Source organism: Lygodium microphyllum, chromosome 25 (assembly GCF_053477565.2).
Source record: "Lygodium microphyllum isolate KBCC chromosome 25, Lygodium_microphyllum_v1.1.10, whole genome shotgun sequence".
NCBI lineage: Eukaryota > Viridiplantae > Streptophyta > Polypodiopsida > Schizaeales > Lygodiaceae > Lygodium > Lygodium microphyllum.
Window position 1 is genome coordinate 55,767,492 of NC_141159.1, and position 144,179 is coordinate 55,911,670.

At 39.8% G+C, this 144,179-nt stretch overlaps 1 protein-coding gene and 1 pseudogene across 5 annotated transcripts; one reads left to right on the top strand and one right to left on the bottom strand.

The window, feature by feature from the left end:
• Positions 1–10,616: 10,616 nt before the first annotated feature.
• On the bottom strand, positions 10,617–95,436 carry LOC148014241 (uncharacterized). 5 transcript variants are annotated; one of them, XM_087667316.1, is made up of 5 exons: positions 95,288–95,436; positions 94,977–95,048; positions 93,770–94,675; positions 91,715–91,848; positions 10,617–11,800 (listed from the first exon to the last, which is right to left on the bottom strand). In XM_087667316.1, exons 3-5 carry the CDS (start codon positions 94,666–94,668, stop codon positions 10,908–10,910), a joined length of 1,926 nt encoding a protein of 641 aa, XP_087523442.1. In that variant the 5' UTR covers positions 94,669–94,675; positions 94,977–95,048; positions 95,288–95,436; the 3' UTR covers positions 10,617–10,907. The 5 variants fall into 5 exon arrangements, with proteins under 5 accessions (XP_087523442.1, XP_087523439.1, XP_087523441.1 ...); XM_087667313.1 differs by having other exon boundaries at positions 93,770–94,861; XM_087667317.1 differs by lacking the exon at positions 10,617–11,800 and adding an exon at positions 11,807–13,261 and having other exon boundaries at positions 93,770–94,861.
• On the top strand, positions 36,196–41,673 carry LOC148014242 (uncharacterized; annotated as a pseudogene).
• Positions 95,437–144,179: the final 48,743 nt, after the last annotated feature.

The following is a 144,179-nucleotide window of genomic DNA, read 5'->3' on the forward strand; positions in this document are numbered from 1 at the left end:
GAAAATCCTTCCTAGTATTGGAGGATGAAGGGTTAAGGGCATTAAGCGCATACTTGCTATGCTTTACTTCGTCATGAGCCAATTGTAGAAGTTTGCGTTATACTCCAAGTGGGTGTGATGGTCTATGTCATGAGGTCTAATGCCTATATGTGTAATGTAGATCAGGATATCAATCAGGAAGTCACAAAAGTTTATCATGCTAGTTATGTGTAGTTCTTCCTTGGTCAAGATTCGATCGAAATAGGGGTGGGCCATAACGTGTTTCTCTAATGGTTGATTGCGTGACAGATGGCCAATACTTTGAATGAGATAGGAGGAGCCACATAGGTTGGATCGTACTCAGAGGTTTTGATTGCCCTGGAATTGGACATAATTTGGCAGCCCTCTTGTTCCCATTGGAGACAAAGAGTGTATCATTTATGTAGAAAAGAAGAGTCTGATTTGGCTAGCTTTTTTAGCTCTTTCAGCTCTTGGCTTATTGCAGAGACTTTGCGTCTACTATAGGATGTGATCAGCCGTTGTTTGCAAGCTTGCTCTCGAGAGATCTCATTGGTGATCAATTCCTCGACTACCATGGGAATCTTAACAAACACGAATTCATATTCTTCCCAGGTGCATGGCAAGGAGCATACATCTATTGCTAACAACTTGTCTAGGAGGCCTAAGTCAAGCCATTCATAGCTCCTAGCTAGCATGGTGAAGGTGACGTCCAATCATCTAATGTAGGTAACTAGGTCATCCCCCATATTCATTGCTAGGTCCAAGGCCAGGGTAAGGATAGATCTATGCTCATAGAAGAGTTTGAGGCTTGCGGGAGGTTAGTGGACTGGATAACTTAGGAACTGATGCATGCTTCATGGATTGGTCACAGTAGGGTGTTTAGCGACCACTTGTGTGATGGGTTGGTCTTGAGGCTCATGTGATGCATTGCTTTTTTCTTGTGGAGTAGTTGAGACACTGGGAGTGTCAGGTTGAGTTGGTGGTCTAGGGGCAAATGGTTGTGATTTTGGTTGATAGACCTGTTGAGGTTCTATGGGTTTGGTGCTTTTTGAGTCAATTAGTATCTCATTTGTGGCTGGCTTATCATTTTGTGGAGATGGGATGGAGGGGCGTGGATTGAGGTGCATGCGTGCCACTCATAGTCTTGGGCGACCAAATCTAGTTGTTGCCTTTGTAGTAGCCTTGAGTAGCGTGCAATAGGTCTTTGGACACCTATCGTGGCTTGACTGTTTGTCTACTTTTGTAGCGCTGGCTTTTTCTCCTAGGCCTAGGGCATGAGGCTATGTGATTATGGGTTTGTGCGATTTAGCTTCTAGGCAGTTGCGGTTGTCATTTGGGCATCCATTTGAGCTATTGCTCAGTGCTCTTGAGTGTGTCTCCTTTAGGTTGTGGTCGATTTGGCTTAGCAAGGTGGGACAAGTCACGAACCCCCTCCTTAGATCTTGCACTAGGTTTCTCTATCGGTGGCACTGCAGGCTCTTCGATGGAGCCACGCTACCCTTGGTGAAAGCCATCACTATCCAAACATTGACAATGGTGAGGTGAACGTGTTGCGAGTCATAGTCGACATTGCAATGTGCTTGTTTCTTGAATATGCGTCCTAGCGCAATGATTCCTTATCAGCGGCCTTAGTGTTGGGCAAGACATAGAAAATCATAGGTGGGCTTTTAGTCTCAATAGAGATTGCTATTTTACACTTTTCTAGCAGTGAGTAGGACTCTTTCCCAAATGGGTTGAGTTTAGTGTTAGTAGGCTGCAATTGTTAGGGCTGACCAATGAGGGTCCAATGATTGTGTGTAAGGATATTAAAGTCAGATCCCTCATCAATAAGTGTGTCAAAGGCGTGTGTCTTCTAGGCAGTCACTAATATGCATAGGTAGACAGGTATTATTGCTTCCTCATTCTTGTCCTCTATCTCAATGATGGTGGCTACTCTTACGTTCATAAGTGATTCTAGCATTGGAGGCTCATGAAGTGGATGCGTTGGAGGGTAGTACTTATTGAGATGACTGCCATTGAAGAAGCCTACGTCCTCTTCCTCGAGGGTCTCGAGCTCTACATTGCCAGTTTGACTAATGAAAGGCCCAAATCCTCTGAACTTCATCTTCTACTTATGGCCCTTTATAGAGTACAATAGCACTAGTTCGCCTTGCTCAAAGTCAACATTGTTTGACATGTTTGTCAAACGAGCTTTTGCGTCTTGCCTTTTTGCAGATTAATGCATGGTAGCTAGAAGTCAAGTCTCAAAAAGGCATTCTAGCTCTACTAGGCATTTCGTCCATGCCTCCTTTCCATCTTCTCTCTCTTGCATTGCCACTCTCAAGCTTGGAATGAAAAACTCCATTGGCAAGATTGCTTCGGTCCCATAGGTCACTTGAATGGTGTTTGCCCTATGGCCATCTTATAGGTTGTTCTATAGGCCCATAGTGCTGCCATGAGTTAATTATTCCAGTCACTACATGAGGCAAAGACTACCTTAGTCAGGACATGCACTAGGATCTTATTCGTGGATTTTTCTTGACTGTTAGCTTGAGGGTATTATGGTGATGATTTTCTATTGATGATAAAAAATGTGAATCGTAAATGGGCAGTCACTTCATTAATAAAGTGTATGCCTTGATTACTAACTAACTCAATGGGCAGCAGAATTGCAAGATCACTCGCTCCCAAAGGAACTTAGCCGTGGTCCTAGCATCATTCTTCCTGGTGGTGCGAGATTCGACCCATTTCGTGAGATAATTCATTGCTACAATGATGTACTTTGCTTGTGAATATTGTGCTGCAGGGCTGATTTGCCCAATGAAGTCGATCCCCCACTTTTCAAAGAGCTATTGTGCTATTATCAAAGTCAACTCCATCTTGTCCTTATGGATGGCTACTTTGGTCCTTTGACATTCATCGCAATGATTCATGAACTTAGCAGCATCCCATAATAGGATGGGCCACCACAACTGAGATTGTAGCACCTTGCGTGTTGTAGTGTTTCTGCTAAAGTGACCTCTAACAATTTCGCCATGTGATTCATCAGCACATCATGCATTTTGTGCTCACACATGCATCTTTGTGTTAGAAGATAGGCATAGGAACCCATTGTAAGCAAGGATGCATGAGGGCAGATGGGTGTGAATGGCCTTAGGGGCAGGGGAAACCCTAACTCTAGCTTGGCAGAGGCTATATAAATAGCCTATAGGTCACTATCATGTGTGGGAGAGTGTACCCAAGTTGTACTTTTAAGCAACTTAGTAAACAAGATATTGTTCTTGTGCTTTGAGCTCTCTCCTTCCTCTTGTGGAAACATTTCAATGCTGCAACTCTGCTTTCTCACATGGTATCAGAGCCTCCTCTGATCCCCTCAGCTTCCTCAAATCTCAGCTCCACTAAGTGCACAAGACAATCTCCATCTCTCTCATTTTAGACCTTCAAACTCTATAGCAAGCTAGACCCCCCTGACCTTGGAGGAGCTGGTGTGGGCAATAGAAGGGGTTTCAGCCTCTGGTTTCTTCTAGAGATCTTCTCCTAAGCACTGGGCAAATCAGCATGGCATGTCAATCTTTGACATTGGATGTCGTGGTGAGCAACATTATCAAAATCGCAGAAAGAGGCATAGATTTACAGGCGAGACATTGCGTGCTGTTGAGCGTGCTGGCGAGGGTGCATTGAAGGCGGCCACCATAGGGCTTTTGTAGCTCCCCTAAGTGGGCCATCTACTCCTAAGAGGGATCTGGAAAATTTGACCTAAATTGGCTACTACAAGCCAAACCCTAACTGTCAGTCATTGGCAGTCATAGCCAGGAGCTTCAAGCTTCATCCATCTTCAATTTTTTTCAATATTTGGTCATCAACAGCGATTTTAATCACTGAGTTAACTCTTCCAAAGTGAGTTATGAACCTGGGAACTTCATTTTAGCGGTTCCTCTACTCAAAGGGTCATCATCAAGTTCATTTACCATCTCTAGCAACATGAGCTACAGATGAGTGCTTGTAAGCACTAAGGCACATTGCTTAATCATCATTGCTGCTAATACTTGCATAATCTGAATGTTTTTCATCAGGAAAATAAAACAACCAAGTACCTTTCTTCAAGTTGTAAGGCTATGTGTACAACTATAAACACATAGACCATCATACACTAGAAGTGTATTGCATATCTTGAGTGATTTCTTCTTAAGTATATTGGTCAATGAAATTAGAGGGATGAGTGTCATTGTACTCTCCTTAGAATCATCAGCAACAAGCATTGAAATCATAGACCGTCCTTATCTATCACAAGGGTCATCCATTAAGCCATACCACAAGGAGGAGCCCGAAGTCCAGTCTAGGTTCAAATCATTGAAGCCTAAAAAGACCATTAAACCTCGGAAGAAGATTGCTCCTAAGAAAGGACCACCAAAGTCATATTTTGAAATATTACATATGTATGATTTTCAACCTTTCTCCTCATTACAACTTTGAATTGCTTCCGCATTTAGTGGCGAACTTGTAAGGGACTAGACACTGCCCTTGTTCTAGAAAGTGGTAAGACCTTCCCAATGGCCACAACATATGCTGATGTCCGTCCTCAAATTCGAAACTTTGATGGCAAAGATTTCCACCCATGGCAGGTACTTATCAAGTATAAGATGATGGAGAGAGGGTATTGGCCTCTCATTCAAGGCACTAGAACTGTTAACTCTGCAAATCTAGTTGATATAGAGGATGACCAATGTGCCCAGGAAATCATTATGTTACATTTAGATGAGTCATTGATTCATCATGTTTATCAAATAAATACCGCTAAAGAAAAATGGGATGAGCTTGAAAAGCTCTATGGAGCCACTGGTAAAAATACTAAAATCTGTCTTGGAATATCGATCAGGAGAAGACTTGGGGAAATTCATCTCTCACATGAGGGGACTTATGGCACATCTTGCCTCAGTACAAGCTCCAATACATGAAGAAGATGCTATTGCTATTCTCCTAAAAGCTGTAAAACAGCTGTTTCCTGCTCTTGTAACTACTCTTACCAACATTCCAAATCCTACATTGGCAAGTACCATCCAATCCTGTTTGGATGAAGCAAAGAGGAACCACAAAGAAGGCAACAACAGTCAAGCATCTTCAACTTTCCATGATCAAGTATTGGTACATACAGCTCTCACTAGATGTTCTTTCTGTAAGAAAAAAGGACATCTTGTAAACAACTGTTGGAAGAAGTATCTCGAGAAAATGAAATGTAACAAATGCAAGAAGACAGGGCATATCACTAATAAATGCCCCAACACTCTTGATGTACCCAAAGAACTGGTGGCCAATTATGTCTCCAATTCATCTGAAGATCGACTTTTTTGAGTGTTTAAACCATCTACCTAAAAACACTCTCGTAGCCTAATTTATAAAGGCATCCCAGTTGTTTAAAGGGGGGAACATCTTACATGCCTTGTAATCCAATGCCACCGTGGCATTGAAGGGGGGTGTTAGAAGATAGGCATAGGAACCCATTGTAAGCAAGGGTGCATGAGGGCAGATGGGTGTGAATAGCCTTAGGGGCAGGGGAAACCCCAACCCTAGCTTGGCTGAGGCTATATAAACAGCCTATGGGTCACTATCATGTGTGGGAGAGTATACCCAAGTTGTACTTGTAAGCAACTTAGCAAACAAGATATTGTTCTTGTACTTTGAGCTCTCTCCTTCCTCTTGTGCACACATTCCAATGCTGCAACTCTGCTTTCTCACACTTTGCAATAACCCATCTTGTCCCCCATCTTGTCCTAGTCTATAGATCTAGCTGGCATTTAATTGATAGGGCTAAATCTTAAGGATAAGGTTCTTTAACCTAGCCTTCTCTATAGGTCTCTATGCTCCAGGACTTGGACGATGTCATCTACTTAATAGGGCATTAGATCGGCCTTGAATAGGTCTCTCTCACTGGACATGCTAAATAGGTGCACATCAAGCAAGTCATCTCGATGCCCTGTCCAGAAGCTTCTCCTGTGGATATACATAACATATGGTCTGTCGTGCAATGCTAATTAACCTTGTGTACAACCACAAAGAAGTCAAATTCTAGAAGCAGAAGTAACTTTATCTCATCTATCCTTGGACTTTCTGTTGCACCTTGAGTAGCCTCACATGGAAGTGACTGATTTGGCTCTAGCTTTTCCTCCTTGCTCAATGACTTTTTAGCCACTACCGGTTCCTCATCTGGATTAGTAGCAACTTCAAGTGGTTGCCCTTTTGGATTTCTAGGCTCAAGTGTCACAGCTACTAGCTTGTTAGTCACTAACTTATCTAGTGTTGTCTCCTCAAGTATCTTGGTCCATGGCCTAGATCTGTGTGTGGATTTCTTTTGCTTTCTCTTGGATTTGGATGGGACTTGGTCTGTGGTCACTGGAGATGGCTTTGTGGGTGGTTTTTGTAACCAAATCCAACAATTTTCTGCATAAAACGCTTGAGCATAGAGCAATGCTTTGGGCATCCATTGCAGCCTTGTACTACCTCTCATTCGATGCTTTCGATTACTTGCCCTAAATCTCTTCCCCCTTCTAGATGCAATTCTATTCCCAACAGCTTGAGAAGCTATGGTAGTGTTTCTAGTAGTTGTGGTCTTTCCTTTGGTTCCATGAGGGTTCTTATTGAGCGATTCTTTGTCTTTTATTATTTAGAACATTGGGACTCAAAAAAAGATACCTTCAAGTCATCCAAAGCTACCATCTAATATATAATTGAAAATCTCATGAAAAATGGAATCTATTGAGCTATTGAACACCAAATTTTGAGCCATGATGTGAGAGTTATAGCAATGTGTACTCTTTAGCATCCACATGATGAAGTCACACCAATCCCACTCAACATTGTTGGAGGAGTTTTAGTCGAAAGGTCGTATACATTGGGGATCAAAGAGAAAATTAAGTAGAGAATAGGAGATAGAAAAGAAGAAAAGGAATAGGCATGAGATTTAAATGAATCCCAAGAATGTTGAAAATCAAGTTCTCTTCAAGACATGTCCATACATCATGAATATTGGTGGCTTTCTTTGGATAACTTGTGTAACCATATATTCATTTTTTTCATTATATGCATGATCACGTGATATTGTTAGTAGATATACACATCAATTTCAATATCCCTTGTGGTTATAGCCTCTTGACACTAGAGTCAATGATGCTACTCTTAATTGCCTTGCAACCCAAAGGTGTTTTGCATAATCTAATGTGTAGACATTGTGTTGCTAGATGTGTTCTTGTGGACTAATATCGTAGGGTGTATAATATTTCTCCTCGAGTGATTAACATCCTCTTTCATTGCTTGAATTGAAGTTAGCAACATTTTATCCCTTATGTTACACTATTTCAAAACCATTATGATTAGGGAAAACAAAATCTCTATCATAATTGGAAATTCCATTGGTCTTAAGACTTGTGAATTGTTATGTTAGATTTAAATTGTAGGATTGGGATGCTAAAAAAGAGGCAGAATATGCGCTAAGAAAAGAGTCCTTATGCTCTTGATTTTTTGCAAGGCCATGCCATAATAATGTGCAATCTTGTGTTTGAGGTACTTATAATAGTGCATAGGATGGAACACATTATTGCAATATCTCCAAGCAAGAAGAATGCACCCTCAAGCAACTCTAATACCTCGGAATATATAGCATAGTTCAACAAAGAAGAAGCTTGACATTGCTTTCGTGTACTTTTAGGCATTAATATTATCCATAATGGCCTACTTAATGTCATTTCCTTACCACAAATTGTGTGATTTACCCTTTATCAAGAAAAGAAGGGGCATCATCCACTCAAATACATTCTTCTAGATTTAAAAAATTCTCTCTGCATATCATGTAGTCAAATATTCCAAGGCAATCCATGAGATCAAGGTATACAATGATTGATAGACTTGCTTGTATACTGCGTAGAAAAGGACACACACATATATGCAAAAGTAGCATTAGATAGATAGGTGCTTGGTTGTGGTCCTAGTTGATGCTCCGTTAAGTATATTATCTAGTCTCAAAGATTATTTCAGATAGCACTAGAGATCACATCTATTTGTGTTTGCATACACAAGGTTTTGATCCTAGATATAATATCTTGCAACACTCTTTTAATGTTAGGTGTTTCCTTGTTGTGATGGTGAAAGAGGTCCCTCCACACTTATAGTTTGATGCTATGACATCTTATTTTGGTGAATGTCAATATAAAAACATAGGATGTCATATTCACTGCGTGGTAGACTTACGTGAGCTTAGTGGGTATCTCTACGAGGCTTCTTTGATCATGTTTTAATACTCAATGGTGCTTGATCATATGCATGTTGAGTTACCAATTATGTTCTTTGGGGCGGCCTAATGGACATTGGGATCATCCTTCATTGACGAGGTCTTGCTATTGTCTTGGGTGTGACCTTGGGTGGTATTATGGATACATGGAGTTGGGGATTCCTCATGCAAAGGCATAAATAAAGCCTTTTCTCGATCATAGCAATGATGAAGGGTTAGTAGGCCAAATTTCTTGAAAGAGGCAACAGCAATCACAATAAAGTGGTTGTTATCTGTGTGAAGAGCTTGTGATAGCAATATTATTAAATAAAAGAAGTTTATTTTCCTTTAAACGGTTGTTTTCATGTCACATGGCAGAGTGTTCACGAAACTATTTAAAGCATTCATCAAGGAAGAAACCTAACCTGTATGTTTCAAAAACATGATAGTATCAACTACTTGAACAACTAGAACTATACGACCGCATCAAATGCAAAGTCGAAGATCATGACCCAACAATCACTCTCTAAAGGTTGGTGGATTTGATAAGTTGGGTAACTTTCCAACGATTGGAATGATAAGGAAATCCAATTGCCCAAGCTATAGACCCATATACCTCCAACAAATTCTAATTTATGGGATCAAAGACGACAATGGCCTTGCTTGCTTGTTACTATAAAATACCCACCGATCATAAGAAGTGTAATAGACTTGGAAACAACCTAATCAGCCACATCCGTGCGTCCTACCATCAGCGCATGCAAGTAGGAAAGCTCTAAGGACACCTCCGTCACGAGATCCCATAAGTTATTAGGGCTCTCCCGCACGTTAAAAGGATCCGGATGATCTTCCACAAATTCGGATTCATCAGACAACTGCCTTATGACAGGATTGAGTTACTATTTGAAGAATTAGGTATTAAATTTAGAATGTTGCATTGGATGGTGTTATGCATTAAATCTTAGGTCTCAATGAAACATTAATTGCCTTTATACATAATTAGGCAAGAGAGATGGATACCCTAAGCCAAATGGTGGTAACATCGATCTTAATGGGTAACATCCAAAAATGGTTCTCCACCACAAAATGTTTCCATGGACGAGACCTCAACCAAAAGTTAGTTTTCTGAGACTTCAGCCAACAAAAATTAGTAGTGGAAAACTCTGGCTATTGAATTTGCATTTCTATTTGATTGTGTACCCAATTTAAGAGATTGAGAGACAGTGCATAGCTCGAGTATCACATAGAAGGATGTGAGACAGCTGACATTCAAATATGCAGTTTCTCTTTCATACATGAAAGAAAAGCAAGTAAACATGCAGTGTAATTATGAGACTTGATAAGTGAAAGAAAAGTGAATACCTTCCATTGTGTCCAAAAAAGGTAGCTTGCAGGACATGGCAATCACACAGACAAGGCATCAATTCAACATTTGAAGCCCAAAGATTCAACATTATCCAAGTCATGCAGAACCATGTATTCTGAAGCCCAAAGTAAGTGCATTGGTTTTATTGAATGCATTAACTTCCATAAGGCCTTGGTTATTGTCAACACCTCTCTACCAAGTGAGAAAATGATTAAGCTGAAGTACTAGTGAGTCAAGAACATAATGCTTCACACACATCATGTTCCTACTAACTCAATTAATGTGCATTGAACCATATCATCAGTTTCAACAAACTAAAGATGCAATAAGTATACATCTAGTGGAACCTGTACAAGATCCAGGACAACTAGACGATTAAGCTGAAGTACTAGCAAGTCAACTACATAATGCTTCACATCATGTTCCTGCTTGAGTGTGTAGATGCATTGAACCTTATCATCAGTTTCAAGAAACTAGGGTGCGATACATATACATCTAGTGGAACCTGTATAAGATCCAACACAACTTGGCCATATCTCAATGCCAAGTTTCACCTTAAAAGTACTGTATGAACATAAGGGATGTGTACTACATTCTGTTTTGTGATGCAGAACTCCTTTACACTCTCAGCACTGGTACAATTTATAATTGACAAGAACTTCAGGCAGTTTTTCGAATACACATTTTATGCACTTATGCTGAAAATTTTGGATAGATTCACTTGTATCTAACTAGGTGTTGCTACAGAGTAAAGGTTTGTATCTATCCCTCACACTTTCATGGAGTGTCAAGCTAACCTTTGAGTTCTGAAATTGCTTCATGCTCACAAACATACAGCCTGCACATGATTTCTTTTTAAGCATATAAAAACGAGGACAAATCTAAGACAGCTTGCGTCACTTCAAGAGGATTGCACATCCCGATGAAAACACAATTTACCTATGCACAGCAAATGATCACAATTTCTCTATACAAGTGCACCTTCCTTTCATGCAAAGGAAGCAGCTCCTGAAAACAATAACAGAATACAGAATAACATGCATGCCTTATTAATTTGGTGCTGTCCTGCAATATATTGCTTGAGAATGTTTGGGAAAAGCTAGAATTTTAAAGTGAAATATCCCCTTCTGAGCAGATCCGGCATAGTTAAGCAAATCAAAATTAGCAAAAACTAAGCTACAGATGATCGTGTCACATGACTACACAAAAATTGCCTAAACCCAAAAAGTTAAAGTAGTCATAATTTTAGTTAGCAGTAGTATTTCAAGATTTTCTAGAAGAAACCCCCACAGCCTTGATCCTAACTCAGAAATAGGAAGATCCATAGTTGTACTGGAAGTCAACAGAGCTGCTGCTTCCAAGCTGAAAGGGCACCAGCTGGGGTTGCACAGGGGTCACATCCTGTGACTGGAGAGAAGAGCTCTGCATCAGATCAATTGTTTGCTTCACATCTTCAGAACGCCTAGTCTCCTGAACCTGCAGTGTTGCAAGACACAAGTGATTATCAAAGGCCCCCATACCATTCGAAACATGCATGAAGGAGCCTTCGCATTGCTCCATTCCACATCCAGGAGCTGCACTGCTTGAACATAAATGGTTCTGTGAATCTGAGCCTACAGGAAGCAGCCTGTCGGCTGCATATTCCATATGCTGCAGTTGCCTTGCATGCAGCAACTGTTGTGGAACCATATCCTCAACCATAAGCTGATCAAGTGTTGTCCGACCATACAAGTCTCGTGATACAGCACTTGAAGCATGAGATTCCTGTGTCGGTAGTGACAGAAGAGAGAGAGCACACCCAGAGTCTGCGACTCTTTTTACGGCTTGCGTAATTGGGGCCATTTCGAGGCCCGAAAACCCTCCTCCTCCCGATGATGATGCGAGAGTAAGGTTGCTTCCCACAGGAACTGAATATCCTGACAGATATTGATGGTGGGCATTTTGACAGGAAGCATCATTTGGAATCAATCCTTTTGGACTCTGAAGGAGAAGAAGGGGAAGTTTGTCATTTGAATGAGGTGAGAAGCCCTTCAAGTAGAACTGTTTATCTATTCCAGTGGTTTGCATGGCACAGTCATAAGCAGCTGGTTGGTCAGTTCTGAGCATGCGTTGCCAAGTCCTGAAGGAGCTTATATCTGCTGAATCTTGCCACAAGGAAGACAGACCATGATACCTTGCTTGGTGCAGTAGAGGCCATTCTGTTAAGAACCCAAAAAAGCCTTATATGTTTCATTGGGTGGGCATCGCAGTTATGTCTTGCTATAAGCATGTTAAAGATCAGATGTAATGCTTCAGGTAGCAAGGAATTTCATTGCTTACAAACAAATGCTCTTTTAGAAGCTTCCGACCTTGAATTTCTCAGGATAACACAGCTGGAGTCTAGTAAAGCATTCACCAAAACAAATTGCAGGCAAAACATTACTTAAGCACTTAACATGAGACAATAGTCCACTCTTTAAAGACAAACTCTATGAACTCCAAGCTTTCCTATCGGCAACATACAACAAACTAGCTGACTAAACAGCACATTCATATTGCTAGATGTAAACATCACAAGCAACAACTAAATTCATTTACTGCTGGAACCATGTGTGCGCAATCGCGCTCTGCTTGAAACCTCAATGTTTCCTTACAGGGTCGACTATCCTCACTGTCCCTAGGCAACCGTTTGAAGTACACTGCTATAAATGTGTGGGCCCACATCATTAAACAATGCACCATGAAGATGCTATTAAAAGTGCGGCCGATGTACTATCTCAATCGAGACTGCCTTTCAAAGTGTGCAAAGCTGCACTAAACCAATCACAGCCAAATATTACATCAATAATAGGAACCTATGGAAAATCTAACCTGCAGATATAACACATGGAAGACGTGTAATCAAATCTATCTAACATGCAGGATGTACTTTTGCCTCATCCCATTTTCGCCTTTAGTACACGTTAGTAGTGCTCTCTCTTTTTTTTTCGTAAAAGGTAATTGTATTAATTACGAAAAAAAGGTACAAGTTTACATGATTACAAGATACACGATGGCGCTAAGCCACCATGTGTAAACTGTCAGTACAAAACGCGGACAGAGATACACAAGTCATGGCAAAGACACAGAGGAAATTGCCATATGCCAAGGAAGTAAGTCTTCCCGAGGGAGCAAGTCAGAGTGCCGAATGAGATCTATCTGCCAAAGCAAGAGGCCTTGAAGCCTTGCAATGTGTCCCGGAACATTAGAGGCCGAATCAAAAAGAAAGGCATTCCGAGTGGTCCAATTGTGCCAACATCCCCAGTATCTAAGAAAATGGAACAAGATCTTCATTTGCAACTGTGCCGGTGTGGGGTATTTTGGGCGTACAAAAACCCAATCGAAAGGGCTCATCGAGAAACCAACCACAGCTCGCCAAGCCTCTGACAAAAGCGACCAGATTTTCTTAGCGAGAGGGCAAGAGATAAATCGATGACGGGCCGATTCCACAGTAGTGGTGCAGAAGAAACAATTGCCGTTAGAGATTCGACCCTTGGAAAGGGCGGAGGCAAGAGGAAGTCCACCAATCATTACCCTCCAAAGAAAGACCTTGCATTTGAAAGGTGTCTTGTTCACCCAGCCCTCCATCACAGTTGCCTTCCACCATGACTGAGATTTCCGCAACCCCCATACAGTATTAGCTGTAGTAACCAGCCATTGATGATCTCTCTCTCTCTCTCTCTCTCTCTCTCTCTCTCTCTCTCTCTCTCTCTCTCACACACACAACTAAAGACGACCTCATGTAAGAAGACAGATTGACACCGCAATTGAAGATGGTAGTAGTTCTCTCAAGCACATCATCTAGGACGGGATAAGGAATGGATGCATGTATCCTACGGAGTGGTTTGATGCATATTATTCGATAATGATTGGATGCACTTATGGAAGCCTGGAACAGAAAGAATGCATGCATAATTGAATACAAAAGGGTCATGCATAGCCTCAATACATAGAATTGATAAGAGTGGGTGCATGCAAATAATCTTCATGAAAATGGATACATGCATGATAAGAAAGAGTATAATCACAATTTCCAATGAATGCGCAACCTGTAACGAGAAAGGCTTCCATGCTACATTAGGGAATGAAGACATGAGTGAAAGTTCATTGAAGTATATATGTTAAAGAGATACAAAAAAAAATTATGCAAGGTTCTAATTGTGTTGACTTGGTAGGATTAGAATTTAGCACCATGGAGGAGAGAAAATATAATTTTTGAAAGGCTTGTTTAAGATGATTGTCTGGATGGATAATGACTGGAATTAATTAAATGTAATGCTTGAAAGACTTGTTTGAGATGACTGTCTTGGTGGGTGATGACTACAGAGATAATTAAAGAAGGAACTTTTACTATGTTTGAAGGGATTCCATGAGGAATGGATAAACTTTAACTACACCTACATGATCAGTAAAAGAATACTATGCCTGAATGGTCAGTGTGAGGAATAGATGATCTTTCACTGCACTTGAATAACCCCACATCAAGAAATCACATAAAATCTGCTTGCTATAATCGCCGGCAATCAAGCTTTGAAAAGGCTAGCATCATGTCGCATTCAACTCCTTAGCACATATTCATACGCTTGAAGGAGCCAAGGCCCATAGGGATCACCTGCTGAAAGACCCAATTCTAGATACAAGTACATTAGACTCTGACACAAGTTAAACTCCCACAATGAACCAAGGATGTGGTTTCCTAGCTCAATCAAAGCATTAGAATAAAGGAATGGAAATCAAGTAAGGAGATTCCGTTTTAAAGGGCTATTTGACTTGTTTTTGTGCCATGTGAAGAATGTGCCAAGGAACCTTGCGTAAAAGGCTTATTTAAAGAAGCATTTTTATCTATTAAACAGTTCGGTAGCAAGCTATGTTTAGAAAACTAGAAATTACCTTGTGTGAATTGAGTTGAAAGCAATGCGTTTTTTTACTGATCAGTAGAACCACCTAGTCCACCAAGTTTCCAAGTTTTAATTACCCTAGTTGCTAGGTTAGATTTTTAGAACCCTAGTTCAACTTGTTTTAGCAAAATCAAGTGGTAGGGTATTGGTCCTAACAATGGAAGTAGTTCCCACTCTCCAACTGCTAGTTGATTTCGTTCCACTCCCAATCTCTCCCATTCCAAAGGTACAATTAACCCAAACTAAAGATCAAATTCAATCTAGACCACTTCTGCAAGGTCGTTTTGGTATTCCCTCGATGATCACTGCTTAACAATCACTTGACCTTGCTTCCTGAGCCTTCCTTAGGGGTGGATCGATCACACTCTTGATATCCGAGATATCATTTCTCATGATACAACTGATGGGATGCTGAAGCCCACTGATGCATTTGAGTTTTGTGGTTGTTTAATGAGGTTAATGAAAGGGTTAAAGTTGACGCAGCTTTTTAAGCTTAACACCCGCTCTAAAGCCCAAACCAAGAACCAACAGTAACTCCCAAGCAAAACTCACCCCTTTTACCTCGAGAAGTCCACACCAAAGCAACCACAACATTCTTCAATGGGTGGTCGTTGTCAACTGCCCAAGAACCTATTGAGATTGCCAAGGAAATGGTTGATGGGTACTCATCAACTGCCCAAGAAACTACCAAGACGACGAAGGCAATGTTTATCTTTCCTTTGGAGCCCAAACGATTTCCTTGGATTTTGTCTTTTTGGATTTGTAAGCCCATTGGGTAAAGGCATGCTTAGCTCATAGATCCCAAAACACAGAGCAAGTACACAACCACCCGCAAGGGTGTCAATGATGAAGTTAGGGTAAAGAGATGTGAAGAGATATGTAGGTGATTTCAACATGGATGGACATTGCTAAGGATCTGAAGTGGACAAGATGCTCATGGGTGCTTTGCTCAATGACATGCATAGAGTGATAGTATATTATGAGAACGTTCATGAAGTACGATACCACTTGTATGTTGTTTTGCACAGGGGAATTTGTTCACTTGCCCAAGAGCCCTTTTACAAGATCATGCAATGACAATGGTAGATATTGTGAGAGTGCGCAACGGAAGAGGAAATACGAACACGGAGGGAGAGAGAGAGAGAAAGCAGAAAATAAGGAAGAGAAATCTGCACTGACTGAAATGAATGCTGAATACACTGAAATGGACTGATCAGTCCTTGCACGCAGCCCACAGCGTCAGTGAGGGCACCAGATCAGGCTGATGACGATGGCAGCACCACCACGGGGGAGAAGGAGTGACGGAATCTGCAAGAAGACAACTGACCAAGTGGGGAGGGGGGCTGCCAATATATAGGCAACGGACAAACCCTAACCCTAACCCTAAAATGGGCGCAAACCCTAAAATGGGCGCAAACCCTAAAAGTGCCCTAAAATGGGCGCCCCACAACAGTGACCAAAAAGGTGGCCGGGCAGCCAGTGGCTGCCCACTAAAAGAGGCCAAAAAGAAATACACAACCTAAGACAGCCAGTCAAGAGTGACTAGCCTCCCCCATCATAACACATGACAGACATGTCAGAGCTCCTAATGTCCTCGTCTGACTCAGACTGAGGCTCACAGGCAGGAGATGACAAGGCATGACAAACATGACTGCTAACACCCCCTCTCAAATCCTGGATGTGGCTGAAGGCCGAAGAGGAAATAGATCCTGGGGTGGCAAGAGGAATGCCAATGTCGATGAAGTCTGTCGATGTAGACTGCCGCTGAAGGAGCTCCTCACGATCCTGGAAAGCCCCCTCTAAAACACTAGGGGCCAGGGAATCCACAGCCGCATCACCGAGATCGTCCCCCTCTGAAAGGGATGGGAGGTACGAGGGAACCACCGGAGGAGAAGGTGGGGGATGGGAAGGAACCTGTGGAATAGAAGGTGCACAAGCGGGAACGGGTGTAGCAATAGACTGCCTCGGAGGACCCTGCATCAAAGAAGGGGAATGGAGCCTGTAAAGCCCGCTCTCCTGCCAACCTGTAGATAAGACAGCTCCTGTAAAAGAATCCTCAATAACAACGGCATGCTCGGTGAAGATCACTCGTGTGCCAAGCCTCGTAAGGCCATAAACTGAGAGGAGGGGAAGGCCCAAGTCCGGAACATGTAGGGCCTGTGAAAAGGAGCTCGAAGGTCGGTTGGTAAACAAAGGCAATGTGCCAACACCACTAATAGGCACCGATAAAATGTCACCAACAGTTACTGAACCCTCTGATGGACGTAGATCGTGTAACAAATCACCTCGGGGAGTCATATGACTCGAAGCACCACTGTCCACTAACCAAGGCTGCGCAGAAGACACTACAGCCACAGAAGAAGGATCCTCCTCCAAAGCATGGATATGAAGGAACACTGACTCATGGGTAACAGCTGGTGTAGAGGTAGAAGAAGGCTCCAATATAGATCCATCCTTCGCTCCCGGACGAAGGTGAGGGTACTTCTTCCAGCATTTCTCCTCGGGATGTGTCCCTTTCCCACAGTGTGGACACTTCGGTCTCTCTGAATCTGAATCAGAGCTTGAAGAACTGTCCTTCTTCTTAGCCTTTGACTTCTTCTTCTTCTTCTGTGCTCCCAAACCTGCAACAAAGGCTCTAGTGGAGTCGGATCCACTAGCACTGACCTCTCTGAGTCGCTCGTCATGCTCCAAGACAAGCGGGGATAGCTCCTCCCATAGAAGCTTCTCACGGATCTTCGATGTAAGTAGGCTGGTGTAGAAGACATCAAACCGAGGCGATGGCAGCTGAGGCAAAAGAATCATAGCCATGTCTTCAGAAGATATCGTTCGACCGAGGGATGCAAGCTCATCCCTCATATCCTGTAATCTGTTGATGTGGTCCTTCATGGAAGGACTATCATCAATAGCGAGCATCCGCAACTTCTTTTCAAGAGATATCCGGTGGGCAAACGTCTTCTGCTGATAGAGAGACGCTAGCTTCTGCCACACGTCCGCTGCAGTCTTCAACCTGTGAACATGAACAAGGACAGAATCCTGCAAACTCAGAAAGAGGAAAGATCGGGCACTAGAATTGAGCCGATCCCATAAGGCTGCATGATCCATAGATGTCCCATCTGAGGGATCCACCATAGGCCGGGGAGTAGGAACAGAAACAAGCTCCCAAAGATCGAAGGAGTCCAAGATACACTCCACCTTGCAGGACCATAGAGAAAAGTTGGAGCCATCCAACCAGTCCTCTTTGGGCAGCTGAGGAAGTACGGGTACCTGTACAGGGGGTACCAAAGGCTGCATCTTCGGCCCACTGGAAGGGGATTGCCGAGATACATGAATAGAAGGGGGACGGGAACGAGGAAGAGACTCCATATGACGATCCTCGCGATAGAAATCACGCCTCCGTTCAGATGAATGTCGAGACAAAAGCTCATCATCTGAGTCATCAAAACCTGTAAACTGATGAGAAGACATCTTCCAATCTGCAAACACCAAAACACAACAAGGGAAGGTTGCCGGTGCCGAAACACAAACAACAGAAGCTCCTGAGCTGGCCGCCTTGCAGAGAACGCAAGGATGATGTCAAACGCAAATGCTGATGATGCAATCACCACAGAAAAACAGCCGCCTGCCTGAAAACGCAGCCTGGGAAGAAGTCGCCAGCAGGAAAAGAGCCGCCGGACGATGGAACAACAGCCAAAACAGCAAGGCGCAGGCTGGAAAGGTGTCGCCCAGCTGGAGGAGGGCCGCCCAAGCTGAAAACGCAGGCAGGAAGAGGGTGGTGATGATGTGGCAGCCACTGGAGAAGGCGCCAGCAGCAAACGCAAATTTGTTGACACCAAAACAGGCCGCCCTGATCAAGGAAATGATGCAAAGGATGATGCCTCAGCTTTTGGAGACGTCTTGACCAGCAAACGCAGAGTTGTGGGTGTTCTCCCGCGTAAAACTCAGCTCCGTGTACTCTCAGTTTGGCGATGATACCATGTGAGAGTGCGCAACGGAAGAGGAAATACGAACACGGAGGGAGAGAGAGAGAGAAAGCAGAAAATAAGGAAGAGAAATCTGCACTGACTGAAATGAATGCTGAATACACTGAAATGGACTGATCAGTCCCTGCACGCAGCCCACAGCGTCAGTGAGGGCACCAGATCAGGCTGATGACGATGGCAGCACCACCACGGGGGAGAAGGAGTGTCGGAATCTGCAAGAAGACAACTGACCAAGTGGGGAGGGGGGCTGCCAATATATAGGCAACGGACAAACCCTAACCCTAACCCTAAAATGGGCGCAAACCCTAAAATGGGCGCAAACCCTAAAAGTGCCCTAAAATGGGCGCCCCACAACAGTGACCAAAAAGGTGGCCGGGCAGCCAGTGGCTGCCCACTAAAAGAGGCCAAAAAGAAATACACAACCTAAGACAGCCAGTCAAGAGTGACTAGCCTCCCCCATCATAACACATGACAGACATGTCAGAGCTCCTAATGTCCTCGTCTGACTCAGACTGAGGCTCACAGGCAGGAGATGACAAGGCATGACAAACATGACTGCTAACAGATATATCAAAGAAGGAATGATAATGTTTAGGATGAGCAGACAATCCCAAAACTTAAAACAGGAAATGAAGAGTAGGCAGTCCTCTCAACCATGAATATTCATGCCGAAGGAGGGGCCGAACCTTAGTTTCATGCTGCCAAAAACATGATGAAATGGTGAAGCCAAATGTAGCCTAATGATCACAATAGACCTGACACCTCCCTAGATGGAAGAGCTGATGGAGAATTACACGTCTGTGCTCTTTCTTGAGAGACAGCTACAGAGCTAACCAAGTGGCATAAGAAAGCCCAAATCTCAAGCTCAAGAGATGGCCCCAATCCGACACAACACTTAGCAAGATATACCTCGAGGTGCTGGTAATGATGGATAAACTCAAGACACTAGGGATGCAAAAGGATACAAGGGATCTAGTGCACTCTCTATTTATAGAGATGGAACCGACTAAAATTTAGAGTTTTGCCTATGGGACATTGAATCACACTAATAAATTTGATTTTTCAGGTTATTTGATAAGCTTGTGAGAAGTTTAATATTAATGCACATTTTTAAGCTTTAACAACCCAAGCCAATGAGTAGTGCCCTCATTACATAGATTGACATTAATGCCATTGGCAAACTGCAATCAAGGAAAGCATGAGACTATGATCAATTAGTAGCAAAGCACTTTTTATACACTTAAGGTGCATTGGCTGTTGGTACACATGTTCAATAGGATCATTTGCAATGGGTTTCCAAGGTGACTCTTAAAAAGTCGCGATGCCATGCTCACTCGACCATCATGATCGACCAATACTTGGGCAAGATATTTGGCTTCATTATCAAGCATGAGTCGAGTCATTGAGCAAAGAAACAACAACACGGAGCCATGGGGCAAGCTAGTTGCCTCTAGTAGTGCACTACTTTCAAACATGTGCTTACATTTACAATTCTCATAGAAGGGACGTTCAACAAGCACATAAGAGAATATATCATTGTTTTGTGTATTTTCCTATAAAGCCTTTATCATTGTACCATGACCTAAGCTCATGAGGAGGTTGCAAGGCATCAAAATACCGAAAGAGCCACAAAAGGGGGATATGTGTTTCATCCAACTTTGTGAGACTAGCAAACAACCCATACCACGAGACCACATTGTTTGCTCTACACTGCTAAGGTCAAAACCTACCTGGACAAAGTAGGAGGCCTTTGTAGGAGCTTTCTATGGATTCTATCACACACATCATTACCAAAATAGAGCAACTAATCTCCTCTCGAGTGATACAATAAACAAGAGCTAGCACTTGTGTATATGGAGGTGCATTGCTCAATAGACTAAATCCACAAAGCAAAATAAGCCCAAAGCTTTGCAAAAAGCTTTGATATTCTCACCAAGCAAAGCCTTTGTGAAAAGATCTACAAGGTTGTACTCCATTGGTACATATGCCAAGTTGATCCCTCCTACAGAGAGTCTCTCCTTGACATAAAGGTGGTGCATCTCGATGTGCTTAGTACGTGCATGGAACACTAGATTCCATGCAAATGCCAATGTGCTCTAATTGTCAATAAAGATAGTGATGGCAAATGATTGTACAGCACTCAAATCAACCAAGAGGCATTTGAGTCAAACACACTTAACTCTAGCTATGAAAGTATCCCTCTACTTAACATTACAACTAAAAGGCCACACTCAACTCTAGCTATGAAAGTTGCCCTCTCCTTCACAATTTCATATCATGGTTGCTTATTCCTCAACCATGATATGCATGAGCTACCCAACATGTATAAGAGAGAGAGACTTCAGAGGAGAGAAAATAGAAGAGAGAAAGAGAGTGCAAGAAGGGAGAAATACTAGAGAAAATGAGAGAAAGACACGTGCATGAGAGACAAAGGCAAAGAAGACATTAAAGCTATAGATAAGAAGGTAGAAGATAAAGAGAATTATTATTAAAGAATTGTTATTACATCTTATATACTCATGCTAGTATCGCTAGAGTATTTTCCACTGATTCTCTCCAAAATATATTGTCTTTTTCACTTCATAACAATTCATGCCCACCCAAAGGTTTTTGCCCTCAAAAACAAAAAATTGACTTATTACAAATGATTCCACAATGGAGATGGCAAAGTACTACTCTGTTACAATGATAACAAGAATAGAGAAGTCTAAAAAGTCTTTATGAAATGAATTGGATTTGAAGTACAGAACCAAACAAACCATATATGCCTGCAAACATTAGACAATATGCTATCTACTACAATGCTTGCTGCAATAAAACTAAAATAACTTTTGTTGGGCTGGTCCAAATAGAATGTGCCATTTGTTAAAAGTAAGCTTGTGTCATGTAGCTTCAGCCCATATATGTCACACATCTCTACAGAAATTTTAGAATAAAAACTATTCTAAAATAGTAAGCTATCTGAAAACTGTTGGCAATGAAACAAGAGCTAAAACTACCTAGTCTTCAACCATAAGAGCTTCTTTAGGATAGGGAAATTCCTCCAAGATGTACACTCATCTCCTAGAACCTTCTTCCAATGGTAAACCATAATCCACTTGATCAAATATTTCAATATGGATTTAATCCTAAGCTTATTTTCCCGCTGGCCAATGATATCCTTAGGGACGTACTAGATAATACCCTCTTCATCCATCAATGGTAACTCCTCAAGATAGCCCACTTGTGAGCCAACAAAGGATTTAAGCTTCACTCACATGGAACACAATGTGGATCTTAGTAGAAGAGGGAGTTGCAACCTATATGCCAAGTCACCAACCCATTTGAGAATCTTACATGGCCCATAATAATAACAATGTGCCAACTTACTACTTGAGCCATCTTTAAGAGTAGCATACGTAGACTTCAGTACTCTCAAATGCACTAACTCTCCCTCCTGAAACTCCATGGACCTCCATTTTTATTAACATAGAGTTTCATCTGTTCTTGCGTTATCAAAGTGTATAGGGTCAAAGGCCTAACCACGAGGGTTTAAAACAAAAGGGATGCAAAGAGTAAGGAGAGAAAGAATAAAAAGACAAACAATTTATGAATTACCAAAGCCCAAACACACCAATTGAAGCCAAATCAAAACCTTTTGATTATTTCTCGTACAACACATCAAATGCACTAACTCTCCCTCTTGAAACTCCATGGACCTCCATCTTTTATTAACATAGAGTTTCATCTGTTCTTGTGTTATCAAAGTGTATAGGGTCCAAGGCCTAATGACGAGGGTTCAAAACAAAAGGGATGCAAAGAGGAGGGGGAGAACGACTAAAAAGAAAGACAATTTATGAATTACCAGAGCCCAAGCATACCAATTGAAGCCAGATCAGAGCCTTTTGATTATTTCTTGTACAACACGTCAAGACCGATGCATGCACTGCAAAGTAAGAGTACAAAACCTTGTGATGGGACAATTGCCCAAACCCTCTAAGTCAATAGCTCAAAACATATCCTAACATAGATCAGATCCTTGTTGTACATAAGCTCTAAGCATTCACATATGCTTCAACATTCATGTTTTATCCATGCATCTATGTGGCGTGAGCTAGCTCCTACCATCCGGGCACTATACCAAGCAATAGTAAAAATTGAACCCTATCAAATCCCTATATGGGCACCAAAATACCACTTCAGCCCTAAATTTACTGTTTATTACAGCAGCAAATAATGACTCATGCTGCTTCAAATCCTCCTAACACTTAGTCTTAGACAAAGGCAAAGCATTTCCCAATGATAGGGAGTGATATGCACCCAAAAGATGACCCTAAAAACCACTGTTAGAGCTGAAAAACTCAATGAACAGCAAGCTGCCCTTCCCTTTTCACTGTTGTGCCCTGTTGTTTAGCCTGAAGAACCTTCAAAATACCTCCTTTGATAGCCAAAACTCATCTCTAAAGGACAGGAACATTCATCCCTGTTCTTCAGTGATAAAGCACTCATACCCTATTCTTGGCTACCTCAAAACCCTTCATAACAGTCCTAAAACTTCTCTCTTCAACCCGCATACCATGGATGAAGGTGTGAAGGAGATTCAACCTCGAGACGTCATCAAGAAGCTCGAGTACTCAAGAGCCATAAGCCCCTCCCCCCTTCTTCTCCTAATCATGCGCCCCCTATCCATGCGCTTTCTTGCACCAAATTTTTCACGTCAACAACATCCCTCCAACCTACGATTCCCTTCAACCCCTCCAAAGGCTCCAAAATAGTCATTAAGGTTCCTCTTTTACATCTAACTCCACATGAATCACTCCAATTACCCAAGTTCCAAATCGACTAATCACTTCATCCTCTTCCAATCATGTTCAACACTTGTTATTGCACCCATTGTTAAGTCATTCCAATGAATAAAACATCCTGGAATTCCCATCTCAACATGCCATGTATGCATTCTATTGAATTCATTACACTTTCCTTCCTCTTTCATACCATGGACATAGATTCTCATGACAACACCTTCTTAAGATTCACTTTACATTGATAAAGTAGGACATGCATACTTTCCAACTCTTCCTTTCCTTAAAGATTAATCTTTTCATTGAACATGACCATTGAAAGGTGCACCTTGTAACCATAAAGAGCCTCAAAAGGGAAAAATCCCATACTTGCATACGTGGTATTGTTATAAGTAAACTCAACGAAATGAAGCTGAGTGTCTCATGCATGCTACACATCATGCTCTACTTGGCCATAAATTTGGGGATGGTATGCTATGGATGGAGCTAGTTTAGTTCCCATAAAACTAAAAACTAAGCCAAAAGCTACTCATGAACTTGGAGTCGTAATCATGAGCAATTAGTAAAGGTAAACCATAAAATTTGAACACCAACTACATGAATTGGCTTGCTACTTAACATGCTGAAAATTAAGTCTTTGTAGAAATGAAGCTAGCTGCTTTTGTCAATCTATCCACTACCACATAGATACTATTCCACCCTATCTTTGTTCTAGATAAGCCAGTGATGAAGTCCATAGTGATATGTGTTTATTTACCCTTAGAGATAGGCAATGGCTACAATAGACCTCCTAGCCTAGGAGTGTTTTTTTGTCATGGAATAAATTGTGACAAAATCTTTTACATCCTCCATAATCCCTTCCAATGAAAGCTCTTAGAAACTTTATCATAGGATTTGAAGACTCCTAAGTAATGAGTTAGGGTCGAAGAACGTGTTTCTTCCATGATCTTTTGCTTAAATAAGGAAGTATAAGGAATAGCAATCTTGTCAAGAAACCATACGAGACCATTGTTAAGCTGAAAATGAGAGTTTTTTTCTCCATTAATTCTTGCTATAATGCCTTAAACAATATGATTGAACTCTTCACCTAAGAGACAAGCCTCCTTTAACTCTTTAACCCAATCATTATGAAGTTTGAGCATGGAAGACACTTTACATACCCATGCTTAAGAAAATCAGCCACAATGTTATCTTTGCCTCTGGTGTAAGTAATATCAAAATCATAATTTTGTAGAGTAGCCACCCATCTTCTTTGTTTAGAAGTAAGGTTGGATTGTCAAAGGAAATACTTGAGAACTCTATAGTCATTCTTCACTCTAAACAGGCCACCATAAAGATAGTAGTGCCATTTCTTTATTACACAAAGGATAGCCAATATTTTTTGGTCATATACATCCATTTCCATCTCTTTGTCACCCAATTTGTGATTTTCAAAAGCAATGACTCTATGCTCTTGAAGTAGAACCGCACCTATGCCCAATCCACTAGCACCACACTAAATGGTAAATTCCTTTGAGAAATTAGGGCTGAAGTAAGCAATTCCTTCAACTGAGTAAAGTTGTGATCAATTGTGATATAGGTGCTCCAATAGTCACATAGTGCCTAATAAATCTTTAATAGAAAGAAATAAACCACGAAATCCACAAAGAGACATGCTATTCACAAGTCTTGGCTAGTCTCTAACACACTACACTTTCTTTCAATCAACCTTTATACTCTTTTCACTTAGAATGTATCCCAAGTACTCCACATAAGTTTGGATAAATGTGCATGTGATCTCCTTAGTAAACAATCTATGCTCTCTCAGAAAAAGAAAAACCTTCCTTATGTGAAAGAGATGGTCATCCAATGATTTGCTATAGATGAGAATATCATTTAAGACTACTAATAGAAATTTGAAAATAAAGGGCTGCAATATCTTCATCATAAGACTTTGAAAGGTCACTAGAGCATTTGTCAACCCCAATGGCATAACAAGAAAATAATAAAGCTCCCTATCAGTCTGAGAAGCAACCTTCATCTCATCACCCTCTCTCATCCTAATATGATAATAGACTAAGCTCAAGTCTGTCTTTGCGAAGAACTTAGTCCCCTTAAACTATCCAACACATCATCGACTTGTAAGATAAGGTACATGTTCTTGATAGCAATCTTATTCAAATCCATGTAATCTACATACATGCAAAATGTACCATTCTTCTTCTTGACCAATAACACGAGAAAGGCGTATGGATCCCATCTCCAACAAGTCTTTGATTGACTTGGCCACTTCTTTCCTTTCACACTTTGAAAGCCTATAAGGAGATTTGTTGAGAACCTTTGTGTTGGGCTCTAGATCAATAGCATGATCTAATCCTCTTTTTGGACAAAGAGTTGTGGACAGCTTAACCAAGTCTTTATACTCCTCCAATAGAGCTTGAAAGGCTACATCCCTTGCTGAATTGTTGTACTTATCTATGGTTTCTTTGTTGAGATGCAATACAAAATTTTGAGACCACTTCTTAAAATATTTATAAAGTTGCTAGTGGTGATAATTTGAAATCTGATTTATGTCGAACCACCTATAAGTGCACTAGCTGTCCATCACCCGAAACATGTATTTACAACTGAGAGAAGTTCAATGTTACCTTGTCTAATTGCTTCAGCCAATCACATCCTAAAAGAACATCAATAGGGCCCATCTCTAGAGCTAAGTCCACTGGCAGTTCATAATTTTCATCAAGACATAGATAAATCTTTGAGAACATTTGGGTGCTAATCTCCTCATCCCCATTCACCACTTGAACTTTAATTGGATGCATTGATCTATGGCTGATTTATGTATGAAATTGTGTTGCTATTATTCACTAGAATGAAAACACTATTGCCATGGATGCTCCCTTGGATTCGAAGTGTACTTGGACTCCTAGAACCAATCCATACATCTATTGAGATTAACTAAATTGGTAACATGTGAAGAGACATTCCCACTTGGATCAAAAGGTAAATGCCCACCCAAGTCAAAAGGGAAGCCATCTAAGGGATCATAGAACTCTTCTTTACCATCTTCTTCATCATAATGTTCAATTTCAAGATGATTCATAACACTTGGATCACATCCTCATCTTCGAAATCCTCAATGTTGGAGATGCTATTAACCTACGTCTTTTTGTAAACACATTTAGAGGCATTCTCTACTATATATTTTTACCCACACTTAAACATGAGCCTGTTTTGTTTCTTTCCTTGAATAGGTCCATGGAAGTAAATTTTTTATTCCCATGAGAAGTTCATCATTTTGACTTGCTGTCCACTTGTCTATTCTCTCTTTCATGGCTGATTGCTACTCTAATATATGATATTGCTTTGAGGCTTAGAAACATTAAAAAATGAATAGACCGGTACTCTTGAACTCCCACGAGGCATATTGTTGCTACCATAAGTGCTGCCAACTTGCCCATGTTTTAAAACGGTCATTGGTTGTCTACAAGTACGCTAGAATGTAAGCTCTCTTTCATGCTTTCCATACCTCTCCGCAAGCTCTATATCCTTAAAGAGAATAGTAGGGGTTTGGGCCATTACATCCACCAATAATGTAGCTTCTAAGCCCTACATTTACTTATGGAGTTTCATGGTTAAGGAATTGATTAGTGTACTATCACATAGTGAGACCCCTTTGCTCCAATTCATACCATTGCTGACCAAGCATCTCTTTCTCTATCGGAGAGATGATGACTTGAGTCATAAGCACGGTAAATGATTCCTATGAATCCACTAGCTGATTTTCCCTTTTAATGTAATGCCACCATGTGTGGGAAAAACCTTCAAAGTGTAATGTGGTACAATGAATTTTCTGCTCATGATTCCTAGGAGAGATATCAAAATAACCTTCCAACTTTTAAACCCATTCCTCAAGATTGAAAGAAGATAATGACTTCCCATTGTATTTTGACAAAACAATTTCGTATCTTAGCTCTCTTTCATGAAAGGGTAGCTGTCCATTTATGAATTGATCATGACAATGGGCCATTTGACCCAATATTTGAACAAACCCTTCCATAAGGTGACTGAGAACTTTGCTGAAATCTGGTCGTTGGTAGAGGACCCCTTAGTGCTTGAGAATTCAATACCCTTGAGAGTTTAGGCCATTTATATTACCTATATGATCTTCATTCCTTTGGGAGGTTTTACCAACTTCAAATTGGCTAGTTAGGATGCCTTGTCATTCAATAATACCTCGAGAACGAAACTCTTGCATCAATGCTTGGCTGACCCTTCTCTTTATTCTCTCTTTCACCCATTTAGAATGACATCCATTGGGAAAACTGAGACATAATTTGGATATTTGACTCAACAAGGTTGTCAACGAATGCTTTGATTTGGACATAAACGACACCAACTCCAATTTTTATAACAATTTACTATGCCCATTAGCATGTCTTATCTCATGTTCGGCACATGGTATTGTTGAGAGTCCAAATCTAACATATCAAAAGATGAATTCAAGTCAGCTTTTAAATCAGTAATATCTATCTCATCAGGGCCAACGAGCAACATGCCATCAACATAAACCACAATGATCAAAGGCACATCACCCTCAAAACCACACTTCAATACAATAGCTACAAATTGACGCTCGGAGATTACAAGAGTGCAATTGAGGATATTGCACGAGAGGATCACATATGCCAACTATGTGGGGTGGAGACAAAGTCAAAGAAGCATTACATGTATTGTTGCATTATATACTATGAGATCAAAGGGCAACAAAATTCTCTTTTTCGACATGGCTTTGGGCCATTACATCAAGTCATGTAGTCTGAGGACCAAAAATGTATAGGGTTATTCTTGCTTGAGCTTACACACAAAGAGACCCCCTTGAGAGAGATTCTCACAACAATCAATACCAAAGCTCCATATCCTCCCCCAATGGTGGACTCTCTCCTCAAAGAGCCCCCACCAAGCAAGCCAAAGCCATATAATCCCCCATTATCAACAAATCCGACCATTGTTGCCCTAAAGTCCCCCATTATCAACGAATTCCAATCATTATTGACCGCCACAAGAAACAATCATCGAGACACTTTACCTTCACTATATTGCAACAAATATTGCAATATCCTATAATGTAGATCTTGAGATGACAATTCTCCGCACTTAGAATACAAAGGAAGCAATAATCGTTGGAAATATTACATCTTGATAGTGCAAAAGCCAGAACAAGACCACTCACCAGCATTCTCCGAATAGATACTTTATAGTTGGCGGGAGCATTAGGTCAATCCAACATCACCGAAGATTTCCACCAATCTTTGCCTTTGTAGAGACCCTAAATATTGTTGCCCATGTGTGCCAACCAATCCTGATCCTTAATAAGTAATAGATTTGATTAACAAATGCATGATCCGGTAACAACCATTCTTTAATTCTCTGATAATGCCAAGGGCTTTCCAAACTTACACAAGAAAGGGCTGCAAAAAACACAAGAAAGTTGAAACGATTTCCGATGAGTTATGGTAGCTTCTAGGTCCATGAAAAAAGCTTCAAATTGACCGGAATGACATTACAATGTGTCATGCAAGCAAAAGTGCATCAGCAATAGAAATTAGCATAAGCTTGGCCACTCTGTTCAACATAGCCCTAGCTTGCTATTTTTCTTCCTTTGAAACAAGCTTCGAAACAACCAGCAATTCATTCTATAGAAAATTGTCTTTTAAGCTATAAGCATTTGGGTGCCAACAAGACTTCATGAAGCCAACCTTCCTTCTTAGCAAGGGTGGTAATGACCTGATTATACACTAATTACAATAGCACTAAGATTCAAATAAGTATAAATGCAAATGTTCACCACTTAATGTTGGACAATGGACATCTTGTTGTCCCAAAGCTAACACCGCTTGCAAAATATCTTTATCTTTCATTGCTAAAGAGTACATTGAGATCCAACCTAATCTCCTTCAATCTTCAATACAACTCGCTATCCATAGCAACCGACAAGGCTTCAAAGCAATCCGCCCCTTGGTTTGCTTGGAGGTTGGCCTTCAGTTTGCTCCTTGAAAGACAAATTGTGCCCCTAAATATTGGCTAGCTTGCCTCTTGAAATTCTTTAAAATCAACAAATTTCAACCATTGAATTTCAAGTTCTAGTCCCCCAATTTCTTCACACTCTGGCTAGGGTGGCTGTAAACCCTAATTTCTGTTGTAAATTAGGGTTTACCAACAAAAATTCTTCAATTCCACCCTCTCAAACTGAATTTAGCTAAGATCTCGAGGGAAGTTGTGAATTTGCTTGAAAAATAGAAAGGAAGCTGGAGAGAGAAATTTCAAAGTTTCGTAGCCAAAATTGGTTGAGATTTAGTGCTGCCCACTAGTTGTGAATGTTCGATTCGCTACAGCCCAACATCAACAAGAGCCTCACATGCTGTCACCTGCTTGTGGACAACCTGCAGGAGCTGTCACTTGCCTCCAATGGCCTCCTAATGACGAAGGGGTAGCTCTTTGACAACCTTCAATGGCTGGCCGATCACCAATGGCTGGAAATTGGCAATTGCAGCTCTCTTTCCTCTCCTAACATCCACCATGCTAGAATGAGGTTCCATCAGCCTCTAACAGCCCTTTCCCATCTTGCATGGCAAGGTTTTGCCAAGTGGCAGCCTTCTATTTGCATTTTTTAGAAAATTTCAGCCCAATCAAATTAGTTTTCAGAATATTAATTCTGAAAATTAATTTGATTATTACTTCTTGTTCAAAAAAATTAACTATACCAACCAACCACTAAATTGGCTAGCATATCATCAACAATACATGCAATCTTGAGCATTTATTAACCCTTGGACTGGTATTAATTGCCCAATCAAATTAGTTTTCAGAATATTACTTCTGAATATTAATTTGATTATTACTTCTTGTTCAAAAAAATTAACTATACCAACCAACCACTAAATTGGCTAGCATATCATCAACAATACATGCAATCTTGAGCATTTATTAACCCTTGGACTGGTATTAATTGCCCAATCAAATTAGTTTTCAGAATATTAATTCTGAAAATTAATTTGATTATTACTTCTTGTTCAAAAAATTTAACTATACCAACCAACCACTAAATTGGCTAGCATATCATCAACAATACATGCAATCTTGAGCATTTATTAACCCTTGGACTGGTATTAATTGGTTAGTTAATGCCTAGTTTCTAATGCGACCACTGACATTAATAGGTAATAAAATGATCTAGACCAAAATTTGTTACTAGATACCACCTAGTACCTATCGAGTACAACTTATAACAACTTTTATCTTTTGAGGAAAAGTTCATTGTTTCCTTTTTTCATATTTCTCTCAACCAATAAGCTATCCATATTTAAACCCAAACCAGAATTGTCATCCTGCACGTAGAATACATCATTTAAGTCAGTGTTATCTTCTTGCTTGTCAGCACGTTCTACCATGAAATGACCCAATTTTCCACAAGATAAACAATGGCCTGCAAATAGTTGCCATTTCAATCAAAACCTTAAAAGGATACAAGCTCATGGAATTAATGTGTAGCCAATTAGGATGCTTCCTTCCAATGTCCCAAAGAGTGTATATTTGGTTCCTATTTGTTGCACAAACACTTAGGGAAACTAAAACCTTTCCAACTACAACCATGGCATCGGTCAAGCAACCAATGTACACTTGGGCAGCCTTCAACCTCCATCCAAATATGACATTCTTGCTTAAGTAATTGCTAAAAGTCAAGTCATTGGCCTCCAAGGGACAATATGGACCAACGTTCTATCAAAGAACAAGGGAAGCTTGCTCAAGAACATAGTGCATTGACAAGTTGATGTAAGAATGACCTTGTAAAATCCTCTACAACCCGCAAAAATCTCCGAAAATCGCATGCAGCCACAACCTAATTGAGTATAACACGGGAATTCTAGCAATGAAAAACAAGATAACACCTCTTTCATGAAAAGAAGAAAAAGATATCAGCAGCTTCTTCATGTCCACATACATATCAAGAACATAGTTACCATTGAAGTTTAAGATTAATTTTTATTGTGTTCCACATATTCCCCAAGTAAAGTTCTGTAAAGTCCAACAAATGTTCCCAATCTTACTCTTGAGAACCATCCAAATGATGGGCAACTTGGGCATAAGATAACATCTCAATCATTTAGAAAGCGAGGCATCAACATCACGCACAAGGTCTTCAATATGCTTGCTTCCTTTGACTACCCACTCAGAATCAGAGTGTTGTGTACTATCTCTTTCTCATTTATATCCAAACCCAAATTTGCCACCATTGAATCAAGAAAGGATGTATCCAAGGCTACCATAGACACACATCTACAAATCACTCCATCAATCCCTATGACAAGTGCAGCCCTATTTGCAGATCATATTTGGGACGCCTTGCAAACTTGTTGCACCTCCACGCCTTGCTCTACTTATCTCACCTATGTGTAGTACTACCACGCCTCAAATTTCTCTCTCTAAGTACGAATCAAAAGTCAATTCTAGCTCAAGTACGGAATGAATCTTTAGTCTTCTCAACAAGAAGATTTGTTTTTTTTAGCATACCCACTTCAAATACATCAAAATAACCTATAGAACTCCAAGATCCATAACTTGAATCCCAAGGAGAAGTGGGTTTCTTCCATTTTTAAAAGAATGAGACAAAGCAATGTACTGTAAAGGCCAAGTCGTGAAACACTTGTTTCACTCCAATCAAGATTCTCACCATCTAAGAAAATTCTATTAGTAGAGTCCGAGGAAACTCAAAGGCCTTATCTACTTAGGGATATAGCATCCAATTCCCACTTCCTAAAAAATTGTTTGTCCAATCGATCCTACTTTAAGAAGAATGTACATGGGTTTTTTATCTCAAAAGACAATATATGTCAAGTCAATTCTATTTTTGAAATGGCAAAGGAGATGTCTCCATGTACAATACATATAGAATCAAGATATTCATGAATAAAGTATTCATGATTCCTATCACGAATTATTGCCAATCCCAAATTTTTACTTTGCCTACTATTGAGAAATATTCATTATGAGAATAAGGATTCTCGTATTTGTAACAATCTTGCCATGGCTTGTACTCACATACCTACAAAGATAGATCCAACTTTGAGACTCCCAAATCAATCCAACCAATTCATAAACCCAGTAGTTTTCAGCGTCTCAAAGAATTGTTGATTCTATGATGTGGCAAAGGGTTTAACATACAAGCTAATCCATCTTTTCTTAAAGGAACTAGGTTAATAACTATGGGTTACAGCAAACAAGATTTATTCTTTCTTGCTCAAGAAGCATCACTAATTATCAGTACTTATAGAAGGGAAAAGATTGTTTATAGTAATGCAGTTCTATTTGCTTTACCTAGACAACATGTGGTGGCAACTTATCTAGATAATGCAATTGAACATAGTTCAGAGTACAAAATATTTTTTCATAAGATAGGAAAAGCTATTTGAAAAAGATTATGGTAGATACTCCTACCACATATTCTTTGTGACTGACTTGCTACTAATACACTAAAGAAGCAATTTTATCACTTACCCAACTAGTATTTAGAGTCCTTAAGAACCGAATCAATGAGTATGGGACTTGTGATCCCTATGCGCCTATCTACAGGTTGTTGCCTCAAACCTTGCATGCTTATCTCCACATCAGCCCTAATCCTATACTACAAGTCCTCTTTACAACTTCCCACAATTTGTTCATGACACTTGCAATCCCAATCACGATCATATCCTATCGTTGCCTAGAGTCATTACAAACCTATCATCCACAAACTAGTCACCACACTATAGGTCCTTCCTCTCTCTCTCTTTTTTTCGTAAACCTTCCTCTCTCTCTCTCTCTCTCTCTCTCTCTCTCTCTCTCGTAGCATACTTGCACTGGGGTTGGTTAACATGCTAGTTACTTCACTTCTATATGAAGCAAAGATATGGGGCTACAGCTTGTACCACAAGCACCTATACCCACTTGCTGACTATACCAAAGAAGAGCGATTATTATGAGGTCGAGATAGCATGGAGAAACTATTGATCATAATGATATCATGTATGATTTAGGAGTAAGCCCTCAATCCCACATTCTATTGCTAGAGTAGAGTTGGGACAGTGTTGATAGCGATCAAGACACCCTTTTCAACACAGATTTTCTTCCACAAATCATGAGAACTTCCATACTAAATTAAACTGACCTTCCTCTTCACGAAAAAGTAGCGGGACATTGTTTTACACATAATAATGATAGCACATATGATTAGGAGTAAGCCCTCCACCCCACATTCTATTGCTGAAATGGAGTTGGGGGCAATGCCTATAGTCATGGAAGCACTCTTTCCAAGAATGACTATCTTCCCTAAATTACGTGAGCTCCCATACTAAACGAAACTAACCTTCCTTTTCAAGGAAAAGTAGTGGGACCATGTTTTACACTGAGTACAACCAATAAATGCATAAATAAATAATAACTTGAAAGTTCTACACAATACCTCTTTGGGCTATATTTCCCTCCATAAAGAGATAAACAAACATTGACTGGCCTTAAATTTCCTTTCGATACTTCCTTTCCCATTAATTTCAAAATTGGATTAGACATAGCTCCAAGAGGTTAGAGAAATTTCCAAAAACAAATTGCAACAAAGGCAAAGCTTCAAGAGGTTAGAAGACCAAGCTGAGAACTTGGAACTTGTCCAACTTCCTTCAACTAAAATTCCACCAATTCCCAACAAATTTAAGCACAATCAGCACAATTCTAGAACATGGTGGTGTGTGCAAGTAGCAATCCTAAAACTCAGTTTGCCCCTTGATTTGAGTACCAAGAGAGTCCAAATTGAGTGTTTTCCATGTACATGCAAATCAGCCCTGTTGTAGACTACCAAATCTCACCCACTTTGCTATCCATTAACAGGTCACCAAGATTTTGAGAGTAACACTTCAGATTCAAAATTTGAGGTCTAAAACATCAATTTCCATCACTAGATTGCACATGCATCAGGTATATAGAGCAAAGAAGAGAAACTTCTCCAATTTGCTACTCCAAAACAATGACTAGCAGTAACTTCCAAAACAAAAGCAATCCCAAAAACAGGTTGCCTGATATAAAAATGAACCCCAAATCAGGTTGTATACCCTTGATGGTGCATTAAACGCTACCTTCTGCTGCTGAAAAGCACTCCACAGCTGTCAGCTCATCAGAATTGCTCCCCCAACTCCTGATGAAGGTCCCAATCAGGATGCCTATGGCTTGTTAGGATTTTCCTACTACCAAACAACCTAGATTCAGGTTCAGCTTCTGTCAATTGCTACAAAATTACCTTTAGCTGCAGTCTCAGTCCCCAGAACTGACCAGTACGGCCCTCTCCAGCCCTGCATGACTCTAAACATGGCTATATGCGAAGTGGCAAACCCGCTGGTGCAAAACTCGGCCACTAGACAGAATTTCAAGCCCATAATAATTCAGCAAGTTAAAAAATGCATGGTCCTCCCCAAACTCTGGCCAGTACACAGCCCTGATTTAAAATCTCTAGACACGGCTGTATGCGAAGTGGCAAACCCATAGTGACCGGAAACGGCCGGAACAGCCCCCCAGCACAAGGAATCACCGTCCCCGGCACGTATCCATCGTGGACCGCATTTTCAATTGATAGAACGTTCCATGTCCCATTTCAGACAGGAACTCTGCGTTCCCTGTCTGAAACGGGACAGGGAACGCCATGTGGCACAACTTACCTGCGGCCGGCTGCCCGCTGATCCCGCCTAGACGATCTGCAACCGTGTCCTGCTCCCGCTCCAAATCGCCTGCGCCCGCTCCAGTTCGGCTGCATCTTGCTCCCAACTGCCTTCTTTCTCTTCCTTCTTCTTTCTTCTCTTCCTTCTCTTCTTTCTCCTCCCACCTCCAACCTCTTCCTTCTTCCTCCTCCTCTTCTTTCTCTTCTACCTTCTCCCTTCTCTTCACTTCTCCCTTCTCTTCTTCCTTCTTCCTTGAACCTTCTCCCTTCTCTTCCTTCTTCTCCTCTTCTCTTGAGTCTTCCTTCTAAGTTCTTCTCCAAGTTCCAAGTTCTCCTCTTTTCTTCTTCTTCTCCCTTCTCTCCTTTTCCCTTCTCTCTCAACTCTTGAGTGAGTCTTCATTCTTGAGCCTTCTCCCTTCTCTCGAGCCTTCAATTTTTCCTTCTCTCGACTCTTGAGCCTTCAATTTTCAGCCTGAAATCATAAATGGCTTCATCTTCCCGCCCCGCTCATCGGGTTTGTGGTTGAGGAAGAAGGTCCGATGATTGGTCATGGTGGGAAGAAGTAAATGCTGACCGCCCTTCGAGTGGTGGAGGATCTCACCCATGGACTTGCAAGCTTTGCCCATACAAGCGAACTAGTGGAGCAAACAAGGTAAACCATTGAGCCGAGCATTTGTATTTCAAATTTTTATTGATTTTAATTTTTCAAAGTTACTTAAATATTAGAATATGGAATACCAATTGCCACTTGTTCCATTTTAATATTTATGCATAATCAAGTCGGAGCTCATCTCCTACATGAGCCAAATTCAGAGGTACAGTTTTGTCTGAATGTGACCTTGGAGAAGCAAAGGGAGCTTCGTGACCGTGCAGCAGGTCAACAAGCTTATCTTGCATCTAGACCACGACGTGTTGCAGTTGACCCTGCAACTTTTATGACACCATCACCATCATATGTATCTAGAGCAGGGTCACTATCAAAAAGTGCTACCTCCACACCTACTGCAAGCATTGCATCCGCCATGGCATCAACAATGCCACACGTTGCACGAAGACAAGGCACACTTGATGCTAGTTGGGATCCCAAGAAGAAGGAAGAGGTGGATACATCAGTGGCACGCTTTTTTTATCATGACCACATTCAATTTCGTGCAGCCAGATTAGAGTATTTTAAATTGATGTGCAAGAAGATTGGTGAGTATGGCCCTTCGTATGTACCTCCATCATCAAAGACCTTACACACCACTTTGCTCGACAAGGAAAAGCACCTTATTGAGCAAGCAGCAGTGACTAGGAAGAGCATGTGGGCGAAAAATGGAGTTTCCTTGATTGCTGATGGTTGGAGTGATACATGCAAGCGATCCATTCATGGTATGGTTGCTTATTCGCGTGGGGAAATGTATTTCATATCTTCACATGATGCATCGGGGACAAGAAAGTCAGCAGATGTACTTGCAACAGAGTGGGTTGGCCCAGAGCATGTTGTGGGATTTGTTGTAGATGGAGAGCCCGCAAATAGAGCAACAGGAGCTATTATTCAGGGATATTATCTACATATCACAATTTCATATTGTATGGCTTATTGCTTGAACAACCTACTAAAGGATATTGGTAACCTGTCATGGATTGCACTTGTCATAGAGCAAGGAGCTCAAATGGTTAACTTTGTTTTGAATCACCCGTTTCTTCGCCATCACTTCTCTTTGCGGTCGAAGAAGACACTTTTAAAATACTCCGATACCAGATTTGCCTTTAACTTCTTGATGCTAGGCAAGTTAAGAGAATGCAGTGGTGCCTTGCGACAATTATTTCTTAGTGATGAGTTTACCTCATCAACATTGGCAGATACTCCTACGGGTATCTTATACTTAGAGAAAGCAAATTACTGCACTTTTTGGGATGATGTACAGCGGATAGATGCTACGGTATCACCTATTGTACATTTATTGAGGGTTATGGATGCTATGCAGCCTTGCATTGGCAAGGTATATGAGGCTATGGATAGGCTGAATGAAAAGTTACAGGAGTTGGCACCAAATGATGAGGCGTATGAGGAGATACACCATTTAGTTGTAACGAGGTGGAACTTCTATAGCTCACCCATACATACAGCTACATTTGTTATGGAACATGAGTTCCAGGGCAAGGGTCAAGAGAATGACACTGAGGATATGGATGCATGGAGACTTATATTGTCTCATCTAGTGCTTGATCATGGCACTAGACGAAAGATCAAAGATCAACTTTCATGTTATAGGACCTTTCGGGGTTCTTTTGGTTGTGGGGATGCACAAGAGGATCGCTGTAAGATTGGGGTAGCTTTGTGGTGGGAGGACTATGGTTCGGATGGTCCTGAGTTGCAGCAACTAGCCATCCGTATTTTGAGTCAGTCAGTTAGCTCCTCTTGTTTGGAGCAATTGTGGAGTACATACGCTCACATTGCTTCAAAGAAGAGGAACCGTCTTGGTGTGGAGAGAGCAAACAATCTAGTATTAATTAGTGCTAATTTGAGGATGTTATGTAACAGTATGACAACAAAGCCCGATCCATTCACAGAGTGGGAGATGCAGCAAGAAGAGGAGACACATGCTGATGTTGAGGGAGATGCAACAATTCATGGTACACATGATGATGAGGCTGGCCCTTCAGGAGTGGCTAGAGCAACCTCAGATCATGATCATGATATTTGATTTAGTTTACTTATCATGAGTCTCATGATACATGACACATTTACATTATATATGATATTATGATCATTGATGACAGTGTTACACTTGGGCTATTGACAGTTGTGCCATGCCGATATTATAAAGTTAAAACTAAAAATGATTTGTCCTTGTGGATTATATACCTTGGTTTTAAGTTTTAACACTCCAAAGTCCACATGGATTATGAGTGAAATACTAATTTTTTTTCATGAATTTTAATTTTTTAAATGCTGTTCTCGTTCCCACGTCCCCGTTTCCTAGGTTTGGCGTTCCCGTCCCCGTCCCCGTCCCCGTTCCCGTTCCCCATTTCATGTTTCTATGGGCAAACCTGACCGTCCAAAACTCAGCCTCTAGACAGAATTTCAATCCTATCATAATTCAGTAAGTTAAAAAATACATGGTCCTGCCCAAACTCTTGCCAGTACACAGCCTCGATTTAAAATCTCTAACCTCTTTGAAACTCAAAAGTGTTGAAACTTTCCACAAACCTTGGCCCAATAGACCAAGATCTATCACAAGCACCAATTGGCACCTATAGGCTATCTGCAACAACTTCTTGTGAGAGTGCACAACAAAACAAGGAAAGTGATTTAATTCCCTAATCCCCATGACACTAAAAGTCATTCCCAAGGGACCATTAAATGTCTCTAACCAAGATCTATCCTGAGCATCCAATGGCACCTATCTACAACAAGTTGTGAGACTGCACAACGGAAAGAGGAAAGTGAACACGGAGAGAAGTAGACAAAGAGAGGACGCAAGAGAGAGGACTGATGTGACTGCAATGGCTGAAGGTACCAGGCTGCAACAATCAACCCCAACACGTAACTCTAGACATCAATGTGGGCACCAAACAATAGCAAGGAGATGAGAGAATAGGGCTACCTGATCACAAAGGATCGACGATGGATAATGAGTGGAAGGGCAGGCCGCCTATATATAGGCATAAAGTGACAAAACCCTAAATAGGACCAAAGGTGCCTAAAAATAAATGCACTAATGTGCCCTCCATCTAAAGTGCCTAAAGCACATGAAATGACAAGCAAACACAATGTTGGAGCTCCTATTGTCCTTGTCTGACTCTAACTGAGGCTCATTAGCAAGAGATGACTACACAAGGCACACGACTGCTAACACTTCTACCATTGTGCCCAATTGCCCAAGCTACAGTTGTCTGTCAACATGACTCACATTCAACTTAATCTAACAAGTACCACACACACCCACAACCTAATTGTTCTAAGAAAAATTCACAACCCCCTAATACCAAAGATACTCCTAACTCGCACTGACCTCTCCACAACCAGCAACAAAGAGCAAGAAGGATCATTGGTTTCTCACCGATGACTATTTGGATGAGCATACATGGCTTAGATATGGACTGCCTCCCTCCTTTTGGCTACAATCTTAAGTACGCTACAGTTTCTCTCTAGGATTGAGACAAAGAGGACATGGATCCACCCACCACTCCCTCTAGGATGGAGGATGGAGTTTTATCATAGTCACTTCTTGCACCTCTTTGATGATGGATTCACTATTCAGCCACAATCCGTGCACATCCAATTTCTCCCATGCCATATGGTTTGCTATCGGGCACATTTGCACCTCCTCCCACAAGCTACGAAGGGAGACAAACAAATCAACAGCAAATCCCCAAGCAAAGGATAGGATTAGCCAGCTCTATAACCAAGAGCATGAGAAAAAGAGCACAACATATGCAAATGTATAGTATACTATGATATGCCAAGATAGTACCACCACCAATTTTGCAACGGCTTTGGACATCTTAGCCATGTCATGGAGTACAAGGACCAAAGATACGTAGATCTCTTTCAGTTGGAGCTCCAAAGGCACCACACAACACTACCACATGGTTGTCACGTACAACAAATGCAATATGGTATGGTACTATAAAATACATTACGAAATGGTACCTTAAGGTTTTTCAAGGTACGATACGATAGAAATATGTTATTCTCTCCTAAAAGCTACTTAAAACAAAATCTATTTTAGAAAAATATTAAAAAGTTACTTAAATCCCAGACAACATAGTCCTATGAGAAAATCAAACTAGTTTAAGAAGCATTTAACTCATCCCAAAGAGTGGAGCAACTAAAAAAGAAGTATGAATTAAGTCGGTACCTTATGGTACTTGTATATAAGGTACGATACCTATAGTACAGTAGAGTACGAACCCTTTCGTATGTGGTGCTAGTGCAACTATACACTACCACAAGATAGTAGACCAACTCACCCAAAGTGACCTACACAGAGTATAGATAGCCTTTCTCCACAAATTAAACCCTATAGATACTATTAGCCCAGCAAAGATAGTGCCACCCTACCAAACATCCTCCACCCCACACTACTTAGTCACACTAGACAAATCCATTACACACCACCAAGCATGACACCTTGTCTACCAAGACCACGACCAAGGGCACCATACCGCAATCACATTAGAGCCATCATTGCGAGACACCACTCACTCAACACCAAGCACATCAATCAAGAGGTTCAAGTCCACATCATAGTTGACATCATGTCCGAAGCTTGAGATGAGCTACAGCCTCCAAGCATTTACACATACAACTCCAAATGTACCTTGCAACTTTCTATAGTCTCCACTAAAGTTCCTTAACCACTAGTATTAGACTAGGACTTTCCTTTGGCTGCACCGATTTGAGATAACAATAGACATGCATGTACCTACAGTCCACCCTACACCATCACTCGCCTTCTGCGCCCTGTCCATGTCCCGCCCCGCCTTTCACCTTGTGACACGACCTGCCTCCCACCTTGTGACACAACCCTATCACTTGCCTTCTATGCCCTTAGCCTATCCGCCGTGCATCCACCCTGTACATAGGGCCTACCCTGCACTCTACCCACCTATACCTAACCTACATTACCGAAGTGCACCTCGCCCTCATCCTCCCAACCTGTCCAACACCCACCTCGCCCAATACCAACTTGCCCTCTGTCCTCCTCGCCCACTGCCCTTCCGCCTACCTTCTATCCCCCCCTGCCCCGCGCCCACCCCCCCCCCAAACTCTTTGTTGTTTCCTGACCCACCACAGCTTTATCCCACTTCTGACAAATATGTGCCCTCTCCCCACCTTCGTCCTCGCCTTGTGCCCCCAGCCGAATGCTTGCAACCTCTATTTGTGTCATCACTAGGGGGACTATAGACAATCGCAAAACTTGAAATTACTCACCAACAATACAAAAAAAAACTAGACAACATTAATCAGGTGCAATGAGGCCTATAGACAATCGCAAAACTTGAAAGTGAAACTGAAGAATGGAGGAATGAGAAGACAGGCATGCTAACCGAAATCTAGCAACTAAAATAGAAGATTGTAACACTGAAGAGCACCAAATAAGGAGAGATCCATGAGGACCCAGTCACCACCATAAAGGAGGAAATCTCCGTGGCGGTGGATGCTAAGCTTGAGGCCATGCAAGAAGGGTGGGTAGAGGAAGTAAGGAAGAACATAAGAAAGGAGGTGGAAAAAGACAACCAAAGGGAGGAGATACAGATTGTAGACACCACATTAGAAGAAGAGACGATGAGACAAGCAAGGCGACTAAACGTACAAGTAAATGGCATACTCGACAAGGAGGGCTCGTTGCACAAGAAGGATGGTAAGAGCTTATGCAAATGCCTCAAATACAAATAGGAAGAAACACTCCCTTTACAAAAACTTGGAGAGTTGAAAAGGACCCACAAAAGCACATACTCATCTTGAGGTTTTGAGATGAAATGGAGAGGATTGCCTTCATCAGGAAGAAAGTCATACTATGTGGACTCCTAAGGAATCCTATCTACCTTGACAATGACCTTACCGAGATGCAGGTGAAACATAGACGTGCAAACATGCCCAAAATAATCCAAGCTAGGAAGGAGGGCAAGAAGGCGATGCATAGAGATGGCAGAGTCATTATTGTTGGCAAGGCAATTGAATAGGGATGCGTGGTCTATGAGATAGACACTTCAAAGATACGGATGATAGTATGAAACTCCAACAACTCGTTATGGACACACCCAATGAGAATGGAGGAGGTGATGGAGGATCATGAGCTGATTTTGATCACAAAGACACCAATGTCTCCAAAGCGGACTACCCAAAGTACAAGGATATGTATGGAAGTCCACATAAAAGAGCTGCATCAAACATCAAGGCACTTCTAGAGGATCAAGAGCAATGGTGGTATTGAGCAGGCAAGATCTACAAGATAGAGTCCACATCATAGCATGAGACCCCGACGTGCAATACATTTGGATCACAATAGAGATCTCGCGCAACCGGATGTTATATACTGGCTCTAGTACAGTAGATCATGTACTAGGCTCCATCGAGACAATGGAACTAGTTAAATCCTTCACCATCCCCCCCCCCAAGGGCCTAATCGAAGCAAACCATACCTACCTATCCCTCACCATATCCTTCTCCCCACACCCGCAAATGCCAACCATTTCCCATACCCAACCCACCACTTTCTATTTTAGGCATAAGCTAGCTGATATATACAACCGTCACCTATGTACTGGGCTCTCAAATACCTACCTATCCCTCACCATATCCTTCTCCCCACACCCACAAATGCCAACCATTGCCCATACCCAACCCACCACTTTCTATTTTAGCCATGAGCTAGCTGGCATATACAACCATCACCTATGTATTAGGCTCACAAAATTTCAGCATACTAACCCCTAGGGACACTCATCTCCCAAATCCCCTCCATCCACCCCTTGATGGCTCTCCAGAGCTTCCAGCACTCCACACACACTAGCAAACCCAACCGTCCTAGGACCATGCCTCAAAATAGGTGGTATGATGATGAGTGCAAAGAGCTATAAAAACACCTTTGGATCCAAAGAGGACTAGGGTCTATCACAAAAAGAGAAACCCGCAAACATATGAGGATTTTAACTCAACGTAAAGTACAAGCATATGAGGAGGCACAACATTAGGACCTGTACCATTTGTTCAAGAGTAGAGATGTAGCCACAACATGGCACAAATTACGAGAGCCACGCCAACCAATACCCATGAGTGATCCAAAAACATGGCACTCCTATGCAGAGGGACTATATGATGTACCACACCAACCACCAATCCCAAACCTATCAGTGCCTTGCCCCACCATATCTACCTTCTTCACACACGATATGGTGAGGAGAGTGATACAGCACCTACATCATGGAGAATCGATGGATCATACAAGTATACCGAGTGAGCACTTCCTTTATGAAATTGACATTTTGGCTCCTCTCCTTCCTTTTATGTTCAATAAGGCCCTACTATAAGGCTTCCTAGATTAGTGGACCATGCATACCATCATGCCCATCCACAAGTCTAGAGACCCCCTAGATCCAAGTAACTATAAAACAATCATAATGGACAAGACGTTGGCAAAGATATATGGGGCAATAATGGAGGCAAAGCTCACTGCATATACAAAGACAAGGAGATTAAGAGCAGTGGAATGAGTTGGCTTCAGATAAGGATTCTCTACACTTGACACTTGACCACATCTTCAGCTTGAGGAGCATGATTTAACAGGCAAAAATGAGAAAAAATAGACTCTATTGCTGCATTGTGGATTTCCGTAAAGCCTTTGATACGATTCCACAAGATAAACTCCTACAAAGTATATAGACATTAGAGATCCCATTGGACATGATTTGGGGTAGCTATGCATTAAATGAGAGAGTGGTGGGTCAAGTGAGATGCCCAGGAAGACTTTCCAACGCAATCTCTAGAACCATTGGAGTGAAGCAAGGATATCCTCTGTCACCTATACTCTTCAGTCTCTACATTGATGAGATTGAAGATCACATCACACGAGGAGGCGGCGATGGGGTGGAATTGGCAAGTGTATTGGTCTCTATTATTCTTTATGCTTACAATATTGTTCCGATCTCTGAATCACATGAGGATCTCCGACAGCATATCCAAGCCCTTGATGACTTTTGTACATGGCATGGATTGATGGTTAATCTTGGGAAATCCAAGATCCTAATCTTTCATGCATCGGCCCTAGTAAGGAGACCAATCTTCGCCCCAACAGTTGCACAAATGGAGGTTGTGGACTCGTATGTCTACCTAAGGGTGGTCACTTTCACTACATCTGCTAGGAGATACACCATGGCACAAGCAGCCAGAGACCGACTCATAGGAGGATACGCAACATTGGCCATGATGGAGATACAATGCCACAAGGCACACTTCCAAGAGCCTCACACATGGGAGTGGCTATTTGACACACTAGTCACACCAGCCATGATGTACGGTGCACCCATTTCGACCCGTAGCTTGGCTACATACTATGGACACACATTGAGAGACCACAAATCATCATGCTCTCAAGGATGATCTGCAGCAAACCATCGGTACTACATTAGATTACCAGAGCCAAGATTGTTGCATCCGCCATGATGATGGAGACCCTTTTTTAAACCATCATCTTCATACACAAAGTACAAAACCTACATCCAAATAGGCTACCTAGGAGAGCCTTCCAAGCCTCTGAGCAACTAGCTAAGGCAGGACGAGCCTTCATGGTATGCAAAAGTCAAGCAGTGGCTTACAATATATGGGATCAACACGGACCATCTGTCTCCTTGTCAGCATGACTCTCACTCCCCCTTCATACACCTCTCCCACATAAAGAGGAACTTGGCCATATAGCAAGACCTTTACTAGTTGTATATAGAGCATACATGGATTTTACCTCGGCAGCCACTCACCCCAAATATGTCATGCTACACAGACTACTACATGAAGACTACAACATATGGCTTTCATTGAGAGACCTGAATACCTATATACAAGATACATGGATTTGACCCTGGCAGCCCCTCGCCCCAAATATGTCATGCTACAAAGACTACTTCATGAAGACTATAACAAATGGCTTCATTGAGAGACCTGAATACCTAGATGTATACATGTCACATGAGAGACGAGTAGCCATTGGCCAAATCAAGATATCTTCCCACCAGCTTAAGATTGAGACTAAGAGAGTAACCCACATTCCTTCAATGAAGTGGATTTGCATGCTATGCCAAGAGAAGGTGGAGAGCCAAAAGCACTACATCTACAAATGCAGAGCCTATACCATAGTCTGAGCTAGGTACCCTCTACTATTTGGAGATGACATCTCTCTCAAACTGGTCATGGAGTCCCCACAAGAGCGCCACTTGGGCCAGTACCTAGTCGAGATTCAAAGGCTCCATACATCACTACTACAAGTTGCTACTACACAGAGAGGGGAATGTCAACTACAGCTGGCTGATTTCGTCCAAACTATGACCACACACATAGCACCCACACAGAGAGAGGTGAGAGTCCAAAGAGCCAAGGAGATCACAGTAACACGTTGCCCGCAAATAGAAGGGTATCAGACACATATACTACATCAAAGAGAGATGAGGGAGAACCACCAACGACACAACCAGTAACTGACAGAGTTGAGAGCCCAATCTAGATGCTACCCTCATACTACTTCATCCAAGATGTATCACATACTCTATCCACCAATCCTGTCTAACTGAAACTAGATATAGAAATATCATATGAACACACAGCTAGACATGCACTATCCTAAACTCCTATTGTATCCCTATATGAGCACTACTTTGGTTTTGTACATCACCTTAGCTTCCTTTCAAAGTATATCATTGACCATCTTTTAGCACGTCACATTTTGATATCCAATGACAACGAGCATTGTACATATTTTTATCTCATAGACCGATTTCGACCTCAAGAAACGTAAATCTCTCTCTCTCTCTCTCTCTCTCTCTCTCTCTCTCTCTCTCTCTCTCTCTTTCTGTGTCAAAAATGGTTAGAGATGCTACAAAATGGGAGGGCACAAGATGAATATGGGCTAGTCACAAAACATTTCTCACATGCTTGAGACATACTAGCACCCATGCTGGCACATACAAGATGAATATGGGCTAGTCACAAAACATTTCTCACATGCTTGAGACATACTAGCACCCATGCTGGCACATATGTTCAATAAAGCTGGTCAAACAATACTATGAATCCATTGTTTAAGAGTGGTGATTCTTTGATCCCTAGCGGCTGCAAGACTATCATGAACAACCATACTTTGGCAAAGATATATGGATTTATATTCAAACATGAACTTGTTAGATCGGAGATGGCAACTATCAGCTCAACACAATGTGTGTACACAATAGAGAAAGTGTGTGGTCACTGCTCAACACTTGATTAGTTCCAAAGTGTGTAACTCCAAGTACAAAGTACAACCCTTAAGCTTGTTCACACATGAAAGTGTGTAATGTGTGATAACTGATCAAACTGTGTAACATAAATACACAAATAAAGAGTAATATACCTTGGAAAACAAAACCTCTTATGAAGAGTAAAAAGTGCCCAACTGTCCTACTGTAGATCACCGACACTCCTATGTGAGCATACGCATGAGTAAAACCCAACAAACCCCCTCGAAGTGAAAAGTGATCACCATACAAGGATCATTCACCAAAGGAGATCAAATTTAAAGCATTGCAAAATGCTTCAAATTTGTCGCGAGGAAGAGCTTTGGTGAAGATGTTTGTCACATTATTGTTGGTAGGACATTAGATAAGGCTAATATCCCCTACATGTGGCCTCTCTCTGACAAAGTAGTAATATATCTCAATGTGTTTCGTGCATGCATGAAACACTAGGTTACCTGCTACTACGATGGTACTCTGATTGTCAATAAACAAAGGAGTAAGCTCCGTGACAAATACATCAAGATCAACCAAAAATCTTCTCAATCATACACATTCAATTGTAGTAGCGAAAGCCACCTTATATTCAACTTCACAAGACGATATGGCAACACAGGATTGTTTCTTGCTAAGCGAAGAAATGCAAGATGAGCCAAGAAAGAAACGACTTCCACTTGTAAAGTGATGAGAATCAAAATCTCAAGTCCAATCGAAATCACTATAAGCATGTAACTGCAACGGCCCCCCTTGGCATAAAGCAATCCAAGAGTCCTAGTGACCTGCAAGAAATGAAAAACAAGCTTCACAACTTGCCAATGTGACATATATAGGTTGTGAATATATCTGCCCAGGGTTGAAACTACAAACTAAATATATAGCCTTGTGTTGCATAAATAAATGAGACGTCCAACTACTGGAGTATATGTATGATTGCAAATTTGTCACTCTCATCATGCAAAGACAGCTTAAGTCTAGACTCCATCAGTGTACTTACCGACTTGCAATCCTGGAACCCAAATCTCTCAAGGAGTTTACAAATATATCTCGACTATGACAATCCAATGCCTCTAGTATCACGAATAAACTGAATGTCCAAATAGTAATGCAAAGGCCCTAAATCTAACATTTCAAAAGTTTGCTACAAATTTTTCGTAAATACTGAAATCTGACCAGCATGTGTTTCTGTGAGCAAAAGATCATCCACATAAAGACAAATGACCAGCAAGGATCCCCTCTCTTTGAACACATAAACAATTGACTCTAATGGGCTGTTAATGAACCCTTGGCTGAGTAAGAAGGCATCAATTTTGGCATACCAAGCTCGTGGAGCTTGCTTCAAACCATACAAAGCCTTTTTCAACTTGCATACCAAGTATTCGGATCCTTCATCTGCAAAACCCATGGGCTGCTGAACATACATGTCTTCCTAAAGTTTCCCGTGTAAAAATGCAGTTTTTTTGTCAAGTTGGTACACAATCCAACCATAATGGGCAACCAATACAACCATACACATGATAGTAGTCATACGGAATGTAGGAGCAAATTTCTCCTCATAATAATGCCTTTTTTGCATAGCCTTTTGCCACAAGCCTGGCCTTGTACTTATCAATGGATCCATCCGCTTTTTGTTTCAACTTATAGACCCATTTAGTACCAATCATTGTCTTTCCAAGAGGCAATGTAACTAAATCCCATATTTGATTCTTCATGATAGAATCATATTCAGCTTACATTGCTGCCATCAAAGGCACATTTTGTTATCATTCCTCAAAAGAATCAAGCTCATCATCATCAAATGTGTTTGCTACCATAACAAACTCCATAGCATTAGCATGATCATGCAAACATGTTTGTCTTTGAATACGACTAGCAAAAGAAGCATCCGAATGACTGTCTCGTAGTGTCTGCAAGTACCATCTAGGCATTTGCCTAGCCTCCTGATTATGTGCATGTTCTTCATGAACCTCAAGTTCAGCATCTTGCTGAATATTCAAATCAGCCATAGGCTGAATTTCTGCATTATTTGATGGAGCAGCTAGCTGAACATTTTGTTCATTTAATGAAGCTCCAATTGTATCACCAGAAGAAATAGGCAGCAGCCCATCAAACACATCATTTGCAGCCTAATATGTGTCATAAGCAACAAGAGATAATTCTGATTTTTCATCAAAAATCATTTCTCTACTCACGAAATCTTTCTTGGAAACAAAATCATACATTATGTACCCTTTGCTTTCACTACTGTACCCCACAAAAATACACTTGACAACCTTATTGTCCAACTTCTTCTTAACACTATGGGAATAAGAGTGTTTACAAGATACCCAACAGTACGAAAGTGACCAACTAAAGGTTTTTGGTTGTTCCAAGCCTCAGAAGGCATTATATTTTTCAATGTCGTAGTAGGGCAACTATTCAAAACATAACAAGCACACATAACTGCTTCCATCCACAATCCATGTGGCAATTTTTTATCTTTCGATATACATCTGGCCACCTCCATGAATGAACAATTGTTCCTTTCGACGACCCCATTCTATTGTGGAGTATATGCACTTGTATACTAATGTGCAATGCCTTTTTGCTTCAAAGAATTATTTAGCAAGGAAAATATGTATTCCTCTCCTCAATCGAAACAGAGATTTTTAATCTGACAGCCTTCTTGATTTTCCACAGCTGCAACAAAAGCCTAAAATGCAGCATACACTTCTAACTTTTTCACCAATGAATAAACCCAACAAAAACAAGTAAAATCATCGATGAAGGTGACGAAATAATAACATTCACCCAATGACTTTGTCTGCATGGATCCACATACATCTAAATGCAAAATCTGCAACCTAGCTATAGCTTTAAAAGCAACATCACGAGAAAAAGAAAACCGATGCATTTTTCCCCAAAATGCATCCCTTACAAATATGCTCAGAAGGTCCCTCCAAGAGAGGTAAGCCTTTCAACATTTGAGTATACTGCGTAAGTGTCAAACTCCCACGGTTTCCATGCCCCATACAAGCATGCCATAACTCTGTCCATGACATAGCCAGAGTAATAGTAGAAGCCAAGTAAACTGACTGATCAATCAAATGAGCAACTCATAAAGTCCATGACATAATGTGCCAGTGAGTACCAAACTCAAGAATTCTTTATCATTGACCGTGCATTTATCATCATCAAATGTAACTTGCATTCCACACTTTGCCAAAGAAAAAATGGACAGCAAATTTTCTGCCCCTAGCACATATAAAGCATCCTGCAAACAGAGAGTAGAGCCATCAATGGGTTTCAAGACAATCTCTCCAACACCTCTAACAAGATAACATGTATTGTTGGCACATTGCATTGATTTGCCAACAAAAGCTGCAACGACAAAGGTAAACAAATCCATTTGAGATGTAATGTGCTTAAAAGCACTACTCTCAAAGAACCAAGTGCTAGCATCCGTTGTAGAGCTGAATGCTCTATCTACCTAGGAAGAATCAAAACTGCAAGTGTAAAAACAATAGTCATGATCAATTATGAACAACACAGACTCTTCTCCTTGACAATGCATTTCTTGCATTCTATGATGTAATGTTCTCGATTTTTACAATAATGGCACTTGCCCTTCTTGGCTTGCGTGTCCCCCTACTTCTTGTTGTTCTATGAAGTTCTTGAACTTCCAAAACTCTACGGAGCATTCCTGGACTGACTGCCCTTGCCCTTCTATCTTGCCATAAAATCCTATTTAGAAGATACAACATCCACCCCACTATTCTCCTTGTTTGCTCTTCTTCCACCAAGAAACTAACCAACAAATAGAATGGTTATAGCAAGCACAAGGCGGCCACTAGCTAGGCAACTGGAGCAGGCATAGCCTACTTGGTTGTGCAAGGTTAACGTGGTAGCTACATGACAGGCAGTGGCTACTGCTACAACTTGCGGATATGGAGTTGGCTTTGCATGGGAGCTAGAGAGCAAAGCTTCAACATCTACCAAGTGGACCTGGTGCTCTGGTACCACTTGTTGGATCAGAGATGGGAGTTATCAGCTCAGTACAGAGTGTGTAGACAATAGAGAGAGAGTAAGTGTGTGGTCACTACTCAACACTTGACTAATTCCAAATGTGCCTTTAGGTGTGTTTACACACGAAAGTGTGTAATGTGCAATAAGTGACTGAACTGTGTAACATAAATACACAAATAAAGAGTAATATAACTAGGGGGAAAAACCTTTTTTACAAAGAGTAAAAAGTGTGGCAATGTCCTACGGATCACTGACACTTCTATATGAGCATAGGCGTGAGTAAAACCCGACATAACTCAATGAGTGGGCTTAGATGCAAGGCAAGAGAGCTTAAGGACAAGCAAGTTTCATGCGTAAATATACCACATTCAACCATATTCTCATACTCAAACCCATTATTGAGAAGGTTAGAGCTCAAGACAAGAGAATCTATTGCTACTTTGTAGATTTTCCAACACCTTTGATATAGTGCCTCGTACACACATTATGCAATAGCAAGGGTGTTGATACCAATATTATTGTACGCATATGACATTGTACTTATTTTAAATTCACCAAAGGGATTGCAATGCCATCTAGATGCTTGGTACAGCTTTTAGAGAGACAAAGACCTCGTATTAAACCTTGGAAAAACCAAAACCATGGTCTTTAATACTTAGACAACATGGGTGACTCGATCTACATACCAATACACATTTGGAGGAGACATAATTGAGCATGTGAGGGAATGTGTTCATTTGGGAGTCACCTTCTCTGGCCCACAATTTACATTGAGAGAGGTATCAGAGGCGCATCTAGCACGAGGCTATACAACAACTAGGGGCACTTGAGAGTTAATGTGCTCGCATAGAGTTCAAGCTATAGTTGTTTGACACCCTAGGCACACCTACACTACTACATGGAGCAAAGATATAGAGTTGCAGCTTGTGCCACAAGTATCTCAATCCACTCACTGATCAGACTGAAACATATAGATTATTATGATGGCTAGGTTAGCATTGAAAGACCACTGATCATGTTGATAGCACCTATGATTAAGAGTAAGCCCTCCACTCCACATCCCATTGTCAAAGGAGAGTCGAGGACAGCACCTATGGTCACAAAGCAGCTCTTCAAGGCAATGACCTTTTGGCACAAATTATGGGATCTCCCACGCCATAGATACTCCACATTGGAACTAACTTTATCTAGACAACTAGCAACAAACGGCGAAAAGAACTATTGGTTTTCGCAAATGACTATCTAAATGAGCTTACACAGTTTGGATATTGATCACCTTCCACCTTTTCACTACAACCTTTGATTGCCCTGCACTTTCTCTTGACCGATCAGGGGTCAACCATGTGATCAGAGTTGATATCTTGGGGATTAAGACAGTGAGGACATCGATCCACCCACCACTCTCTCTAGGATCAAGAATGGAGTTCTATCCAAGTGACTTCTTGTCTTTGTTGGATGATGGATTTACTATTCGAGTGACTTCTTGTCTTTGTTGGATGATAGATTACTATTCAAGTAACATACATGGTCACCCATCTCTCCCACAACATACAAACTACCATCGGAAAAATTTGTTATCTCCTCGCGTAGGATATAGAGGGAGACAAGTAGATGGATAGATACTAAAACAAAGGATAGGGCTTGCTAGCTTTGTAGCTAAGAGCCTCTGACAAAGAAGAATTACATATGCAAATGTACGACATACTATGACATACAAGCACGGTACCATTGCCTCTTCCATGATGGTTTTGGACCTCTTCATCTTGTCATGGAGTATGAGGACCAAAGATACCTAGGTCATTTCCTTCCCTCCTACAACTCCTCCAAAGGCACCACACAACACTACTACAACACAACATGCTAACTCACCCAAAGGGACCGATGCAAGGAGCAATGACACAAATTGGACCCTACTGATACTACTAACCTTCCAAAGACAAAACCACCCTGCCAAACACCTCCCATTCCACAGTATCGAGCCACAATTGATACAAACACTTCACTTCATCAAGCACGATGACCCTATCTATGAAGACCACAATGGATCAGAGCCATTATCACACGAGACACTGAGGCTCACCACCAGTATATCAATGGAGCAATTAAGGACTGCATCATAGCTGAGATCATGTGCAAACCTTAAGATCAAATACAGCCTATAGTCTTACACATTTTTCTATACATAGTTCTATCAAATTAGGGTTTCCTTTTCTTTCTACTAATGGAACAATACTAAACATGGTTCTAATCTGGCATAATCCCATTATAAAGTTATCCTTAGTATTGCTTCGTGAGTCATTCACTTATTTTAATGTTATCTTCATCTTACTAATGAGATGACATTTGACATTGATGCACTTTGGATTTTGTCTCATAGGCCATGGCACATTGGCCTTCTCTCTCTCTCTCTCTCTCTCTCTCTCTCTCTCTCTCTCTCTCTCTCTCTCTCTCTCTCTCTCGTAAAAGGTAATTGTATTAATTACGAAAAAAGATACAAGTTTACTTGATTACAAGATACACGATGACACTAAGCCATCATGTGTAAAGGCCCAGTACTAAACTACCAAAGAGTTACAAAAGTCATGGCAAAGACGCAGAGGAAATTACCATATGGTAGGAAAGTAAGTCCTCCCGAGGAAGTGAGCCAGAGTGCCGAATCAGTTCTATCTGCCAATGCAAGAGACCTTTAAGCCTCACAATATGTGCCGGGACACTAGAGGCCGAATCAAAAAGAAAGGCATTCCGAGTGGTCCAATTGTGCCAGCATCCCCAATATCTAAGAAAGTCACAAGATCTTCATATGCGACTGTGCCGGTGTGGGGTATTTCGGTCGTACAAAAACCCAATCAAAAGGGCTTAGCGAGAAGCCAAGCACTGCTCGTGCAAAAGAAACAATGGCCATTAGAGATTCGACGCTTGGAAAGAGCTGAAGCAAGCGGAAAACCACCAATCATCACCCTCCAAAGAAAAACCTTGCATTTGAAAGGTGTCTTGTTCAACCAGCCCTCCATCACAGTTGTATTTCACCATGACTGAGATTTCCGCAATCCCCATACAGTATTAGCTTTAGTAACCAGCCATTAATGGTCTTTACTCAGAAGATGATATACCGTGTTAGCTGAGGCCTTTTCCAAATTCAACCGACCCGCAATGTTCCAGTCCTGCCAAGGACAATCCAAAGCAAGGGCAGGAAAGGGTTGCCTACTCTGGAGCACTGACAAAAACTGTTCCCATAAATCACGGTATCCACGAGGGATTCTGAAGAGCCTCCTGGCTGTACGAAAGGATATCAATACGTTACAACTGGCAAGGGTGGCATCTGCAACTGAAGTCAAGCCCAAACGTGCCATGCGGTTAAATTTTGGCCTAAGCTCATGTTTGCCTTCCCCAGAAAGTAATCGCGAAGCTGCCAACAATTCCAGTTGAAAAGAGTTAGTATGTAAGCAGTCCTCCGCTGGATGGCAACGCGCCTTCTGGAGAACCAATTTCCAGGAGCAGACCAAATGAACAAGCAGGGATGAGGAAGGACTAGAAAACCGAGAATCTGCATTAAGAACATGCCACCAGGAGCTCTAAATTTGTGTATTACCATACAGAAGCCCGTGATCCTCAAGAAAATAACGAGCTATAATGACCCACGGGTGATGATCCACGCACATGGCACGAAAAAGAGACCAACGAAGTGCCAGCTTATGAGTTTGGGCATCCAAAATAGCCCCACCACCCATGCGTTTGGGGGTACATGTATGCGACCAAGAAATCCATGAAATGCCTGCCTGCAAGGAATCCTTCCATAATATGAAACGAATGTGCTGAGTGAGAGCATTCAAACTAGTAGTAGTCCAAGGCAGCAATGGCAAGAAATATGTGAGCATTGGCAACATAATTGTCTAAGCCACTTTGAGACGAACATGGAAGGGCCAAGCCTGCATCTTCCAATACAGAAACTTAGCTGCCAGTTTCTGTAAAATCCACTCGAGAAGTTGCTTTGGCCGAACATCAACACCCAAAGGGTACCCAAGATGCCTGACAATGGAACCACAGGGAACAACTTGTCCCTGCTGGCCCAATAACTGTAAATCGGACTCCGTGCAACTGAGAATGGCTGATTTGAAAACATTGATATGAAGACCAAAAGCATGACCAAAGAGCGTCCAAACATCTAATGCTTTGCGAAGATTGCCCTTGTCCGCACGCAAAATCATAAAGCTGTCATCAGCCAAAGATTGAGTAATGAAGTGCTGTCCAAAAGGAAGGGACAATCCAACCAACTGAGTAGAAGCTGCCATAGAAGATAACATCGAAAGAACCGGATGAGTCGCAAGGGCAAAGAAGAGAGGACTCAAAGGGCAACCTTGTCTCACAGAGCGTGCAAGGACAAATGGCTCAGTAACACCACCATTTAGCATAACTCGCGAAGAAGCCGCAGTACTAATGGTGTAGATCAAGCGGAACATCCGAGTACCAAAGCCCATAGCAGTCATAAGTTCTGCAATGAAAGACCAATCTATATAATCAAAAGCCTTTTCTAGATCCAATTGAATCAATACCACTTGCTGATTAGAGTGCCTTGCATAGTCAATAGCCATTTACACATTTAAGATATTGTGCAGAATGTTGCGGCCCTTAATGAAACCATATTGAAGAGGATGCACAATGGCCGGAAGATGCTTGTGGAGCCGATTCGCCATCACTTTGGAAAAGATTTTATACATCGAACCCATCAAAAAAATTGGTCTCCAATGTTTCAACATTGACGGCGAAGGGACTTTTCGGAAGCAGTTTGATAAGACCTTCTTTCCATGAGAAAGGCATGAACCCCATTTCCCAAACCCGCTGAAACATAGCCGTTAATGGTTTCACCAGTTGGGTAGCAGAAATCTCAAATTGGTGAGACCATCCCAACCGGGACTTTTATCCTTGGGCAGGTGTAAGAGAACATCCATAACCTCCGCCTCACAAATATTTGTCTCCAAAGTAGTTTGCATATCAAGTGGAACCTGATTGTGGACCAAATCATAGAAAATTGAACATGCATGAGAAACTTGGTCAAAAGGGGAAGGAGAAGAACCAAGGTCTATAAAATAATTCCTGCACATATTCACTATAGTCTATGGATCAATGACCATTCGACCTTCTAGATCCTGGAGTCTGGTCATATTTTCTCGAGCAGGAGATGCATGTAGAGCTCGAAAGAACTTTTGCGTCTGTAAGCACTATCTTGCAAATTCTTAGTCAAATTTTGCAATTTGGCCTGCTGATAAGATTTCAACTGAAACTCTTTAATAAGATCAACCAAACGCATTGCCAATGACAGCAGGAATACATCATCTGGAGTGTCCCCCAGGAGAGAACGAACCAAAGCCAGTAAGTCCTCCGCTCCATGCCGACGCCACCGACAAAGAGAGACATGATGGATCCCATACTGCCGAGCAACCCGCTGCACATTAGATAGCAATCGTTCAGAAGAAGCATTGACCTCAACGGAGAAGTCCAATAAAAATCGATCAATCAATTGCTGCATATAGCCCTGAAAGATTGAATGCTTCAAATAAGAGGAGTTGAAGCGTAAAGGGAGTCTATCCAGGAATTGCTTAAAAGGTGCAATGGGTTGTGCAAGTGTCTCAAGCTGTAGAGAGAAATGGTCCGACAAGGCATATTGCTGCAACACTTTCATTTCCAGCATATCAGGAAGAAAATGATCATCCTGCATGATGTACATGCGGTCCAACCGTGAGCATATAGTTGCATACTGTGCAGAATGGAAAGTAAACCCTGTAGAAGAAGGGTGGAGCCAAGACCAGAGATCTTGCTTAAGTACAGCAAGAGCAAAAGCATTCCACACACGACTTTCCGGAGCGTCCATCACCGAATGTTCAGATGTGGACTGTGAAGAATCAACACATTAAAATCCCCCATCAAAAAACCCCGTCTGCCAAGTGACAAGGAGGTCTACAAAGTATTCCAAAGATCCCGACAGGATAACGGGTCATTCGGAGCATAGAGCCCAGCAACCATAAGATCTCTCCTTAAAATAAAACTTCAATCACCACAAAACAGCCATGTTCATCATTTTTAATAAGAACAGGCTGATATTTCTCATGTACAATCATAAGGACACCAGAATAATGCATGGCATGTGTCCCTGCTTAAAACAAGCGAAACCCATGACAATCCACAGACTCTTGTGCTCAACAACACACAAGACATCCCACTGATTCTCATGCAATACAGTCCACATGGCATGTTGCTTATGGCGAGAACAAATGCCTCGCATATTCCATGTGGCTATCTTCATGTACATACAAAAGAAAATCAAGAACGAGGCACAGCTTGCCTCAATTTAACCTTGTTTGCTAGAATGTCAGGGACTCCCTTATCCAAAAAATCAGCTTATACGGCAAAAGACTTCTGACGGCCCGCTTTAGAGGTAGACAGAATATCTATTGTCTTGGGGGTGGAGCGGGAATAACGACGATCCCATGGGGTAATCACATTACCTCTAGTATCGAAAGCCAACTTAACAGGTGGGCCCTTTGGACAGTCCAAATATACTTTCCTAGTAGACTGATTCCGAGGTGCAGAAGAAACCATAGGATGAGCAGGATGCTCTGAAGACAACATCTCTTTGCGGCGCATATAAGTGCGCATGGAATCTTGTGCAGCATTAGGCCTAGTATCCGCCAAGCCAGCATCAAACCTTTTACCTTTTTTTGCATGTACATCCACCCAGTCATTGCCACAGGAATCCAAACCCGAAACATGTTGTTTACCTTTATCCAAAACTTTAGGTGGCTGGGTGGCATCTTGCAACGGAACATCAGACCATATCTTCCATGGGCAGCACAACATGCTCAGCATCTGAAGTCTGTTGCTTCTCTGGGCATTCGGCCATAAAATGCCCCAATTTTCCAAACGAAAAGCAATGCCCTGCAAAGTTGCCCCATTTCAAACGAAAATGCAAAGGATGCATGCCAAAGCAATTAAGACGTAGCCACGCAAGCCTTTTCCGAGCAGTGTCCCATAACATATACAAACAGTTACGATTCATGGCCCTTAGGCTCGGAGGGACCAGAACAGTTCCCACAACGGCCATGGCATCCTTTAACAATGGCCAATAGACAGCCGGACAATTTTCCACTTCAACCCACACAGGGCATTCACGTTGAAGCAGGCGCTGAAAATCTGCCATTGGGCGCCAGGGCACAACATGGACCAAACGGCAATCAAAGAACAATGGCAGTTTAGACAGGAGATCAACACTATGCTTCTCAGACTTCAACAGCACCTCATAGAAGCCTCGGGGCCCAACAAAAATCTCCTCAACACCCTCCCCTTGTAGTAGATTGTGCAACCACTGGCGAATATGGGAAAGCACTGGGATCCTGCCACTGAAGAAGAGTATAATAGCACTGTCATAAAACACCGAAAATAAGTGCAAGACATTTTCGGGTCCACCGTGGCTTCCAGCACATCTTCAGTTCCAAAGTCAGAAAAAGCTTCATGATTATGTTGGACATAATCGCCAAGCAGAGTGTTGGCAAATTCCAGCAAATGCTCCCAGTCAACATCTTGAGAATCCACAGAATCAGAGGCAACCTGAGTATAAGAACGTTCCTGATGATCCATTGTCGCTTCCGAAGCATGCTTGGTGCGTTTGCCCGCAGGCTGAAAAATCAGGACCAGGGGGCATCTCCTCTGTGCAAGGAACCGTATCCTCTAGTTCCTCTGTATCAAAATCCGGACCAAGGGCTGCCACCGTTTGGTCGATAAAAGCCATATCCAGACCAGCCATGTTGAATCACCACTTGTGCATATCAGATGCAGAGGCAGGAGCTCCCGGGTGGTAGAAACTCTCTCTCTCTCTCTCTCTCTCTCTCTCTCTCTCTCTCTCTCTCTCTCAATCTAGTTTGAGTTACATAGCTTTAGCATGGACAAGCTACCCCCCTTTCAATACTTCTCTTGATGCACCATCTCTTACCTTGGGCCACTTAGAGATTGGCAAAGTTATCAACATGAATCTCACCCAACTAGACACTAGGACATGGCTAGCGCCAATACATGAGCTAAGAACGAACATGACTTTCTATTGAGAACATCTTCTCCATGCTGTACATGACGAATTTATTATATGCCCAAGATACGTAGACACTATTGAGCTAAAAACACATAATATCTTTATTTAAACAACTCCAAAACTCAAGCTAACTAATGAATTTAAATCTTTTATTAAAAAGAAACATAATCCTAGAGAGTTTTTGTGTCGCACATGCAAACCCTAATTTGGGAGATCCAAACTTTCTATAAATAGACAAGCTTCCCTACCATTCAACCAATCTCGTTTTTGTGGTTTGCAAGTGTTGTAATTTTGCTGTCCACTCCCTGTTCACTGAGAATATCTCAACTGGAGCTACCCATCGTCATCCTCTATCATCGGGAGGCTGCTGACCATCCATCCACTACTGTTTTAGACTATTTCCAGCCATCTCCACACTATTGGTCAAACAAGCAGCTGGTGTCTAAATCAGTTTTCTGCATTTACTGCTGCATGCTTCCCCAAAATCTGTGTTTCAGCTTGATCAGCTACCACCTACGGCTTGCGACACCCTGCAGTGCTGTATTATAATCTCCATCTCAACCATCGCGTAGCCTATCCACGTCATCTGTGTGCTGCATTTTTGCATACAGCTGCCACCGGATTTGATATAGACATCCAAGAGCTGTGTTTTGCTAGATCTCTCCTCCAACTGATTGTCTATCACTGATCCAACCCACATTGCTGTGCTCACTGCTGCCAAACCCTCACAGGGGCTGCCTTGATGCATATCAAGATCCACCAGGAATATGACACACTCTCCAACTCGTACTCTACCCTGGACCTCAAGATATGCGAGTTCGGAGAACAATGTTCATTCATTGCATAGTGTGTTTTTTGCATTGAGCATTGTATTCTATTAAAATTTGGGTTGTCATACAAATGTATTTGAGTTTCTATGTTAGGGCATTTCTTTACATGGTATCAAAGCTAGGTACCCTCAAAAGAAACCTAGACCTTGATTCCAAAGCTCTTCTCAAAAGCCAAAAACTACAATAGCATTGATGACTACGAGCACTTCTGCACCTACTCAATCTCCAAAGGAGCCTATGCCAAGAACTGAGTAGAAGTGGGATCCACTACCAACTCCGCAAGGTTCCAACATGACTGGAGATCCTTCTGACTATGTTGGAGACACACATCCCTATACCATTAGAGATGAGGAGCTGCACAACTCACATTGGCTCACAAAGCCAAGAGGACCGAAGAGCTACATTGACAAGCCTTTAAACAAAGGTTGCATAAAGAAGGTATTCTTGATTCTTTCTCGTCAAATAAAGTGCACAATTTTGATGATGTTCCAAGGCTGTGGAGACCTCCGTTAGGGATGGGCCACCCTATTGGAGAGAGGTATCAAAAGTATGTTCCTTACTTTCAGCCTCTCTCCTACTTCGGTGCAAGGTACACAAGTTTCTACTTTTGTCCCTTCGTCTATTTCTTTTTCTTCACTCCCTTTGCAACATGCCAATAAAGAACTAGTTGAAGCAAGAGTGTCATATGCTAATCATGACAAATCTCCCATTGGAGATCCACTCATGTATGTTAATATAAGAAGAGGTGATTGTAAGAAAAAGTTTGGTATCTCTTCTTTTTCCCATCCTTCTTTTTATAATACATTATCATTTCAAAAACAACTTCAAAACCACCCATCCCACCCACTTCTTCCACTACATCACCATTACCTTTTACACCATTCACATTTGCATAGAAGACACCACAAGGTTTTGCACACACTACCTTGGGGGATCCCTCAAACATAGGCACAGCTTTTAGTACCTCTATAGCTTCAATTTCGGTTGGTGCATGAGCATCTTCAAGGGAGGCACAACCTCCATCCTTTACATCTTTGGGTTACACCTAACATGGGGTTTCTACCCATACTTAACCAAGTGTTGATCAGCTAGTACCACAGTTTGCCTCACCTAGTAGGCCTACTAATCATTCTATTTTCCCCAACCAACATCTAGACAGCACTTCCATGTTTTACTGTCTCCACCTCCATCAGCACCTAATGAAGACATTCTTGTTCCAGTCTCCACCATCAAAACCAGATGGACACTCTCCACTTATTTTTGCCTACCCACCTCCTATTCCTTCTTATTCCCCTCCCTCCTACCCACCTTACTCTTCTCATACTCATTAACTGATACTCATGGTTCATCTGTTGAGCCCAAAAATGCATTACATGCTGATAAACCTCTTAAACCATCCCAAAACATGTTTACTTAATGAAAAACCTAAAATGGGGAGCAATTCGAGAGAGATTCTATGTAAATCCTACTTTGGGAGGGTCCATCCACATCTATAAATAGACAAGCTCAACCGCTTACCATCTGATGTCCAACCATCACCCACTGCAGCCCATGACCATCCAACCCTAGACGCCTATTTTCAACAATCCCACTGCTATTTGGAGGTTTCCATTCGCTACATCACCATAGCACCTAATCAACCTACATTTTCAACATCAAGTGCTAGGTGACAAGCAACTAGCATCTCTCCCAAAGCCAATTATTGCAATACTTGCATTTTTCTGTCCTGCAGGCCACCTACATCAGAAAACACCTCTCTTGATTGTCGCCTAATGGTTCTCTACCTTGACTGGTCAATTTTCAGCCTTCTCTCAGGGTACACTAGAGCATTTACCAAATTTCAACCTCTAATTGGTATATTTTGGTGACTAGCCTACTACGCTTCATTATTCAGCACTCTATCATCTTGGACTAGTGCTTACAGCACTTGGGATCCATCTCCAATGGACATCACTCTCCCATACTTGACACTTGGGCCTTGACCATTCTGTACACTCTTACATTCATTTACTCCATTAAGTCACTCAATTCACAATTCTCCTTCTCTCTCTATTTGTGTTTGTGTTTTTGCATTTTGAATTTTGAGTTTTGTGTTTAGCATTTAGAGTTTCACTTTTCATGACGTCTGTGTCTGTGTTTGTAGTCATACACTCTGTGTTTCCTCAATGCAAACCCTAGCAATTTCTTCACATGGTATCAAAGTTGGTGCCCTCGTAAGGAGTATCCCACGGATATTGAGGAGGCATTATGGACTCGACAAGGGGAAACCCCACCTTCACCTTCATGTTCTTTGTTTTCCATTAAGCAGTATGCAGCATGAGATTGCACTCGACATATCAATCCCAATTTTGAGCTTCAAGAATCCGTTAAGAAAGGGAATGATCTGAAAGTCGAGTAGGCGAGGTCTAATTGCCCCTTCTTTGCAAGCGAAAAGTGGAGTTGGCAAGAATCCACAAGATATGAGGGCAAGCCAAATCAAGGGTGACACCCCTTCCTCCAACGGAACCAAAGAAACAAAACCCATTGAGCAACAACTCCCTAAGAAAAATAGGTTTTGCACTCACTACCAAAGATTGGGCCATGTGAACGAGGAGTGTTATACGAAGGTCCAAGGTCTTCTTCCTAAAAAATCCCAACAAACCATTGTGATTGCCATCATTTCCACTAGACAATCCAAGGGGGCTACGCGTCTCGTTGCTATCCCATTTGCCCCAGTGGCTATTGGTCATGTGGCACGTAACCAACCTCAAAAACCTCTATCTCTCAATACTCTTGAAGGATTAGCTGATTGGTCTGCTTCCTCCCCACCCATTGCACTCTTTGCATCCCTTCCTGGGTCCTCCTCTGCACCTTCATCTAGGACCACTTCTCCACCCCGTCACTTTCTTAACAAAGGCCACTAATGGATGTATACGATGGTGGCCCATCTTTAGTTTTTTTTTTTCTTCTTCTTAGTCTTTCTCTATATTCACTCATACATCTGCTCTCATCGCATTACTCTTTCATGTAGCTTTACTTTTCTACTTTGTTTTGCTTTGGACCATCTCATTACTAATCTCTATTTCGCAAAATTTTCTCTCTTTTGCAAGGTTTTGTATTTCAATATAGGGCTAACATACAAGTTTGCATCGGTCCTTTCTGGGGCGGAGACATTGGATACACATGGTTTTATCCTCCTAAGAGATTCACTCTTCTACCAATATGGAGACTTTCCCTCCCAAGGCGGATCATGCAACATCTCTCTTGATGCTATCATGGCAATGACTTCTACCTTGCTCTTCCAATTAAAGTGCTTCATCTTCATCCTCATTTTGGTCTTCATCATCATGGTTCTTGTCACTACACAAAGACCCATGTCAAGCTCCTCCTCCGTCGAGACCAACATCAAGGTTAAGAGGAGGTGTGTTTTTGTCATGGTCGCACACTGTGTTTTATCAGTGCAAACCCTAGCAGCTTCTTCAAGCATATAGTTTTTGTGACAAGACATGTTTCAAGAGCTCTAGTTACACCACTTTGTCAAATGTCATGAGACATGTACTTGACTCCTAAAACCTATGGGATTCCATACAAGGGTTGGAATCCAAACCCAATCCTACACTTGTTTTATAAGAGATGATCCACTCAGAGAAGGCCAAGAATGCCTCCGCCATAGTCAAGTTGATGCAAGGTCTTCTCCCCAAGTTTCACTTCCAATTGCAACACTTTGACCTAGCATCCGAGCAATGGATACACTTGACTGACCACTATGCAGCCTCGAATAGGACCCATTGTGTCACACTTGACCATGAACTTCAAAATTTAAAAATCACTGACCACAATGACCTTAAGGTCAAGATTGGCTGTGACTTGACGACTTCTCGCTGAGTTCCTTATCATGGAGGCTCCTAGGTCCTCTTATGCTTATTTGTTTTCTCATTCCAATTTTGGGCTTGAGAGAGGGTGTTGAGCTAAAAATACATTAGCTTTATTCAAACAGACCCAAAATTCAAATTAATGAATGAATTTAAACCTTATATTAAAAAGAAACAAAATTCGAGAGAGTTTTTGAGTCCACATGCAAACCCTAATTTGGGAGGCCCCAAACTTTCTATAAACAAACATGCTACCCTCCCATTCAACCAATCTAGCTTTTGCAATTTGCAACTACTCTAACTTCGCCGTCCACACCCTGTTTGCAAAGGATATCTCAATCAAAGTTGTCCATCATCGTCCTCTATCATCAAGCAGCTGCCACCCAGCCATCCTCTGCTGCTTCAAATTGTTTCCAGCCATCTCCACAATGTTGGTCAACCAAGTGGCTGCTGCCTACAGTTTTCTGCATTTACTGCTGCACGCTGCCCCAAATCTGTGTTTCAGCCTGATCAACTGCCACCTATAGCTGGCAACACTTGGAGAGCTGTGTTTTGCTGATCTCATCCATCAACCAACCTGTCCAAAACATCTAGTGCCGCGTTTGCTATATACAGCAGTTGCCTAGCCTGATAGAGACATCCTCGAGCTGTGTTTTGATGTCTCTCTCCTCTAACTAGCCCTCTCTCATCCCTGATCCAATCCTACCTTGCTGCATTTGCTGCTGCCAAACCCTCATGGAAGCTACCTATATCATAGGCGATTGAGTGAGAAGAACTGATGGCCTACAAAGTCACAAGCTTGACAAAGCAAGAGGGTCTCAAGGGTGCATAAGAAGTTTTTGTGGATACTCAACTTCTTATTCTTCATTATCTTCACTTAAATATAGCTGCACAATGTGTATATATAGAAGGGGCACTCTCTATGCCTTGGCAATCAGTGTTTGCCTGATTGAGCTCACACTTAAAAGGCCATGCCTTTACATGCTTCTCTATTTGGGTGCATTTAGTGCCAAAATCAGATGAGTGTCAAATAAGAACTAGGAGCAATGATAGCAGTGGTGGATTTACCTTCCAGAAGTTTTCCGCGTTATTACAAAAGCATAGCATTTCTTGCCAGCTCACCTCTATCAAGTCCCCCTCTCAGAATGGAATCAAAGAACGTAGAAGCCAAACAATGATGAACATGGCATGCTCTATGTTATTTGCATGAGCTCTCTCCTAGCAACCCTGAACTTAGACTATTAACACATCTATGTACATCCTCAACCAATGCCCAACTGTGGCAATCCCCTAGAAAGACTCCTTTCTAGGCATTCTTTGACGCTCAACCTCTCACTTCCCACTTCAAAGTTTTTAGGTGTTGTGCCTACATGCAAACTCATCACAATCGCATAGAAAGGCTCGAGCCTCCTCCAAGGCAAAAGCCTATCACTTGTTTGATCCTCAAACAAACATAGTGAATGCCCGGAGAGATGTAGTTTTTGATGAGGGACATAGTGCAACCCATTGCATCAGCCTCCAAGCTAATTCCTCAACCTACTTCATCAGGGATAATGCCACCTAAGTCAGGTCTACTACTCAATCCTAACCCACATCCAAAGACTTCAACTCCCATACCCCCTCTCAAGAACCTATTACCTCACTAATACTAGCATACCATACAAGATCCAAGCATCCTTCCACTAGATTTCATCCCGAAGGACCCAAGTCAATCTCTCTAACTTGCATCCACTACTACATTTGCATCTATCTTTAGAGCACATCACATAGCACACTTTGAGCCAAAGAGTTGATAGGAGACTTTAAAGCATTGAGTTAGTATTCAAATGCACATAAAATGTCACATTGGCTAACTTGTCTACATATGTTGAGATATATTGAATGTACCTATTCATATGGACTAACTTATGGTCATGGTTTGGATTTATAAAATTTATAACGAGTTTGACTAAGCCCAAGATCTTAACACCCAATATTCCCATGACACTTACATCTGTTCTCTGGTATGGCTCCCATTTCATGGTCCAATCGTAAACAAGAGACGTTGATTGCTTCCACAATCAAGGCAAAGTCCTGTGCCCTCTTCAATGGCACCATAGAAGCCATGTACCTAAGGAGCTTCTTGGCGACACTTCACTTTCCATGTGCCACTCTGACCGTCATCCCGTCATCTTCTACAACAACCAGAGTGCTATTGCCCTAATTGGTAACCCATCAACTTTCTGTGAACAAGACATGTTGGCATGTACTACCATTTCACCAAAGCAAGTTGAAGTAGATGTCATCTGCCTAGAGTTTGTGCCATCATCAAACAACTTTGCAAATAACTTGACTAAGCCAATCAACCATCCATTCCTACAATGCCTTCTACCACAAATCGATGTAGTACTTCCTCCCGTTTTACTTCAATTGGGAAAAGGGGTTTCCTTCGAATCTCTCTCCTACTTTAAGAGGGGACAATTTCCATCTATTGGTAATAACAAGATTTTTTATTACATTTTGCTTCAGAGACAATATTATTTTATATATTGTATCATAATCCGCATCATTAAGATGACTGAATGTAAAAGGGTGCTTAGGCAAGTGAACAAATCCCCTCTGAAGGCACCCCAACCTACACCCAACTCCACAAAGGCCACTGGACAAGGAGGTGATCATAGGCTATAAAAGCCTTAATCATGCCCCATAGAGAGGCCATAGAGAGGGATCGACTATTCATTATTGTTTCTGCATAGTGTTGCAAGACTGAGTGTGATAGAGAGAGAGAGAGAAGAGAGATTGAGTAGGATAGAGAGAGAGAAGAAGAGACAATGTGAAGAGGATCAAGAGAGCCTGAATAGGATAGGGAGAATGAGAGAGGAGAAGAAAGAGGGATAGTGTGAAGAGGATAAAGAGAGAGAGAAGTAGAAGAAGAGAAGGAATAGTGAGAGGAGTTAAAGAGGGAGAAAGGAGAGAGGTAAGAGTGATAGTAGAAGAAAGAGAGATAATGGGAGATGGAGATAGAGAAACTTAGTGAAAGAGGGAGAGACAAAAAGATAAATAGGGAGAATTCGCCCAAACAAAAACTTCAACCCAAAGGCCAACATTAAAGATCGACATTAACCGCTTCGCCTCGACCTTCCCCGTTTACAAATTACCTTATCATTCTCTTTACACCTATTGCGATTTCCCTATTCATGGAATACACCCAAGACTCTTACGAAGACCCATCATTACTAAACCTACCCTCCTAAGACCGATTTATCGCTACTTAAACGCCACCTACACTTCCTTTGTAATTATTCTCCTACTTCAACAAACCTCAATTCGAGACTCAAGTCCAACAAACACTAAAGAAGAAGAATGCAAGGACCAAGCTCACAAAGATGGCCACTAAGCGGAGGGTATACTGGACTTGTAGCATGCACCAACAACGCTCCCATTCCACAACCCCAAGTCCAAGTTATTCCTTTGTATGTTCACAATGGTCTTATTAAAATATAGTCACAAGAAAATCTCATATAAGTAACATCAATAAAATGATAATTACTAGGCAACCTCAAATTCTTGTGGATACCTAGAGCACCAAATAGGACAAAAACACTAGGAGCCTAGGAGGTAATTCAACTCCAACTATCCTCCCGTGATAGGCTTTAGTCCTCAAATAAATCAAATATTTTTTCTTACTAAAATGGATTATAGGCTTACGTAATTCATTTGTTTTCTTATGGACCATAGGATTTAATCTATAATCTAGTCACTTCCTAAAAGGAGTAAAGGGAGAATATTAACTTGGCATTACTAGGACAAATATTAATAAGTACCTTACAAGGGCCAATAAGCATAGGGATTAATCCTCTACAAAATAAACCTTGATATTCAAACTGAGGAATAACTGTTACCTAGATGCAACTACCTTGATTAAGAGACCCAATTTCCAAAATTCATGACTCTACACTACAAAACTTATGTTTGTTAACTCAAGGTCTATATAAGCAGCTACGCACGAGCATTCACTTGTTGCATTGAAAGACTGTTTGAAAAATACTTTTGATTTCAAAAAAGAGAATTCTTTATTGCGGGTTGAATGTATGATTGAGCGCACTAGGCCTCCCTCCAAGGGTTGTTATGCTGGCTCTAGACCAAGGGAGTTGAATACTGCTCCAAATTGCTAGGACCAATACCAAACACGAGGGATGTCTTTGTAGGGACTCATCATAGGCTAGGGGACACCAAGGAGCCAAGGAGGCTCTGGTAGTAATACCTTGGGCATTCTACAACTAGCCTACACCCTACGAGTCTAGGTGGATCACACAAAAAGCCAGATACTAGGTGCAGGCGATGGACTTGGTGATTTATTTTGGCCATCGAACAAAGTCTAACATAGACTAGAACAATTATTGAAATAAAGATAATAAAAATTGAATCAATATTTTGTTTTTGAAAAGATTTTTTTCTTTGTATTCTTATTTGTGTCTAAGTTTACGCGAATGAATATTATTTTAAAGGGCTAATTAATGTGGCTAATTTCTATGTGTCAAATTAATTTGTGATAGGACTCGTTAGTAAACTTAAAAGAAACCCTAGATCCCTAACAAGTCTTGCCTAAGGCAAGTTGGTCTCGATTCACTGAGAAGCTTCCAAAGCATCAAATTAGGCAAGTCTAGGAACGGCCGAACATTGAGTGTCCTAGCGTGTCGCCATTAGAACTTGCCCTACCGATAGAGGGGTTGACGCACATCACTCCCCCTCATTTCTCACTCTATTTGAACCAAGTGCAACAATCATTTGCTTCAGCTTGAGGGATGATACCAATGCAATCACCTCATACGCTGATCCTGTGAGTGCGCAACAGAAGAAGGAACTCGAACATAGAGGAAGAGAGACAATCCGCAAGAGAAGAAGAAAAGAAACCTACACTGAACAAGGAACAAATGCTGAATACAGAAGGACTGATCAGTCCCTGCACGCAGCCCACAGCGTCAATGAGGGCACCAGATCAAGTTGATAATGACGGCAACATCGAAGACGGAGGAAGATGATGGAGTCGGAGTGTGCACTTGCCAAGGAAGGAGGGAAGATGATAATCTTATTGACTGCTAAGTGGGAAATGGCTATAAATAGCCAAAAAACCCAAAAACTGGCCGACCTGAAATTTGAGGTCAAAAATATGATCTACCAGCATTTAATGTTGGTCCAACCAGCATTTAATGTTGGTAAAAATGCCAAAAATGCTCAAATTTTCCCAAAAAGGGTGGACAATATTCGACACATGAGGCACGCTGATGAATGCAAAAATTGCCCCAAGAAATGCACATAAAATCCCGAATGGAGGAGAAAATGTACTAAAATGCAATAAACTGAGTGCTCTAGAATGAGCTACCTCCTCCGCCAAAACAAGTGATAGACAAGTCAAAGCTCCTAAAATCCTCGTCTAACTCAGGTTGAGGCTCATAGGCAGGAGATGACAAGGCATGACAAACATGACTGCTAACAAATACTAGATGGCTAATAGGAGACTATACTTTTAAAATTAGGTTCACGTTTTCAAATCGATCCTTGTGGGATTGAGAGAAAGCTTCCCGTGCAAGGTAGCTCAAGATTATGAATGTTCAAGTATTCTAAGGAGTTCCAACTGGTAGTAGTCTTGATTAGTTTTTAATGGCCTACTAAAATACGTGCTATCAATGTTTATCTGGGTAGGCACATTATAGTATCGAGTTATCTAGCAATAAAGTTCCAATTCAATTTCCCTTTTAAGTTATCTTGTAAGTTGTGAGAGCAATCTCCTCGCTCTCGAAGAGCATTTACCTTGCTCACAAGCATTTACAAGACTCTCCTACCACAACCTTGCCTAGTTGTAATGAAGTCCGTGATGAAAGGTATTGTTGCTTCTTTACAAAGCATCCATCAACAAATCCAAGAGCTTCAAGGAAGTAATGCAAAGGTACAAACAAAGCAACCACAAGCTTTGGCCTTAGTTGTGCAAGACCTAGAACGAGAACTTCAAGAACATCAAGAGACAAGCCTACATCAAGATAGAGGTCCATCACCTCTACTACCGGCAACCTTCACAGTCAACATAGAAAAGAACCAAAGATCAATCTTCTTAAGAAATTTGATGGCACGAGGTCAAAATTCAAAGATTTCCTCCAAAAAGCACGGTTGTTTATACACATGCAACCAAATCATTATCCAAATGATACTTCTCGATTCGGCTTCATAAAAACTCTCCTCTCAGATACAACTCTCTCTTGGTTTTCCCCCTTGCTTGAGAAGCAATCCCCATTGCTATATAATTTTGAGATCTTTGTACAAGATTTCTCTACCAAATTTGAAGACATAGACAAAGCAAGAGTAGCTGAAACAAAGAATAGAAATCTAGCCAAGGGTCGCGACCCGCATCAACATATCCATCAAAATTTCGACAACTCACATGCAATTTAACATGGCATGAGGATTATTTGTTAGTCAATTTTGTTGGGGATTGAAAGATGATGCTAAAGATTTTTGGCTCACCATGCTGAAGGTACATACACTTAGTGAATTTATTTCTCAAACAATTGAATGTGACAACTGCATGTTTAAGAGAAGATAAGGACATCGAGAAGCCACTTTGAATTCAAGCATGATGAAGACTTTTAAAGACCCAACCACCCTAGAAGATTAAGTAATTGAGGCAAAGCCTATGCAAGTGATATGAAATTGTTCAAGCCATTGACAGCTCAAGAAAAGCAAAGGCAGCGCATTAATGGATTATGCATGTGTTACGGCCAATCTAGAAACATTGATAAATATCATCCTAACAAAGAAAGGATGAGAACTCATGGCGCCACTACTCCATCACTGTCATGAAACATCGACGTTCAAGAAACCCAAAAGAATGTCTCCTATCCACAAATCCAATATTTAGCTTTATGTAACCAATAAAGATTCACCTCCAGGAATAACAAATAGATGGACAAGCCTTGTTAGACTCTAGAGCCACAACATGCTTCATGAATGAGAAATTTGCAGAGCAACATGGTATACAACTTCTAAGAAAAGCAAACCCAATATATGCAAAAATAATTGATGATCGACCTCTTGCTTCAAGAGACGTCAAGTATGAGACTCAACCCATAAAAGTTACACTAAGGAATCTTGCATCAAATATAGCCTTCATCATCCATTGCCAAAATAGTTTCGTTGTTATTGAGCTACCTTGACTAGAATTACATAACCTCGATATCAATTGTAGATCTAGAAAGATCGAAGCAAGGCCATTGCAAAATAATAAAAGAAAGAATTCTCAACCAATATACATTGGAGCAAAGATGTTCACGCATCAACCAAAGAAGAATCCTTTATTTTTAATTTATACAATTCCAGTGGAAAAGCCAAAGGACAAAAGCCTAGACACAACCCCAGCTCAATATGCAAAGTTCAAGGATGGGTTTGAAAAGAAGAATGCAAATATACTACCAAAACACTAACATTATGATTGTGCAATAGATTTATAAGAAGCTCAACCTTCTTTAGACCCATCTATAAGCTATCCCATGATGAATTAGAAGAGCTCAACAAATACATTGATGAGAATCTTGCCAAGGGATTCGTATGTTATTCAAAACCTCCAATGGGTGCTCCAATTCTATTTGTCAAGAAAAAAGATAGATCCCTATGTATGTGTGTGGATTATAGAGGGCTCAATAAAATTACTATCGAGAATCACTAGCCTCTTCCCTTGATTCTAGATGTCATGAGGACATGTACTTTTGAAACCTTACTTAACATGTAGATTAATTTTTAATCACATGATTAAGTAAATGTTACACATGTGAGGTGCAACTACGGTTAGAGTAAATTTACAAGCCCGAGACCTGAGAAAATCACGGAATGTCAAAGACAAAAGTTGCTATAAGTTATGTTGCACATGTACTTGGTGGTATCTGGTGTCAATTGTTAGCCTAGGTCTTAATTTGGCCATAAGTGTCAGTTGGTGACACTAGAGATGTGGTGTTTAATGGTACCTAAAGCCGATCTAATGGTCAAAGATGACACAAGGAAACTCTGGACTGGAAGATGTCTAGCCAGTTTAAATATTGGCCAGTCACATTATTTTTCTGGGCATCGAAATAATTATTAGATTAATATTTAGTAATTAAAGGCTGAAAATTAATATTTAATGATGAATAATGTTGGAAAAACCATTTGGGAAGGCTGCCACTTGGCAAACTTACCCCTACAGGTTGGTAAAAGGCTGAAGAAGAGGAAAAACGAGATCATTCTTGCTGTAGCAAATGTGGGAGAGCTGTGAGCAGCCATGGCCAGCCTATTTTCAACCATTGCAGCCAACCACGAGTAAGTTTTGAGGAGGCGATTGCAGATTCAAACCCTCCACAACTGGGCAATTGCATCCAAGTACAAGGTGACAACAGATTTTGATGTCTCAGCTGCTGTAGGCGACAACATTTTATACTGTTGTCGCAAGGTAACAACTGCATTTGATTGATTTTCAATCATTCTTCGCAACAAAACTCTGAATTTTCTCTCTATAGCTTTCTCTCTCATCTCCCAACCATTTCACAACCTTGCTCCGAAGATCTCAACATTTGGTGTTGAAAACCCTAATTTATAGCAAAAATTAGGGTTTAGCAACAGCCTCAAGAAGTGTGCCAAAAATTGAAAGCTCCAAGACTTGGATTTTTCAAGGCTGAAGGTGAATTTCAGCAAAATTCAAGTGGTGGACTAGCCAACCATTAAATTTGGGGCATTTCCATTATCTATGAAGTGGGTAAAGACCAATTAAGTGCTTGAATCAAGGGGCAAATTAGATTGAAGACTTGCTGGTCACTTTGGACAGCAAGGGGAGTTTGGATTGCGAAGGGAATCGGGAGAATCCCATTGAAAATCTTCTTCTTCAATAAAGCTAAAAATATACCGAAAGAGGCACCGATTTTGGAGCCAATCGGGTGTGATTTGTCCAAGATCAGTAGGTAAATTTGTATTTTCAGATTTGCATTATTGTTTGTTGCTGTAATCAAGTTGGAATCAAGGATTTACTACCCATCCACGAAAGGAAGGCTGGTTTCCCTAGAACTCATTGAATGACTTGGAAAAGCCAAAGTCTTCACCAAGATAGATCTTCATGGCACATCTTATCAAAGCAAAGCAAGGTGATGAATGGAAGACGGCTTTTCACAGGAGGTATGGGCATTTTAAATATGTTATCATGCCAATTGGTCTCACAAATGCTCCAATAGTTTTCCAACATATGATGAATGATATCTTTCAAGAATACTTGGACAACTTTATTGTGATCTATTTGGATGACATCTCAATTTTTTCCAACTAAGAGGAGCATGAGCATCATGTCAAAATAGTCTTAAATAAATTGCAAGAAGTAGACTTGTATGCAAAGCTAAAAAAGTGTTATTTCCATCAAACTAAAGTTGAGTTTTTGTAATATGTCATTTCTAAGAAGGAAATTTCTATGGACCCTAAGAAGGTACAAACTATTCTAGAATGGGAGACTCTTCATTTGTATGAAATGTTCAATGCTTTTGGGATTTGCAAATTTTTATCGAATCTTTATTAAGAATTACTCTAATATTGCTGCATCTCCAACCAACCTAACTAGAAAGGCCAAGTTTGTATAGGATCAAAAGGTTAAACAAGCCTTTACCTCAACCCACATTCTCATTCATGCAAATCCATTGAAGACCTTTATCATGAAGGTAGATGCCTTAGTTTTTGCACTTGGAACTGTTCTATCCCAAATCGATGATGACAATTGAGTTCATCCAATAATTTCCAGTCGAGAAAATTCTCCACTACAAAAATCAACTATAAAATTCGTGGTAGAAAACTTCTAGTTATTATGGACTCCTTACAGACCTTGCAATACCTACTTGAAGGCTCCCCTCATAAGATCACTATCTATATCGATCACAAAAATCTAGAATATTTTGTGACTTCTTGTGTCTTCAATCATCTCCGAGCAAAATGGAGTGGTTTCCGATCTAGATTTGACCTCGTCATTACATATAGGCCTAGCCACCAAGAAGGGAAGCCAAATGCTTTATCTCAAAGATCCTACTTGGCACCAAATGAAGTCAATGAAGCCCATGACTAACACAATTCAATAATCGTGAAACCTGAGCAACTGAAACCCTGTTAAGCTCTCTTGAATCTTAACTTCTTGACATGACCAACCTGGCAAAGAACCCATACCCAATTAATAACTCATACCCCAATATCTCTAGAATTTGCACCTCTTCAAGTCTCTCTCCAACCATTTGAAGCAAAGAATCCGTCCCCAATTAGTAATTCATATCCTAATATCTCTAAAATTTGTTGTTATTTGAGTCTCTCTCCAACCATTTCAAGCAAGAGTAGTCCCCCTTGATTCATAGCCTTAGGACTTAAACTATTTAGCACAACCTCTTACCTTAAAGCAAGAACTCTTTATTACTTTCTACATACAAAAGTAAAGTCTCATTCTGTTGCAAAAGTGTACTACCTTAATCCCTAGAATCATTGTTCTAAGTTTTTTTCAATACCCTAAGGGCGATTTTCCTATGTGATCCCTAGTTTCTCTAACTAAGAAATGTTCAATTTTCCCTATCATTTACTTTCCTTACTTATGTGTATTTTTAACTAGGAAATTGATAGGAAATTCCCTTTTTTCTCCTTCCTATGTAGACAAATTTTCCTGTGTGGGAAAATGTTAAGAGTAGCTACAAGCAAAGCCCTAAAAGACTGTGGATTCTTATCAAAGATCAAGAAGGAAATTACAAAAGATTCATTCACCAAGGACATAAAGAGGCAATTACATCAAGGCCAAGAACAAACTCAAAGGGATTTCTAGGGCATTGATGGACTTCTCTATTATAAAGGACTCTTCTATATTCCTCATGATCCTTTGCACGTGGATACATTCAAAAAGAGACACGATCTCCCCTCGACATGGCATTTCAAGGTTAACAAGACAATGGAGCTGGTTTCGAGGGATTATTTATAGCCGTAAATGTAAAAACTAGTCAGGGACTGTGTGTGTTTTTGTGACATGTGCAATCGAGCTAAAGTCCCTAGTCATCAACCTCATGGCCTTCTTCAACCATTACCTATTCCAAGTAATCCATAGTTATCCTTATCCGTGGGCTTCATTGTTGAACTATCTTCTTTCACAAGATATGATTCCATTTTAGTGGTGATTGATTGATTCACAAAAATGGCACACTTTATCCCAAAACAACCAAGAGTATCAATGGGAAAGGAACAGCAAGGTTCTTCCTAGAACAGGTACATCGACACCACGGATTACCTAATGATATTGTATGTGTTCACAATCCGCGACTTATATCTGGGTTTTGAAAAAGCCTCTTTAAACTTCTAGGAGTACAAGTGAATCTTTCTTCAACCTATCACACACAAAGTGATGGACAAACAAAAAGAGTAAATCTATTCTTGGAGCAATGCCTAGATGCACAATCAACTACCATTGAGACAATTGGATGGATCTATTATCCCTTGCTGGGTTTGCATACAATAATTCCTTCCATGCCTCCACTCAATTCACACCATTCTTTGCTAATTATGGTCAACACCCAAGGATAGATAATAATGTAAGATCACAGGAGAAGAATCCAATTGCAACAAACTTAGCTTAATACCTCTTTGATATTCATAAAGAGTTGCAACCACAAATCAAACAAGTTCCAAAAAAAGCTAAGAGAGATGTAAATAAGCTGCACCTACAACATCCATTATACAAATTTGGAGATCAAAGTTTGGCTTCTTCAACTGATCTATGTTCTTCTCGCCCCTCCCAAAAATTGGAATATCAACGACTTGGGCCTTTCAAGATTCTAGGCCAAGTAAATCTAGTCACGTATAGTCTCTAGCTTCCCCCGTCCAAGAAAATCAATCTTGTATTCCATGTTTCAATCTTGGAACCATGTCATACATGCAATATCCCTGAAAGAATACCAAAGCCATCACCTCTAATCATAATCAAAGTTCAGCAAGAATATGAAGTAGACAAAATCTTGAATTCGAGAATTTCAAGAGGCAAATTACAGTGTCTTGTCCATTGAAAGGGCAATGATGCAAGTGAACAAACCTGGAAACCAACTTCACATCTTCAAAGAGCTTCTCTTAAAGTTCACAAATTTCAAAGATTACAATATCTTACTTAGTGGAAGAGCTGTAGTAATAGAGTTATCTCAAAATCAAGTTTTAGTTCAATTTCTCTTTCAAGTTCTTCTCTTATAAGTTGTGAGAGCAATTTCCTCACGCTCAAAGAGCACTTATATTAATAACAATGATCATGCAATGCTGAGGGAAGGTACAATAAGGAAGGGAGACCAATATTGAGGATAAATGTCGAAACTTATAGAATACCAAGAAAGAATAAGAACCCCCTCTCAACCACGGACATTGATAACAAAGGACAGAGAAACCAAATGTCAATCTTTGCATGGTACCAAGAACCATGATGAGTTTGATGATAAAGATGAAGATAGAGCTAATACCCCTTAGTCGGAATGGCCGAAGGAGAATCAACCATTTGGATACATGGAACATGTCCATACTCAATCTCAAAAGATGGCTCCTCTACTAACCAAGTGACATAAGCAAGTCCGAACCTCAAGCTTGAGAGAGGGCTTCATGCTAGTCAAGAAAATGACAAGATACTAGTCCACCATGCAAATGGATCAAATGGATCAAGAAGGAATGCTTGACCCTTCTCAATTGCAAAAGCAATGAAAAGTCAACCACCAAGGTAATCAAGATGAACATGTACAATCTCAAGAGAGGGCTCTAATGTTGATCAAGTGTCATAGGTATGCCTAGAACTCAACCTTGAGAGATGGCTCCAATACTAGCCAAAAATGAAAAGGCACAACCACCAATGCAACAATCCACCTTGTCATGGAAAAGTAAGCTAATAGAAGTGTAGGAAATGGTGGTTAAATGACTAAAAACCACCTCAACTGAAAAGAAAGAAAGACAAATGCCAAGATAAAAAACAAATGCCCAAGACCCAATCTTGAAAGAGAAGATACTATCTCCATCTCCGTGCCAATGGAGGCAATACTCACCAAGGCAAGAAACAAAAAAGCAAACCTTTAGCCTAGGTAAGACAAATAAAATACCTAAGGAAAACTAGCCAAAGGTTCCCAAGGATGACCTAAGATACCTAAGAAACTAGCCTAAGGAAAGATAACGACCAAACTAGTCAAAGATCCCATGAGACGCTAACTAAGAAGGGAGATCCAAGATCCACCGCACCAATGGCCAGCCACTAATGAATTGGATATCAAGGAGTAGAAGACCCCCTCTCAATCTCCTTGGTGTGGCACTACCACTGCCAAAAGGGATTGAGGTTGATTTGGTAGATAGAGTGTTGTCCTCTAAATCAAAACCATAATGCCTCAACAAAGCCTCCATTGGAGCAATAGTTGAGAAGGTTTTAGAGGATCCAAAGATGGAGTGGTTTGGGCCATCACGAATCAGCACATGATGTATAGTGTAATCAGAAAAAAAACCAAGCAATCCACAATAGCCTCAATTAACTCTTTAGAAAAGCACACACTCTGATACCATGTGGAGATATGCTACATTTTTTAAAAGAAAACATTGGGTATAGAGCCACGATTGAAACACAAATATCTCAAACATAAACACAAAACACAAAATGTAAAAAAATAAAGCACGAACACGAACACGAACACAAACAAAGAAAAAAGATAACTTTGAAGTGAATGAATGAATGTCATAAATGAAGGAAAGAGTGTACAAGATGCTCAAGGACAAAGTTGTCCAACAACCAATGGTTCTCGTGAGAGCAGAGTGAGAGAGGTGTTAATGTGTGACACCTGACCAAAGACAGATCCGGAGTGTTGCAACCACCAATCAAAGCAAAGATGAGGCTGAAATGGAAGAGCAACAAGCTGGAAACCAAAAGGCAGCAATTTGTGCGGCTCACAATGGTAAACACAAGACGGTAACCGCATGAAGAAGCCCAAAAAGATCCATTACACATAAAACCTTCATTACATCACCTAGCCCTCAGCGACTTACAACCCGTAGTGCTTCATATTGAAGTGCTTTGGTGCTAAGCAAAGAAAAGTACTTCAAACACAACGGAAGAATAACATTAAAAATGAATGAGTGACACAAAACATGAGTGTGAACCACAAGGCATGAAAATCCTAAAGCTAAGTAGCCAAAACCACACATTCAACTCATCAGCCTAATGAGTTGAACTAATTTGACTTCAAGTATCACCTATCATCATCAAAAAAATGGTCAAAGCAAAAGAATCAATCGATTACTAAAACGTGCATTTGAGGCATTTTTACACATGAGAATTGGAATGTCTCCTTTTAGACCCTTTATAGTTACAAAGTCCAAGTACCCTCCGGTTTATTCCACAATGATGTGAATTATCAATCTAGAAAAGTGTTGGAGAGGATTGAGGCACTAATGAAGTAGTGCAAGGAAAATATTCATAAGGCTTAAAATACTATGAAGTCATATGTTGATGACAAAAGAACGCATATAGTTGTGCATGAACAGCCGTCAAAGCATTAAAAAGGTTGTGTTATGAGCCTTTCGAAGAAGATTTGAGTTTTTATCACCTCTTGTGGTAAAGTTCTTCTATGAATGGGTAAGGAGGTCCTAGCCATTTGCCTTTTAAAAGCCAAAAGGGGACCACTCAACACATGCGAAGTTTATTCAAAGGCAAAATTGGATGTTTTATGGAGTTTACGTGGAATTTTAGGCCTTTATGCACTACAAGGTCGTGTTCCTACCAACTCTTCACCAATATCAAAAGCTTCCCACCACATAACTATCCAAGGAAGCTATTGCCCACTTGCATCTAATGCAAGGGCATATTCTTATTAGAGACAACTCTTTTATCCCGATCTAAGACGATGGTCAAATGCAAGTTATTCCAATGGAAAATGGTGATGTCCATAAATTGGAGGTCTTATATGTCCTAGGCCTTGGCTACCATTTACTCTTAATGAACAAGATATGCAGACTAGGCCTCATTGTGGAATTTGATGCTATTTCCTTCAAGATTCTAGATGGCCAAGCTCGATAGGTGGTGTGTCAAGGGACAAAGAACAATGGCATTTACAAACTTCAAAGCACTAAGGCCCTCCCTTCTTATCTCCTTTCTTCTCAATCATAGACCAAGCTATGGTATGCTAGGTTTCTTCACCTCAAATACAAGTATCTTCAAAAGGTGGCTTGTTATCAACCGGTCTGTTGCCTACCAAATGTTGGAGTGAGCCATGCCCCTTGCGTATCCTACATCCAAGGCGAGCAATAGCATGATGCCATTCTAAACAAAGCTTCATTTGCCGACCACGGCCCCCTTGGATCTTGTGTCTACAAATTCATCTAGGCCAATGCAACAAGAATCCCTTAAGGAAAGTACCTATTTCATGTTGATTGTCAATGATTTTAGTAGGATGACTTGGGCTTGTTTTTTGCAAGTTAAGTCATAAGCCTATTCACATTTTCAAGATAGCTCATCTTTGAGGACAATCAGTCTAGTCAAAACCCGAAGACTATTAGATCTGACAAAGGCGACAAATTTGACAAAAGCGGGTGCAGCAATGAAAGCATGAGAATGCGTTGTAATAGATAGCACACCACAAGAAAGAGAAAAAAAGACCAAAAGAACAAAACATTACAAAAGGAGAACTCAAAGATATACTCAAGAAATGGAATCCATATACCAAGACATGTCACATGAGACAACCATGTACAACAACGAGTCACCGGCTACGTGAGCATTGGCACCGGCTATCTCTCCAACAAGACCTACTCTACAAGTCTATAAGTGATGAATGACTAAGCAAGAAGATGCCCAAGTCATAAATACACCACAAAGCAAGAAAAGTTGACCAACAAGTAAGATAATAATAAAAGCTCATTGACCATAAAATGATAGCTAAATCCTCAAAAGAAGGCACCAAGAAAATGCACAAAATAAACTCATGTGCCCAATGTTGCACTAAAATAAGCATTACATGCTGAATTAGCCTCTTAAACAAGCCCAAAAACACTTAGTTAACAAAAACCCTAAAATGGTGCACAATTCGAGAGAGTTTTAAAACAGTGTGCGGTATAAGGTCCCAAAACTTTCTAAAAATAAGTAGGTTGCCCTCCATTCAATCTAATCTTATTTTCGCAGGTTTTAGTCCATTTAGCTTCGCTGCCCACACCCCCTTTGCAGAGGACATCTCAACCCAAGCTGTCCATTGTTTTCTACATCAATCTAGCACTTGTATCCAGCCTCCTTGCTGATTCACACTGTTTCCAATGAGTGACTGCTGCTGATTGCTGCATTGCTGTCGTACAACCTGTCCACGTCAACAAACTACTATGTTTGCAAGTCCCAACTTCCATCCAACCATCAATGACCTCATCCCAATTGTCGCCAACAATCTGCCACCTGTGTTTACTTTGCAAGCTGCTACCACATCATCTGTTGCATGTGTTTAGAGTGCAGATTGCTGCCACGTTGTTGATTGAATCTACATTTGCAATTTCTCTCTCTTATACCTATCCCAACACTAATCCAACATCACTATTTGCTGTGTTTGCTGCTATGCAACACCCAAAGGCTGCCTTGCTGTGTTTCAAGATCCGTCAAGAGTATGACACACTCTCCTCCTCATCACCTCTGCCTCAATCCTTGAGACACGAGTCCGGGGTACAATTTTCATTCCCTTCACAATTTGTTTGTTGTATAAGCATTGTATATTTAATATTCAATCATTCATTCAAATTAACATTGTGTTCATTGTCTCTAAGTTACCCTATTTGTAACTGTGTTCAATTGAGTTTATGCTTTGTCGTATGCTTTCATTTATGTTTCTGTATTATGGTATTTCTTCACACCGAAGCTCACTCATGAGCTAACTAATCTCCTAACGCCCTCTCTAAGATTATGGGTGATTTAGTATGATACAGTGATACAATGACTCATCATAGGACATACAACAATAGCCATCAAAATTGGATCATGGATACCCAAGCAATGGATGATCAAGCCATTACTAAGGTGCCTTGGAGAGAACCTAATGTCGTTGACCATATCAACTCTTAAAAATAGAGAAGAATCATAGCAACTTTGTATGTCTATCAACAATGCCTCGCAAGAGCATATATGACCATCCTATCAACAATGCCTCCAAGCATGCGTCACCAAGGATTCCCCACCTTTGGCTAGACCACCAAAGTGTCCCTAGTGAGTTTGAACTAGCAACCAATCCCATTCTTTGTCAAGAAATGACCCATCATGAAGCCAAATATCAATCCTTATTCTTATATTCTTGAAACCTCTTGAATTGCAATCAATGTGGAAGAAAACCTTTGCACCTACATACCTATATATATGACCCACTCATGAAGCCAAATATCAATCCTTAATTCTTAGATTCTAAAAACCTCTTGAATTGCAATCGATGTGGAAGAAAACATTTGCACCTATATATCTATATATATGAGACTCACTTGCCCCACCTCACCACCCTCTCTAGCACTAGAGAGTCATGAGGATGGCCAGATTTGTTAGACAGTGTCATTTCTTGGGAAGTCGGCACGTCAACAATCGAACAGCAAAGCAGTACGACCAGAGTGCAGGCGTAGAGGATGCCACGTCAGCTGGTTGAACAGGGTGCCACGTGGCACAGTTTTTGCAATCAGCCAGTTTTCTGCAGTCGGCCGACTTGGTGCTAGGAATTTCCTATTTTTTGGCTATTTATAGCCGGTTTTGTGGCACACTCCATTTGTGGCTAAGACAGACTGTGCTCGGGCTGACGGAGATCGAGGTCATCAAGTCGAAGACATACACAGATATTTCCTCTACCCCCTTGTGTATTTCTGCACTCTTATACAATATACTACACCGCAGATTTTCTGTGTTTACAGTCTCCTTTTCTCTCTCTTCTCTCTATGTTCACTCTCTCTCAGTCTTTGTCCTACGCTTCCACATCGCTACACTCTGACATGGTATCAAAATGGTGAAGATGGACTGACTCAGGGTTAAATATATCTAAAGAGGAGATTTCAGGGGGACACAAGCTTGCGTTTCCAAGATTCGAGGGCAAGCGGGAGGACTGCGCATCGGATCAAGGCTGAAGCGATCGTGGGCATGCGGGAAAGGAGTCTAATCGGTGAATTTGCTGCAGGTTATTGCTGTTCAAAGGGGAGGAAGGCTGTGTTTGAGGCCTTCCATTGCAGATTTTACCTTTTCATCGCCTCCAACAGGTGAAGAAGGTTTGGGCAGCGGAGGAACCAGCCCTAGAAGGCTGCATTTTCACAGACAGAGGGGGCTGATTTTGCGTTTTTGCAAGGATTGCACGTTAACATGTTTACAGAGACTCATTTGGAGTTCCAAGCGATCATGGATAGAAAGGTGCATGTCTACCAACTCTTCCATCAGATCAAAAGCTTGATGGTGACAATTATCACATCTGGCGGGTGATGATGTTGGCCATTTTGGAGTCCTATGATTTGGCGCAACTAGTGATGGAGGAGATTAACAAGCCCTCGATGAGGCATGAGTCCAAACTCTCTTCCAATGCTCGTGCGGAGTTGACCAAGGCCCAGTCTCATTGGGACAAACTGAATGCCAAGAATCGTTCTTTCATGTTTCTGTCTTGCACCACAACCGTGATAGCTCACATCGAGCACTTGACGGTGGCTCGTGAGATATGGCTGGAGCTCGACCAGATGTACAACCGGATGACCCTGATAAAGAGGGTTTCTTTGGAGATGCAAATGCGGACTTTGTCCGTAAATAAGTCTTCTTCGCTTCGAAAACACAGCAACAAGCTTCGACAGCTTCAAATGTAGGTTCAAAATGCGAGAAAGCCTATTTCCTCCGAAGACATGGCCATCACTTTACTATCCCAGTTGCCGCCACGATTCGGTACCTTTTATTCCGCTCTTATTGCATCAGGACGGGAGTCGACTCTTCGGTGGGAAGAGTTGGTTCCTATGGTCTTGGACCAAAAGAAACAATTGAAGGGACAGAATGCTTCCAAATCAGAGGCATAAGTTGGTCAAGCCTCTCAAAAGAAGGGGAAGGACCAAAAGAATAAGGAGAACAACAAATCTAAGAAGGACAAGGAGAAGGAATCGACTTGCCATATTTGTGGAAAGGCCGGTCATTGGAAAAAGGATTGCCTCGACAAAGATAAAAAGGATACCAAAAAGTAGAACACGAAGGATTCTGGAGCAGTGGCTACACCCTCATCAACTGCTTTTCTACACTTAGCAATCATTGAGAACTCTACATCGAAGACTTCTGATGCTGCGATGACAACTCCCCAGGCTCGAGAGTGGATCGTGGACAATGGTGCCTCCCGACACATGACTCCTTCCGTTGGTGTCGCCCATTTGCGACCTTCGCGTGGACAGATTCTCATTGGAGACAACTCTTCTGTGTCTATTGCTACGCGGGGTGAGATGCAGCTTATTCCAAATGGACGTGGTGGTACCCACACCTCTGAGGTGTTGCATGTGCCAGGATTGGGATATCATTTACTTTCGGTCCATAAGATTTGTGCTCTTGGCCTCTTGGTGGAGTTTGACAGTGATATTGTTCGAGTCCTTGATCGTGGATCGAGGAAGGTTCTCTCTGCAGAGTATGAGGAGAATGGTGTCTACAAATTGAAGTCTTATTTAGCTCTTACTTCTCTTCTTCTTACTTCTCAAACACAGTTCGAGTTATGGCATGCTCGGTTTGGCCATCTAAACTACGAGTACCTTCGGAAGGCGTCGCGAGGGTCATTTGTCCGAGGCTTGTCGGACAGAGTGATGAGCCATCAGCCATGTGTCTCTTGCATTCCTGGAAAACTGCATCAGGATGCGATTCCCAACAAAGCTTCTAGGCGATCTACTTTACCCATGGAGCTTGTATCTATAGATCTTTGTGGCCCGATGAGGACCGAGTCCCTGAAGGGAAGCTTGTACTTCATGTTGATCGTAGATGACTACAGCAGGATGACTTGGGCCTGTTTCTTGACTTTGAAGTCAGAGGCTTTCTCTCATTTCAAGGATTGGCTTCTCTTTGAGGAGAACCGTTCTAGCCGGCGACTAAAGACCTTGCGTTCAAACAAAGGAGGTAAATTTATATCTAATGAGTTTGCTCGTTTTTGTGCAAATAGGGGCATTCACCAAGAGTTTACTAGCACCAACACTCCCCAAGAGAATGGCATTTTGGAGCGGAGGAACCGAAGTGTGATCGAGATGGCATGCACCATGATGAAGCACCGACAGACACCTCAGTTTCTGTGGACCGAGGTAGTGGCTACCGCAGTTCACATCCTCAATCGATCTCCCACTTTGGCCGTTGACAAGATGACACCCTTTGAGGCTTACTTCGAGACTAAGCCTGATGTCTCTTATTTCAGGATCTTTGGGTGTGACACTTATGTGCACATTCCGAAGACGCAGCGTGATAAGTTCGAGACGGCTTCCCAACGACAGGTTTTTGTTGGCTATGGCTCCCAATCTCAAGGTTATCGTTTGTTTGATCCCATCAAGCGGGATGTCTACATGAGTCGAGATGTGTGGTTCATGAAAGTTCCAACCACGGAGGGGGGTGAGGAGCATCCCGTCCTTGGAGATCCAAGGGAGAGTTAGGCTCCCGAGACAGTTCCTTTGGAGCTAGAGCCTCTTGATGGAGATTCTTCTTCTGATTCTGAGTCTTCTCTTCAATCGGCAACCCCCGAGGAGCTTCCGCTGGTGGATATTCCGGAGTCTTCAACAGATGGAGAGCAACGAGGAGAGGTTCGTCCTCCTCCTCGTTGCGCCCGTGACACACTCCGAGATTCAGGGATCGAGGGGATCCTTGAGGAGTGGGAACAACAGAATGGACCGCGGAGATCACGACGGAATCATGCACATTCTTCGGAGCTTGTTTGCTCCAACCCACAAAATGGCATGAACTATATAACCTATGAAGCAATAGTGTAAAGTCTATACTTGATACTTTTGACCGTTGGAAGTTTCTTTCTCTTTTATTCCAAGGCCTAAGATGGACCTTAAGTCAAGTGCTTCTATCGAAGCTGTTGCATGTGGGATTGGCTCAATTTCCATGCCCAATCACTCTTTTTCTTGAATAGCAATCATTATTCCTCGTACATATTTGGCACGTCCATGAAACCTCCAAGATTTGGACCAAGCTATCAAAACCATATTGAGTGAAGACCTTCACACACGAATGACCATTGAGATGTGACAAAGACAACTCTCTATCTTTGATTCCCCCAACACGAGTAACACATCAAGAAGATAGAGGAGATTCGAGATGAAGTCCGTGCAATTGAGGACATGGCTATAACACTCTTAATCACATCTCCTACACCCAAGTATAATGTTTTCTACATTGGTCTTCCCACCTCTCATGTACAAGTCACCACCACATGGGAGAAATCAATACCACAAGAGAACCGGCACAAGAAGACCAACAACAAGGACAATCATCAATGCTTTTGCAATTATTCCATCCGAGAATAGACAAAAGAGAGATAAGAAAATAAAATGGGAGTCAACATCACAAAGAGGAAAAATGTAAGGGGTTTCCCAATTGTCTTTACAATGGAAAGACCTCACATCCCTAGAAGAAGTGTTGAAAGAAATACCCTCACCTTCATCCAAATGCACACCGTGGATCAAATGAGTCTATGCCTATATCCAAATATGCTCCTGTTATTACAAAAAAGTCCAATTTTCTTCACACTCATCAAGTAGAGGTTTCTTCCATGGCTTGCTAATCTTCTAAAAAGCCTAGGCTCATTGATAGCAACATATCTAGTCATATGACATTCAAGTGTGATTGGCTCTAAGATCATTGTCATCAAGAGAGCTCCATCACTGTAGGTGATATTTCCTCCATGCTTATTTTTGCCATGTGGTGTGGACACCGTGCCATTACTTGGCACCCATCCTCATTCAAGCTACATGGCAAAAGTCTTATGTTTCGCATGCAGGCTTCCATCTATGATCTCCTATCCATACATGGCAATACAACACTCCATATAACGGTGATGTTCACCAAGAAAACCGTCTTTGTAGAGCATGCTACCTTAAGCAAGATGTGAAAGATGACCTGGAGCATCAAAGTGCAATGTTTGTTGGCTAAGGTGCTCGCTCTATAAGTAGTTGAATCTATGGATGATAATGACAACAAACAAACTCAAAACTGTAAAACATGACAACAAAGACAACGGTAGCAAGGGAAATTGATAAGAGCTAGGCTCGACAACAACCAAGGCAACTAAGTGGCAGCAAAACACATCATCTAGACTAGGTAGTAGCCTCCAATAGCAATGGCGAACCTCAAGGTAGTTGGCTGATGTCTTCCAAAGCAAGGCAACCACTTAATGGGGAAGCTCTTGAATGGGGTGAGAACAACAACAACTAGAGACAACTGATGGCTGAATGCATCAAGAGCGAGTTTCGTGCACCTTTGAGTATCACCTTGGTGACTACTCTGTCTCAATTTTTTTTGGTAAAGCTCACATTCTTGGACTATATGTGCTTGTATTTAAGTCTTCCTCTCTTCGACAATTATGGTGGACTGCATATTGTTCCCATCTTAGCTATTGATAGTCTTCTTCAACAACACCCGTGCCATGTATTTGTTTTTAATGGAAATCCTACTACCTACAATTGATTGCAAGGTGGAGTATGACTCTCTCTCTCCATCTTAGGACTCTTCTTGGGCCAAGGGGTATTGCCCTCAAAATCAAGGCTTGCATTAACATTAAATTGTCATGCTCTAATTCCTAATTTTACTCCTTTAAGACAATCTCAAAAAGCTTTATTTATATTAGGAGTCTTTATTTGTGCAAAATAGGACAAATGCCCAAAAATTCCCTATGAAAGGGAATGTTGTGGGCATCCCAATGTCTTATCTCAATTCTCATAACCAATCTCTTGTCTTCTCCATCAGCTTTCCTCTCTCATAGCACCTAGTCAATTGCCTCTTACTAAAGCTGCTCACTGCCTTGGCATCACTTAGAGCTCCCATCCACACTGCTAGAGCTGCTACCCATGTATGTTGGTTGTTGCTGCTCAATCAAGACCTATGGCCCGTCTACATTTTCAAGTTTCCACCATCTGGAGGCTGTCACCCATCAGCTGCTGCAATCGATACATCATCAACAAGCTGCCTTCCCTGAGGCTGCTGTCCATAATCTGAAGTTATTGTTGCCACCTGTTTTAGAGGGCTGCTACCTGCATTTTCTGTTGCTGCTCCTTCCGCAATCTATATCCCATGATATAGGCCAATCCCCCGTCTTCCGGGGGGATTTTCCAATGAGGCTACATCTGCATTTTGTTGATAGCTTCCCTTAAAGTTCACTTTTTATGTGCCATCAGCTATGAAGGATTGTGTTTCACTTCCTTCACTACTACCCACATCTCTCCAATATTTTCATCAATGTCACCTTGCTCAAAGGACTGCATTTCACTCCCTCCAAAGTGCACATAACCACTATCAAAATCATAAGCAATGAATGAACTTACCAAAAACACAAAAACGTTTGACCATACAAAGGAAAACTAATGTAAGAACAGAACCAAGCATAAGCAATGCATCATAGTAAAGATGTACCACATGGTATTCACATAAAATGTACATCACTTGCACACCACACACATTGAACATTGATCCTCTACACAAAAATGCTATCAACGTACAATACTTTGAAAGCAACCAAAGAGCATCCAAGATCACTACATACCTGAGTTGTCCATCATGAGAGGAGTGCTGCCTCCCCCATGATTAGCAAGCAATACTTTGAATACCCTACTCTATTGAACCTAAATTCACCCAATCCAAAGTCATCTCAATTGAAATGCATCAAGTTAAGCTACAACAACTGAGGATGATCTACTAGGTCGCCCTTTTCTATCCATTTTGCATCCATAGGTGAATACTTTTGAAATTTCACCAAGCAGAGCCTAAAAACTCTACCTCTAATCTTCCTTCACTTAGGTGCCAATATCTACTCTAGTACTGAAACCTCTTCCAATTCCTCAATATCAAGTTAAATTTCAAAAGATACACCCTCAAGCACATCCCCATGGAAGGCCTTGACATGATAAGATAAGAGGCATCATGTAGTTTCCAATACGAGGGCAATTTTTGCTTGTAAGCTACATACTAGCCTTGGATATGGCACATACTTATCCTCAAAGATCTTATCATTAGTTTGCAAGATAGGTGAAACTTTCTTTCCACCTTTCACAATCTCAAATAGAGCATTGTCAATAGGATTATACACAGCGTTGTCTACCTACTCAACCAATTGCAGTTCTTGTAACCACTATGACTTATGCTCCAATATAGCATCTCAAGAGCTCCAAAACTATGGAAGTAGCCTCTTTTGCCCATCTATCTATGGATGGAAGAAAGATGAAAATTTCAACATAGTACCCATATTCTCAAATAAGCCCATATTCAACATAGTACCCATATTCTCAATTAAGCCCTTTCAAAACAAACTAGTCATGCGTGGATCTCTCACTCACTATGGATTCTAGTATGCCATGATGCTTAATATCTGTTGCAAAATAGGAGTGCCATATGATCAACCTTGATCCTCTACGAAGAGGAATGAAACTTGTTGGTTTGCTAAGCTTGCAAATGATAGTCCAAATACCATCAATGCTAATATATAACCTTGGATCCATAGCAATGCTCTACCAATGCCTATCACGAATAGGCAAAGAATACAAAAACCCTAGAACTTTTTGCCCATCATTTGACTTTCTAGCATATAATAAATTAGTGAATAAAAAGCTCAATATCATGCCTCAAAGCAAGCAAAAAGAAAAATTCTCAATTGCCTTCATCGTAGCATATCAATACTTCTATGTCTTGCACAAGGAGAATCGTGACTTTCAATCAACACTTTTGACCTTAATTCTTTGTGATGCATAATTGACCATGTATCATAAGGAAACCATGGCATTTTATATCTTGATGACATCCAACTCTGAGTGATTTACCATAGTAACTACTGAAATTTGTTGTTTCCTTGAAGTGCATCAACCACAACAACTTTCATACCCTCAATGTGCATCATATAAAATTCAATTAAACTTACAAGTGTGTGTGCCCATCTCATATGCTTCTCAAATAGCTTCATTACGGTAAGAAAATATCCTAATGTCTCGTTATCACTTTGCACAATGAAATCAACCTCCAAAAGATAATGTTTCCATGTGAAAAGGGCATGAATTACAGCAAGCAGTCCGCTTTCATAAGGCTACATGTTTCTTTAAGCACTATGCAAATCACGACTTGCATGTAGCACCGCATGGCCCCCTTATATAAAAATAACCCCAACATTGTTACCACAAGTATCACACTTTCACTAATCAATTCCTAAGGTCTAGCAATATAAACACGTGGTCTAAAGTCAACTTGTCTTTCAGCTCTTCAAATACTAAAATCTCCACCACTATTAACCAAATAGACACTCCCTTTTTCTATAAAGCATAAAGGGGTGATCGAATTTCAACAAAGTGACAAATGAATTGGCCATAGTAAGAGGCTAGAGCATAACCCTAGAAGCTCCAAACCCCATGTGCATTCTTCAAATGAGGCCAAGTACATGTAGCAACAACCTTTACAAGATTCAATGAATCTCATGCAAAAAGAACTCAATTTCCTTGTCATTAATGCTCAATTGATGCTCTCTAAGTTCATTGAACAAAATTGTCAAATTCCTTCAATGCTCCACTTCATTCTTTCAATGCACTATCATGTCATCAAAGAATGTGCTCACAAATACCCCATGTGTGAAAGATCCTATCCATCATCTAATTTAATGTGACCAAAGCATTTGTGAGACCAAATGGCATAACCAAGTACTTATTCAACCTGAATGAAATCTTGAAAGGTGTCTTGTGTACATCCTCGAGCCTTATGCATATTTGATGGTACCAACTTTTTAAATCAATGCAATTGAAAAGAGTAGAATCTTGCAATTTATCCATCACATCATCGATTCTAGGAATCAGAAAACACTTAATCATGATTTTATTCAAAGTACAATAATTGATGCACATACATCATATTCCATCCTCCTTCTCCACAAGTAAGCTAGGAGAGCAATATGGAGATGAAATAGAATTCTTCAATTTTCAACTAAAAGAGAGCAACAATAGCAATCAGCAACAACCATACACATCCTACAATAGAACCCCTACAACCAAGAGTACCCAAAATGTTATTGCCTACAGCTCGAATTCCCAACTGAGGGTTGTCCCTACTTTTCCGTCCAACAACCCCAAACTTCCCAAAGTAGGTTCCCCTAGCATTGCATTGCATATTCTCTCTCCATGTGCCAAGTAGTAAACCTACCCATGAATTTTCAGCAAGTAATAATTGTGGAACATGAAAATTGTCTAGCACTGCCCAAGAATTGACCATTGCCCAGTCCCAATCTTAAATCCTAGCCCTATGAACTTGAAGTTGTTGAAGTTTTTATAAACCTTAGTCCAAGACATTGAATGGTTTAATTCTCTAACTTGCATGACACAAAAAGTCATTCTAGAGAGCAAATTTAATGTCTATTATCAAAATTTCACACCAAGCACCCACTTGCACATGTCCACCACAACTTCTATCAATGTCCCCCACTACTCAATCCAGAGTTTGCCTGCTCGCACATGTGCACACATCTATCATGACTCTCATTTTGACTTATTCACACATGTGCACAACCTAATTGTCCAAATGAAGCCCATCGTACCATCATCTGATTTCAAGCATCATTCCTTCATTCTCTATGTTCACGATTCCATGGATTGCTAGTATTTGTCATACACTCTCTTGTATCTACTATAAACACTAGATTGGGTTTCCTTCACTCTCCTCAAAGCCACCCTTCCTTGTCACTATGGCTTCTTGTCCCTAATATCCTATCATTGGTAAGAATGCATTTAGAGAGTTTTGATAGCTCCTCTCTATCATCATCTAGTCGAACCAATGATTTGCCTCATCCATTCTTGACTAGATATGACCCATTTTAGGGTTCTCCACTCACATTGGCAAGTTCAAGCCACCCACTTCTTAGGGTTCTCTTATCAAGAGAAACTCACACTCCTTGGCCTAATCTCTTCTTCAACAAACATCAACAATTTTCGACATTCCACCAATTCTTCTACCCATTGGATCCATTGAAGCCACTTGAAATTTTCTCCAAAGGTTCTTTAAGGCAAGCAAGAATCAAATGGCCTCTTGCAACAATTGTTCTTTTTGTCCTACAACAATACCTCGGGTTTTTCTCCATGAGTAGTATGGTTTTTCCTTGGAGTTGCAAATGTTATTATGAAGCCTGTTTGAGAGTATGTGATAGCAGGGTGTACTCGAGGCTTGGAGTTTGAGTACTTTAGAGCTCTAGTGCAAGGATATATCATGAGGGATAATGAGATATCACAAAGACATGGGCTAAACATACAATACCTTTGCAATGTTGGAGATACAAAACTAAATGTAGCTATCATAAATTGAGGTATATTGCGGCACCTACCTAGCGACATTATATGAATTCCCATGATGACAAGACTAGGTTCATGAAGATAAAAGACTTATAGATTGGTGATGGCATGGGAACCAACCCTAGAGGCTAAGATAAAAAGCCTAAGATAGCTTTTGCATGTTTGCTTTCTTTCCTTTTAAATTTCCCAAGAAAAGAGATTTCTAACGATAACCAGCTCAATCAAATAGATCAACTCTAATAATGTGAGCCTTGCAAGTAGCAAAAACCTAAACCATAAATATCTATCCACATAAACCAATAGTTTCATGTAACACTTCGTTACCTCATTAATGTACATGGGGAGTAAGCTTCATGACAATGTCTATTCAAAAAAGCCAAAAGCATTAGCAAAAGCACAAGAAATATATATGTCAAAAACATGGCAAATATCATATAAGGATCATCAATGCAAGGCATTAAGAGTAGTTGCAAGGATGAAATGACTAAACTCCCAAGAATGCATAGTTCCCTTGAATCCAAATCATCCACAACGCCCAAAATCCAACTCAATTGAAAAACTTGAAGCATTTTGATAGGTAAGATAAAAACATGCTGAATAATCAAAAGAACTTGATGAATCTCTCTACAAATAGGTGTATTGACATTGTTTTTGTGAAGCCGCTCTTCATTATCTCATTAATGTACAAGTAGGAAACACATCATGACACTCTATTCTAATCAAAACATCAAAAAACAACAAAACACATCCATATGAAAGGTGTCCAAATCACCCACATGGCAACTATCACATAGAGATTGTTGCAACAAGCATCAAAAGTCATCATAGGTCTAGAATGAGTCAAGACTATGGCCAAAGAGTAGACGGTTCCTTTGAGCCTAAATGCTCCACAAAGCCCAGCATCTGGCCAATTGAAAAATATGGAGTGTTTGAAAAGTCGAGATGAAAATCTATCAAACAACTTAAAGAATTTCCCAAATCTTTGTGCAAGAAACTTGCCACATGATTGCTGAGAAGCTCCATCAAAAGCCCCCTTGTTTTGAGTGTTGTGTATTTGCATAATTCCTACAAAAATTGCACTGACACATGCAAACTGATGCATAAGAAATTCTCTAAAGGACTATTGAAATGAGATCTAATTGAATGTTGCCAACTACCTTTTGATCAAAACAAACAAGAAGAGTGAGAGAAATGCCAAGAGCAAGCAATTGCTACAAGTACTACAAGATGAAAACAAAAGAAACACAACCAATCTAGAAGAATAGGAATGCATAAAGCTTAAACCAATATAATTGACAAGCCGACTACCTAAAGAGGACATTTACATAAATTACTTCATAAAAACTCAAGGCACTCTCTTAGTACTTCATAGCACCCCAAAATAGTAAATCAAAGGGCTACACCAGTTGTCACTTGGATTAATTATCCATGTTTGGTCCAATAATCACAACATCACAATGCATGCATACCATGAAAAGTAGAAGGCAGCCGTGAATTTAAAATTGTTGTATCAATTTGAGGCTTCCTTCGACGCTCATTGTGACCTGCAAGCCGTCTTCGACAACTTCGTTTAGCCTCATCAAACTCGGACAAGACATGAAACCTGTGATAACTATCATGTTTAGTTGTCTTACAACAAAGGTGCAAACAACTTGTGTCCAATGAGATATATGAAAAACCACCCTAAGTATCAATACCAAAATTGAAAGAGCAACTATTAGAAGTCTTTTGACATATCAAAATGCTTTTACTACCACCTTTTCCTTTACACTTCCACGATAAAAGAGAGACACTGCATTTAGAGCAATTTAGCACTTCCAAACAAGTATTATGACATAATTTTGATCCAGTGTACAGCTCCAGCTAGAGTTTGTTGAGGGACATACTTAATATCCCATGTTTTCACTTCACCTTGTTGTCCATGGCAACCAGAAAACTGAACTAGAAGAAATTCCCAATCATTGTAGCGTTGTATAAAATTCAGGAATCCAGAAATGGGGTAATGGTCTGGCAAGGGATACGCTTACTTTCCCACGCATTCTTTGCACCTTGTTATCAATGGCACAACCATAATACTACACTAGAGGAATTGCCAACCATTCTACTGCTGTAGGAAAACCAGGAAATCACCAAAGGCGTGGTCTACCATTAATGCACTGCTCAAAACAAGGTGTGAAAGGGAAGACAGGTTTCAAACACGCACTATGCTGTATTCAAACCAGAAAATCCAGAAAGGGGACAACTGTGTGGCCTATACCAATGCATTGCACAAATTACAGGATGAAAGGGCAGACTGCTGAGTCATTTTCACGACCCCTCAAACACCCCACACACTCACCTTTATAATAATCCCTTTTATTTGGCAAAGTGGGGCTTCAAGGAGAGGCACAGGAAGATGCATTGGCCTGTTGGGAATGGCAATTGGCTCACTGGTTATGAAAGAATGCACAACATTGTCCCAAACTTGGATCATGTTTAATAGCTGTGGAATAATCGTTCCTACAATCAACATGATAATTGCAACAGACTTGAACAAGCTCTTCATTCTAAACCAAGAGCTCACTGTAATGACCAACAGATTCACAAGCAACAGCATTTTTTGCTTAACTTCTGTTGTATGTGTTTGCTACAATGTGAAGGCTTTAGCCTGTCTTAAACAACTGTTGCTTGTGAACTAGGTCTTCAACGCCTGGTTAGTGAGCAAAAATCTGACTCACAGCAGCCATAGTGGTCAACAGGAAGATAATACAGCCACATACATGACCAAACTGACCATAAACTGATGACCTAATTAGTCCAAATGACAAGACTCGTCTCCAGACCAAGCTTCACCTTCATGCACATTCATAAAGTGTGAAGCACGTCAACTAGCTTCAAGTTGCAATCCCATTGGCTGCCCTAGCTTTCATCTCTCAGTGTCAGTTTCAACCAATTAAAGACTCCAAATTGCCAAGGCAATGGAGGCATCCTAAGTTACATGTCACATCTGTAATGCAAGACGCAAGCAACTAGGCTGATTGGATGTTATCAAAACCATCCTCCCGGTTAGTGGTAACACACCTAAGACAATGGGTGACAGGTGTCCTAAATTACATGTGACATCTTCTAGGTGAAATGCAAGATGCCATGTCAATCGGCATTATCAAATCCATCAAAATTCACCCAGTACATGTAACAAAAAATCTACAGAAACCAGTGATGAACACAAAGCCGTACAACAAATAGATATAAAGTTTGTAATCCAACTACATGATATGACCTTTGATTGAAATGTAAACATAGTTGGACACCTGTCAAAATATGGTAGACAGCATGAACAATTGTTAATCACTACCACCCAATTACACTCCTGTGCTACCATATTAGACATACAGCATGGATGATCCATTACTCAAAGAGAGAACTGCCAGCTTTCAGTAGACTAGGAGAAGAAACCATATTAGACATACAGCATGGATGATCCATTACTCAAAGAGAACTGCCAGCTTTCTGTAGACTAGGAGAACGACTTCAGCAGCTACTACCTGCTGCATTGTTGGCAGAAGCGCTTCTCCTGATTTGCAACCATAACCTTTCCAGCTTTAGAATGTGCCTCACATACTTTGTGCCTGCGATGGTAATCTTTGGCAGAAGTGAGATCTGTTTCACATTTATCCACTTGACAACGAGGTGGCTGTGTTCCAGCAGCATTTGCACGTTGCTTCTTGGTGGCAGTGTTAGGTTTATGGCTTGGTCTAGCAACACCTGCATCCTGAAAATACGTCCGCTTTCCTAAATGCAAACCAATCAAAGAATCACCAGAGCCAACTGAGCCTGTAGCTGTGCTGCTGTGCCGCTCATCAGTGGATACAGCTCCGGCTCCTTTTGTGCTGCCTTGGAGCTTTCCCTGTTGCTCCGGTTGAAATGTAAGCTTCCCCTCGTGACATTTGGGCTCCGAAAGGTTCCTCTTATGTTTGACTTCACTTGCCTCATACTTGAGCTGTGCAGGCCCATGGTTAGAATGACTTCCCAACTTCGGAAGTCCTGCATCATCTTCATTTACCCCCTTCCAATTACTTTCAGCATTCTTGGATGCAGTAACAACCTTTGCATTCGCACAGACACTGTGATCATTCCAAATGATGGGCAAGCCCTCATCGCTGGCACTAGCAGGAATGTTAGCAGGTGGCTTGTGTTGCTCAAGACATGACAGATTTGCGTAATCAGTAGCCCCCCCATTTTGTACAACCGTAGAAGACGAGTCCATCTCTGAGACATTCTGAAGTACAGCTGAGTGGTGGGAACCTCCATCTTTCACTGAGCCTGAATCAGCTTCCCCTGGCCAATGGTTGTGCTTCCGACTGTTGAAATCAACTCCATGGCCAAGCAAAAGAACTGACCCCGTGTCCCAGTCCCAAGGGGAAGCATTAGAGTCCCAAGCCATGCATAATCTGCACAAACAGTTCACTAAAAGCATCACAAGACATATAATAGTTATCAAATGATAGACACAATGAGTACAGAGTTCATTTGAGTCATTCGTTCTGAAGAGCTGGATTTGATCCGACAGGTCAATGCAAGCTCTCTTTAAGTACTGTTGCAGGCGGGTATGATTATGCTTGAGAGTTTACAAGCGCCTGTCTCACATATCACCGATAGAGAGAGCCATTATTCCTCCATGCGAGCTAAGCACTTTCAGTTGGTACAACAGAATGCATGTATATGGAACATGCGATGCAAGATGTTTCTTACCAGATAACTTAAAAATTGCACATGGCAGGTACTCCGCTCAGAGCTCGAGCTGGCTTCTTCTACTCAAGTCACCTGTGAGGACAATGTGGGTTTGAGCGCATGTGTGAGCTAGAGAGAGCGACAGATAGACACGGAGACAGACCCATAGAGAGAGAGAGAGAGAGAGAGAGAGAGAGAGATAGAGAATCAATGAAATTTAGCTGGATTTTTTCGAGAGAAAAAACAGCGATAATGACACTTTTCCTATCGCAAAGCTGCAGCACAACACAGGCAGCAATAATGGCTGTTGTTATTCCAAAGTGTTTTTTTACCATTGCACAGAGAATTTACAGCTCGAGGGAGCCCGGAGCTCTAGGCTCTAGGCTCTGTCTCTTCCTCTCTCTCTCTCTCTCTCTCTGTGTCTGTGTCTTTAGGCATAGAGTAGAGCAGAGTAGAGTGTGTGTGAACTTGTGTCACTTTCCTTTCTTGTTTCGTCTGATATGTTTGCTATAAGAAGCAACGTTGTATTTATTTTTTTAGTTTTTATTATTCCATGCGATCCTTGCTTATTAAATTAAAAGAGCGATATGATGCCTCCTTTCCGCTGGTTATTATTAAATGCTCTCATACCTTCACAGGCGCGCTCAGCATGTCTGGAACAGCCCTTGGGGGGATTGTCTCGAAACCACCCTCGGTCTCGAAACTGCCCCTACTGGGCACAAGCGGTTTCCCGCCTTCATGGACGGGTGCCACGTGTGAGGGAACTCTGACGTGGGCGGATATGATAGGCGGGACGCCAGGTGCCACAGCTGGCGAGAAGGGACGGCCTTGCCAGAAGGGGGCCGTACCCGCAACTTCGCCCCATCACTGCAAAGCAGGCGAAAGAGACTACCGTGGAAAAAGAAACCGGGAAAAAGGAAAAATAGAAAATGACCAAAAAGCTGAATATATATAATATATAATATATAGTAATATATTACCGGGGCGGGGAAAGATCTTCCCTCCCTTGGAGACCCCCCCTCCCTACTTCCACCCTTGCACTTGCCTCCTGTACTTTTCCCCCAAGTCTCATCAGCCTTTTTTTCCCCCTTTTTTCTTTTGCCTAAGCCTTTCTCAAATAAATAAATAATTTTTTACCCCCCCCCCCTTTCTCTTGAAATCCCAAGTTACTGCCTTGGCTTCCTTCCCCACTAGCATTTTTTTTTTAATCTTCTTTGCTGTTTGTAGTCTTGAAATGAGATATGTTTATATAATGTGTTAGAGACTAGAGTATAAATAATAAATATCACGTGATCGTTTTCGAGCAAGTGTTAATTGATTTATATATTGATGCAAGGTTTGAATATTTATATCGTGATTGGGGGCGGGGGACGAACCGCCTTTTCCCCTCGCATTTGTTAACTGTGACTGTAGTTAAACAAGTCCCGTTAGTTTTCTTTTCTTTTCTTTTCTTTTTTGGGCTCCCTTGTCTTTTTAAATATCTTTTTTTCCCCTTTTTTTTTTTTGGGGATTCCCTTTTGCCTTGTGAGATATCTTTTTTTCCCCCTTCTTTGGAAACCCCAGGTTATCATTTTGACATCCATCACCATTGACCTTTCTTTTTTCTTCTTTTTTTAAAATTGGCCTTGCCTTGTTAAATGCGACCGCATTTCTTTTAAAGGCCTCATCAAATATTTTTTATGTTTTTTTATTTTGCCATGCCTTGCTTTTTTTTTTTAACTTGCCTTTTGAATTTTGAAATCTTTTTTTTTTCTCCTTGAAACCCTAACTTATCATTTTTTGGCATCCTTCAATAGTGACCACTAACATTCTTTTTCCTACTTCTCTTGAAACCCCAACTTATCATTCGATATCCTTCAGCATTAACTTCTTTTTTTTTTTTTTGCTAGGCTTAAAAGTGTGCCTGTAAGGTTGCCATGTACTTAACTTGCCATGTCCGTAACAACAAATGTCTCGATTTAGATTGCACATACTCCAACAAAAGGTCATGTCATTTCTTACCAACATGTTATCTACACATTGGCTAAAATCATGGAACCTTTTCTACTCTTCTTTTTGTACAAAGACGAATCATAGCCATCACTTGTTTTTTAAAAATGCAAATATCTACGAATGGGGTTGTAGCCCTAGAGGTTTTCACATGGGTTGAGTTTAATGGATAAGTGGACCTCAAAGACAGAATCAATTAGCATCTCAAATGTTATTTTCTCAAAAATTACAAACATTGCTCCTAAAATCTTTAGTGGAACTCGCTTATCATTTCAAATTGCCAGTTTCTTACAAAATTTGAAAATCCCCCAAGAAAATATTAAGTGAATTATGACTAGTCTACTTATCATAAAAGGTGTTACTTCACAAGCGTTTACTAGATTTCCTTTTTTTTTCCACTATTATAATGATTTACACCCTTTCTTCGAATGTTTAGGTTTTCTTGGAAATCTACAATTGATTTCATAATCCACTTTGATATGTCATGAACATTGCCTATGAACTTCCAATGTTCAAGGTCGCATAAACAAAAACTCATGGGAAAAATATGTCTCTAGTGTGAGGTTTATTGTCACTTGAATGGCAAAGTTTGAAAAAGGTCATCTAAGGTTTAAGAGTTAACCTTATATTTTTTAAGTTCAAGATTTCCTATATTAACTCCAAAAAAAAATTGCTTTGAACATCTAAACCCTAGTTTTCTTTCCAATTGGAATTGTTAAAGTGATTCTAAAACTAATGCTGATGATTTTTTAAGAAATAACAAGTACAATCCAAGTGTCCTTGATGAACTTATTCTTCAAGTAAACATGCTCATGATATGCAAAAGTTTCAAATGAAATTTCAAATATTAATCAAACAATTACTTGAAGCAATATAATCAAGCATAAGTTCTCAATAAGAAAATTTACATAGGCTACAAGGTTTATTAGTCCAAGGTGCATACATAATCTTTTTCAAACCTTCAAAGTTCTCACACGCTTTTGGTAAGCCCACTACTCTATTAACATGCAAAACCACCCAACTCACTCAGCATGTTGATCAAGCCTAAAGTTGGTTTTGGCCTCATGTTAACATTTACAATACTTAATACAACCATGAGTTCTTTAAAATAGACTTTGAGAAAAAGCATCCAAGTGCCCAAAAGAGTTTCCTTAGATGAAAGTGCATGCATGACATATTGAAAGTGCATTCTTCTTGTTGCTAGCACTACATTTTTTTGGAAAACAATAATAAAAATAAGAAGAGTCTTTGCTTAAAGAATAATATACTATGTTAAATCCTCTTTAGCCTCTATTCCACCAATCTAGATAAGTACTAAACTATATTTGCACGGCCTTTAATATATAATTCCAATAATAAAAATGTGTGATTTTTTTCTCACCCTTCAATGCTAGCAAGTGAGCCCATAACCTAAATTAAGTACTCAACATAGCCATGGGCTTGATTAGGTGCCAAACTAGCCCATAATGAGGTCCCAAAATGTATCAAATTTAGCATGTAAAAATGACATTGCATTACCCTCTAATTTGAGGATAGCTTATATAGTGGAAACCCCTTTACAAGCTAAGAAATAAGCTTTTTAAGGCTCCATCTTGGGTAAAGGAGGACCCAAGAGTCTACAACTACTTTCCTTTACACTAAATCATCACCCTTGGGAGACCCATCCAACTAAGCACTCTTTTCATGTGATTATTAACTTCTTAGGAAAAGAGCCACCACGGATGGTATCCTAAAATATGGTGAAACCAAAAGATGATAATTTATCACTCAAATTCCCAAATGACATTTTATAGATGGTATCTCACGTCTTTGTCCATAGTTATCATGTCTTCTACTATGGAAATGAGACCCATATATTGATTGAAGACCTTGAGGTACACCATTTTTTGTATCCATGTACATTAACATCAAGTGTGTAGCAATGGCATATATGATAGCACTTTATGACATCCCTCTCTCATTAATTTCCAACATTTGACATCTAAGTTTATGTTGCCCAGTTTGTATGAAACTATTACTTTTTCACCAACGCAAAAGATCTACTTTTGCAAGTTGAGGCTCAAGTCCATTCTACCTGTTATTTTGGCTATGCATGTCGATGTATTGCATTAAAATCCTTTTCAATATCCCATTTGTGGGAGTATTACATCCCAAATTGTGCATCTCATGTGTTTTATGAGCTTCGATACAAAATGTATTATGCAAGGTGCATTCATTGATGCAATTGATGCTTTTTTGACCAAATTTTAAATCACTTTCGTGAGGATAGTGGACCTTCAACATAGTAAATATTTCAACTAGTTGTTTTCACGTGTAAAGTTTATTGATCTTTCTTTCCTAGAATCAAACATTTGCCTAACATGTCAAGCATTCACCATTATTTAAATCAAGTTCTCTAGGAATTCAAAAGTTATGTAGCAAAATCACTTGTTGTGAAAGGTTAGAGAAGACTTAATTGATGTTTTGTGTTACTTTTGTGATTATGACAAAGCATAATGGAGAGTCCATCATTGAGAAGTTGAATAAGAATAACTACTCGTCGTGGAAGTTATATGTGACAAACTTCCTTATTGAAAAAGGCCTCTTCGAGTTTGTTTCAGGTTAAGAAAAGAAGCCAAAGCTAAGTGACCCTACAGCTACAAATAAACTAGAGGCGTGGAAAAAATGGGATGAAAAAGATGAAAAGGTGATGTGTTGATTATATGTAGTCGTTGATAATACTATGTTGGGGCATATCAAAAATGTAAAAAGTGAATGTGCAGTATGGACCACATTTGAAAATATGTTTTCTATGAATACAAAGGCACGGAAGATTCAGCTCAAGCAAGAGTTGAATACTTTGAAGAAATAAAAAATATCAATCAATGAGTATGTTTTGAAGGTGAGAAGCATTGCAAATGTTTTGGTAGTAATTGATGCAATACTTGAAGAGAGGAAAAATATCAGCCAATGAGTATGTTTTGAAGGTGAGAAACATTACAAATGTTTTGGCAGTAATACCTAATGATCATGATTTGGTGTCATATACTTTGGGTGGCCTTAACAATGAAAAGGCTTGGAAATCATTTGTTACCTTTTTGTATGTGCATGGAAGTCATTCCAAATCTTGATGAGTTGGTCTCTCTCATGATCACTGAAGAGATCAAAATACAAGGTAAATTATTTAAAAAAAGTGGTAAATAGGCCCAAGCATTCTACTCCAATTCAAGAAGGAGATGTGGCAAGTCCTCTTTAAGAGGTCATGCTATGGGATGTGCTAGTAATAACATGCAAAATATGTTAAATCAATAGTTTGGTGATATGCAGGTTTCAAGAGGTTATGGCAACTTTAGAGGCAGAGGGAGCTTTAGAGGAAGAGGTGGATGGTAGAATCGAGTTTCTAGCAATTTAAGTATTGTTTATCATTACTGTGGCAAAACAAGTTATATTGTAGCCCATTATTATGCTAAAAAGGATGATATATGCAATGGAAAATTGCAGCAAGGAAACTTTGCATCCTCTTCACTATAGAATAAAGACAAAAATGAGCATTTGTTTGTTATGCAATGTATGATAAATGCTATTACAAAAAAAGGGGACACATGGATGATGTATTTGGTGTGCAAATCGGATGTTGGATGCGTACGTAGCGAGCGTCGAAAGGCCCCCAAGAACAAAAGAACTCTACTAAAGCTCATAAAACAAGAAGGAAGATTTGCACGACATGAAGAAAATATACAAATTGGGTACAATCTCCCCCCATACCTTGTGTGAGCACTTCACAATGCATGTATTTATAAATTTATTCATCTCAAAGCTCAAAAATAGCCCAATTTTACAATTACCATGCTTTGGCTTTTGTGTTTGCTTTTGTCCAAATAAAGAATAAAGCGGTTGGGCGGCCCAAAAGTCGGGCTGCTGTGCCCAAATACATTGTTTGATAATGAAATATTTAAACCGTGCGCCTATGTATATACAAAATAATAAATATTTGTCAAGCACTACAATAAATAAATATACCTAAATAAATATTAGTGCCACATCTTGAATGATAAGGCACGTGCCCATAAAAAATGATAATTTTTTCTAGATAATCTAAATACACGTAATCGCCCAATGCTTCCCAACGCCATCGCTGCTTGCTCTACACATCAATTGAAGCATTCACAATTGTTAGAAAATAATAAATTAAACTGACAATAGTGAATACCTAGCAATCTTCAGCTACAAAATAAATAAATAGGTTGGAACTCTGTCCTAACCTTAATTTAATACAAGTGCACTCTAAACTCATAAACGTCCATTAATTTAAATATGTATTTTATGGAATCATCTACGTGCACATTAAATTAATATGACGCCCGAAAAGGACATGCGTCCCCGTCAACTTCTCGCACAAGGAATCCACCTTGTGTACGAGCCCTGGCAATTAAATATAGTTTTACGAAATCCACCACAAAACCTCAAGGAATCCACCATGGTCTCACGAAATCCACTGTGGAATATGCCTCCTAGCATCATACCCCCGGGGTGGGATAGCAATTGTCCTCAATTGCTATTAGCTCAATGTGGAGTGAGCAGTGAGGAATAAGCACTTAAGTCGCAGGCATGCATCCATTGGGCCTCTTCAACAAGATGATTTTTAAACTTAACCAAATATCTAGAGTATCTATAGCTAGTTCTAGTAGTCATAAAGTCAGTATCTAAAATAGTTTCAGGTTCAAGGATTTCAATTTTTCCTTCTAACAAAGGCGGGTTTTCATAGACAGGATGGACATGTAATTGGCCTCTAAAAGGTCATAACAAACTGATATGAAAAGTATTTTGGATTTTCCAATGTGGAGGTAGTTCTAATTTAAATGCATTGTCATTGATTTTGCGAATGATTTTGAAAGGTCTATAAAATCTAGGGGCTAACTTAACAACGGGGTGTTTCTCAACACTTTGCAATCTTCTCTTTTTAATGTGTAACCAAACATAATCATCAACATTGAAACTCATGGCTTTTCTTCTCTTGTTAGCTTGTTTCGTGTATGATTACTGGGCTTTCGCAATCATGCTTTAACTTCAGCAAAAATAGTAGCATGCATATTGGCAATATCATCAGCAGCTTTAACTTTGTTTGACAATGAGGTAACAGGTGTAGGCAATCTATGTCCATAAATGATTTCAAAATGTGCTTTTTGTGTAGTTATATGTGGTGTATTATTGTATGCAAATTGAAGTAAATGCAAGTGTGTATCCAATGTTTGTGGTTTCGAAATTGTGTATGCACGTAAAAGATTTAAAATTGTACTGTTAGTAGCTTTTATTTGCCCATTTGTTTCAGGATGAAATGCAGATGAGAAATCAATCTTAGTACCTAAATTAGCAAACAAAGTAGTCCAAATTTTATTACATAATCTAGAATCATTATTAAAATTAATAACTTTTGGCAAACCATGGTTAGTGAAAACAGTCTTTAAAAACAATTGTGCAACTTGAGATGCAGTTAATGTTTTCTTGCATGGAAGGAAATATGCTTATTTGCTAAATTGATCTACAATAGTCCAATTTATATCATGATTAGCTTGTGTGTTAGGCAAACCAGTTATAAAATCCATTGAAATATGTTCCCATGGTCGTTCAGAAATTGGTAAAGGCATTAACAAACCATATTGCTTACCATGGTGTCGCTTGACTCTTTGACAAATTAAATATTCATAAACAAAGTTAGAAACATCAGATTCCATTTGTGGCCAATAAAAATCTTCAACCAATGCACGTAAAGTAGAAATAATACCTCTATAGCCTTGATATGGGGGACAATGAATTTTGTACAACACAAATTATCTAAATGGAATAATGACACGTAATCTTTTCTCATAAAACATAAATCTGTTAGAATAAGACAAAGAATCAATGGGAATCCAGTTATTAGCAACTAATTTATTCCAATCAGCTTGAAAACTGGACTCTTGGTCATAGGTATCTTTCATAGGGATAAGGGAATCAAAAGATAGAATGGAAATATTATGGATACTTGGTCTTCTACTTAAGGCATCGGTAACAACATTCTCTCTTCTAGGTTGATATTTGATAAGTGGATGAAAACTTTGAATAAAAGCAGTCCATTTAATATGACAGTCAAACATTTGTGGCTGACTAAGGAAATGCTTAATACTTTGTTGGTCAGTTTTGATCATGAATTCAGATCCCATTAGATAGTATTTCCATTGACGTAAGGCCTATACTATAGCTAATAATTCCTTATCATAGGTAGAATACTTCAGTTTAGAGGGTTTAAGTTTGCAACTAGAATAGGCTATGGGATATGAATCTTGCATAAGGACAGCTCCTATTCCTGATCCGCTAGCATCAATGACTACTTTTGATGATTATTAGACCAATGATATACAATACCTTTTCTTTTTTTAAATTTTTGTTAAAGGTAATGCAAATAATGAAAAATTTCTCACAAATTTTCTATAAAAGCTAGCAAGACCCAAGAAAGAACATAACTCGTGCACATTTTTAGGGGTCCGCCAATTCAAAATTGCTTAATCATGAAATTATTATGTGTACCATTGTATCTAGTGCCTAAGAATGCAGCTTTTATGCGATAATGAGTTGGAGCATTATGTACATTCAATTCTTTTACCAATTTTACAGAAATAAAATCATGTGTACTCCCATCATCATGTAAAACAATCTTTTCGTGACCATATACAAGACATTTCATTGTTAATAATGAATGAGGATTTGGTATGCCTGGTAAAGTATCTGAAGTAGTACCGATATCATCATCATCTTCTGTGAAATCTGGCACTTCTTCACGGTCTTCGTCTTCAGTCACTCCCAAGTAATTGATGTGAACAGTTGGCTTTTTGGATTGACAGTTCACCACTAGGTGTCCAGGTTAGTGGCACTTGTAGCAAACTACATACTTGGCTTTGGAAACATTATTGGTAATGGTTGGGAGTTTAGGTATGTTGGGATTTGGATGAAAAGATGGCTTAGGATTTGAATTTGTGTTTGATGGTAAAGCAGGGAGTTGTGTCTAGGATTTACGAAAAGAAGAAGAAACAAAGTGATTTTGATTGAATCTTCAAAAGTTAGAATTGAATTGCTTTGTACCAAAGTTATCGTTAGTTGGAAATTGTTGTGGTCGCTTCTCTCGTATACGAATTTTGTCTTCAGTATCATGGGCTAAAGAAATCGCATCCTCCAAAGTCGTTGGCTTGAACATGTTCACTTTCGCATAGAAGTGACCAAGCAAACCAGACTATACTTGCACTTGTGGATCGCCTTAGGAACATCTTCAAGCATTCGAAGTTGCGATAAGATGTTCCAAAAACGCTCAATGTATTGCGGAATAGGCTCATGATCTCTTTATTGCATAAGATCCCACTGTTTGATTGCTTTTTCATGGAATTGAGGTGGAAGAAACTTATGCAAATAATTCTTTTGAAAAGCCTCCCAAGTAATAGGACAATCAATACTCTTGCAGACAACAATCCACCATAACAAGGCTCTGTTCACTAGATGGTTAGTGACACATTTGAGTTTATCTTTTTCGGCATACTATTCTTCATGGAAGTAATCATCAAACTGACTAATAAAAGCGAGAATAAATTTTTCATCATGTAGCCCATTAAAAGTACGAAATTTGAAATTTCTTTCACTTATCTTGGCTTCTTTCCTGATAGATCGTGCTTTGAGTGTCGCATCAATCGTACGTCGTATAACATCTTCGGGTTGCGGTCCATCTTGATTGACAGCGGACCATTGAAGAGTAGCCAGTTGAGCTTGCAAAGTTTGACGTACTCTTTGTTCCTCTTGAAGTTGCATCATAATTAGGTCTAATTTTTGCTCCATGGTTGGTTTCGGCAAATCACATTCGGCCATAAAATCTTCCATGGTTTGATCGGACATCTTGCAAAATCTCAAACAACCTCACCAACGAGATTTTCACACAGGATTCGACGCCCGCCGGGGGAGGGGGGTTTCATGAAAGTTGATCGCCGTAGGGATGCTTTGGATTAGAGAAGAACTCAATGAAATAAAACTTATTCAAAAGAATTTTGAATGAGAAAAATAAAATATTGATTTAAAAATATAGGCAAAATACAGGTTCATAGATTTTGAAGTGAGAGAGAAGAGAAGAATGTGAGATGTCATGATTTGTGGAAAGATCTTCAAGGAAGCCGATGATGGAAACTTCGATGACATTTAGCACGTTGATGATCATTGTGACTCTTACATAGCCACTGACTTATCGCTCATTATATTTGGTTTGTTACACCTATCTAAAGCTGGCATTGTTCTGTCGCCTTATGGGATGACCAGATTGCAAGTCTTTGTTTGCGAGATGGAATTAGCTTATAAAACACAAGGTACTAACAAGCCATAGGCTATTATTTGTTTTTAGGATTTGAAGCCACTCTATGGATTAATATAGTTTGTTATGCACTATTTGACTTAGTAGGCCACTTTTCTTTATGTTGTATCTTATTTGTATTTTGTATACATTAAAAAGTGCATGAAAGAAGAAAAAGAAACTAGCTAGAAAATGTTTTGGCCTCCATCTCTCTTGTTGCCTTCTTGGGTAATCTTGCTCTCGTGTGTATGGTGTGAATTTGGTACAATAGCTCAAGCAAGTCCTCCCACCACGCAATTCATGATAGTAATGTCACATCCGCAATCTAAAAATTGGGCATACTCACCTTTTATCGAAGACATTGACTCATCGACGTTGGGTCATCTTATTCTTAAGATAGCTTGATAAGGCTATCTGTAGGTACTCATAAGCTTTTAGACCCCACTACATAGTCATAGACCACTTAGGACCACTTGTTAGGCTTTTCTTAGGCACATTAGTGCATTTAACAAGACAAGCATTTCCTTTTCACCACAACAAGGTTGCTCGAGCCTTTACAAGTCGGTATACACCATAGGTGATCAAAGGCATGACATTTTCATAGTAGAAACACACTATCCTTAGATGCTAGCCTAGACACATCCCATGCATCCGCATAATAGAAATAAGCATGCATAGGCAGCCTTGTAGAGGTACACCTTAAGAAACCCATTTTAGGGCTAGACTTGCACATATAATCTAGGATCACAAATTTTGCACCTAGTTTAGATTGCACCCCCTTTGCATGGGATAGACACGGGGCATTTAGCCACATTCTCAAACCCTTCATCCACACTATAACCCTAGCCACCCATAAACCTTATTTCCATGTTTCCTTTGGTCTATACATGCACTCATATTAGGACCATACCTCTTCTAGGACCAAACAACCACATACTTTGAATATAGGTTCTAGTACACCTACACTATACCTTAGGTACACTTCTCATCCCTAAACACTTTATTCCCACCCCTAGGCACATATGCACTAACCCTAGGATAATTTCATAAAATCCCTCATAGTCCAAGACTCCTACTTACTGACGTGCAATATCATCTCCACTCAGGGCACCCCATTTTTCACATTTAACCTTATGTAAGGTTCCATGCAATCCTAGGTAATCCTAGGCCACCCATAGCTTGCATTCCTAGAGTTTCTTGCATTACTTTAAGAGTAGGAAATGATCACAAACTACAGACACAAATGCCACCACTCAGGTCTTGCAATCATCAAAACACTAAGAAGGCATAGCCCTTAGTTGCACTTTTATTCTGGCCATGGACATGTCCTCCTAGGTTTTGAGTCCCACCCATTCATTTGCCCCAAGTATTAAGACACAATTAGATGCACTTAGTATAAGGTCCACTAAGCACAACACATTTAGATTTAGACCGCAAGGATATCATTGCAGAACACATCATAGTCACTTAGGCACTAGTCTATTGCATTTAGGGGGAGTTATAGAGCTAAGCAACTTGCTAAGAACATTGTGCCAAATTCAAATCATTAGCAAGGACACATCTAGGAGTGCGTCAAGATCTTGGGATTGAGTTAAAGCCAACCCCTAAGCCAACAAATTTGGAGAATATCCATAACCTTGAGTTGTAAATTGACTTATAGACACCACGAAAACTTACTTGTACAAGTTCCAATCAATCGGCTTATCTTCTTGAACCAAAATCAAGTGAGTTTTGCTCACTCACATTGATGAAGAAACGTTGAGTGGCTTGCCCTAAACCACCTCTACTTTAAATTATGATAGCACTTGTCTAAGTTCTTGAACAAGCAACTCACTTGGTTGCACGTTAACCTAATCTAATCATCATATCAAGTGCTTCAAGGACACTTGCACTCGGTGCATGATCAAGAGGACAATCAGCTCAACCATCAACTTTAGAAACTTGGGAGATAGAAACTTTGGGAAAGGATTAAAAGTCAAGTGACCAAGTAATGAAGCATTGATAAGCCCTACAACTTCAAGAAAAGAAGCACAACATAAAGCCGTATATCAAAGCTCATTATGTGGAATTTCCTCCAAGGAAAATAACTAAGAAGACCTAAGACACATAAAGAAAAACAAACTCAAAAAAATAGTCAAAGAGTTTCATCCAATTATTTAGAATCTAACACCTTTTTGTTGGTGTGCTTACATAGTGGACTAGATTCCAAGGTCTAGAAGTCCCAAACTCTTACTAGTTAACAAGCGTTTAATGACATTCCTATCTAATAGTTAACAACCAAGATGTTAGAGCTAACAAAATAAGAGAGAAATCAAGACGAACAAGTTCACAAAGCTGAAATACAATACATTGAATATAATATCACTCACATGTATTAATGACATTACAAATGGCATCCGGTAGTATCCCATTTGGGTTTATAGAGCCTAACATTAGAAAGGCCAACACCGCAAAGATTGATCCCAATGAGGAAGACCTAATACCATTGGTACACCTTAAGTTCAAACTCATTTTACAAAAAGAGAGCACATCATGATGCTCTCATTGATGAATGTTCAAATTTTGATAGCTTGACTTACAATGCATTGAGTGAGATTGGATAACCTAAACAACCAAAACTTGTGCTAAAAGATACATCTATCAAGCCTTACAAAGAATACCCATATTCCCTCCTAGGAAAATGCAAAATTCTCATGACCATATAATTTAAAATCATAAAAATCATGCTCTATAGTCTTCCAAATCAAGAAAATGGGAAAGGAAGTCTCTCTTGGATAGACATTCAAGCGCATCACCAAATGCACAATGGACTAGGAGGCACACTGGATCCATTTTAGCTTCCACAATATCAAGATAATCACAACTTTCGTTAAAGATAAATTTTCCTATTCACAAGGGAAGGGCAAGAAACCAACCTCAAACTCAACCACAAATCGTAGTGAGGATGGCTAGAAAGTTCTAAAAGAATTACTTAAGGCCCAAGAGGAGAAAATGGAATTTCTCAATAGAAATCCTGCTAAAATATTGATGAGAGAACTAGAGTTGCTAAAGGTACCAAAAGAACTTTCAAATCTATTAAGGAAAGAACTCCATTAAGAAGAAAGAAGAGACCAAAGGCTGATAATTGTAAGAATTGATGGATAGGTAGCAATGCTCAAGGTTACTATGTGGAAACTTGAGGAATCTAGTTTCCTAAAACACCAACACAACCATCATCACTAACCACATCCCAAGTTTCATGAAACTCAAGAAAAAAGAGACAAAGATCTAAACACATATATGTAAAGGGCAAAGTCAATAGAGGAGATGACTAGTGGTATTAGAGCCTAACCTTCAAACCCATATCCAATACCAGTACATCTCGGTGAAGCAAGACTCAATATAGGTACATCCCTGCGAAGAAAGGCTTTTACAAAGAAATATAGTTAAGTCTAGAGTCATTTGAAGCAAATCTAGACAAATGTGGTGGGAAAATGATAGATTTAGCAGCCCCTCCTCGCCAAATTGGAAGCATTTTTGGTCATCATTTGCCAAAATGGGATTTATAGGACTAGGAAGAGACAAAACCTCTACTATTTACAAACTTCATTCTAGACTCTTGTTTAAGCTTTTCAATCTACCATGAATTTCTTGAGCTCTTCTTTCCTTGAGCATCACATCTTGACTTCAAGTGATTATTGAGAAGCATTCTACTCATCTTTTATAGCACACCAATAACCATTGTTGATTATGACCCCAAGGCTCTTTATAGTAAGCATTCATTAAGATTGCTCCAACAATCAAAGGATTGAAGACTCTTTTGGCCAAGTTTGATACCTAGAGCAACAATCAAGGAAAACCACCATTTCAGCCCATTCTTTATTTTTGGATTGCTTATATTCTTCGTGGATTATTTGAAGATCAAAAGAAATTGGCATTTGAAGTCTCAAGTTTATTGGATCAACCTATGGGAACCTTACGCCCTTCTAGTTTTAATTAGCCTTGACAAAGAGGTATTCTTTGTAATTTTTTGAAAAATCCTTTCAATATCCTATTCCAAGGCCATTTACTATTGTTGCAAAGAGAAATTGGTCTATCTTTTAGCCTCATTTCATGATAGATTGAGAGAATCCTTTAAATATCACCTAGAGATTTATTCCAATATGAACTCTTAAAACTCTATCTCAATCTGTCAACATTCTTTTAGATCGATTGATAATGCCTTAATTCAATCTAACCCTCCCCATTTACTGTATTTCTCTTGATTGATTGATATGATCAATAAGAGGATAATTGAATAATTAGTGAGTGCCAATATTCATTGAGGTGCACTCTATCAATCTCAATTTGATTAGAATACTTTCCAACTTGAAAAGGCTTCTTCCATTCCATTTCAATTTCTTTCCAGCTAAAAAAGGATCCATTCATTTTAATCATTATTATATTCTTAGTACCTATTATTGTTGTGATCAATTGGATATGATATTCATTGAGGAAAAAGGTGGATGTTGGGGGAGATGGTGAGCCAAAAGAGTAGCAACCCTCCCAAAGATAGTGAGCCAAAAGAGAGGTGACTATCCCTCATTATCAAAGATCTTGAAGGGGTGCACTGATAGAACCAAGGAGGTACTTTTCCCACCTCTTGATGATTTGGAACCCATTGCAAGTATTATTCACAAGTACATGTGAAAAGGCATCTATTTGGAATGAATTTGGATTAATCTTAGAAGAAGAAAAGTTGATTATTTTATAAGCATAGAGGTATTGATGGTTTATAATGGCATCTTTAAAAGGAGCTATCATAAGATCCATTTGATTCTATATTTTGGGAGATATACATGTTTCTTTGATTGCTATTATTATGGACAACACCCGTGGTAGCTAGATAGGGGTATTTGTTTTACTTTGTTTGACTTGACTATCCATCTCTGATTTAGAGATTATCATATTTCCTTTTTCCTCATATTCCAACCTTCATTAGTGATATGCATAAGCTTTTAATGATAGTGTGCTTACTCTTCCACTTGAAGTAGATCCTGGGATGATGCTCGCATCTCTTATTGTCACCTTGACTCTTATATCAATGGATGATGATCCATGGGCAATGATAGGGTGAAGCAGAGGGTCTTATCTCTTGCCTTATATCACTGACAAAGGCAATGTCTACTCCATGTTTAAAAATTATTTTAGTCATGAGATTTACTTGTATCATCATGATTAATGAACCAAATGTGCATGGCTCATCTATATGCATATGCTTTTCAACGCTGGCCATAGTACGAAGGTCCTCCCAATTAGTGGTAATGTCTATTCCTTTACAAAGCACGCACCTAAGATTGGAAGCAAACTGATGTTTAAATCGATCGATATCACGTTGAAAGTGATTTAAGAGATGAAGTGGTTTATTTGTTTATAGCTGGTGCACAAATCGGATACTGGATGCGTACATAGCGAGCGCTAGAAGGTCCCCAAGAACAAAGAACTCTACTTTAAGCTCAAAAATCAAGAGAATAGACTTGCACGACATGAGCCAAAAAGGCCAATTAGGTACAATCTCCCCCCATGCCTTGTGTGAGTGCTCCACAAGGCATGCATTTATAAATTTATTCATCTCAAAGCTCAAAAATAAAAAATAGCCCAATTTTACAAATAAGCATGCTTTAGCTTTTGTGTTTGCTTTTGTCCAAATAAAGAATAAAGCGGTTGGACAGTCCAAAAGTCGCAGGTTGTGCCCAAATACAATGTCTAATAATAAAATATTTAAGTCGTGTGCCCATGCACATACAAAATAATAAATATATGTCAAGCGCTTCAATAAATAAAAGCGCCTAAATAAATATTAGTGCCACGCCTTTAATGATAAGATGTGTGCCCATCAAAAATGATAATTTCTTCTAGGTAATTGGAATACATGCTATCGCCCAGTGCTTTCCAACGCCACCACCGCCTGCTCTACACATCAGCTAAAGCATTCACAATTGTTAGAAAATAATAAAATTAAATCAACAAAAGTGAATACCTAGCAGTCTTCAGCTACAAAATAAATAAATAGGTTGGAACTCTGTCCTAAACTTAATTTAATATGAGTGCACTCTAAACTCATAAATGTTCATTAATTTAAATATGTATTTTGCGGAATCACCCACTATGGAGTCACCCACATGCACATTAAATTAACATGATACCCAAAAAGGAGAGGCATCCCCATTAACTTCTCGCACAAGGAATCCACCTTGTGTACGAGCCCTGGTAAATATATATAGTTTTACGAAATCCACTGCAAAACCTCACGGAATCCATCGTGGAATATGCCTCCTGGCATCAATAGCTTACACATAGCCTTACAAAAGGAAGATGATGCTTTAGAGAATCACTTAGTGAATGTGTTTAAGGGCTTTAAAAACCTATAGATTTTTGAATAACTAGCAAGCAAATGATGCTTTTGATTACCCCGTGCTTATAATTTTGTATAGCTTTTACAATGGTATAGGAAAAATGATGAAATGTAGGTTTAGATATTGACCACACATTGAAAGCAAATGCTTGTCCACTTGTGTTGCTTTAAGAGCTTCTTCCAAGTGTAAAAAGCATCAATTTGAACAACATCCAATGGTGGCTCAAAGTGTAAACACACTCTTGATGCTTAGAAGCACCACACAACCAAGCTTATCAATCACTTGTTGAAGAACACTGATTGAATCTTAAGTAAAACCATATGTGTTAATGACTTCAGTAAGAAGAAAAAGCGAAAAAGTGAAAAATTCAAGCTTCAAGCTTTTGGGTATGGCTGCTAGCAGGGTACGCAATTAGGTTTTGCTATGTGTGATAGCAAAGATGGAATTATGCCAAAACCTTTTAAGGTAAGATAACCCACTTGGGGGGCTACAAATTCCCCATGAAAGCTCAAGAGATTGTGCCTTATGCTACCCACTCTGTAGCTTAAATACTCATGCTGTCAAATAATTCTCTAGATTTGCATTTTTAGCAATGCCACTTTCCGATCTGGACAATGTTGGCTCTAAGATGATATATTGATCTGCCTTGAGAAAAGAAAGAGATCCTCATAAGAAACTAGGACCTAAAATTCTCTCTTTTTCTTTCCCTAGGTCCTCCAATAGATGTGGGTATGGTAGACAACTATGAAATTAAGAGATATGATGAAAAAATGAAGCTTTCATGTGTGCACTTAGTGTGAGATGTCGATAAGGAAAGCTCAATGGATCAAAGTTGCCTATGATACCATGTTGGAAATCAGAGTGAGGGCATAAAGATGTGTGTACAAGAGGGAGAGAGAGCTCACGTACAAGAAAGAAATCTTGCTTAATAAGTTGCTCAAGGTACAACTGGTACACTCTCTCTACACTTGAGATTGACCTCCAGGCTATTTATATAGCCTCACTGTGGGCTAGGGTTAGGATTTCCCTTGCCCTTTAGTTCATTCACACCTCATCTTCCCTCATGCAACCTTGCTTACTCAGGGCTCCCATGCTACACTTGTAACACATTTGGAGTTATTGATCACTTGGATGAGTTGAGTATTAAGAGAGACATAGCATTTTTATCGTTCGGTTATGTATATTGTTGCATGTATTCTTCAATGGCAAAGGAATAAGAGGAAAGACTAGATGGTTGATCACATTAATGAGAATGTTCAAACATGTTATGTAGAGCCTAATCCTACAATTTATGAAGCGGTGGTTCAAGGTTCAAATAGTATTGAGAAAGCATCCCAAATGGTGAAGGCAATTCCTATGCATCCCAAATGGTGAATGTGGTTCAAATAGTATTGAGAAGAGTATCCCAAATGGTGAAGGTGGTTCTTATAATGTGCCTATTGTATAGCATCGTATTGCTGCCATAAACACTTTGAAGGATGTATTATATCAAGGATTCGACGATTAGCTCTAGCTTTCTCACAATATAAGGAATATGAATGTGGGCTATTCATAAACTCAATCAGACTATGGAATCAAAGTTTGGCCAAATGATTGTAGATTCAACACCTTGAGTGGTAAGATATTGATTGCTTAGCACACAAGTGGCCCTACTTTTATGAAGCAATCTAACTTACCTATTCCATCTACCTCTAAGGTCGGGGAATCTTCTAAAGGAAAAAAATATAGATCACCAAATGCCTTTATATTTGAAGTATACTTTTCTCCAAAGATCAAGAGCACCATAAAGATTCTTGCCCCCTTTCTAGAGATAGAGCCTCATCGATTTGATCCAAGTCATTTTATTCTCAGCCTACTAACATGCTGTAGAGTGGAGGTCATGATTAACCCATTCATGAGAAGTATGGAAATATTGAGCATGACAAAGAAAATCAACAAGGTCATTTTTCTCTTCATATCGGAGATAGAGAAAGAAGAAAAAACATAAGTCTTTTTATGGTCATGGGCAACCTTCTTTTGAACATCATTCATATGGATAGTACTCTTATCGTAATGATTTTCATGGGCAACACTCATTTGGATAGCCTCATTATGGTGGACAACATTCTTATAACACGGAGTATAAAAACAAGATCATCATTACCAATTTCAAGGTAGAAAACCCATCACATATTAATCTATAGGAATGGATTAGGAAGCTAGAAACATATTTCACCCTCTACCCAAGGAATGATGAAGCAAAAACATGTTATGTAGCCCTATACTTGGCAAGTTACGTCCATGCTTAGTGTAGATACATGAAGAATATTGGGCATAGATTGCCAAAGGTGCATTTAACTTTTTTTTACTAGAACCAAAGCATAAACCAAGTAACCAAAAATATGCAAGTGAACCACGGATGGTTTTTTACCATGCCAAGCCTCATATAGAGTGATAGACTACAAAGCCTTAGTGGGACACTTGTTAAGTACATAGACTACACTTAAAATAACTTCAAGCTAGAAATTATGTGGTAAAGCTTGACTCTCAATCATGCACTGTGCCATCTCCATGAGTGATCTATTTTTCCTCTTAACTACACCATTTTGCTATTGTGTATATGGCAATGTACATTGGTGTCTTATTCCACGTTCAGGTATATATGCGTTCAATTCCTTAGACATATACTCCCACCCTCAATTAGAATGGAGGGTGTCTATTGTACATCTTGACAAAATTTTAGCCATGGTAAAAAACTTCTTGAAGCAAAAAACCACTTTGGACTTGGCTTTTAAACCCATGCATACCTAGAGTAGTCATCAATGAAACTCATAGTAAAGATAGTTACCTAAAGATGTTGATTGCTTTGGACCACAAGCATCACTGTATGCAACCTATGATTTGTGAAACGCTCTCATTGAACCATCTTTTGGAAATGAAACATGCTATAATTTACCCAATATGTAGTCTTCACAAATGTGTGTTCTAGGTGCCTCAAGAGTAGCTAACGAAGACACCGTACTAGATTTTTGCACACCTAGCAAATTAGCAAAATTTCACATGACCAAAATACACATGCCAAAGTTTTGCAATTAAAACTGCCTACAAATTTGTAATAGCACATGCCATGTCTTCCACAAATTTCCTATAGTTATTGAGCTTATATAATCCATGATATAGTAAAATGGATGCAAGAATCATATCATGGCAAGAGAGAGCATGAAATGTACATCTCATTGACAAACTTCACAAATCAAGCCAATCTTGGCTTGTGCAAAAACTGACAACAAATTCTTTTTTATCATTGGTACATTCAGAGCATCTATAAGTGTGAAGGTATTGCCATAAATAGAAGTCTCAGCACAAATTCTCCAACTCCTTTTACCAGAGAAGAGGAGTGAGCTCTCACAAGCTCAACCATAGTACGTGTTGACTTGTGAACGCTTATCAAATCTCATCCCAATTAGAGGAAACTAAGCAGAGGTGTTGATGACTGTGCCCACAAGGTTGATACAAATTGTTTGATTTAGAGTTGTAGGAATGCAATTACGTAGCTTGAAAAAGAAGAAGATTGAGAGAGCACAATTTAATGTATTGAGAGGTATCAAGAGAGAATATTTACAAGATCGTGTATACCCTAAAAGTGAATAGCTACATATATAAGGTAGATGGAAAAAAGCCTTCTAAAGAGGGAAAAAAGGTGCCCCATAGTCATAAGTGTTCATAGATATCACTACCAAAATAAAGTAATAATAGTCCTATAAATGTGTTTCCATTTGATTTGGGTGGTATGAGGAAACACATGATCTTATGAAAGTGACTCACCATGAATACTATGACGTGATTGATAGATTTTCAATTGACCAAATCTGTTTACTAAATTTTGTTGCAAAAATACTCATCACATGAGTGTCGATATGTCTTCGTTTAAAGCTCTTTATGGTTATAAGCTCAAGCATCCTCAGCCCATTTTCATGAAGACATGAATCCTCAAGGGTAAAAAAGAGTAAAATAAGATGGAATCTCTCATGAAGTTATGTGGTTACATGAGTCCTCTAAATAGGGCAGCTTGATGTATTAAATTTTTGTAGCTAATTAATTTGACTTAGCTCCATCAAACATTGGATTTTATGTGATAGATGGAGGCCTATGATGTGCACTTTTTAACTATACATCATTAAATTTTGTGCAAAAGGAGTTGTGTATCAAAAATTCCTGGCATTTTTCCAAGGTATCCTTGTTCTTGATTGCATACAGGACACTTAAGAGTTTTGGGTCTCTACTTGAGCCTTCTTTTATTGAAGGAATTCTTTGCTCTTCTATGGATCATGATCAATAAAGCAACTTCCATATGCATGTTTCTTTTAGTATGAGCTTTCATTGTATCTTGCACTCCATTTCAATTTTGAAGATAAAACTTTGTTGGGTTGGGATAGCTTGTAATGTAACAAATTTTAGGCATGCATTTACACTAAAGCTTTAGTAATTACAATTTAAGATGGACATGCAACTTAGGCCATATATTTTCTATATTTGGTACATCATTTGTACTTTTCATCCTTCGAGGATCTTAACCCTCCCACTTAGCGTGAAGGTGTGTGTTCATATCCACCTGGCATGATGGTAAGTTCTCATGCATGTCTTAGCCTCATTAAGAGCCTCGATCTTTGTTTTGTTAGCTTGTTGATATTCGCCATGGATTTTTTGTACCATGAGCTATATGTTAGTATAAGACATGGCTATGATTCCTTGGCTTATTTTTTAGTTTTGGCTATGGCTTCTTATTCTATTGTTTAGTATTTCTCCTTCAAATTAAGGTTCCTTTTTAGTTAGAGTAAAGATTCATTTTAGATGTGGTCCTTGAAATAATTGCATATGTATATGTCCTTGGCCCTCAAGCCCCATAGTTTCTTGATTTCAATACAATGTAAACTTTTATGAATGGTTTATTCAAAGGCTAAGTGACATAGTATGTAGTCTTTCCTTTGCTTTCACTACCACATGTAGAACAAATCTTCATCCAATCATGTGAAGCAGAGTAATGTAGCTAGAACTCCTAATAAGGACACATCATCAAATGGTATTATACCTGAGACCCCAAGTACTAAGCCAATAGATATTGGTACCATTGCTCAACCTATCCACTAGTTAGACTAAGCTAAACAATAATACCTCCCTTGAGCTCTAGAAGAAAAAAATCCAAATCCACCTTTGGATTAGTGGTACCAAGCCATTATCTCCTATTAGCCTAAAGCCTAAACATCATTATTGATCTATTTATCAAATGGCTATGAATTTGCTAAGTAGATCAATGTATTAGAGAAGGAATGATTCATCTAGTTGGTCTCAATATTTGGATCCTTTGCCAAGGTCTTCACAATGATAGACCTGGTTTTCATTGATGATCAAATAGGCAAGATTGTTTCCTTATGGTAGCCCACATGGGGGAAGAGTGAGCATATATTATGCAAAACCTTTCTTATACAAGATGAATTATTTAAAATATTTCCAAAAGGAAAAATGCTTTCATGCAATCTTACTCTATTTTATGCATTAGTCACTAAAAGAAATAATTGGTTAAAGATTGACAAGTTTAAGCGAAAACACAACTCCTAGAGTCCTTTTCTAAAGAAGTGGTTCCCATATAGGATTGAGATGACCTATGTCAACAATCGCCTTTTATGACAACAATTGAGTAGCCCTATGCTATCCGTCTTGTGCTAAGGAATACACTTTCTCAATGGTCCCCTCCATGAATAATTCTAGCTTCACTTTAGCCATATTGTTTGTCTCCTTCACTTTACCTTTTAGGGTGCCATTATTTTGATTTTCCTTCTTGACATGACAATCTGCAATTTCATGTCCTTTCTTCTTGAAATAGAAGCATTATCCTTGAAACTTTTTTTATTACCCTTTTGCTTTTTGTTACCATTAGTAGACGAACCACCTTTGTCTTTTGCACTAGCAAAGAATGCAATATCTCCATTAACACTTTCATCTTAGGCTTTAAGCTGTAACTTCTCCTTCATTAGTAGTGTATAAAATTTCTCAAATATCAAAGTTTGATATCTCACCTTAGTGTTAAGGGCATTTACTAGTCTATCAAACTTTCAGGGACAAATCCAAAGATATCTTTCAGCTAGCTCCTCATTAGCATTTCATATCCTACTATCATTCATCTGGTCATGTAGATACTCGATTCGAGTGTTGAATGTTTCAATTGTCTCTCTTTCAACAAATTTCTCCATTGCTAGTTGATTTTCTAGGTTCTGGATCCCTTTTTTTTTGTTTCGTACTAACTCTTCAATACATTCCAAGCATATGATGCCTTGGTTATATGCTAAATCAATATTAATTATCAAAACATATTGTAATTAAGGCAAACATTGCATATGCATTCCTTCTTTTCCAAACTATAAAAGATCTACATTTAGAGGAATCATAACACTCAAAATTATGGGTTGGAGTTGGATTATGATTGTGGTCAGAGTCCCAAGTGCCGTCTCTAAAAGCTCATAAGAATCAAGGATAGTTGTAATTTTGAACATTCATAAAGTGTAGTTTGTATCATCCAACTTGCCTTCACTGAAGGTTGGCGACAGAATCTTGAGTGTTTGAATTATTGGAATTGCAACATCGCTACACAATGCACTAAAACCACATTCAAATGATGACATTGCTCCTCTTCACTATCGAGATCCTTGCCCCTCATGTACTCTTCACTCCTTAGAGCCCCTTAGGCTCTAATACCACATAAAATTTTACATATCATAGTAAACAAAATCTAAGCAATACTACCTTGATGCGTTAGCACTGCTATACTTGATGTGACAACATCACTACCTAATGTGCAAGAACCACTTTCATGTTACTCCTATTTACTATTGAGGCCCTTGCCTCTCATGTACTCTTCACTCCGTAGAGCCCTTAGATCTCTTATACTATGTAAAAATTACATTACACAATAAACAAAATTTAACCAAGGAGTAGAGAATACATAGAAAATATGATAAGAATATAAAATTATTTAATTTCAAATAAAATAATAAAAAGACGGCTTCGTCTAGCTGTGTGCTTCAACTGTGATGAGGGGCTTAGATGGTGATTTAGATAGACAATAGGTGAAGAGTTTAAGGCTAGCTAGAAGAACTCTCACTAGGTGAAAGACAGATTGATAATGGCTTTGGAGGGATATTCCTTTTATATATTGGGAAGGCAATCTAGTTGTCTAGTTCCCGATCATATTATAAACTTTTCTAGTCATTAGGGAATATTTTGTTTACAATAGGGTTGGCAACACTGCCCATGGACCATTGTTAAGGGAGTTTCTCGCCCTCTTGAGACCCCCTAACCAAGGGACACTTCTACAATCCCCAAATCCCAAAAGAGGCATCCCTAATAACTCCCACATCCCATAACTCGATGTCGTGTGTCTCAAGTTACCATCATCTTAACTACTCTATCTAACCTAAAGGTTAGACCCACAAGGATACCTTTTTTCCATCCAATCACCTTGAACTTGTCTAATGTACAAGTTAGGACCTCGAGATCACATGTGACTTCTTCCCATAATGGGAGCCTTGCAACTTTGAGCATGATGAATCATTGTTGTCGCCTTACGAGGATGGGGCATTGAGCATGTCTAACACCCCTTGCATTGGAGGTTCCTTCTTAAGTCATTGGTATGCTTACCTAAATGATTTCTCATGGTGCTCACTATAATATATATCCCTAGGTTACTTCTTTTTTATATCCTTTGCTCGAGGGGCAAAAGTGCTCCATTGAGCATATCAAATATAATTATGAAGTTGTCTTTTTGGGTGTTAATATGGAATAACTTTTATGTTGATGGCTACTAGATTAATATAAGGTCCCACTATTGCTTTGGATACAAACATGGTTTTTCGATAATGTTTGTATTTCTCTTAATAAATGTTTACTTCTTATGGAGTTACTAACAATGGGATGCCATGTAACAAAGAGTAGTGTGAGTAGGCAAAGTTGAAGAAGGTGGTAGAGTGAAGTCAAGAGTTACTATCACCAATGCTATGAGGTTTTCTCCTTGAGGCCCTAAACAAGACCATGGATATAATATCAATTCATAGATATTATTTTAGTATATGCATATTCTTAGACTTTTTTCTCTTGCAAGAGGATCTTCCCTTGGTATGTGCACACTAGCTTATCTTAGAAGTACAAGTTTTCACCTCCGAGTGTTACTTCTCTCTAGTACTAATGTTGCAAAAAAGCCTTAAATAGAGTTGAACTCTAAGCTTTAGTAATAGTGAAACAACAAGAATACATTATAAGAGTATGCTACAAGAGACTACTCAAGTCAAGTTTAAAAGAATAGTAGGTCTATTTTAATTCACATAGGAGGTCCATGCATCTAGTTTAGCAATCCTCATCAAAACAAAAAATTATATTGGAAATTAAGTATTAGGCTACCAAACCACAAAGAGGGGATGGATCCAAGGGGAAGGTGATCATCCACCCTTTGGATGGGAGAAATCTAGACCATAAAGCATGCTTTGACAAGGATTCATGATCTTAGAACCAATACTCTCACCACCATATGACTCTCAGGATATAAGTGTCAAATAAGAGACCCAAGGTTTAATACAAAATTGTGGTGCACTTATGCCTAATATACAATGTATACTAGAATTGGCTCAACGGTCACAATGTACTTCATGCTTAAGATACAACATCTCACAAGCTATTGGAGAAATCAAATGTTGTCCATGACTTTATGCACATATTGGTCCCATTGATTGGGTTGTATTAACAATTATGCCTCTTTTTCAACTAAAGGATAAAGGTTGGATATATTTATAAATTCAAGCATCTCATACTTAATATGTTAAGAGATTTTCCCTAAGGTTCTCATTCAAGGTGCATCATTAAAATTGTACTTTAGACCATTTAATTCAATTCCTAAGATTCTTGGTAAAAAGAATGGATGAACTTTTGAAGAAGAGAATGAGTTAGCACAAGGTATAAGACAAATGAAAAATGCAAAAGTTCATAAAGGCAAGTCCAAATTAGATCATAGCTACATGCTATGCATCCATGCTAATCTTAGTCCAATCTTCACATTTATTATATCTTTAATGGGAGTTAGAATGAAGCACCTATTCAATGAGCATCAATGTAATTTGTTTGGTCTCCATGTCCTTAAATCTATGGAGTGTATTTCATGGCTTCTATAATCTAGAACCTATATTGTTGTTAGTTGTTGTTGTTTAAGAGTGCTGACACACAAGTCATTAGACTCTTGCGTGTTACTTACATCATGACTCAGAGAAAAGTAAGGTGACACACTTGGTGGAGAGAAAAGTAAGGTGACACACTTGGTGGACCCCACCTAGATCATGAGAGAGAGAGAGAGAGAGAGAGAGAGAGAGAGAGAGAGAGAGAGAGAGAGAGAGAGAGAGAGAGAGAGAGAGAGAGAGAGAGAGAGAGAGAGAGAGAGAGAGAGAGAGAGAGAGAGAGAGAGAGAGAGAGAAGCCACAAATAAGAGTGCTAACTCTACCACATCAACAAGATTTGACCTCATTCACAAAGTATCCTCATTTTCTAGGGTAATAAAACCATTTTTACAAGTTTTATCATGTAAGATTAGGAATTGAGATGCGATTATCCACACACCCTATTTCCTTGACGAGATGTACTTTCACAATTAAAATTTGATTGTATGTGTGCATTTTCTCTCACAATACACTCTGTCTACATCCTCTTTGAGCTAGGTAGATAGTAATGGAAACCTCACTATATCATTTAATATTCTCTCTGTTCCACTTATTTTGGTTTGTCCTTTAGAAATATGTTCTTTCGTACACATATCCTACAATGCAAATAGGAATATCAAGTACAACCTTGCAAATGATTAATGAAGAGCTCTTACTTCTATTTTCAAAACTTACAATCTCAATGTTAAATAAAGCTACACCTCTTGGATTGTAACACATGAGTGGTGATGATAAGGTTACCCATCTTTATAGGCCGTACTAGTATGAGGTAGTGCACATGCAAGTGGCTACATAAAGTGAGAAGGTCTAACTTTATTGCTTTATTTTCAAGTGCATGTCCTTTGGAAAGTATTACATGTCAACTACTTAAATTTTGAGAATTATGAATAGCAAAAACATTGATGCATGTCTTCATTATTTACCATGTGCAAGCTAACATATAGACTTCATAGGCATGTAAAAGATATACATCCATCTATTTCACACTCCATGGCTTTCAATCACTTTGAAATTGACATAGTATATTGAATGAATCAATACATATATGTCATTATCATTGTCATCTCAAGAACAAATTATTTGAGTCTTAGCATGATTATTTGTATTTTAGAATGTTCTATCAATGCTTTAAAACTTTCAATTGAAAATCTTTTCTTCAACTTCATACCAATCTTTTCAACCAATAGCTTGTAGGCATCAAGGAGTCCTCAATGACGTTCCTCTATCACTCCTTTGATCATGTATACCAATGGATTGATGACACACTTAGTTTGCAAGAAGTACCTTCAGGTAGTAGATGCCAACATATGTCCCTAATTTGTTTGCATGGAGATTAGAAGAGATGCTAATATGTTAGGATTGCACATAAGGTATATGAAACAAGATAATTGGATTGCCAAAATAGTAATTTTGCATGCAAACATACAAGAGGCTACCGTCGTAATTGGACTTATAGAACATTATAAGTAACTTCCACCTAGTAGACCTTGCTATGACTTTATGATTTTTTATTTTATAAGAGAAATTGTGTGTAGAGTGAGAAAATTTCAATTATAAGCAATCCAAAAGTCACAATTTTACTTTCCAAGTGTGTATAAACCATAATCTTCATAAAAGGGCAAAGCTTTCATTGGTTTCTTACACAAGACATGGCACATGGTCTTTCTACTTTGGATTTGCTAGTAGCATCAAGGAAAATTCTATATTTCAAATGTTACAGATTCACAATTTCTAACGGTACTCTTTGCTACTTGCTTTTGACACATAAAAAAGCATGGTATTAAGTATCTATCCATGTTCACATACATATACTTTCCCCCTTCCCAAATCCAATAATTTCTTTATTCTAAGACCATGATGGGATATGAAGTTGTTTAACGATATGCAATTTACTAATGACTTGGTTGATTTAGAGAAAAGTGCATCAATGGATTGGATAATGTAGTGTTGATCAAAGTATAAAAATTCTAAACCTTTCTTCTAGAAGGACACACACAATGTGTTTCCCAAGAGTGACCATGTTCCTCTATGGTTATTGTTCACCATAATATCTAGTTGAAGGATGTTGGTTTCCTCAAACTCAAACACTGAATTTCAAAAATTCTTATTGAGAGCTCTTACATACATGTCTCCTCCTCTAATAAGATTGATTAAATTTTGGGAGGTTATTTTCTTTCTATCAAAGTTAAAAAGGTGAGGCTATCATAAAACATTAGAACACTCTAGGGTACATGACAAGAGGCACTCATAAGCAATAATAAAGCATGTATTAGCTAGGAGATTCACTTGATATATGGTGAAATTGGGACATGGATAAAATGAATCATTAGCATTGTACAAACTTTAGATTGTTATATTTCTAAATAAGGTTGACATTCAATCATAGAGATTTTTGCTAGGTATATGATATTGGAAACTCAAACACATTATTTTCTAGAAACCAACTAAATCATCAAAAGATAAATTATTAAATCCCATCAATTTTTGGTCATTTTTAAATCTAGTTAAATCTATATAGTAGTTAGAAAATGTCCGAGAAACATGAGAAACATAAGTGTTTAAGCGGGCTCAAATATTTTTTGATGAGAGAATCCAAAATTGCATTTAAAATGATCCTAAAAGGTCAATAGTTTGAGATTGCTTTTACATTTAGTTGTGTCTCCATGTTTATGAGTGGGATGTCTTATCAAAGGAACATGTTCTCATTATGGGACACATTATCCCACAAATTTCTTCATCCACTAGAAAAGTGGCTCCCTAGGATGACTACAAAACCCTATAAAATTACATTCATAGTTTAACAAAAATGAATCATGAAGGAAAAAGTATCTAGAAAATTTTGAGTACAATCACATCAATTTGGATTCTTCCTAATCTTGTAAGGTAAAGGTATAAAATAAAGGAGCATTAGCTCTTACAACATGTACATGTGACCTAAACTTTCTTCTCAAGAGTAGGCATGTCTTGTTGTCAATATCATAGTCCAGTGAGACCAAGTTTGGTCTCTAGCTTGCCAAGATGTAATATATGCCAATGCTTTTCTTCTACCAAAACTTAAAGATTAGAGATGCAAAGAAGTCATACAAGCAAATTTGTAGTGATAGATATATATGACGAGGAGCAAAAGGAAGTAAGGTAACTCTCTTTTTGTAGGTCAAGCATTTAATTTTAAGATCTTTAGGTTCTTTTATGTTTCAGTTTATATTCATAATGATGTGTTCCAATGTTTCACATGAATTGGTGGTAGTGCTAGTTGTTAATATAAGCACAAAACATTGGTAACTAAAACTTGATACATGTTGGATATTGACATTTTACTAGTTTCTATAAGCCTTTTTAAAAGCACGTCAAAGAATAAGCCATCTTGCATGCATGCTTCACCAAAATCAATAGGTTGGGCCTTTACCCTTTTGCTAGTTCTTGTAGCTAAAGAGAGGGGTCAACAGAATGTTCCGCTTCCTTTAATGAAATGGAATAAAAAGCTATTGAATTGTCAACTTGTGCCATAAGATGTAGAGTCAAATCATGCAAATGAGGAAAACCCTTGTGTTTAGTTGGCATTATGCAAATTAGAACCCTAAACAAATTGTTGATGATGATCTAGTGGAAGGTGGGGATAACATCAAGTCAGCATGTGCCTCATCCTCCTAGAGACACACATGCTACAATGGTTGGGAGAGAGGGTTACTCATTTGTTGCAAGTTTAACTACATTGTTTCACATTTATATTCTCATGTTCGAGCGATCTTTTTCTTTGATTGATACCACACACACACACACACACACACACACACACACACACACACACACACACACACACACACACACACACACACACACACACACACACACACACACACACACACACACACACACACACACACACACACACACACACACACACACACACACACACACACACACACACACACACACACACACACACACACACACACACACACACACACACACACACACACACACACAAGCCCTCGCCACTTATTACTGGCATGCTCGACACTCAAATGTTTGTTGAGAGGATGACATAGAGAATGGTAACTATTTGCTAGAATTGTATGATAGCTTTGGTAAGGTCTAAAAATCACTGAGATTAGCATTCATGATTCTTTATCAAAATTCTTTTGGAAAATAAATAAAAGCATTTTATCATCAGATAGACTGAGAATGAGTAATGACATGCAAAAGATTGGGCCTAGTGACAACTATAAAGGTGTGAGCAAATCTTGGCTATTTGCTAAACATATAAAAAACATGTTTTGAAGAATATCAAACCAAGCCTAGGTAATCACCACAAGGATTTGATCACCAAAGTTAATGTTGATGGGCCAAATTTCCTAAGATCTAAATTGATGGATACATCGCTCTTCCAACTTGACAACATGAGGATATCAAGCTTAAGCAAACCATTAGATAATGCATTAATGGCTTCCTAGAGACAAACTATAGGGAATGTTGAATAGAGTTGATTCACCTTGTATGAACATGGATCTTGGGTTCTGTATATGTGCATTATTTAGTAGCCATAACTAATAGAATGGCATTGATAGAAAATGGGTAAACAAGTGGAGAAACATGTAAGAACACAAAAACTTTTATAAAAGATTTCAAAGGTATATAGGAAATTTAACCATACAAAGAGTATAAGGAATGGGTTTAGTAACCTTTGGCGAATCATGAAAATGGTTTGCATAACTCACCAGTTAGAATGGAAAGGTAGCCATGTCGATGATCTTGTTACATAGGTCTTGATATCAAGGTATGGTTTTATAAGAATCACAATGTCCAAGTAAGGTAGCATGCTAAGCCATTGATGTAGTTAGACTAGAACTCTGTGTGCTAAAAGAGTTGGAGTGCATATAGGGGTGCATCCGATAGTGGAGTTGTTGAGATATCAAGCTCCACTCGTGATATGCCAGGGTGACCGTTGTGCATTTATGTCACCGACTTGTTAGCTACAGATGCGGTTGGTACACCGCCCATGAATAATAGCTAGATGACAGCTATCCTTATCTACTCTAGTTCGTGGCTCAGTTAGTATGCCACCTTAGTTAGTTGAGTTTGGTTTGAGACCCATATATAGGGTTCTTCTATTTCTCTGTACTAGAGTTCTTTTTAGCTTACACAAACTAAGAAGAGGAAAATTGTTTTCAGCCTCCACCTGTGTGTGTATTTTCCCATTGTGCAAGTGAGAAAGCTACAAGTGAGACTCCTTCCTTCTCTCCCACAATCTTGACATGGTATTAGAGCCTGGTTCGTGGTAAGGAGCTCAAGAAAGCAAACCAAGTTTGCGGTGTTCTGGTAAGAGGACCAGTATTGCTTTCATTTTTTGAGTTTGGGAGCAAGTCTCTACAGGTAGCACAGCCGGAAAGTGCAAGAGTGCATTGTCTCAGATTGAGACGCCCTTCACTGTGTAGCAAGAGGGCAGTGTATGTTGTAGGCAAGGGCTTTAGCCCTTGGTTGCCCTGTTTTTTTGATTTGAGGCCATTTCGAGGCCTGTTTTGGAGGCGGAAGTTTTCCACACGCACTTAGGAAAAGGCCTTGTTTTTTGATGTGCAACCACTGTTCTACAGGTCGGTGAAAAGTTACCGTAGAAATTACATCGTATGCTTGTGCGCAGAGACATTGGGAGTTACAGAATCATCCTTGTTACCTGTTAATGCAAAATCGTCACTAGGAAGTGACTGTGTGGTCAAATACCACTTTTGTTAGTTTTGCAGATTTGCCCTTGTGAGGCTGAAGCTGTGTTTTTTGCAGTGACAGAATTTCTTGTAGTGTTCTATAATGGCATCTAATTCTCTTTCACAGATTGTCATTGAAAAGCTTGATAAGAACAACTTCCAAGCATGGAAGTTTAGAATGACGAATTTCCTTATGGGAAAAGGATATTGGGAATTTGTTGCAGGAAATGAAGAAAAACCAGTTCTTCCTGATGTTCCCAATCAACAGCAAATGCAATCATTTAAAGGATGGCATGAGAGAGCCAGAAAAGTTATGTACTGGCTGTCTATCAGTATTTCGGACTCTATGATTGTGCATATTCAGGATGCAAGTACGCCAAAGGAGGCATGGGATACTTTGTCAAAAATGTATAGCACAAATACACAAGCCAGGAAAATGCAGCTCAAGCAAGAGTTGCACAATGTGCAAAGAGAAAGTATGAGCATCAATGACTACCACATGAAGGTGAAGAAGATTGCAGATGCACTTGCTTCCATTGGGTCGCCAGTGGAAGATGATGATTTAGTTTCTGTGACCTTGAATGGTCTAGGAAAGGATTATGCACAGTTCCGAACATCCATTTCCGTCCGTGAAAGATTTCCTGATTTTGAGGAGTTGATTGCTCTTCTAATTTCTAAGGAGCAAAGAAATAGTGGTGCATCTTCTTCAGGAGGAACTTCAAAAGAAGCTGTCTTCTACTCAAATGCTGGAAGAGGTAGAGGCAGAGGTAGAGGAGGCCGATCTGGAGGCCGTGGTAGAAATCAGAATATGCAACAAACTCAAGAAAACGAGTCCTATGGAGGAGGACATGGTAACTCTAGAGGCAGGGGGAGCCAAAGAGGTCGTGGTGGATGGCAAAGAGAGCAAAATGCAAACAGCAATGTTGAATGCTACTACTGTGGTAAAATGGATCATATGGCTAAAGACTGCTATAAAAAGTAGAATGACATCATGAATGGAAAATTGCAGCAAGGGAATTATGCATCTTCTAGTAGACAGGGTGATGACAGAAATCAGCATTTGTTTATGGTGCAGCACATGACCAATTCTGTGACAAGTGCAGAAGAAAGCAATGATGTGTGGTATGTTGACTCAGGTGCATCAAACCACATGACAGGTCATGCAGAATGGATGCAGGATGCAAGGAAAATGGAAAAACCAGGATTTGTGGAGACTGGTGATGCTGCACATCCTATTCTGGAGATTGGAAAAATTCCTTTGTCTATGCAGGATGGGAAAAAGAAATACCTGTCGGATGTATTTCATATCCCGAATATCACCAAGAACCTGGTTTCTGTTGGTCAAATGGTTGAGCAGGGCTTGCAGGTCAGATTTAATCCTCATGGATGCTTTGTTGAGGATATGAAAAATAAAGGTCGCTTGATAGCAAAAGGAAAAAAGAAGGGCATAATGTTTACGTTGGATGTAGACATGCCTGAATTGAGTGCAGCAATGTTTGCACATGGGATCGGTGTAGTTGCAGATATTGATATCTGGCATAAACGCATTGGTCATGTTAATGTACATCGACTTAAATCAATGCAAGCCCAAAATATCATTGCAGGATTGCTTAAATTCAAGGTTGCAGAAATGCATAAGGTATGTGAAGCCTATCAATTTGGAAAACAGGCAAGGAAACCATTTCCTAGACATATTCAAGAGAGTAAGAAGCCATTGGAATTAATCCACTCTGATGTGTGGACTACTAAAGCTGCATCTATTGGAGGCTGTCATTATTTTGTCACTTTTATTGATGACTATAGCAGAAAAGTTTGAGTGTATTTTATGAAAAAGAAAAGTGAAGTTTTTGGGCATTTCAAAACTCTTAAAGCTATGGTTGAAAAAGAAACATGCCTGCAAATAAAATGCCTAAGGTCAGATGGAGGGGGAGAGTACGTCTCAAATGAGTTTGCAAGGTTCTTGCAGGAGCATGGCATAATGTAGCAATATTCATGTAGTCATACCCCACAGCAAAATGGAATTGCAGAAAGAAAAAATAGGCATATTGGAGAGATATCTTGTGCCATGCTCGATGAAAAAGACCTGCCAGATTTTTACTGGGCTGAGGCAGTTGCTATAGCAGTCTACATAATGAACAGGACTCCCACTGCAGTAATACATGGCATGACTCCAGAGGAGAGGCATACTGGTAGGAAACTAGATATTTCTCATTTGAAAATTTTTGGTTACATTGCCTATATTCATGTGCCAGATGAGTTGAGATCCAAGTTGGATCCAAAAGCTAAGAAGTGCATCTTTATTGGTTACTCTCTGCAAGCAGAAAGGGTATAGATGCTATAACCCTTCTACTCGTAAGTTTACAGTGAGCAGAGATGTTGTTTTTGATGAGATGAGTAGCTGGTATAAACCAGTAAATGTGATTGATAATGTAGATGCACAAAATGGTAATGCTGCACAGAATTCACAGCAGCAGTCACAAGATATTAGTGGACCTAGAGTGTCCTTTAGCAGTGGTTCACATTCTTTGCCATGGACAGACAGATTGAGATCAAGAGAATCTCCTCAAAGCAATGCAGATAGTAGTATGCAGATATCACGAAAAGGAAAAGAGAAGGTAGATCAGTTTGATGTGAATGCAGGTCACTCTTATGTGGATGGTGAATCCAGTGGCTCAGAACAGAGAATTGATGATGAGTTGGGTATTCCTTCTATTATTACACCTGGAGTAAGGAAAACCAGGGATGTTTTGAGAGCACGTGGAAGTGAGCCTACTTTGCGTAGGTCTAGCAGAGCTAGGTATCCTGTGGATAGACTGAAATATGATAGATTTACAGCCATTCACTATGCCTATATAGTCAAAGTGATACAGGAACTAGAACCCACTTCTTTTGAGCAATCCATGGGAAAAGAAAAATGGGAGAAAGCCATGGATGAAGAAATGGATGCCTTGGAAGCAAATGCTACATGGGAATTTGTACCTTTGCCTAAAGATAAGAATGCAATTGGTTGTAAGTGGGTTTATAAGGTGAAGCACAATGCAGATGGTTCTGTGAACAGATACACGGCAAGATTAGTACTCAAGGGGTATGCACAAATATATGGCATTGATTATGAAGAAACATTCAGTTCGGTTGCAAGGATGGCAACCGTAAGAGCATCATTGCTATGGCTGCATCAAAGGGATGGTCTTTATATCAGATGGATGTAAAGAATGCCTTCTTGCATGGTGATTTGCAAGAAGAGGTCTATATGGAGCAGCCACCAGGTTATGTGCATGCTGTTCATCCTGAGTTTGTTTGCAAGTTGAAGAAAGCCTTGTATGACTTGAAGCAAGCACCTAGAGCATGGTCTGACAAGATAGGATAGTATGTTGTCACTATTGGCTTTCAAATTTCCAAGGCAGATTTCTCACTTTATGTGAGAAAAACAGAGCAAGATATTATGCTACTTGTTATTTATGTTGATGATTTGATTATCACAGGTGATAGTGATGAAGATATCCTTCATGTGAAAATGCTATTGAAGCAGAAGTTTGAGATGAAGGATTTGGGAGAGCTACATTATTTCTTGGGCATTGAGGTGATTAGATCACCAAGTGGGATACAGCTCCTGCAGAGGCAGTATGGATTGAACATGCTGTCCAAATATGGGATGACAGGCTGTAAGCCTATTTCAGTTCCTTTGGAGCAAAATGTGAAGCTGAGTGCAGATACATGTGAGCTTCTCGAAGACCCTACTATGTATAGACGCATAGTAGGAAGTTTGATTTATATGACTATTACCAGGGCAGATTTGAGCTATGCTGTTGGATTGGTAAGTTAGTTTATGTAGGCTCCAAGGAAACCGGATTTGGATGCGGCTAGACGCATACTCAGGTATGTGAAGTCCACATTGCAGTATGGACTATTTTATGAGACTGGGGTTCAGATACAATTGCATGGATACACTGATGTTGATTGGGCTGGTAGTATTTCTGATAGAGGATCTACCAATGGATATGTGTTCTCTTTTGGGAGTGTTGCAGTCACTTGGAGCAGCAAGAAACAGTCTACAGTTGCCCTGTCGAGCACAGAGGCTGAGTACAGGGGTGCAACAATGGCTGCATTTGAGGTAGCTTGGTTGCATAAGCTACTTTATGATATGCATCAACCTACAGATGGACCAGTTGTCATTTATTGTGACAACATGAGCAGTATACACTTGGCAAATAACCCAGTCTATCATGCTAGAACAAAGCACATTGAGGTGCATTATCGCTATGTGCGGGAGAGGGTTTTACTAGGTCTTATTGATCTAGTTTATGTCAGCACAGAGGATCAGGTAGTTGACATATTCACGAAGGCATTGGGCGCAGAGAAGCTGCGCAAGTTTAGAGACCTACTTGGTGTGCAGGAATTGGGATTGAGCTGGAGGGGGAGTGTTGAGATATCGAGCTCCACTCGTGATATGCCAGGGTGACCGTTGTGCATTTATGTCACCGGCTTGTTAGCTGCAGATGTGGTTGGTACACCGCCCATGAATAATAGCTAGATGACAGCTATACTTATCTACTCTAGTTCGTGGCTCAGTTAGTATGCCACCTTAGTTAGTTGAGTTTGGTTTGAGACCCATATATAGGGTTCTTCTATTTCTTTGTACTAGAGTTCTTTTTGGCTTACACAACTAAGAAGAGGAAAACTGTTTTCAGCCTCCACCTGTGTGTGTATTCCCCCATTGTGCAAGTGAGAAAGCTACAAGTGAGACTCCTTCCTTCTCTCCCACAATCTTGACAGGAGTAATGCAACTTTTCCTATTAGTTGCATTGAATTAGTTAAAAAGTGCACGTTTGTGCATGTCTCTCTTTTTCTCTCATGGCATCCCATCACATAGATCCCAATTTAATTCTCAACATCCTTTGGTTCTATGAAGCTTGGTGACAAGATTTTCAACTATGTTGAGAACAATCTCGGATGGATTTCTATGATGCCATGAGATGAAAGAGTCAAATGGATAACAATAAAATTGGTTTTTATAGAGTGCACTTTTATCGAGATCATGCTCACTAGACGACATGCTCAACCTTTTTTTTTGTAACACAGTAGTTGTATGAAGAGAAAATGTGTAAAATATTACAACATCATCTATGTGATGTAGCAAGGCTTAGGCTTTCTTACTTAGTTTCTTACAAAAAAGTTTGAATATCCAAACTTTGATCTCATCGCTCTCATGATTGCTAGCACCTCGTGACATAGTTGTGATACCTATCCTTCTGATTTATCTTTCCCTAATTGGTTATGGGTAGCAAGATTCCTCTTATGAAAATGAATTTCAACATCGAACCATTGACCAATACTATAAGCCTCGATGTGTTTTCATCTATTCTAGAATGGTCTCCAAAAATACCTAACTACCTTTGTGGTCTCTTCCATCGTAAACGGCCTATCAAGAAGCAAAGCTTGGTTAGTATAAACTCTTACAATCGAATCATCTAGGAAAGCCTATATCTTCTACTCATAGTTTGGCATGCTTGGTGGCTTTGTGCCTACTACGGAGGCAAGGTGTGCTTTGAAAATGTTGATTATGTGGTTCTCTTCTTGCACAATGTGCCCACTCTTGTCATCGATAGAGATAATAGTTTCCTTATTTTTCTTGGTGTGAAGCTTGGAAAAATAGAACTCGTTGGGTCCATCACCTAGTACCTCCCACTATCCTTTTAGTTGCACCTTGGTAGCATTAGCCTCATAATCCTCCTAGGCTTTCATGAACATTTCCACTTCTTGAAGGTAGTCTTGGGTAATCTCGTCTTGAGGGTGATCCATCAAGACATCTAATAGAGAAGCCCAAGCTCTAGCTACTGGCTCCTTGAGTTGTCTTCAGTCTTTGGCTCGCCTTTTCCCATAGATTTTAGCCACTCCTACCACATCTTCATGGCACATCAAGCACATGAACTTTAGGGATACACAAGGGTCCCTTGCCCTCTACCAAGTGATTACTAGTTTTTGAGCAAACCTTTTATCCTTCAATGCTGCCACATTTAGGCTGAAAGGGGGTGGGCCACCACTATTACCAGCCACCAACAATATGACGTTGAAGGTCGTCAATATTGGAGTGTGATTTGATATAGTAACACCCTCAAAAAACCGCATATTTAGACTTTCTGTGTAAGCACCATGCTCCTTCTGTGGCGTGAAATCTATCCAATCTCCCATCCCTCCAAGAAGTGCCAACATGCTTGTTGTGCCAAGTAAACTCGGGCTTCTAATTTGTTGTGACTAGAAGGGCAACATCCTCCATCTCACATGTAGTTATTACCAAGTGCTTTTAGGCTTCCCTTTCCTCAATAATAATTGTATTAGTGTCATGTGATCTATCCTTGTCCCTATTTGTCATGTTCGAATCTCCCCCAACTAAGGCATTGTATCGTTTTTTCCACTACACCAAGTAATGCCATTGTTTTGCTCTTTGGTTTGAACAATTCATTGCATGAACTGAGCATGCTACAAAGTCTTCCTGATAAATCCTAACTGTGACTCGTAAGGCAGAGCTGTCCCAAGCTATAAACTTCAAAGACAGCTTAAGATCCTCTTTGACCAAAAGCATAGTGCCTCCTCTTCCTTTGGCTACCACATCAAAATATGCAATATAGCTTGGGACCACAAAGGCTCTACAAGCCTCTTCCCCAAGCTTGATCTCCTGCAAGGCTAGTAGATGTGGCTTACACCTCCTAACTAGGACATATATCACCTGCTTTCTTAAGTCAGAAGACAAACACCTAACACCATGAATAAAACTTCATCTTAGCAGACTACCTTGTCTTCACAGTATTGTGTATTTGATTAAGCCAACATCTCATGGTCTTTGATTGGGGCATAAAAATTCTGATCTGCCGCCAATGTCCTTGCGAGGTGCTTGAGGGAAGGTTTCCTCTTGTGCTTTTTGGCACTCTCCTTGTCTATGAAGGTTATAAGATCAATGTTTTCCTTATTACGATATGCCTTTTGCCTCTCAACTTGCACAATGGATACTTTCCCCTATTGGGCCCCTCCCTTTGATGTTATTGCTCTTAGGCTTTTTTAATTAGGCTTCCCATCCCCCTTCTTAATTGCTTGATTGTGATTCTACACCTCCTTCTTTTGTTATACTCCACTTTCTTGCCTATCTCCTTTCCATGCCTCCTCACCAGCAATTGTAGAACTTTGTGGATTGCCATTAACTTGTTTTGCATGGTTCGAGCTAGATTTTGAGGGGTAGTTGCATACAAAATGCATGTTAGCCTTGTCGAGATAGCACCCATCTGAGAAGGTGGCAAACTTGACATTGAGGATAATTTCCAAGCTGCTTAGATCCTTGAGTTGTAGAAATTCAGGGGGTTCATTCCTTATGCCCCATAGAATGCATGCTCAACAACATGTTGGCTTAAGAAGCCCCCCAAGCACTGACTTGGGATGGTGAGTAACGCACTTTGCCCAATGTAATAACAATGTTTGGAGCCTCCTCCATGAACTAGGGAGCTATGTTTGTAGGTTCAAGGCACTCATGTGCAAGGACACCATTAGTTGAGAAAGACGAGGACCAAGGGAGAGTGTGTTACTAGGTTCCCTCTAAAGCCACCATTGATGCCAGGCCTTAGAGTTGATGAGGAGAGCAAGATAGAAGCCCTTTTTGACAACTTATACTCAACCAAAGAAGCTTTACCTTGATAAGTATCATCAAACTACGTGATGAAGTCCCTACCTTGACATGCAGCCTCCTCATGAACTACAGATACACCCTAGTAGCCAAAAGAGTAGTATATCAGTGGTAAACATGATCAAAGGTGAGAGAAATGGAGGCTTTGTGCATCGACAAGCGCTCTTGGGAATTGGGCTTGCATGCTTTGTTGTGTCTTTGTTGGTCACTCTTCAGCACCTTCTCAATCTTAGCCATATTGAGGTCATGGAATCGGAGAGCTTGTTTGTAGTCTAGCGCGGTTGCATCCTGTGCACCAATCATCTCCTCTATGCATTGGCTCTTGCTCAACGAGTCTTGCATGTGCTCTTGGTTGCCATGTGTCATGTCACTTGAATGTGCCACTCTTGGCCATAATTGGTATTTGGTAGATGATGTGGCCATGTTATAGAGTTACTCCCCCTTGTTCCTAAAATTAGACGAAGTCCGTCAAATTTCCCAGAAGTCACACCTATATTATCGCATGCTCAACCTATATTCCCCTTTTACAAGGGCAAAGAAAAATCTATTTTCATGTTTGCGTAGATATGTTTTAGTTGGTTATGGTGATAGGTTGATGGTTGGAAAGCTAAATTGAAAATAGCTAACATACTCCAAAAGATCTCTTTGAGGGAGGCTTCTTGTGTTGTACATATTTTTCCTAAATTACATTAATATTATTGGTTGCATCACGAAAAAATAAACTTGAAATCAACACAATACACTTGAAGAGGTCCATGAATGTCTTTTTCCTTTTTAGTGGTTTGACAAAGTTCCATTGACAAAGTTCTCTTCTTTTCACTATGCATTACACCATATTTATATGTTGCGCTAAACAAATTCATTGTTCCTTTGGTTTTATGCAATGTATCAAGCTTATGTCACACATCTAGTTGATGTGGATTTACAGTTACTTGACAAAGACTCATTTCTCACCACAATGATATGTAAAATACATGAGCAATGCAAATATATACTCAATCATAAAGCCAGAATCATGTTAAGTCTTAAGCCTTGCATTGTAGCATTTGAAAATGTGTCAACTAGCTTCCATTTATATAATTTATTATAACTTGTTTTTGAAAAATATATAATTGGCATGGATGTAGGGATTGCATCCATGACTGATTATAATTTTTTGTTGTCATAATAATGCATTGCTAGCTTTGAGATTTTACATTAATAACGTTAAAATTGACATTAAGCAACTCAAACTAGCTATGCTAGTCAACTTGCAAGGTATTTCCCATATTCTAAAGGGGACATTGGGGTAAGCTTGTTGGCTTTCTATACATGTAAAAACACCTCTATAAGTAGAGGATATTGATGTATTTATTGCTTTTCTAGTTGTTCGCTCCATCTCTTGGGGAGTGCATCCCTTTTTTGGGTGACGAACTCTCTTTTGAGACAAAAAATTGAGAATATCCCATGCATTGAGACCGGATGCTTCTGACAATCCTTTGATGAGCCAAGTTTTGTTATTTTCAAAGAGATACTTTAAATAAAGAACCAAAGCATGTGATAGAAAAGGTTGGGTTACTTATTCCAGTGTGATCAAGAGGTAATCCTTGATTGTTTGTTAGTCGATTCTTGAGAGACATTGGGACAAAGTATTTTATATGTTGTTTTCAAAAAAAGGGGGAGTTGTTTTTAAAAGCCATAGATACAACAAGGAATATCAAATCAAGCAAGTACATTATAGAGATCTTATGCAAATCCGTTGAGCAAGTAGGGCCTCACCATGTGGTGCAAGTGGCTATGGGCAATGCAAAGGATGGAAAAAATATGACCACAATTTCACAAGAGCACTATCCATAGATTACATATAGTGGTTGCAATACCTATCAATTAATTTATGTTGAAAGTTTGGTATGAAAAAGAAGAGTACATTATTGATAATTGTAGGAAAGTTATCAAGTTTGTCCTCAACAGAGGTCAAGTTGACATTTATTGGGCTTGCATGTGATGCATGCTAAAGCTTCCTATTGCACATTAGATTCCTTACTTCAAAATAAGACTATTGTGATATAGATGTTTTCATGCATGGATATGTATGATTGGGAGGTTGAGAAAAGTGTGTGAGCGAGGGACAAGTCTATTAAGTTGAGTTCCAATTGTGTGAATAAAGATAAGTGGTGGCGATCTATGGTTGATGCATATCATGTAATGATACCCACCATGTATGCCATATGTAGCATAGTTGAAAGGGTATTTAGCATGGGAAAGAATAAGGATAAAATGGTGGACATGCAACAAGGTTTAGAGTAACTTGAGGAGATTAAGGAATCCATTGCAAAGACATGGTAGAAACCTTTCAAGGCTTTTGAAAGAAATGACTACATTTCAAAGCCATGGTAGAAACCCTTCAAGGCTTCTCAAAGAAATGTATGTTCAAAAAAGACGGATTGCTGCCCATACACCATGCATCATGTCATAGACTTGCTAGATCTTGTGTACGAGGGGCTAGATTTGGGAGCAACAGTGAGATGTTTGCGAATATCTACATTGTGATCAATAAACAAGCTCTATGAAGAAGATGAGGCAACATGCAAAGAATGTGTTAAGGAGATCCCTATATTCAAACTAAGATAAGGTTCCTTCTCTAATCTCTCTGTGTAAGAGATGGCCAAAGAGAGAAATTGGCATGGAAGTGGTGAAACATGAATGCAGGGGGTATTTCTCTATATTTAAGACCCTTTGTAGTGCATATAATGGCACAATACACTAGCAACCCTAGCTTAGAGCTAAATTGGAGCATGTATACATATATGCACAACACGATTCAAAATAGACTATTGGGGTAGGTCGGGCTAAGAAGTCAATGTACATGTATTGTGAATTCTTGAGAGCGATGATCATGAGAAGGATATGCCCCTATGGATGTACAAGTTTGCCTCCTAATATGAAAGAGTTTAGAGATTCTTATGAAGCAATGTATCTTTAGGAGGTACCATTATAAAGGAAGACTACAATGGTGTAAGATGGAAAAGGCTCTCACCGCATTTTGTAAGTTCAGGTGCTTTTCCTATAGGTTTTGTTGGATTTTCAAGAGGAAGTATTGTATGATTTCAAAGGGTTAAAAGAATGAATAGGGCTACAAAAGAGTATTTCTCATGAAATGGGAAAACATAAAGGGGCATGGATTATTGGAAGATAAAGAATGCATATTAGGAATGTATGATGGGTTGTGTTATATTGATACAATGGCTAGACTTTTAGTTATGTTAAAATATAAGTTGAAACTTGAAAATAATATGGTACATGTATGTTCCTTGGATATGTACCATGTGATAATGGAGTTTGTGAAGCAAGAATTTATTTGCTCAAATAAAAGGGTCAAAGTAAAGGTTGAGATGAAGTATAAGATGGTGGATAAAAATGTTAAATCTTTTGCATTACCATTGCCTCCAAATAGTGAGGAGATGATTGAAGTGGCTTTTTGTGAATCAAATTTGAGTGACTCAAAAAAGATTGGGCATCACCTTACTACAAAGTCTCTAAAGGAGCTAAAGACTGAATGTCATGACTTTCTTTCACCCATAGAGAAGCAATATGTTATGGAATATGTTGTCTAGATATGGGTAGAGCTTTTGCATTTTAGCCACATGAGATTGGTTGCATGGATCTAGGTATTATTGCATCTATGGATAACTTCACTATTGTGCATGTATCTTGGAACTCATAGTCAAGTCCATTGCCAATGGCTCATCTATCCAAGCTAATTGATTTATTGAATGAAAAGATTAAGATGGGAGAGCGTTCTTCATCTCCTTACTAAAATAGGTAATTTATAATGCCAAAGAAAAATGGGACATTGACATTCATTTAGGATACATAAAAAATGTAGGAGTAGGTCCTACTGTGGATGAATTTGTAGCAAGAGGCTTTTGTCAGGAGAGCTAGATATCCTTTGGCTAAATTATGTTCTAGTTATGATGAATTTGAGTTGGCAATAGAAATCAAGAATCTCACCACTATGAATATACCATTGGAATTAGTGTGGATATGCATTTTATCACAAGGAACAACAAATTTTGTTGCTTACATGATGAATGCAATGAATCAAGTATTATAGGATTACATAACATATCTCACTATGCCTTTATTTGGATGATGTGATGGTAAAAGGGTATGTAGAACAGGATATGCATGCACTTCTTTGTAAAATTTATTATATATAAAAATTAGCTGCATTTGTATGTGCCAAGTTTAGGATTTGATAGCAATCCTTCCGTTGCTAAGCCATGAACAAGTCACATGTAGGGTATATGAATATCATACCCACTTGAAAAGAAAGATAACAGTTTAGATGAAACATCGGTGGATAGCCAAGGGCTAATAATATCCATCCTAAACAAGTTGTGATAGTAGGATGAATCAAGATAGGACCTAAGTACTAATTTAGAACTTAATCAATATAATTATGCCCACAATGAGAGAACACAAACTTCATTAATGTGCAGATGGGCAAAGGCTCCCAAAAGAAGAGTACTCTCTTTACAACTCAGAAGTAAGTCTGTAAACAAGGACTAATCTAACAATTGAAATGAAAAAGAAAATAAAAAATACTCTAAGGTACACATGACAAGAAATGAACTAAACTGAGATTCCAGCATGGCCATGCCATGGAACAACTTCCATTACCATAGCACAATGTAGCCATGGAATGTCATCCAAGTACAAGAAAATGTGAAAGACAAGAGAGATGAAATTTTTGCTAATGCCAAAGAATGATGCTACATTAGCACTTCTTGCCTTTTATAGTAAAACCTAAGTCCTCTTTCTCTAGGCTCAAGTATTTACAAAGTTTTATACTTGGAATAGGCTTTAACTCTCATGTTGATAATTTGCTTCATTACAAATCATCCCCTCCTAGAGATGTTTTGTCCTCAAAACTGAAGATATTGAGTAGTAGGCAAGTTTATAATGAAGCAAATTATGTCGATGAAGATCCACAAGCATGTGGAAGCACTTTGTGTGAAGAAATAGTATAATGAACCTAAAGCAATGAATTGACTGCTTGCTGTCCAAACAGGGTTGCGTTAGTAGATTTGCCATAACTTTTGACTGGAGTGTCCAAATTCAGTATTTGAAGAGTAGAAATGAAATACACACCCTAAGGCATCATCCCATACCATCAAGATCACTTTTTGGTGTCATTAAGGCAATTTAATCAATAATAATATTTTAAAACAACAAGTTATCTCTGCACAGATTATGATCATTCATCTTGCAAAAGCCATGGAAAAGCATCCAAATAAGAAAAAGGTTGCCAAGTGGACTCTTTTGTAGGTAGCCCCTTCCATTTGATCAGGAATTCAGTGAGAGTTCAGTTCCTAAGAATCTTTTCACGCTTCCCAATAATCTTTTCAGGTTCATAGACAATCAGTCCATCTTCATCAAGTGGTGGAAGCTCTTCAAGAACTTATAAATCCTGCCCAATATACTTCTTCAATTGTGATACATGAAAAACATCATGTATGCGAGTAGATGAGGGTAATTGGAGCTTATTTGCAAGCTCTCCAATCTTTTCCAACACCAAATATGGGCCATAAAATCCGTGAGCTAACTTGTTATTTCCATGCTTAAGGGATGCATAACGAGTCTTGGGCACCTTCAGGAAGACCCAATCTCCAACATCAAGCTCCATGTGCCTCCGCCTATCATTAGCATAGGACTTCATGACATCTTGCGCCTTTCGTATGTTTTCTTTACATTGCTTCATAAGCATCTCCATTCATTCTAACTCATCCTTCGCTTGTGGATTCATGTCTTCATGAAACATGGCTGAAGGAATTTGAACCTTGTATCCATAAAGTGCTTCAAAAGGAGCCATCCCAATGCTCATATGATATGTGTTATTGTAGCAAAATTCAGCAAGATGCAACCAATCATCCCAAGATAATTGCGTGTTATGACAAAAATTCCTTAAGTACATTTCTACCCATCGATTAACCCTTTCAGTTTGACCATCGGTTTGAGGGTGGTAAGCTGTACTAAGGGTAAGAGTAGTGCCCGTGGAAGTAAATAAACCCTTCCAAAAATTTCCCATGAATCTAGTTTCTCTATGCGACACTATCCTCAAAAGCATACCATGTAACTTGAACACTCCTTCCATGAATTGACCGGCTACTTGCTTTGCTGAAAATTGTGTCTTGGTTGGAATAAAATGGGCTGATTTGGTGAGTCTATCCACCACGACAAAAATGTTATTCCAACCATGCCTTGTGGTAGGAAGGCTCGTAATGAAGTCCATTAAAATGTCAGTCCATTTTCCTTGTGGGATAGGCAAAGGTTGAAGGAGATCGACTTGTAATAAAGAATAATCTTTATTTTGTTGACATTCCAAGCAATGAGAAACATACTCCTTCACATCCCGCCATAAGCCTTTCCAATAGAAACTCTTGTGCACTTTGTCAAAAGTCTTAAAGAGACCAAGATGGCCAGCCAAGGGTGAAGAAGGCATCTCTTGAAGCACTTTCAGCTTAAAACTGCTTTGAGGGATCAAATAGACATTTTCTTTGTACCATAAAAGTCCATTATGCCATTTGAAGTTTGGATATTCTTCATTTATTGCTTGCTGTAATTTTTGCATTATTGTGGCAGCATGCTCCTCCATCATGTATTCCTCTTGTATATCATTTATCCAATCTTTATATATAGTGGAGATGGTAGATACATTACATGCCCACATCCTAGAGAGTGCGTCTGCCACTACATTGTCTTTTCCAGCCGTGTATGCTATCTCAAAATCATATGATTGAAAAGTTGCCAACCATCTTCTTTGCTTGGGAGACAAGTTAGGCTGTGAGAGGAAGTACTTCAACACCCTATTGCCACTTTTCACTTTAAAGTGACTTCCATAGAGGTAATGATGCCATTTTTTGACTGCATGTAGTATAGCTAGCATCTCTTGCTCATATACATGCATTTGTCTCTCTTTTTCATTAAATTTTCTGCTCTCATATGCAATGATACCATGTTCTTGGGCTAAAATAGCCCCCAATCCTCTCCCACTAGCATCCGCATAGAAAAGTCGGGACAAACCAATATGGGTGCTGAAATGAGGAGTTGATTCAGCTCATTGAAGCTTTTGTTGGCTACTTCATCCCAAAAGAAGGCTTCTTTCTTTAACGTATCCATTAATGGTGCAACTACATGAGCATAATTCTTGATAAATCTTTGGTAAAAAGAAGATAAACCAAGAAAACCCCTCAATGAAGTGGTATTTGTTGGAGTAGGCCAATCTTTCACACATTGGACCTTTTTTGGGTCAACCTTGATGCCATTTTCTCCAACAATATGTCCAAAGTATTCTACTTATTTGGTCATGAATGTACATTTGGTTGCTTTAGCAAACAACTTGTGACTCCTCAATATGTCAAAAACTTCTCTAACATGTTGTAAATGCTCCTCTTTGTCTCTACTATATATCAATAAGTCGTCAAAGAACACCAAAACTATCTTGAACAAAAGTGGCTAAAGTATCTTGTTCATTAAATCTTGGAATGTGGCTGGAGCATTTGAAAGATCAAAGGGCATAACCATAAAATGATACAATCCACTCTCGGTCCTAAATACAGTCTTGTATTCATCCCCCTCCTTCATGCATATTTGATGGTATCCCAATCGCAAATTGATCTTTGAAAATACCTTGGCATCCTTCAATTCATCCAAAAGATCATCAATCCTTGGTATTGGATACCTATTTTTGATAGAGGCCTTGTTCAAATCCCGATAATCTATGCACATGTAGACTGAACCATCCTTCTTTTCTTGACTAGAAGAACGGGAGAAGCAAAGGGAGATTGACTTGGTTGTATAAGACCCATTTCAAGTAGCTCCTTTACTTGGCACTCAACTTCTTCTCTTTCCACCTTTGAAAGGCAATATGGAGGTTTATTGATAGGCTTGGTATTTGGAAGCAAGTCGATGGGGTGATCCACTTCACGCTTTGGAGGAAGAGAGGTAGGTGGTTGAAATAAATCATCATACTCTTCCAACAATTTACAAAGACAAGGATCCATATCTTTTGAAGGAGTAGAGGGCTAATTAGAAGAGGGATGATCCTCATCAATCTTTGACAAGAGAAGGGTAAACATACATGCCTTTGCATTAATCTCTCTTAATCTTCTTGGTGCTGATCACCTCTCTTCTTCTCAATCCCTTGAAGAGTAACTTGCTGTCCATGCCATTGAAATTCCATTTGTAGCCTATTCAAATCCATGGTAAACCCGCCAATACTTTTTAGCCAATTGCAGCAAAGTATGACATCAATGGGACCCATCTCCAAGGCAATAAGATTCACGAAGTGATACAAGATGATGAAAAAGTGATGGGAACATTGGAACAAATCTGATTACTGCTCTCATAAGCTCCATTTGCCACTTGGATTCTTAGTGATGAAGGCATTTCTTGTGTATACAACTTCAGCCCATCAAGAGACCGTGTATTAACAAAGCTATGTGTACTCCCGGTATCAATAAGAATATGAGCAATTTTTCCACTAATGTAGCCTTTAAGGCGTAATGTATTGTCCCCTTTGGAACCATTCCAAGCATCACATGAGATGGAACAAAGTTTCAATGAATCCAAATTTTTCAAAGCATCATCCATAAAGTAACCACCCAGATCGAATGGAAAACCATCCATAGGGTCATAGAATTCTTCATGGCAATCCTCATCATGGTCATGCCTCTCCTCAAGAGTGGGTAAGCAATCAAGCTGAGATAGATTGCCTTCATTTCCCTCAACATCCGATTCTTCTTCAAAGATCATGCTCACTTTGATATTCTTGGCTTTGCATTTTGTCTCGTGATCAAGAGACCATTTCTCCCCACATTTGAAGCATAGACCTTTTGCATACACGTCCTTCAACTTGTCATTAGACACATGCTTTCCTTGCATAGGAGCTGAGTTTTTGCCACTAATTTTAGTCCTTTCCATTTGATCTGTTTTCAGCATTAAATGTGAATTTACTACTCTGTTTTGGTCCATAAACAGTAGGGAATGGAGGGATCTTGCTGTAGGTATTTGTTGGCTTCCCTCCTTGCTGAAATTAAATCTTTGACTACCCATAATTTGTAGCTGTTCTAGTGGATTGGTTTGACTGAAAATGTTGCCCTATTCTTTGTTGAAAACTCTTGTATTTTTGACCATACCTTTCAGCCAATTGTATGGCATCTTGTAAAGAGGATGGTTTCATAGCTCCCACTTCCAACGATAGAGAAGATTCAAGCCCAAATATATACTTATTTAGCTTGGCATTGTCGAATACTCCATCCACATACATGGAGAGGTTAAGGAAGTGGTTAGAATAATCTCTAACCGATAATCCCCTTTGCTCAAGAGCATGCCACTTCTTCTCTAACTTCTCTTTTTCAATAGGAGACACAAAAACTTCGATCATTGCCTACTTTAATGCATCCCATATTAAGAATTCATTACCAATCCTTGACATGTACCGCCACTAAGTGTGTGCATATCCTTCCAAATGTAGGGCTGCAAATTTTACCTTGGCATTCTCTGCTCTAGGATACAAAGAAAAATACATCTCAAGCTTGTCAAACCATTCTTCTAATTTGGTAGGGGATGAATTTTCACCCTTGAAATTAGAAATGGTTATTTTCTCATTGTATTCTCGCTCATATTGATGAGATTGGCCATTATTGTGCTACTATCATAAAAGTTTGGACCAAAATAATTTTGTCTTTGGACATCATTATTCCATGTTCCATGAATATATGGTTGTTGATGTCCATGAATATTTGCAAACCTATTTGGCTGATTGAATTGTCCTTGCGGCGGAGAGAAAGAGTTGCCAACAACATGAGGCTGTCCATAGACTTGATGTCCATACATTGGAGAGTGTATATTTGGTGTGACATTCATTGGTGGTTGATGTTCA

Bases quoted from the DNA above. Each gene is read 5' to 3' on its own strand.
- LOC148014241 (XM_087667313.1), bottom strand. From the start codon at position 94,701: ATGCTTTTAGTGAACTGTTTGTGCAGATTATGCATGGCTTGGGACTCT. The intron at 91,849-93,769 runs GTAGTAGCTGCT...TAGTTATCACAG, and splicing joins TTCTGCCAACAATGCAGCAG to GTTTCATGTCTTGTCCGAGT. The intron at 11,801-91,714 runs GTATGCATGCAT...GGTTCTTAACAG, and splicing joins GCTGCCTTCTACTTTTCATG to AATGGCCTCTACTGCACCAA.